The sequence below is a fragment of the Anolis sagrei genome, chromosome 3 (assembly GCF_037176765.1).
Source record: "Anolis sagrei isolate rAnoSag1 chromosome 3, rAnoSag1.mat, whole genome shotgun sequence".
In the NCBI taxonomy this organism is placed as follows: domain Eukaryota; kingdom Metazoa; phylum Chordata; class Lepidosauria; order Squamata; family Dactyloidae; genus Anolis; species Anolis sagrei.
In genome coordinates, this window is record NC_090023.1 from 154,108,053 (window position 1) to 154,233,285 (window position 125,233).

The 125,233-nt window shown below is 38.8% G+C and overlaps 1 protein-coding gene across 1 annotated transcript; it reads left to right on the forward strand.

Annotated features, from left to right (window-relative positions):
- Nucleotides 1-1,209: 1,209 nt before the first annotated feature.
- Nucleotides 1,210-118,498, forward strand: RET (ret proto-oncogene). The gene is made up of 20 exons (XM_060769053.2): nucleotides 1,210-1,722; nucleotides 49,686-49,937; nucleotides 50,785-51,081; nucleotides 57,551-57,792; nucleotides 65,027-65,228; nucleotides 66,676-66,875; nucleotides 70,128-70,386; nucleotides 70,709-70,834; nucleotides 72,539-72,649; nucleotides 77,646-77,765; nucleotides 78,361-78,614; nucleotides 87,146-87,293; nucleotides 93,947-94,054; nucleotides 97,085-97,299; nucleotides 97,387-97,509; nucleotides 103,593-103,663; nucleotides 109,182-109,319; nucleotides 110,455-110,554; nucleotides 114,381-114,528; nucleotides 116,352-118,498. Exons 1-20 carry the CDS (start codon nucleotides 1,674-1,676, stop codon nucleotides 116,507-116,509), a joined length of 3,321 nt encoding a protein of 1,106 aa, XP_060625036.2. The 5' UTR covers nucleotides 1,210-1,673; the 3' UTR covers nucleotides 116,510-118,498.
- Nucleotides 118,499-125,233: the final 6,735 nt, after the last annotated feature.

Genomic DNA, 125,233 nt, shown 5'->3' on the forward strand with positions numbered 1-125,233 from the left:
TGAAGGAAGTTGGATTGGATGGCCTTAAGTATTTCCTGTTGGTCATAGGGGTTCTCTGCGGGAAATTTGCCCCAATTCTGTTGATGGAGTTCAGAATGCTCTTTGATTGTAGGTGAACTATAAATCCCAGCAACTACAAATCCTAAAAGTCAAAATCCATTGTTTTGAGTGATGGTCACTCCTTGGGATAGTAGGTATATTGTTTCCAAATTTGGTGGCAATTCACCCAGTGGTTTTTTAGTTATGTTAATCCCACAAACAAACATTACATTTTTATTTATATACTAGCCGACCCCTGCCACACATTGCTGTGGCCCATTCTGGTGGTCATGGGGGTTCTGTGTGGGAGGTTTGGCCCAATCTATTGTTGGTGGGGTTCAGAATGCTCTTTGATTGTAGGTAAACTATAAATCCCAGCAACTGCAACTCCCAAATGTCAAGATTCTATTTTCCCCGAATTCAACCAGCATTCACATTTGGGCATATGGAGTATTCAAGGCAAGTTTGGTCCAGATCCATAATTTAAGGTTGATAATCAGTGCACAGTGATCTCTGGATGTAGGTGAGCTACAACTCCAAAACCAAAGGACACTGCCCACCAATCCCTTCCAGTATTTTCTGTTGGCCGTGGGAGAACCGTGTGCCATGTTTGGTTCAATTCCATAGTTGGTGGGGTTCAGAATGCTCTTTGATTGTAGCTGAACTATAAATTCCAGCAACTACAACTCCCAAATGACAAAATCAATTTTTTTTGAATGAAGGGCATACATTGGGTTGTTAGGTGCCTTGTGTTCAAATTTGTTGTCAATTCGTCCAGTGGTTTTTGAGTTCTGTTAATCCCACAAACGAACATTATATTTTTATTTATATAGAAGATTTACGACATTAGGGGCAACGATTCGATGCCCAGTCTGGGTCGAATGGCTGTGTGGAAGGGCCTCATGACCCAAGCTTGGGCAACACCGCCCTGCGGCATAGAGATGGCCCATGCAAAATCCGAAGGGCCTCTTTCACCCATCAGCGTTGACCCTGTATGTAGGTGTCCACATCCTGGAAGGTGCGCGCGCTTGGGACTTCCCTGCTGCAATTCAGAGGAGGGGGCCTGGCGCGAGCCCTCCCCTCCTTCCTGCTCCCTGCCGCGCGCGCTGCACTCGTACTGGCAGTGGCTCCACTCCTTTTTCCAAGCCTCGCGCGCCCTCCTCCTCTTCCTCTCCTCCTCCCCGCTTTCTTGAGCGCGTGCTGCACTTTACTCATTAACTACAGCGGCGGGGCGCAAGTTGCCCATTGGCTGCCGGGAGAGCGCCCTCAGCAGCCGAAGAAGAGCTCATTGGGACCGAGGCGGCGGCGACAGAGGAGCATCCTCGACGCCTCTTGTTTGTTTCGGGGCGGGAAAAGTGCTTCTGGTGGCGGAGAAGAAGAAGAAGCGCTCGCGTCGGACCTTGTTTCCTCCCTCTTTCTTCTCCAGAACGCGACGAAAGCGCTTCTCCGCCGGGCGCCTTGTCTCGCGCCGAGACGGACTGATTGGCGTTTCTCTTGCGACGCGAAGCCATGAGGCGCCCGGCCTGAGGGACAGGCAATCTCTCTCTGGCACGCGCGCGGACTCGGGGACCCGTTCCCACTTTGGAGAGGAGCTTCGAAGGGGAATCCCTGGGATTATCGCGTGGAGGGAAAGGATGCCGCCCGCCCGATGGGCCCTCGGGGTGGTGGCCCTGCTGTGTCAGGGTAAGTGGCTCACAGAAGGAGAGAGAGAGAGGCCTGAGGTTCATCCCTCTCTTGGGTCGTCTCCTTGCCATGCCCCTCCCCACGATTTCTGGGGCTCAGCAGCCAAACACCTGCTTAAACGAGCGCACACAAAAAGGTTCCCCTTCCTCTTGGCTTGTTTGTGGTCTTCGACGTTCTTGGATGGGGAGCAAACCTCAAAGTGCAAACCCAAGAGCCTGTCCGCTACTTACGAACAAGATCGGCGCTCTAGGTTGAATTTGTAAGCCGGAAGTGGTTCGATTACAATGTTATGTGAGTTTTCCTGGCTGTCTGGCCATGTTCCAGAAGCATTATCTTCTGACGTTTTGCCCACATCTATGGCAGAGGTTGGGGGATCTGTTGGAAACTAAGCAAGTGAGGCTTATCTAATCTATCTATCTATCTAAATAAATAAAAATGTAATGTTTGTGGGATTAACATAACTCAAAAACCAGTGGGCGAATTGGCACCAAATTTGGACACAAGACACCTAACAACCCAATGTATGTCCTTCACCAAAAAAAAAAAAAAAGATTTGGGAGTTGTAGTTGCTGGGATTTATAGTTCACCTAAAATCAAAGAGCATTCTGGGTTTGGTGAGCACAGGCATGTAGCGGGGGGGGGGGGGGGGAGCTTGGAGGGCTTCAGCCCCCCCCCCCCCCGCCCCCGAAATTCTCATGGTGGTTCGAGAAAAGGCCTTATTGGTGCATTATTTAAACTGTTATGTTTATTCATATCTTGATCTGATCACCATGCTCAATATATCCCATATGCATTGGGGTATTGGGGTAACTACACAAAACGTTTGCTAAGGTAGACCCTCTTTCACTCAGACTCAGCCCCCCCCCGAACCCCAGCCCCCCCCCCCCCCGAACCCCCTCTGAAAAAAACTCACCCCCCCCCCCCCATGGCAGAGGTTGAGGGATCTGTTGGAAACTAAGCAAGTGAGGTTTATCTATCTATCTACCTGTATAAATAAAAATGTAATGTTCGTTTGTGGGATTAACATAACTCAAAAACAAGTGGGCGAATTGGCACCAAATTTGGACACAAGACACCTAACAACCCAATGTATGTCCTTCACTAAAAAAAATGATTTGGGAGTTGTAGTTGCTGGGATTTATAGTCCACCTACAATCAAAGAGCATTCTGGGTTTGGTGAGCAGTGTCCTTTGGTTTTGGAATTGTAATTCACCTACATCTAGAGAGTACTGTGGACTCAAACAATCATCATCATCATCATCCTCTACATCATCTAATAACTTATTAATCGCCCTCCATCCGAGAATGCTCAAGGCGATGATCTGGACCAAACTCTACATGAATACTCAATATGCCCAAATGTGAACACTGGTGGAGTTTGGGAAAAATAGAAACTTGACATTTGGGAGTTGTAGTTGCTGGGATTTGTAGTTCACCTACAATCACAGAGCATTCTGACCCCACCAACGATAGAATTGGGCCAAACTTCCCACACAAAACCCCAATGACTACCAGAGTGGGCCACAGCAACGCGTGGCAGGGGACGGCTAGTATATAAATAAAAATGCAATGTTCGTTTGTGGGATTAACATAACTCAAAAACCAGTGGGCTAATTGGCACCAAATTTGGACAGCATACACCTAACAACCCAATGTATGTCCTTCACTCATTTTTTTTTATTTTGTCATTTGGGAGTTGTAGTTCTTGGGATTTATAGTTTACCTACAATCAAAATATTCTGAACTCCACCAATGACGGAATTGAACCAAAGGTGACACACAGGACTCCCATGAGCAACAGAAAAGACTAGAAGGGTTAGGTGGGCATTGACCTTGAGTTTGGGAGTTGTAGTTCACCTACATCCAGAGAGTACTGTGGAGTCAAACAATGATGGATGTGGACCAAACTTGGCACAAATATTCCATATGCCCAAATATGGCTGTGGAACACCCTTCCCACAGAAATTAGATCGGCCCCCTCCTTGTTCACATTTTTGAGGAAAGTGAAGACCTGGTTGTTTGAGCAGGCATTTGAATAGGCAGTGTAACTAATATAGAAATATGGAACATTTGGATGATGAGACTGGATCTTGATTTTAACTATGAGACGAGATGAGATGTTATAATGTTTATTGATTGTTATAATGTTATTCTTTTAGCTTGTTTTTAACTGTTTTTTATCATGTTTAAGTATTGTACTTGCTTTGTTAACAGCTCTGAGTCGCCCTGAGGGCTGACAAGAGCGGAATACAAATATAGTAAATAAATAAATAAATAAAAAATATCAACACAGATGGAGTTTGGGGAAATAGACCTTGACATTTGGGAATTGTAGTTACTGGGATTTATAATTCACCTGCAATCAAAGAGCATTCTGAACCCCACAAACGACAGAATCTGGGCAAACTTCCCACACAGAATCCCCATGAACAACAGAAAATACTTAAGGCCATCCAGTCCAACTCTCTTCACCAGGGCAAGAAAATGTAATCAAAGCCCTCCTGACAAAGAGCCATCCGGTCATAAATATAGATAGATAGATATGATTCACACACACACAGATATAATATCATAGATTTGCAAGGGACCCCTAAAGAAGGACAATGATATATTGTATATTCCAGAGTAGGCAAACCAGACACTCTCCACATCAACACTGACAAAGAGACAACAAGTAATACTGTTTACTCACAAGTATAAAGGAATTACATAGATTAGAAACCATTACTTTATTTTCCAGATCACCAGACTGGGCCACAGCAACACGTGGCAGGGGACGGCTAGTCTGTGTAATAATGTCCAGGGTGGGAGAAAGAACTCTTGTCTGCTTGAGGCAAGTGTGAACATTGCAATTGGCCAGTTTGATTAGCATTGAATGGCCTTGCAGCTTCAAAGCTTGGCTATTTCCCATCTGGGAAATCCTTTGTTGGGAGTCATTAGCTCACCCTGGTTGTTTCCTGTTTGGAATTCCCCTGTTTTCTGAATGTGAATGCTGCAATTGATCACCTTGATTAGCATTGAATAGCCTTACAGCTTCAAGGCTTGTGGGAGTTTCAACAGAAAAGAAGAAACAATGAAAATGAACAAAATCTGGCTACCAGTATTTTAAAAAACTCTTTTTTTGACCAGGGACCACTACCCAACATTAGTACCAAAAAGGTTATGACTCTGTTTTTTTGTCAACTTTAGATTCTGTCTGGTTATTTGGGGGTAGCGATTCAGAAAATTGCATTGGATGGAGCACATCAGTTCTAGTTTCTGATACAGAACATTTGCCATCCAGTACCCGCCATCTTCTCGCTCACAGAAAACTATATTTAATAAACCTTGGCACTGTAAGAGGGTTTTGTGAGACCAGTCGCTCTTGTTGCAACGGTGTAGTAACAGTGAGGCTGCATACCATTTTTTAGTTCTTGTGGACCACTGGTGGTCCATGGACCAAAGTTTGCTCTAAAAGCAGGGGAATTCCAGACAGGAAGCAGTCAGGGCTGGCTAACACCTCCCAACAAAGGATTTCCCCAAGCAGCAATCAGGAAGGCTTTGAAGCTGCAAGGCCATTAAAAACTAATCAAGGTGGCCAATTGGTAGCATTCGCACTTGCCTCAAACAGATAAGGAGTTCTTTCTCCCTTCCTGGATATTATTCTACACAGCCTGGAAAACTGAAAGCAACCCAGTGATTCTGGCCATGAAAGCCTCCAACAACGCATTGACTATGTTTTTTTTTTATGGTTGTCATGTTTTTGTTTACATGTTGTTTGCTTCTTTGAGTTCTGATCTGAGAGAAAAGCAGGATAGAAATAAATTATTATTATTAATAATAATAATAATAGGCACTTTTAAAATCTGTTAACTCCAGACAAATCTATATCTCTAAATACTACATTTTCTCAATCTCACAGAGGAGAGAGGGGGCTGAATGAAAAAAGGAATAGGGAAGAAGTGTGACCATAGGTCTTAAAAACAAAAGGCCATGCATCCTAAATAAATTCCATTCTATGTCATCAGTTAGGATGGGAGGGGAAAGGTAGAGAGTCGAACAGCTATATCAACAGACATTCAGGAATGAGAGGGGAGGAATTCCCTCAGTCTAGCTTAATGCTATCTAGCTGCTTCTCATTGAGGACTGCAAACTTAAGCAGCGTGGGGTTGAATTCCAACACTGTTTGTGTTTAGAAGAGTTCACTTCACTTTCTTTCCCTGTGATCATTGGATTTTGAAAAAAATGGCTTGTTGTGGAAACAAGGATTGGTGAGAAAGCCTCAATTGAATCACCTTTTCCCCATGACAATAACTCTTCCAGGAGTGAATTTCCCTCCCCAAGGGTAGATTTCCCTTCCTGTTGTCTCACCACCATTTGTATCTATGAACTGTTTGTAAGTCAGATGCTTGTAATTCGGGGACCACTTGTACACATCGGACTGGGCGATGTGTATCCCAAAAACATGAGGTGTAGCTAAAACCCAAAAAAGAGGCTTAAAGAGGGCAGATTTGACTACATTGATTGCACATTTTAGTGCAAATATTAAGACACAAATAGTGTTCAATTCAGCAAGTATTGCAGAATGTCATGCCACAGTCCACTTCAAAAAGGGTCATGACATGCAGCTGTTAATAAAATGCTGTAGTATATAAAAAGCCACATGTTAAATTCATAAAATATATAGTGGTTTATTTGGATGATTTTAAAGTGATTTCACTGTGGAATTTAGCATAGTTTGGAGGACGAACCGAAACTTTGAAATTTGCTTTGTGGTATTTTTAAAAGTTTTGAATACACACATCAAATTTTAATTTTAATTTCAAGCAAATATGAGGCCAAAAGGGTACAACGTTTTGGCTATATAAAAGGTTCTTTTTTAAAAAAAAAAAAATCCTCCTTTCTCTCTCATTGCCCCCTCCCCATTATCAAATTAAATTGCCTTCATGTTGATAAATGGGAAAAAGGCTACAAGATGAAAAGTTATTGGCTGGCGGCACAGACGATGCTTCCCGCAGCTGTTTAGTTTCTAAGGCAAACAGAAAAATCCATTATCTTCCTCCCCTCCATCTGGCCTTGTTTGCCAAAGTGTTTCTGACGTTTAGGTGTATAAATCAGGATGGGTGTGTTGTAGAGAAAGTTGTTCACACTCTCTTTGGGGGGCGAGGGTTGCATTTTAGTCATTATAAAAGATCTGGAAAACAAAACTCAGAATGTGTTAATTAAATAGATAGGTCAATGTGTTGTCGAAGGCTAGGTTGTTGAGAGTTGGGGCCGTCGGCCAAGTGTGATTTCCCGAGCTGTCATTCACTTACTGGTGGGTCAAGATTAATCATTTTAAAGCAGTTCACTGTCACTTAAACAGCTATCAGATAAAGGCATTTTTAAAAAGAAAAATCCCACACAAGAGGTTTGAGTTTCATTCTTAGAAGAAGTGTTGACTGACCAAGGCAAGCCTTCTCTCCCGCCTGTTTTAAACTCCTTGCTCTGTTTTTAAATCTTCTAGGCAAAGAGAATTTTCTTACCTTTGTTCTTTGCTTATTCTGCAGAATTCATATCTTGTTTTGTGGCCTTATAAAATCATAAAGCACTAAACACAAAATGTTATTAGGCATTTCTTGTTCCAGGTCCCTTCCCAGAGGAGTTCATAATCTGGGTTATGACAAAGGGAGAAGGGTGAAAAGAGATGAAGTAAGCCCTTTATGATTCTGTACATAAAACGTGGTACTTTTGGAACATAACTAATAACACTTTTGAGTGTCCCCACCCCATAAAATTAATACATTTCCTTTCCCCCTTGACTCCTACACTTACACTGTTTATTCCCTGTTAACTGCTCTTAATGCCAGTTTTCTTTTATGTGGAACACAAACACTTTTCAAATTGCATTTGAAAATATTTTGACAGTGCAAGCAAATGCAGTGTCATTTACTCCAAGGTAAATGTGTAGAGGATTACATCCAAAATGATAATATCTCTTTCGCTACAGCTCTGTGCAATTTACCCGAAAGAAAGCCATTCTGTAAGCAGTTTTTAGTAACTGTACATCATTGCTAAGTGGTTTGGTTGTTGGCTGCATGTTGTACCTTCCAAATTGAAACATTTTTTTCTGGAATATTTCCAGAAACAGAAAACTAGAAGAATGGTTGCTTCTTTGTCTGGAAATAATACTTGTGAGTATTGATGATGTGTGACAGAAATGATACATCATTTTTGTGGCGGTTCCCTATGTTTTTCAAAGCTGCACAGTCAGCTGAGATTCAGCAGGTGTGTCATTGCTGTTTTTTTTTTTCTTTGTGTGCTGGGAAAGCTTTATATCTTACCGAAGATAGAAGAGTCCTGCCAGAAAGAAAATAAGGGAAAAAGATAATGGATCAAGATAGAAAGTAATAGGTGGTTGTTTTTAAACTGAGCATAAACTCTCATATGTATGATTTCTGTATGAGAATTACAGATCCAGAAGATTTGGGGGAGCAATAATTACATTTGTTTTTGACATCTATGTAAAGATATAACTCAGGAGGATGCTCTTTTTATAACCACAAAAAGAAGGGAGTTATGCAGAGACCTATCTGTTATGGGATGGGGGTGTTTAGCAGAATTTCTTACAGCACTATATATTACAAAACTCAGAGTTATTACTCTTGGAATGAAATTATTTATTTACTTTTTATACATATATCTTACTTTAGAGTCACCCAGGAAAGCCCACAATTCAACACAGTTGGAGCTTGCATGGCGCAGGTCTTCTGTTCATAGAGTTGTCGTATGTCAGTGTCATTTGTAACAACCATGCTTTTTCTTTAGTGATCTTAGGACAGCCCCCTCTCCCCTTTAATCCTTACAACAATCATGTGAGGTAGGCTAGGCTGAGAACATGACAGTTGAATTCCATAGCTCAGTGGGGAGTAGAATGCAGATCTCTCCAAACCTAATCCAAAATACTGACCACCAAGACATAATTAAACACTCAACAGAAGACCTATCGGTTCTGGCCAATTTTAAGTTGTGAATTTTAATCTGCGTTTTGTCAGTGGATTTCAACTTTTATTTAAACTCTGTGTACCTTCTTGTGTGTCTTTTAATAGTATTTTATCTCTTGTTTTAATGATGGTGTATCCTGCCTCAAGCCACAGGGAGAGGCAGGTAATAAATGCATCATCATCATCACTAGCTCTTATGCTTGAAAACTTGATAGTTGGAACTTCCTTTCAGCAAAGCTTTGCAAACTTTGTTTCCTCATTTATCTACTGAGGTTCGTTGGTTCTTAAAAATCTTAGATATTATAACAGTCCAAGGTGGTTGGCCATTGTGTAACATTCCTCCCAGCCCATCCCACTCTTGATTCAGTTTTCTTCTCAGCGTCTTTTTCAATTGTTAAATACTTGCTACATTCAAAAGCAGCATCAGAGATTCAGTCACTGCATGGGAAGTAGCCATATTCTTTAAGAGTGTCAGTGGGTGATTCAAAATTTTGCTTGCATTCCTTTGGATCAACCTCTCTTGATCTTATTTATCAGGTGCTTTCCCCCTGCTTCACAATATTTGGAAAAAGCAACAACCTTAATGTACTGGAAGTCCTCTTCCCCAGTGATGTACTTTAATTCCTTGTTGTCTGTTTTCCATCTGTGTCCTTGTATGGATGACTAATGTGACTTTCTGCGTCTGTGTTGCTACAAATGCTGATGACAGCAGTGTTCAATTTGGGCATGATGTCTGGCATGAAAGGTAATTACTGTGATAAAGAATTGTTGCTTTACTTTGAAAGTGATGTGATGTTAACTCTTTCTTGTGTTACTTGTGTTAAATAACTATAAATAACTATAATGAGAAGGAAGATGAAGTTTTTAATATTAGTCAGATATACATTCAGCCTTCCAGATTCACTGAGGTTAGGGCAGGCATGGGAAAACTTTGGCCCTCCAGGTGTTTTGGACTTTAACTCTCACAATTCAGCCATGAACTCTTGTGAAAGTGAAAGACCATGGATAAGAACATCAGCCCCCCCCCCCCCCGAGAAAACCCCTGTCTAGAAATTTCTAGTTTTCCAGCACAACTCAGTGGTCAACTTTCATGAGACGCTTAACATAGTATTACATTGGAGGACCTAGGGATTCCTAGAGAGAGACTTTTAAACTTGTGAACAATGAAATCTGTAAAAATCAAAACTGCAAATGCTGAGGGACACCTGTACTTGTTCTTTAAGTGGTTTCATTTTAGAAGACACCTTTGCATGTTTCATAGTGACTAACTTGTGCCACTGTGTATACTCTATGAGGAGCCACAGCCAATACCGCTGTCCATTGAGTTCACTTTCCAGATGTTCTTCAAATACCTATTTGTTGCACTTAATTGTATGCATCCAGGTGTAAACTAAAAAAAAAGTCAGTTCGCAGGTGCACAGCTAAAACATAATGTATAAAGAGCCTTTCCACTAAAACACTAATGAAGTGTGATCTGAGCCATTCCATGGCTTATGGCCAGGTGAAAAGTCAGTGATTTTGTTTCATTTTGGTGAGCAAAAGCCTAGGGAAAGAGCAGAGGATAGTATATGCAGGGGACCTAAATGGATTGGGTGAAAGGAAGTGGGGAAGGAAAAGAAAATCCCCCTACAAACAATCAGTGTACTTTGCTGTATGCTACACTGATGTGTAGGATACTTAGCAGTGGTTTCTCACCATTTTACAGATCCTCAGGTATTCCCTTGTGCTCATTTGTGTTTACCATTTTTATTAAGGACACCATTTTACAGATGCTTTGAATATAATGGGACTTGATCATTCATTTTGGTATCCCCAGGGAGTCTTAGAATGAAACCTTGGCAAATACAAAGGCCCCACCCTAGTGGCCCTGATGAGTTTGAGATCTTGCTCCACCCTTTTGAGAGGATGTGTCCACCCAAGATAATTAATGTGCTGCTGCTGTTGGTTTTGTGCATCTTGAGGTCATTTCAGCCTTATGCCAACCCTATGGTGAACCAATCACAGGATTTTCTTGGAAAGATTTTTCAGCGAGGGTTGCATTAATTTCCTCTGAGGGTTAGAGTAACTTGCCTAAGATCACCCAATGGGTTTACACAGCTGAGTGGAGATTTGAATTCTGGTCTTCCAGATTTCCTTCCATATGTATCTCCCCATACCCTTGGACTCTTAGGCAATTGAAGGTTGACCTTTTTATTAGACAGCCTGTTCCTGTTAACCAAAGCAGCTGGTTGTGGAGGAGTAAAACAAATTAAGATAGTAAATGTTTATTGTATTGGGATGGAAATCATAAGACTCTATAGATGTTGTTCGACTGAAAATTGCAGCATTTCTCAGTATTTAGTCACAGAGAATTGCTTATGAACAATATTTGCAATGTTTGCGGAGAGTTGTAAATGAACAACTTCTTTTGTTCCACATATCCCTTCGCCAGTCAGATGAAAACCACAGAACCCTTCCTAGAATGTAGTGGCATATAGTTTTATAACACTCAATATCAGCATATCTTTAAATTTTAGGATTACTGGGTTGTTGTAGGTTTTTTGGGCTATATGGCCATGTTCTAGAAGCATTCTCTCCTGATGTTTCGCCTGCATATATGGCAAGCATCCTCAGAGGTTGTGAGGATTACATTTTACAACTTTCCCACAATTTCAATACTTGATCACCTAATATGGTGCAACCTCTGTTCAAATGGTCATTTTTGGCAAATCTTTAGATTTCAGTTAGAGATCAGAGAAAATGAAGACAATTCCATTCAAGATCCTGGACCCTTTGAAATCTTTCCATGGACCCTCAGTTAAGAATCCCTGCACTGCACAATTGTATCTGTTCAGTTCCACTTTACAGGGATTCTAGTTTGAGGAAGCACCAGAGCTCTCTGGCTGAGAATTGTAAATGCCCTTCCTCAACCGTGTTCCAGAATTATATAGAATAGAACTGTGGCTGTTAAAGTGGAACTGTAGTGTTATAATTGTATAGTGTGGATGGGTCTTCAGTCATATTAGCTCTTCCTCCAACTTAACAGTTTTGACACACATTGACATGTAACCATGAGGTCTTGTAGTTAGTATACTATAGTTGTGCCAATAACTCACCACACTAACTTTTCATGCACTCAGTATAACTGCTCTGAAAGTGGAGTAGGGAATCCACTGGAGCAGCACTTTTCACCATGGAAGGCTGCAGTTGGAGGAGACAGAGAAAACTGTCTCATTTCTGTTGGCAATTCAGAATAGAAATACACTACAAGATCTAGTTCATAGGGTGTGCTAATGTTTTCCTGAATACTTTAGATTGAGAGTGGGGTTTTGTATAAGGTACACAATTTTACTGTGCCATCGAGCATCCACTGATTTTGCTATCCACATGGTGTCTTGGAACCAAATGCCAGCAGATCCCAAGGACTCACTGCACATCTGTCCCTAGGCAAATATTATGGGGAAAATGTAGAATTATTGAATCTTGAATTGGAAGGGAACCCTAAGTATAATCTCACTCAGCCCTCTGCAAATGCAGGAATCAACAGTGAAAGTGCTCCTGACAGTTGGCTGCCCAATCTTTCTTAAAACATTTCCAATGAAAGAGAGTCCATCAATGCCCCATTCTACTGATAAATGGCTCGTACCATAACAAAAGTTTTCCCACCCAATAATTAGTTTGAATTTATTTTCCAGCATGATGTGGGAATCTCATAGTTTCCTTTTCATGTGTAATTCTGCTGATAGTTGCATAAAGATTACTCAAAGAAGTTATCTGGAAATGAATCCTTCATTAAATGAAAATGGAACAGTAAAACTGAATGAATCCAGGAGAGAGTTGATGTGATAACCATTCAATATCTTAATGATACTTTAGATTAGAAATAAATCTTTTCAGCAGAATGAATTTATGATAACATTTATCAGAAGCACATTATACAGTAAATGCAGTTTTGCAAATCTCTGGCAGGATTTTGTTGGTAAAGAAAAAATAGCCATTGTGTGAAGTGATGCCTGCTCTAGGCTGGAAATATAGAATACAACCTATTGTTCATTTTTCTTTCTTTAGACTACATACATCTGAATGAATTTCTGTATGAACTCTTCCATTCTGCTTTGACCTTTAATAGTTTGATAGCACAATATGCTATTTTTGTTTTGTTTTATTCCTATGGCTGAATTTCACAAGATATTCTGGTTGATAATTGGCTGAACCCAAAGTTTTCGTACCTCTGAAGGAAAGAAGGAAGCCTACCTCTGATGGAAAAAAAGAACACTGGATGCAAGTTATGTATCACAATAATTTCTCCTCTGAAATGTAGTTTCAAGGGGTCTCTATTTCAAGATCACATATTATTCATCTTAGCAATTCTGTGCAGCAATGTTGCTTACGGTTTCCAAAATTATGAATGTTTTCACATGCAATGCTAAGAATGTCTTTGAGCTAAATTCAGTTATCAGTCACAATCATAATAAACTTATTGAATCACTGAGATTTGTTACCAGGACAGATGAGTCTTCAGTGAGTCTACTGCATTTGTAACTAAAAGCTGCATGTGAATGTTAATCTAGAACTATTTGCCAGACAACTTCAGTGTAGCTAGTTCATATTTTCAGATTGAAATACAGAATTAAGAATTTGAAAAGTAGTTGACTATCATGGGTAAAAAGTACCTGGACAAAATAATCCTGTGGACACTTTGGATCAGGAAAGATTTTCCCAGGCCCCTTCCACACAGCTTTATAAAATCCAAATTGAACTGGATTATATAGCAGTGTGGACTTAGATAACCCAGTTCAAAGTAGATATTGTGGATTATCTGCCTTGTTATTCTGGGTTATATGGCTGTGTGCAAGGATCTACAGACCTTTAAAATATTTGCTGTATATCCTATTTTTGTTTTTAATCTGCTTTCTGGTTTCTGCTGCCATTATAATTTTTCTATAGTGTGTGTGCATCTCATAAATCAATAAAGTAATCTGCATCTCTTTACATTGTGAGAGTTGTGGGCAAGTATGGTTTTCCCTGTACTGATGAGCTATGGCCACTAGCCATGGCCAGCATATCTGAAGACACAGGATTATGAGAGTTGTTGTCCAAGAATAACTGGGGTACTCTTCATCAGCATGTCTTTTAAGAGCAACAGTATGTTGGGAAAAGGTGGGGTATGTGGGGATGCAAAAATGGCAACATGACCCAGAGTTCTTAATTCCTTTTTAAAATTTTCACTTTCATTTTCTTCCATAATGCCTATTTTCTAGTATTTCTTTCTTGGGCTGATTCATTGCCCAAATCGGAGGGCTTTGAGAACCTTTTGCACTGTAAATGTTTCTGCATCAATTCCTGCAGACACAGACAGACATTAGCTGAGATCAGGACTGTGTAGCACAGATCTCTGCATGTACATATCCATTAATTATTCTGCGAGTCCTTGCATTGAACAGCAACTTTGCTAACTCAAGACACAACTAAAGGAGTATTGTCACAGATTTCAGCATTGGCAGTTAGATATACAGTGCATCACTCAAGAATACACATTTGTGTGTACAACAGCGCAATATGTGCACTTCTGAGACCCTGAATTTAATATTTGATGATATTCATTGGGCATAAATGTTCAACTGTTTGTGTAAAGCAACATGCATACTGATGTATATATAAATGATGGCCATGTTTTCACCACATACAGGAAGGCTCCCAAATCTATTCTCCAGTAGGGAGAATTGTCTTCATAATAGGCTAGGTTGGATTGCTAGACTCTGTCCTGCTTGTCAGTCTTCTAGCTCTTTTGTAGGGTAGACTATATATAATGGGCAAATTCAAAGCATACTGGTTATTGGTTTAATGTCCTTTGGTTTTGCTCTGACTGGATCCAGTGTGTGGACCACATAGGGGAAATTTAAGACAAAACGGGAAACACTTACCCCCTGCCTCCTGTCCATCATTTATATATACATCAGCGCATGACCCATGTCGCTCACATTGTTTCTACATTGTTTCTACATTCAAAGTAGAAAATATCACAAGTGCCTTCACTAATCTTTGGCAATAAAAATGTTAAGTAGCGAATACTACGAGAGCCAGTGTGGTATAGTAGATTGAACATAGGGCAATAGTCATAATCATAATTGTTTATTTATTACCCGCCTCTTCTCATGACTCAAGGCAGGGTACAATATGGTTAAAATAGCAAAAATTTAAAATAGAATACTATTAAAATACACATATATATAGGTAAAATGTAGATTAAAAATTATCAATAAAATGCAGGAGATTATAAACTGAATTCTTGTTTGGCTATGGAAGTTTGCTAAGTGGCTTTGAGCAAGCAGATTCTTTCAGTCTGATAGGAAGGCAAAGGCCTCTCTAAAGAATAGAAGGTTAGCCTTAGGGTAACCATAAATTGAAAACAACTTGAAGGCAGTCAGTGGCAAAGCTAACACTATCTTCCATTTTTATGAAACTCAGGGCACAACTTCACTGATAATCATATCAGTTTGGAACTAGTTTAGCAGAAGCTAGTTTTGCTGTGTGGATGATTAGATAGACATTTCTGGAACAGGATTGAGGCCAGGACAGTGAACCACATAAGGTGCACTCAAATTGGTTTCAGAATCTGCAGTTTCCACATCTTACTAGAGCAGTGGTTCCCATCCCATGTGTTGTGACAAGGGTTTTCTATGTAGTCACTAGGTAGTGTTGAGTTATATTTTTTTAAAGAGAAAACAAAAAAATAATAATGTTATCTTGTCCTGCGCAAGCATTTATTTGTGTAAACATGTAAAGATCTTTTGTTCATCAGGTTAGCTTCTTGTGAGCTCCAGGTCCATGTGCAATTAACATTATTTTGAATTATACTGAAAAATTTGTTTTCGATGTGTTTTCATTTACCCAATTAAAAAACCTATTTTTAATGTATTGGTGTCACAGGTCACTTTGCCTCTACGAAATGGGGTCATGACTTGAGGCTGTGCTGGAGCATGCAGGCTTTTCCCCATTTTGTTTGAGATGCACACCTGTGCTCCAGAGGCATACAACGTGGTAACAAGAAGTGGAAGTAACAGCAGTGGAGGTAATCAATTACCTGTCCCAGGGAATTAATTTGCCCCTGCACAGCTAGGTTCTTGGGACATTTTAGGGTGGCCTCCCCCTCACATTCCAAAATCTACAAATTGCTTCAGCATAGGTGGGTGTCTATAATGTGCTTCATATTCTGTAGAGCTAATTTTGATGTGCAGTGTGCTTTAGATTTGGGGCTCACTAATGCCCACTAAAGGGCTTAAGTCAGACTTTCCTTTACTAGTTTTTATCCTGTGTTGCGGTGCACGTTGGCAGCATGCATTTTCTAGCTGCTTCAGGTGGAAATGGAAGCTAGCTTCAAACTGCATTATTTGGTTATTGAGATGACCCTCCGGATTCATCTTTTCAAGGCAGCAGCCTCACATTGTGTAATGGATGGCCAGGCCCTAAGTCTCACAATTTAGAGCCAAGACTATATTATTCCTTCTCCCAGTAGATTCTTACCAGATTGAGATCAGTCATTTTGAATTATTCGTCAGGTTCTATTCCACTTGGGGGAAGGAAAATGATTTTGGATTCCCTTCTACAAATCATTGGTTCATTTCTCACTTTGTTTTTCTCTTTTTCCTTGTGTGTTTAAAGAGTTCTTGGAATGAAATAAATGTGAATAATTTAAAAGTCAACATTTTGATGTGAAATACTAAAATACAGAACATGATTGATAGAGCAGACCACTTTATTAAATTAGGTTTGTGGCATGGACTGATTGTTGACATACTGGACTATAGTTTAATAAACTGGAGCCAGTATTTATATAACAGAATTTTAGAATTGTTTTTTAGTGGACACTGACCAACTGGCTGCTGCCATTTAGATGTGAGTTTTAATTCCAGTAAAGTGATATTTTTCAGTATTGGGAAGATGGTTTATTTTATGAAAGCTAAAACCTGAAATTGCATAATGTAGAAAATAAAGTACTGCAGGTCTATTATAAATAGAATGAATTATTCAAATAATTGATATTATGTAAATTTTTGTCTTCATGCACATCTATTTCCAAGCATATTGCTGTTTATCCCCCCGCCCCCCATGAACAAATTCCTTTTAAAACATCAGTCAATACAGTTCTAGAAAGATAGAATAGGAAAAAAAATATTCTCATGGCAGCTGCACATAGCTAGGTAGTTTCTCTAAATATAAAAATGTAGGCATAAATAGATTTCATTATAAGCTATGAGCTTATTTGCAGGAGGATCTTGTATATATTGCATCTCATTAGTCATCCCCTATGAGCTTTCCATTGTAGGGGGAGAAATGCCCTTGGGATTATTATTGGCCAAATTGCATTGAATCAGTAAAATAACCTACCTGGATTAAAAGGTCAAAGGATAATAAATGAAGACTGGTAAATCCTCTTTTGATCATCAAATAAGTCCTTTCTTGTTGACTGATCATGGCTGGAAAGGAGAGACAGAGGCTATCAATAAGCCTGCCACAAGAGACTTATGACACATGTTTATGGGCCAGATACTCCAGGGCTGATCTGGAGTGGAGTACTGTGTGGCACTCTGTGCCACAGTGGCAGATGTAGGGAATCTACACCATCTATTGAGGCTGAACTGATTCAGTCCTTTTGGACAGCCCCCTTACTTTTGTCATCTTGATGCCATTGTAGCAGTGGACAGAGAACACTTAAGTCCTCCTGGTTATTGCTTGTTGCCTTTGTCAGTTCTTGCAAAAGCACCAGTGCAACTCAGAGAGGGAAGGGGTGGAAGAGGGATTGCCCCCTTCTTTCTTCCTCCCCTCCCCAAGTCATGCCTTTGTGTTGCCAAAGGTGACAAGCAATGCCCAGAAGAACTTTGGAGCTCTGTGGCTGCCACTACAATGGTGATAAGATGATAAAGGTAAAGGCCATCCTCAGGCCACAAAGCCCAGGAAAGTATGGTGGTAGTGTGAATTTTGGTGGCTGGTTCCAAAGTGGAACTGACCCAACTATTCACACTGCCAAAGTTCTGGAGCTTCATGGAGCTCTGGAGCATTCCCTGACTTCGTCTAATGTCACACAAAATTGTGTTAAGAGGCCTTGCCAAGTATTGTGGACGAATCAGTTCTGAGTGTCCTGTGGACACTACAAAGTCCATTCACTCCTGCACTACGTTATTTGGCCTGTGTAGATAGAACCTTAAAAAAACGTTCCTAATTAATTGATATCCGAAATAATGGACTGTGCTGGGGGGGGGGGGGTTGCTTTCTATCTACAATGCAGAGATTAACACTCTCATGAATTTACTTCTTCATGCAAACAGTAAATTAAACTTTGGAACTTTTCAGAAAAGCTTTTGATAAAGAGTGAAAATTAAGAACTGGGGAGTTTTTACAAGAGAATTGAAGAGTAAAGAGACAGTAATCTTAAAAAAAAGATAAGAACAACAATAATAAGTTTTAAGAGGTGTTAGAATGTAATTTGTTTGTATTTGAATCATGATAAGAATAAAGAAATGTTGTTTGATCTGGAGCTACTATATTGACAGAAATATAAGCAAATCTACCATTTGTATGATATAAAAGAATTCACCAGCTAATCAAGATGAAAATGTCTGAATAAAATGAAAGAGGTGTGGAATGAAATCTTTAGCCTTCACTGACGAAGAGTGTTATGCCTTACTAAACTGCAAATCCCATGATTCCATATCGTTGAGCTATTGCAGTTAAAATGGTGTCAAATTGCATTCATTCTAGCATAGAATCATTCTTGAACAGAGTTATGAAGTGAAGCTGCAAAAGCTTTTATTGTGTACTGGTGTTTTCTGTGTTTTGGTTGGCCAATAAATATATCAGCTTTTTAGTGAATTTTGGAATTTGTAATAATAATAATAATAATAATAATAATCATTATCATTATCATTATTATTTAATGCATTTCATTTATTACCTGTCTCTCCTAATACCTTGAGGCAGGGAACAGCAAAGTCAAAACATATGGGTATAAAAAACATAGATAAAACACATTATTATAAAAACACAACTAAACACAGGGTACAAAAACCAGCATATAGTTGCAATAGAATAAAAGATTCAAAGTTGACTGGAATGGCCATGTAAACATTTGCAACCAGTTCCATCTTTGGGATCTTCAATTGGGTCTTCAATTTTGACAGTTTATCTGTCGGATCCTTTACAGCAGGTTATTCCATGGTCGTGGGCAAGCCAATGAAAGGTCCTCTGGGTGACAGTTACCAGTTGAGTTCTGACTGCTTGGCGGAAGCTCCCTCAGAGGACCTCAGTATTCTAAAGGGTAGATTATACGAGAGAAGGCAATCATGTAAGTAACCTAGACCCAAACCATATAGGGGTTTAAAGGTCAAAACCAACACTTTGTACTTTGTCCAGAAACTAATTGGCAACCAGTGGAGTGACTGTGGTATGGGTGTGATCTGCTCACTGTTAGATGTCTATGTAAACAGTCTGGCTACCATGTTTTGAACTAATTGGAGTTTCCAAACTTGATACAGAGGTCACCCAGTATACAGCACATTGCAGAATATCAATAGTATGGTTACTGAGGATTCTGTTTCTTGATTGGTCTTTTGATAAAGGGCCTAGATGAGTTCTTCTTTAGCTTTGTACTCTTGGCAGATTAGAGACCCGGATAGTGCCACCCACCACATTTCAGCAGCCTTCTTAGGTTTTTCTCACCATTGAAAGCAAGAGAATGTTCTTTCCAATTTTTTGTTTCTGGCAGTTGCTGTTTTTCCCCTATTTTTCCTTCCAGCTGCAGGCCAAGAACAGAAGCTGCCAGGGTGAAATATGAAAACAGCCCATGTGATGATTGCCTTGTTGCAACTAGCAAGAAAAATGTTCTCAAAATTATTTTGAGAACAAGGCACTGGTGGCAGCTCCTAGCTTGTATTCATGAAGGCATAAGCTGAGTTTAGGAATTCTATCTGCAGTTGCTGGCTTTTGGCTAGCCTGGGCCCAAATAGGCTCCTGTATATGGTGGCACATTAAGAAGCTGATGGGTGAATCAGATAGCTCCATATCTCTGACATTCAAACACCATGAATAAAACCTGCATGGATACCATTTAAGGAATTGACTAATGCTATCAATTCTTTTAAAATCACATTTTAATTTTAAAAACTCAATTATGGGAATTTGCATTGAGAGATGCATAATAGGGATTCATATCATGATGGGTCATGGTTTCTGTGATTTAAAAAAATATTACTTCAGAAAAACCGTATCCATAGCTCAGAGTACTCTACCTGAACTCATAAAAAAAGAATCCCTTTTCTAGGTAGAAAGATAAGAGCTTTGTATGTCCCATGAAAACGTAAAAGAAATATGCTGCCTCTACATTCTTTGCCATAATACAGCTTCTTCCCTGTTTGAATGTCTGAAGAAGGAAATGGCAGCAGCATCTGCCATTCTGAGGTAGCATTGTAAATCTCCCTTCTCTACAGAATGACCCTCAGCATATCCATGGATCATATGAAAATCCCTCCAAACCTGCTTGTGACCTTATACGACTATATACAGTAGTTTCCATTGCACTATGTAACATTCTAATGACATTGCTACAGGCTATCCTACATTGTATTAGGAGAGCATGGGATTATAGGTGGTGATGGAAGTTCCTGCTCTGTCTGGCAGCTTCCTCGGATGCATAACAACAGCCTCGCCTATCTGCTCAGCCATGGATTGGTTATAAGGGTTTGCCCCAACACATTCTGGCTGCTCTTGAGCACCAGTCAGTGAGCAGAGGGGCAGAGCTGCTAGGCTGGCAGCTTTATACAGGATATTGGATACACCTTTCAGTGAGGATAATAGATAACCCCCTAGTTACATTGTGTTTGTGGCCACTACTATGCTGATCTGTAGGTGTCATATATAGAAATTCCAGACATTTTTGTGAACAAAGAAAAGTTCTTCTAAACATTGGTCTGAAAATATTCATAACATCTAGAGTAGGGGTCCCCAAACTTTTTGAACAGAGGGCCGGGTCACAGTCCTGCAAACTGTTGGAGGGCCGGATTATAATTTGGAAAAAAAAATGAATGAATTCCTAAGCACTCTGCACATATATTATTTGCAATGCAAACCCCTCCCCCCCAAAAAATGAAAATACAAAAACCCACACTTCTATATAAATAAAAATGTAATGTTCGTTTGTGGGATTAACAGAACTCAAAAACCACTGGACGAATTGACACCAATTTTGGACACAAGACACCTAACAACCCAATGTATGTCCTTCACACAAAAATTTATTTTGTCATTTGGGAGTTGTAGTTGCTGGGATTTATAGTTCAGCTACAATCACAGAGCATTTTGAACCCCACCAACGATGGAATTGAACCAAACTTGGCACACATTTCTCCCATGACCAACTGAAAATACTGGAAGGGTTTGGTGGGCAGTGTCCTTTCGTTTTGGAGTTGTAGTTCACCTACATTCAGAGATCATTGTGGACTCAAACAATGATGGATCAGGATCAAACTTGGCACAAATACTCAATATGCCCAAATTTGAACACTGGTGGAGTTTGGGGAAAATAGAATCTTGACATTTGGGAGTTGTAGTTGCTGGGATTTATAGTTCACCTACAATCAAAGAGCATTCTGAACCCCATCAATGATGGAATTGAACCAAACTTGGCACACATTTCTCCCATGACCAACTGAAAATACTGGAAGGGTTTGGTGGGCAGTGTCCTTTCGTTTTGGAGTTGTAGTTCACCTACATTCAGAGATCATTGTGGACTCAAACAATGATGGATCAGGATCAAACTTGGCACAAATACTCAATATGCCCAAATTTGAACACTGGTGGAGTTTGGGGAAAATAGAATCTTGACATTTGGGAGTTGTAGTTGCTGGGATTTATAGTTCACCTGCAATCAAAGAGCATTCTGAACCCCATCAATGATGGAATTGAACCAAACTTGGCACACATTTCTCCCATGACCAACAGAAAATGCTGGAAGGGTTTGGTGGGCAGTGTCCCTTGGTTTTGGAGTTGTAGTTCACCTGCCTCCATAAATCACTGTGGACTCTGGACCAAACTTGGCACTGATACTCAATATGCCCAAATGTGAACACTGGTGGCGTTTGGGGGTTGTATTTGCTGGGATTTATAGTTCAATCAAAGAGCATTCTGAACTCCGCCAATGAGGGAATTGAACCAGACTTGGTACACAGAACTCCCATGAACAACAGAAAATACTGGGTTTAGTGGGCATTGACCTTGAGTTTTGGAGTTGTAGTTCACCTGCCTTCACCACGCCGGCGTTCCCTGGCCACGCCCACCCAGCGCCGCTCCGTCAATTGCGGACACCCTGTGCTCCAGCCGCTTTGCAGAGGACCCACCTGGGAGGCTTCTCCCTCCCACACAGGCAGCTGAAAATGGATGAAATAATTTCACAGTGTAGCAGTTCCTGTGTATTTCAGATATATCTTTATAGTGGTAAGGTATAGAAACATTGCTTGAGAAAAAGGAAAGAAAGCTCAGATTTCTTAGATATTTAATTTACAATCCTAAATTCTATGCTCAGACAGCACATTACATGCAGATAGTATGAACTGAGCTTCATCTACTTGAAATGGACCCCATATAATGGGTTTAGGTTGGGAACAGTCCAGTTAACAGCTCGCATGTTGTCTATGTTCTGCCTTCACATTGTAAGGCAACCCCATACATTTCATGTGGTTTTCTTAGGAAACAAATATTCACTTTCTGAACTTCTGTAGATTTCCCCAAGTCTCCCAATTGGAATATTTTTGTGGATAAATGGGAACTTTATGCCCCTGGAAGCTTCTGGAAGCTAAAAACGTTGTCTGCTGCCGTTTTGTCAAAATCTGGAGGCTTGGCCTATTGTGATCTGAAGAATGATGGGAAATGGGGTGGAAGTAGCCCCTGGACCATCTGGGGCTGCTCACCTATGTGTTACAGAATTTGGGTTGCTCTGAGACACAACTTGATTTTTTAAATGCATCTATAAAGATCGAAGCCTCACAACGACGCAATTTCTATGATTATGTTCTCCCCTAAATCTTAAGAAGACAATATTTTTTTGTAGAAGTCCTTTAAAAATTCCATTAGTCAAGGGAAAATGTATATGGAAGGAAGGAGAAGTCTGGAAAAGTGACCGGGGCTTTTCCTTGCCTTGGAAGGTTTTAGAACAGGTGGGGAGAGCCTCAGTGAGTCTGTCAGAGTCGTGCAAGAACTTTTGGTCGGAAGAATTTGGAGGAGCATGTGATGGTACTCTGTTCATGTGATAAATACTTTTGATGGGTGGGGGGTGGATTATAAAGGAGTATATATTTCTCATTGTGGTTATAGAAAAGGTGGTTCTGGTCTTTTGCCAAATGCCATATATAGGGTTCTGAAGTTCCCAATAACTGGACTTTTAATTGAATTGTGATGGATCTCAGAAGAAAGGGCAAGTCAGATGTCTGAAGTGGCCTGGAAAAGTAGGTTGGAGAAAACAATATAAGAAGAAATTATGTCTTCCCAGTAGCAGAAATGAAATTAAAAATTTTGCTTGGTTAATCATGATGCAAATGCACTTATTCAACTGAATTACCTTTAGGAATCTGGCTAACTAAGTCAGCATTTTCTCTAATTCTGCAAGAGAAAATGGGCACATTATTCTTAATGGTTACCTAATGGCAAATGCATTTAGAAAACTAATTAAACATTATATTTAGCAGATATTTTAAAAGTTTGTGAGGCTATAAATTATTTTTCAAAGAAAAATCCATTATGTATCATCTTGGAAAGCTGATTATAGGAAGGTTGGTGGTTTAGTTTCCAGTCCATCAAAACAGATGCACAGACTATTCCAGGAATGGTGCTGATTTATTGTTAGTTTTTCAACTGTAATTAAGATGTTTACCATTAAGAGTTTTGCTGTTTCCTTTTGCTTTTCATTCAGTAAAGAGTACTATTGTGTTTTGTATGTGAACATTTTCATACATTCTGCACAAATTGGTTATCATATACCTTGTTATGATGGCAACGGTGGTCTTGATTGTATCACTAGTGATTGCTAGGGCTTCATTGATTGGAGCTGTATAGAAACCCCTATAGGGAGATAACAATAGGGACAGCTAGCTGTGTAGTGAGAGAATAAAGAGATGGGCAAGTCACTGGAGAAAGTGGCCTCACAGCATGATGACAAACTGCTTAATCTTCCCTGAAGGGCAAGAGAGCATTTTGGAAAATTCTACTTTCAAGGCCCTTCCACACTAGCCAAAATACAACACCAATTCCAGTTCGTGTTGCATTTTGAGGTCACGCATTGGGAGGAAACCCTACTTTATTGGCTAGGGGGTGGCCATACACCCATCTGTGCAAGTAGAAGGTTTGGATCCTTGCAGGTATCTTTTAACCTGGGATAAAGCTAGAATAACAGATTTATTCTGAGTTTATGCACCTTTTATATTAGATTATTTGCCAATATCCCGATACCTATTTTTATTCCTGCCATCGTTGATTCCCCTGGAGCTTCTAGAAGCAGCAGAACTTGTAGAATTCCCTGTTTTGGATTACAACATCCAGGTTGCTTTGAATATTCTGAGTTCTAAGAAAGAATAATGAAAAAAGTGCAGTACAAAGGAAACATCCAGCTAGATCTTCTTTTCTCCTTGAATGGATTAGGTCAGCTAGGATACCCAAAGAAAGAAATTGTGGACTATATCACATTACTGTTTTAAAGTGGAGGCGGCTGCTTTGCAACCCCGTTAATTTGCTCTTGTAGAATTCTGGAAAATGTAGTTTAGGGTGGGCCTTTGGAATTCTCAGCGAGAGAGGTCCTTAGCTTCCCTAAACTACATTTCCCAGAGTTATGTAGAAGCAAAGCAGGTTCCTCTGTGTTAGAACACTAATGTGATATGACGCTGTATCTTAAGTTACTCGGATGGGGAACTGTTGTAGGATGAGGGGTCAGGATTTGAGTCCTGCAATTTTTTTTGGGGGGGGGGGACATGGGCTTTAACTGACAAGACTCAGTACTATGAAATTGTGGGTGTTGTAGTTTTACAATTTCTTTAAACTCCTCTGCCAAAGAATGCTGATGCCTCACCAAACTAAATCTTCTCACAGCATTGAGCCATTGCATTTAGTGGCATAAAACTGCATTAATTTTACCATTCAGGTCAACCCTTAGTGTCTCTCTAAGAATAGGTTATTGCTTTGAAGATCAAGAACCCTCAGATATGTGGGGTATTAATTCCCAGCATGTCTAAAACATCTTAAGAGCCAAAGGTTTTTTGCCTGTGATGTAGTTTTTGTGTGGTGGTGGATTGTATCTGCATGCTAAATATCTCATTAGATGTGAGAATCTGGTATGAAGCCATCCCTGAAGCCATCCTTATAAGAAAATGCTTGTGTGGCTTGAGCTGGAGAAAGTGGTATTCTATCTTGGGCATAGGGTGGTAATTAGTAGGGTAGTGGAATTCGAGTAAACCTTGATCTCTTTTGGTGTCCCGGATTTTGTTGGGAGTATTCCAATCCATTTTTTGGGAGACTTCCAAATTTGGGAGGACAGAAATCTGGTAAGCCAAAAGGTTCATTTTCATTGGCAGCAATTGGGTGGGGGGCTTCTCAGGCTCCCCTTCCCGACACTTTAGGCACTGTTTGTACTTTTATCCTTCATTAAGAACTGGATTAAAAGCACCAGAGTTAAGATACCACTCTTTCTGGGATCATTTGACCTTTGTTTTGTTTTGTTTTTTAAATGTTAGATATGTAATGGTTGATTGGTTATATTATTATTTAATTTGGTTTATCTCTTACAATTTTGTTATAGTTTGAATTTTCTCTTTGGGACCTGGGGTGCTAATTATTTTCTTTGTTGTGTATTTTGGCATTGAATGTTTTCCACTTCTTTGTTGGAAACTGCTCTGAGCCCCTTTGGGGAGATAGAGCAGTATAGAAATAAATAAATAAATAAATAAATAAATAAATATTATTTTTATATCCTTCATTAAGACCTGGATTAAAAACATCACAGTTAAGATACCACTTTTTCTGGGATCCATTCTCTTCTGTATTTCAAGAAGACCTGGGTTTAAGGCAAGGACTTAAGAAACCACCCTTCCTGGGATCCTTTCCCTTCAGTTTTTAGAGAAAACCTGGGTTTAAAACAGTGGTTCTCAACCTGAGGGTCCCTAGATGTGTTGGCCTTCAACTCCCAGAAATCTCAACAGCTGGTAAACTGGCTGAGATTTCTGGGAGTTGTAGGCCAAAACAGCTGGAGATCCAAAGGTTGAGAACCACTGGTTTAAGGCAAGGGCTTAAGAAACTCCACTTCCTGGGATCTTTCTCTTTCTGTCTTTCAAGGAGACCTGGGGTTAAGGCAAGGGCTTAAGATACTCTACTTCCTGGGAGTAGATACTCTACTTTCCCTTCTAGTGGCCACCTCCTTCCCCTCACTCCACATGTAACTGAAAGAAACAGAAAACAACCAGTTTTTGACAGCCACTGTTCTGTTGCAGCTGAGAATAATGGTGGCAGAACCCATGCCGTTACGGGTGTCCAAACCAGCCAAAAGCTAGTAATAAGCAGTCTGGGGAGGGGGGGGGGCATTGGTTGGGATAATGAGGACAGGCAGACCAAAGATTGTTTGTTTAAAAAGTCAGTTGTAGCAAGTCAAGAAGGTTTTTACTCCCATGTAGGTATGGAACAGATTGTAACCTGAAACTGCTTAGATCTCATATATACTATTATTGTTGCTGTCATTGTTTTGTTGTTGTTGTTGTTGTTGTTGTTGTTGTCGTCATCATCATCATCATCATCATCTTTATTTATATTCCACCTTCCTCCCACCTCCCCCCCCCCCATGGGAACTCAATGTGTTTGTTTATATCTCACTTACCTGTTTGTTTTTTTTTTTAAATCAAGAAATTCATTAGAACTGCTGTTGTGTCCCCAGCACTGTATCATTTACAAAGATGCCCAGAAACATTCTATCCATGAGGATGGTGATGGAGTGTGAAACGATATGTGTGTATCCAAACAGAATGCAATATGATGTTTGTTACAGTAGGAAATAACTATTTTAAAGCTACTTTTATGATTTGTTTAAGAAAATATTACTCATGTCTCTTGTATGTTCGGAACTTGGGCGGTTGCCTTTTTGTGCCTTCAGCTTTGCTTCCAGAAGTACATTTTTCTGTTAGATTTAGCTATCTTGAGATGGTCCTGCCCTGAGGCAATAGGGAATCTATTTCACAGTCTAATACATTTCATCATTAAAGAGCTTCCAGGGTATTCCAGAAGGGAGTACTTAATCTGAACTGCAGTACAGTATGTAGAATGCTAGACTCATAGCATCTACTGCTTCCTAATTATTAATTTGTTTGTTGGCTGGTGGGATGGTGATATAAAGACTCAGCATTAAATAAACTGGATTAAGTTAATCAAAGATGCCATTCTGTTGTTTTCCAGAGATATTCTGGCATCTTCATTTGTTCTAAGGTGCAGCTGAAGCAAAAAGCTGTAATCATATGGAACACTTGTGTATGTGTCTTCAAGTTCGGCGCCACTTTAACTGCCATGGCTCAATGCTATGAGGGTTATCCGGAAAGTAAGATTACAAGGCACGCAGCTCTTGCGGGGAATTTTCAAAGGGGAAGTTGGTATAACTGCCATGTAGCAGGAAGCCAGTGGAAGCAAATGAGCAGTGCCAGTCATCAGTAGCTCATCGACTAGCATTGTGGTGAAGGTTGGAGAAGAGCATCCTCATTCTGTTTCCCCCCAAGTGCGAAGTTCGTGCTGTAATACGTTACCTAAATGCTAAGGGCATGAATACCTCTGCAATTCATTGCGAAATTGGTTTACTTTATGGAGAGGATGTAATATCAAGACAGCATGTGACAAAATGGATATGATATATATTGTGAGACCATGAAGAAACTTTGCAGAGCCATTCAAAACAAATGTTATAGATGCTGATGGTGGGAATCTGTCTCTTTCATGGCAATGCATGTCTGCACACTGCTCATGCAACACAGTTTGCATACAGAGTCAACAGATTGACAGAGGACGCTATAACCATCATGCTCCATATTGCTCTGAATCTGGAACAACAAGGGAACTATGTGAGGATGCTTTTTGCAGACTTTAGTTCCACATTTAACAAGATCCTCCCACATAGTCTGGTGCCTAAACTCATGGATCTTGTATTCCTATATTCAGTCTCTTTCTGGATTATTAACTTCTTGTCTGGATGTTCCCAGAGGGTTAGATACCTCATCAGCTCATTCTCAACACAAGAATGCTACATGGCTGTGTGTTGAGTCCTCTGCTTTACATAGTCCAACATAACAATATCATTACCAAATTTGCGGATTATACAACTGTGATGGGGCTTATCTCTGAAGGGGATAGTCTGCCTATCAGGATGAGGTGGATCAGTTGCTCTCGTGGTGCAGAGGGACAATAATCTGCTTCTTAACATCTGTAAGACCCAGAGGCTCATGGTGGGCTACAGAAAGAACAAACCAGAAATTCAGTCCTTAGTCATAAATGGGGACCAAGTGGAACAGGTGGACAGTTTTAAGTTCATGGGTGTCATTGTTAAGGAGGATCTGATTTGGGGCACCCATATGACAGCATTGATTAAGATCATGCAGCAGAGACTATATTACCTAAGACTCAAAAGAAACCAACAACTGAATGAAAAACTACTGGTGACTTTTTACCGCTGTACTATTGAGAGTGTCCTAACCTACTGCATCTGTGCATGGTTTGATAACCACACAGTGGCAGATAGAAAGGCACTCCAAAGGATCACCACTTCTGCACAGCAAATCATTAGCTGCCCTCTCCCCTCTTTTGAAGAATTTTATAGGTCCTGCAACCTTAAGAAAACTCAGATCATTCTTGGGGATCCATCTCACTCAGCATATTCTTTTTTTTTAATTATTGTCATCTGGCAGATGGTACAGGGTGACAAGGACAAACAGACTGAGAGATAGCTTTTATCCTAGAGCTGTGACCATGTTGAACTTCATGGTTTTCATTGATGTGGCATTGGGAGCTGTGTAGTGATGGTTGGAGTGTGGAGGGATGGGTGTGTTGTTTTGTGGTGTGTGCTGGGGAAGGCATTTAATTTCATTGTGTAATAGTACAGTGACAATAAAGCTATTCTATTCCATTCTTAGCTTCCAAGAATGCCTTTAGGGTATTTAGGTTCCTATGTGGAACAGTTATCATTATTTCTCTTCTGCAAACATAGGAGGTATGATCTGTAAAACACAGGGAATGTTGAGAATAGAGTGTAGTTCTTCTTCCCCATACAATATAAATAAAACATGATGCCTGAAAACAGGTTGAATGGATCTCTCCTAGGCAGCAAAGTTGGATGGAGTGGAAGCAACTCCTTGCCTCCAACCCCTCTTCTCTGTAACTTCCTCATTGTGCTCAATGGTTTTGCTTAGGTTTTGAAAACCCCATGGTTTATCGTGGGAGGAGGTATGACCTATCACAGCCTCTTTCTGTTACTTGAATATAAAATCTGCTGTTACCTTCTTGTGGAACCTGAAAAAAAGATGTATGGCGTTGGGGGAGGGGGGTGTCCAAGTGTAACTGGCAAGTAGCTTGTGCATCTTGCAGACCCTCCTTTGCTGGAAGTAACACATTATCCTCTTGCTAAGTGAAAGGGCAACTCATCCTGTGTAGCAGCAGCTTGGGAAGAGAGATAAATAAGACACTGCTAATTGAAAGCAGGTTTCTGCTGTCCTCTAAAATCCATGCAGCCCTTGAAAGCCCCCATGAATTCCTCCCACTTCACTGTTTTAACAATTTCACATAGAGAGCCACTAACACTCTTTGCTCTTCTTCTGCCTCAGTAAACTCTTACTTGGGAACTCTTGAGTTCTACAGCATTGATTACTAAGGAATAAGTAACATTATAATTATAGCGTGGCATTCAAAAGCCAAAAGGAGATGGAGATTTAGCCCAGCCAGCCTTCTTTGTGCATTGGATCTGTAATTGATAACAGTGATAAGGAAAGGTCTTGCCTGTATTACCGGGTGTCAGCTTCCGCTGTGACAGGAACAGACACTAGGCTGTTATTTCATTTGAAGTGTGCTCATGCAAGAACAATACATCATGGATTTAAGATGGGGCCTGGCTAGTAAAGCGAGAGAGGCAGGTGGAGCAACAGGGGAGGTAAATAGCTTTTGTTTGTCTTTTTTTTAATTGATTGGAGCAGCTGCTAGTGGAAATGAACAAGGATTATCTAAAATAATAACATGTTACACAAACTAAGAATAAAATTGTGTCCTGTGGCTTTTCTTAAAACTTTTGATGTAGATTTTAAAAAAATGAAACACTGCAAGTGAAGATGCTACACATGCTAGACATAAACCTTCAGCATCAGTAGATTTGTCTGAAGAAGGTCTTTTAAGTGTTGGAGTCTGTTGCTTCATCCTTCTGGTTTTTTTTATTTAAAAGGAATACATCCTGATTTGAACTTTTCACGGGCCCCAATACCAAACATGTTTGTTGAATTGACATTCATGTTGACTCTGAGGTTGCCAGAATGAAAACTAGAGAGGTCTCCCGTGCCTTTGATATGTGGATGAATTTCGGTAGGTGTTGCGCATCATGCAACCAAATAACAAGAAATACCTTCCAAAACTCTTTGTCTTTTACACAACCATTAAATGTATCTGAGTCCAGTTTTCATTCAGGCAACCATAACTGCATGACATATGCCAGGAAATTTGAATATGCAGTAACTCATGATCAATATTATGTGGTGATAGGAGAACTTGGAGTGTTTCCCTTTAAAAGTTCAATTACTTTGATCACCCAGCAGGTCATTCCTATTTGCTGTCAGTAGAATCCCTGTATTAACTCATTAAAGTTACTGTTACTACTGTGCTTTTGGTAAATATAGGGAAATGACCTTTTTGCTCTCTCAATTTCTGATCACCACAGTAATAACTAGAAAAGCCCACCTGGACTTCCCCTGTCTACCTACATGGTTATAGTAAAGCAGACCATGCAGCCATCCTATGCATTGCTCACAGATCCCTTAGGCAAGTGTTTAGATGTAATTTGTTCACTAATCTTCTCCTTCTCCTCCAAACATTTGCTTTCAATCTCTGCAAAGGAGATAGGTTTTTGTGCTGAAAATGCTATAATGGGGGATTTATTCTGTGTAAAAATTGTGCACAATTTGTGTGTATAGTAGGATCAGTCCTGAATTGAAAGCAACTTCCAAAAACTGTGGTTTTTGAAGACTGTCTTGCAGCAAGAAGAAAATTGTTGAAATTATTTGTCACTACCTTCAAGAAATTGCATCTCTAGTGTTTAGTCCTTCTCTCCTTTTTTTCTTGTTCCCTTCTTGTTAGGATCACAACACCTCACAAAGAATGGTAATATGCTTGCTATTTCCCCCATTTGTTACAATAATTTGTAACAAATAAGAAAATCATTATGGGCAGAGAATTATGGCCCAGAGAATTACAAGTGAAAAATAACATTATTTTAGTTCATTAACGCTAAAAATAATTAGCTGCCAAAATAACTCATTACAATTAAGATGTAAGTTCCAAATTCTGGAAGAAAGGCTATTGGCTCTGTTACAGATCTAGACTCAACCCCCCACTCGGTCATGAATTTCACTAGGTGGCTTTGAATAAGTTACTATTTCTCAGGTTAATCTATATCCCAAGATGGGTCTGAGAACAAAAAATAGGAGAGCCCCAACCTGAAGGGCTTAGATAAAGTTTACCAGTTAGAGAATAAAGCACATATCTACCCATCAGAGCTCTTCTTATGTTCTTAATAAAACACTGCATGCACTGATAATATTATCATGTTTGTGGGTTGGGACAAGCCTATGCACATTTGTGATTTCAGTGTTAGAGATTTCATTTCTAAGTGTTAAGTATTTGTATGATTCTGCATCATGTTAGCAAAAGTACCAAAAACAACTGATAGAAAATGGGAATGGAGCCCTTAATTTCTTTCTTGTATAATGGCTGTTCATTTTATAGAAAAGTGATGTTAGAAATGGGCAGCAATGACCAAGGGTAATAAGAAAAAATCAGATGGGACAGATGTTTTAGCTTGCTGCAGTCCAGAATGCATTTGTTATTTAAATGCTACATGGGCCAGGAACATATGCAGACACAATGCTTCCACAATGGAACATTGTGTACTGATTGTACTCTCATCACACATTTGCAAGGAGATGGAGCCAAGGCAGAATGGGAAGGGTAGCATTAGCCAGTCACCTATGTAACTGGATAGACAATTATTTAAACCATCTCTTCTGTGTTGCCCTAATTGTGTGCATCCTTTCCAAACCACAAAGCCAGGGATTTAGGAATTAGGCAGGGTGGAATTGACAGTCTTCTTCTGCCATTGGTACTAGTTATTACCTTCTTCATCATGAGTGCTATTTGCTACTGTCTTCAATTCTGCCATTAGTAAAATAAATATTATATTGTTCATAGTTAATAAGGCTTAATAATCAAAGAAGCCATTGCATATAATCAAATAAGCCTGTGGATATTTTATACCTACATTCTTCAAAAGAACATAGAAGGATTTATGGATTTAGGATTTATGCTTTGATTCTCTGGAAAAAAAAACCCCTGCAACTGATGGATGGAATCTTGTACGTGATTACTTTGGTGTAACCAGGGGTTCTGCCTGCGTATGTATTTTTTGGGATGTTGTAGAAGGAACTGGCCAGTACCTGCTTACACAGTACTCTCCACCACCAACACTAGTATAACCTCATGTTCCGAGGATATATTCCCTTGGCCAGTTAGCAGCTATGGGCTTTCAGGCAATATTGGTGACCACACATGGCTATGATCATCTTCCCAATGTAGAGTTAGAATGACTGAAATCATATCCACCAGCCATGAGTCAGCTTGTAGCTAGGGACTTCCAGATTTCACCATCCTGCCCCTATTGTCACTCACTGATTGCCATGGAACCTTCATTGGTTTTGATTTTCTTGGAAGGTGCTGTGCATGAATTTGTTTTACATGTGGGGATTGGTGCACAGCAATCAACACACCGGCTGCACAGAAAGAGGATCCAATTCAATGGCATAGATACCGTGACAATTGATGGCCTCTTACCTTTTGCAGCCTTCATTGCTTTCACAGTCATTGTAACATGCGCCATATTGTGGTCCATCTGTTTTGCCATTGAGCACTTCCTCGGTTCGTTCTATGTAACACACGAGGCATGATGTAGCTGTGTCTTGCTGGCTGCTTCCCTCCCATTTTGTGGCCAGTGGAATACCTTCAGGCAACATCTGGCTTCAGTTTTGCAGCTGAAAGAAACAGCCATCAGCCTCTCACATCTCAAGTTTACAGTAGAGTATATCCATACCATGTTAGGAACAATGGTATGCATGATTTGGAGGCATGCAGGAACTGCCTTAACTATTGATTCCCTGCTGAACACAGCCTTCTTGAAGGTCATCCAAGCTGACTGAGTATGAATTAGCTTAAAGAGAATACAAATGTTCAAGTCAGCAACGAAACCTGACCAGTGATGGATTAATATTTCTCATGGGTAGACACGAAGAAGCTGGAAATAGTATTGAGAGTTCAGTCATGAATGAAAGGACATAGCATCAAAAGGAACAGTCTGCAGTAGCTTCAAAATAATTAGCCATCACAACAACTAGGTTAAAGATGTGCTACAGTATGCTTTCCTGATAAATGTCAATAAAACATCTAAAAATAACTACACAGATATAGTCTAAGTTGATTACCAGTAATTGCCCTGAGTCAGTGTACTCACTGATGGGTGATGTCATATGTAATATTCTCTTAAAGTGATTTGGTAGATGTTGCCTTTGGAAGAGCTCTTATAGTCTACATAAAGGTATTCTGGATTTTAAATTGGATGCCAGCAGCCAACAACATGTCGAAATATGGCATAGTACCACATCAGAGCACATATTTGTGACTTGTGATTGCTGATTTTATCTTGCTGAAGAAAACTATATGATCTGGGTTTTTTTGGGTGCAAGAGTGACATCTTGTTTCTCGTAACTACATAAAACGATGAGGTGAGACTTTGGATATTTATCAAGGACTCAGAGCTCTCATACTCACAACTGAAGAATTTAGTCTTGTAAAACAGATGTTAGGACCATTTGATAAAAAAGTACAATCTGTAGCAATTTATAAGTGAACAGAACATCTGTATCTTTGTGGTAGAAAAGAGTGACACATCCACCAAGCAGCTGCCATTTGTGCCTCATGCAATACTGTTCCAGAGGGCCCTTGACCAGGAAGGGTGGATATTGGGGAGCATGGAACTGATGTTGAAAGGGTGAACTGACTGACTTCATTATCCACTTGAAGATCACTTGTTGTTCTTATGAACTTCACACATAGTTCACTAAAAGGATCAGTAGTGGTCATACTGGAATTAACTTGTTATAGCACATTTCATTCTATGCAAAACAGTATATCAGAGTTTGTCTGGGGCTGTAGGAAGCTGCAACAAACTAGGAGATGTACATTTTGGTCCAGATCAAACAAAATTCTTGCAAGATTCACCCTTTCTCCTGTACCCAGGCCATGTCCATTAATGACTGGTGAAGAGGGCATCATAGAACTCTTAAGTTAGGCTCGTATAGCAATCTCTATGGCCCCTGAGGATATCAGGAGCGAAAAACTGTCTCCAAGACCCACTGCACTTATATGCCCCTGATTTAAAGGATGTGAACCTATTGCGGGAAATCACAGAGTACAGTGTGACTCCATATCTGTTGGACTGGTACCTGTAGTTTCACCTACCTCCTCCTACCTACACATGACAAAATATGTCCTCTCTAGGAATTTTCTAGATTCTTCACGTGTTTCAATTGTATGCTTCCACTGAGAGTTATATGTGTAGTTGCAATGAAGGATCTAGTGCTGGTTCCACCTTTTGGCCTATAAACAAATATTATAAACGTCCATTTTTCCAAGCGAGTGTGGCTGCCATATGCAAAGTTATAAGGGAATGACTGTTTGGTTTGCATGAGATTTTGAGCGATTTTTACTCCAGTAATTAAGCCTCTGAGGAGAAAAAGGAAGTCTAGCAAGTATGTTCTCTATTGCTGGATATAATTCCGTCATCACTGGTGACACCATAATTAAAACGTGTACATCCTTCCTCCAGGATTTGAAGTGTATATTCACCGTGTCAGCATTTTATTAGAGGATTTTGTGGTCAGGACTTAATCTAATGTGCCATGAAAGTATTTGCAAAAGAAAGTTCAATTTACTACTTTCTGAAAAAAAAATGTCTGAGCTCAAATCTTCTTTCTAAAATGACTCTGCCTTCTGGAAGCTCCCCTCTCCTCTCGGCACACCATTTTAGATTGCTAAGACTGTAGAGTCTTCTAAACAATGAAATGGCTCTGAAAGTCTGGGAGTTAAATGAATATTAAATATAATATTTGATATTAAATATTGTTTTAGGAGAGATTTAACTCCACCTCTTTTCCACAAATAGGCTGGACTGTTTTAGATATTTCCCAGAAGAAAAAATGGAATAGAAGAACTCTTGTCTTCTAGCTCTCACAAAGGGCGAAAGGAATCTACCAACTACAGTTTTGACTGGAGTTACATTATAATGTTTTGCATCCTCTAGTTCTCAGATAACTAGCAGTCTTATTCTCTTGAAGCATAGAAAGGAAGGGAGGAAAAGAGTGTTAGAGCTCTTTTATGGCTAACGTTTTTTATTTTCGTGTTCTAAAGTACATGAGTTTATATCCACAAAAGTTCATGCTAAAACCAGTTAGTTTCAAAGGTGCTGTTATGCCTCTTTCTCCTTCTTCCATCCTCTTTTTTTCTTTAATCACAGTTTCAGAACTTGAACTATCCATCAGCAACCGTGGAGAGTCTAGAAACCACCCCTATCCTCATGTTCAGTGCCTTCCTGTGGGCTGCATTCATCATTTTGGGTGAAATTGGAAGTGGGTACTTAAAAATATATATATACCCAACGATCCAAGATACAAGAAGCTGTTTGGGAGCCGAGTCTTGGAAAGCATCTGTGGGCCACACAATTCCCAAACTAAGTTAGTAAAAAATAACTTGGAAATTTTCAAAATATTTTGGGGAATAATAATTATTTGCAACAAAAGAAAATACACATGCTAAAGTGAGATTCAGGCATTTGGGTAGATATTTAATTTGAAGAACAAAAATGTGGTGCTGGAGGAGCATTCTGTAGATACTCTGACTGCCAAAAACAATAAAAACAAATCCATGGATTTTAGAGTAAATTAAGCCTGAAATCACTGTGGATAGAAGCTAAACGACTAAACTGAGGATATTGTACATGATTCATTGGAAAAGGCAAAAATGCTTGACAAAGTAGGAAAAGGTAGTGTCATTTATTGAAGCCATGAACCTGATTTTGCAAGACATGAGCAGGGTTATTAATAATGGAGTGTCTTAGAAGTTTCTCATTTATATTGTTTGTTTAAGATAAAGTACACTTGTTGACACTTTGAACAACAGGAAAGACTGTGTTGATACCTAGAGCATGTAACCCTCCCTTCACACATAATTTCTAGGATATGAAATCAGGCACTGTGGGAAAAATATTGAAAGGATATCAGTAATTCAGAAATTGGTGGAAGAGGATACACGGAGGCTGGAAATTGAATTTTATTAGTCTAAGATCTCAAAGTTCTTAAAATCAGACTCGGACACCCATCAGCTTTATTTTAACTTGAAATATATTTCTGTGGGTCCTGTATGGCCTCTCCTCTAGTGTGAACTAGCCCATTCCCACTTCTAATCTGTTCAGGAAAGCTAGATATGATTAGGTTTATTGAGAAAACACTAAGCCTTCTGTGTGCAACCAATGCATCCCTGGATTCTGCAGTTTGGTGAGTCATTAGAGATTTCTGGCTGAGAATTCTAAATGCTGCATAACAATATAAACCTAAGAATTCCACAGAACGGAACTGTGGTTACTGAGAAATGGCATCGAAGTTAGTAATTGTATAATTTGAAAGGGCCTGAGATCTTGAAACAACCAGGTGAAGTCACTTCAGCATTTTTTTGATCCTGGGAAGCAATGGATGAAAGCACGAGCACTTATTAATAATGGAGTGTCTTAGAAGTTTCTCATTTATATTGTTTGTTTAAGATAAAGTACACTTGTTGACAGTTCGAACAACAGGAAAGACAGTGTTGATACCTAGAGCATGTTACCCTCCCTTCACACATAATTTCTAGGATCTTTGTTTTATCATGTCCAGATCTTGCTGCTACATTCAGAGAACTAGAGTTGATATCAGCCTTCCTCAACACACCTTGCTTTAGTAAAGCAAATATGAGTAAAAATGAGAGTTCCATCCCGGAGGGTCAATATTCCATGTTAACAGTATGGAGTACTCTAAGCATTCTTTGAATTCCTATCAGGAGGAAACTTAAATCAGGAGGAAAGAGCTGAAGAATGATGGAGAATTCCAAATCATTGAAGGGCCTTCGCCCTGGCTTGATGTCATGCCCTTCCATCAGCTGTACTCAAGGGCTGACACCAGAAGAGACGCTACTCTTGTGACTCAGGTCAAATAGAAACAACTGAGCATGTGCTCCTCCAGTTCCTGTTCTACAGGGACATTTGATCCAGACTCATTCTGCCTTTGCTATATAATTACCCAGGCTGCTGAGGACAATTTTACACCACCCTTCTGCTCTCAGATACCAACCCAGTTATAACCTATAATACTGCCAAGTTTTGTGCAGCAGCAATCAAAATCTGCTGGGCAATGACTGGTTCCAAAAGTTAACTATCTATTAGCTAACTGAAATGTAAATCAGTTCTTCCCATCCCAGTCCCCTAGATTTGTGCCCTTTCATCAATCTCCCTTCCTCTCTATCCCTTTCTGGTCCCTTCCATTCTCTAGTTTTTGTATTTTAGCCTTCAACATATCTCTGTTTTCTAGCCTTTGAGATTTTGACCCCACCTCTGCACTGCGGTCTGTTCTGCTCCCATATCTCTTTTGACAGTGTTTGCAAAGACTGATAAACAGAATGACCAGGGTTGCTTCCCATTCTACTGTCATTTTGTCTGATAAGAATTAATGTTGGCATAGAACACAATTGCCTGTCTGGTGTATTGAATGGCAACAGAGTAGATCAGTGGTTATATCTTTCAAAGCCACCCCAGATTTGCTGAACTTTGTTGCCTGGCCTTCCCTGTGCAGTTTTGGTGGAATGGACTCCAGGTGTGAGGTGAAAAAATGTGTTGATAGTATGACTGAGCACAGGATGGGCATGATAAACCTTTTCTCCCACCTGCTTTTTCTTCTCCCATCTCGAATGGTACTGTTTTGGCAAGAGTGATGATGGTTGCATGCCAACAACTCTAGCTTCCTTTCGGAGTCCTTTCTGTAACTTTGTACACTATATATTTTGCTTCTTGCCATAGAATAGTGGTGTTTTAGATCAGCAACTTGGAACAGTGATCAGAATGATATCCTCTTCATTTAACTGTCTTCCCGACAGGCTCCCTTAATTTGTTCTAAGTGCAGTACAGTTGAGATACTCTTGGTATGCATCCAAATTCCATGTGAGTTTATCCGTGCCCTAGCCTGATTTCATTTCCCACTTTTTCCAAGGTCTTCAGGTTACCAGTAAATTATATCCATAAATGTGGCAATTTCTTTACAAAACCAGTGTGCCTAACTACAATATCTTATAGTGTACAATATACTATTAGTATAATTGCCAAAAAGTCATGGGGAAGCTTCCATTTGAGCCTAGAGTGCAAAAGACTTTAAGCAATGACAGCCAGGCAGACTCCCCCCACACCCCCAGTGGAAGCTTGCCAAAACTTGCATTTATGTTCATTGAAACCTTAATTCTGAAATAAGCATTTAAAAGCTACTCGGATTTTTTTAGAAGCCCAGCTGCCCTCTTTTCTCCTTCTAACACATGTGTGCTAACTTTTTCTATTGTAAGTTGGTCTATGAATGTAAATTAAACTGACTTTTAAAAACTGAAAAATTCAGCCTTTCTTTGACTCTTTCCAATGTGTCTGAAGGCATTGCAGCTACTCATGGAGCACTATTATCTTACCGCAGAAGTGGTACCTATTAATCTACTAACCTTTGCATGTTTTCAAACTGCTAAGTTAGCAAAAGCTGGACCTAACAGCGGGAGCTCATCCAACTCCCCAGATTCAAACCACCGACCTTTTGGTCAGCAAGTTCAGCAGCTCAGTGGTTTAACCTGCTGCACCACCAGGGGGCCCTACATATACATGTACACAAACATATATACATACATACACAAACAAACAAACTTTGGATAGCATAGGGAAGGTTTAACATCCCTGCAATATTAGTTTTTCAATCTGCACCCCTGTTCTGAAGATTTCCCATCACTTTCTATCCCTGTGATAATTTGATTTTGAAAAGTTTAGCTTATTGTGGAAAGAAGAATTGGTGATATAAGCATCAGTTGAGACACCTTTGTTATAAAGCTTCAAAATGGTATAACAATATATATTTAAATGCAAAATATTCTGCGCATTTCTTAAAAGAACATTTTAAGTGGATGGAAGAGATGTATGGGTGAGCACATATGAAAATATTGACCATGTAGGCCAGAAGTGCACATAATAAGCAAGTACCCTGTAATGTGCTTATGAAATATATCTGATAATCTGGAGCCTCAACAACTGGAATTAGGTGCCACCTTGGAATATTTTGTTTCAGCTTGTACTACAGTGCGTCTTCCTAGTAATCTTAGGAAATAATAAACCATCACAAATCCTCTCAACCCCATATTGGTGATTTTTATTTGTGACCACAACAGTTTCTAATGAATGCATTAGAAATGTAGCGAGAGTAAATGTACCAAGAATTTCTTCCCAAAAGGCCAGCAGATGGAAGTAAGTTTTTCCAAAAACATTGTTTTCCAGACACATTGTCTGCGATGTGGAAAAACATGGCATTCTGTTAATGTTATCTGACAGTAAATGCTGTTCATTGCCTCTCATAGAAAAATGCTTCATGATGTTTCTGGTATCAGTTTATGTTTTCTTGAAGAGCTTTTTGACTGGGAAGTTCATGGCACTTTTCTGTTTTATCACAATATTCATTAATCAGAAATAAGTATTTGTAACTTTTATTCAAAATACAAGGAACGAAGCAGATGTCAGAAGTTATGTTGTGATATTCCTTTGGTTATGCAGATATCAGTCCCATTGAAGGGGGTGCAAAGCTCTGTAATCTATTAACAAAATGACTTGTAGCAGTTTTCAGTGGTTAGAAAAATACTGGCTGTAGTTTTCTGTAGATGTTGATGAATTTTCCCATAATTTAACACTCCAGAGAATTTTAGTTCTTGTACTAATGCTGTGTACTAAAACATTACATTGTTTTAATGCCACATGGTGTTCCTATGCCTCAATTACTTGTTCTACAGATAATTCCCTTGTGATAAGACATAAACATCTGGAGAAGCAGCATTTTTATTGGGACTCTTTATAAGAGTCTGCTTATAAACTCTGATGGATCTGGATAAATTCCTAAGGCCTGTATGGACAACAATTTGGACATTTAATATCGCAACTTCTATGCACTGAATATGGATTTATTTTTGTTTGCTATCCCTACTAGTGCAGGACTCTGGAGATGACAGTTTGATTTTTGGAGGGGGGGGGGGTGGAGGGGGAAGAAACTGTTATGCAAATTTAACCCAAACACTCTTTACATAGGCAGTGGTGGAAAAGAAGTAATATTTTCCCACCACTATTAGGGTAGTGGCTTTTTATAAACTACCTATCACGTAGATGTTAAAGAATTGTCAGAGGTTCACTATGACCTTTCTAAGCAGTGTAAGGAGGAAATCACTCATATTGCTTGAAGACATGTGAGCTTTTGGACGACTGACATGGCAGCAAGAGAACTTGGACAAGGCATTTGGAGAGATATGTGTATTTGCGCTTTCTTTTTTTATTTATTTATTTATTTATTATTTATCACAATTATTACATACTGTTGCATTTTATACATCAACCTCTTTAACATGTTGTTTTGTTGTTTTGCTTTGACATTTCCTCCCCTTTTCTCTTTTTTTCCCCTTTTTTCACCTCTGTGCTCCCCTCCACCCGTCTCAAGCCACATTTTTTACATTTCATCTGTCCAAAATTTCATTTCTTCTTGTGACGGTAATTTTCCTTCCTTATTTTTTAATCCATTTACCACAAATTTACCCCATATAGCATCAAAATCACTTTGTTTCCATATACCTTTTTTAACCTTTAATATACATGTCAGTTTATCATTTAATGCCATTTTCCATGCTTCCTTGTACCACTCCTCTATTCGTATATTCATTTCTTTTTTCCAATTCCTTGCTATGAGCAGTCTTGCTATAGTTAGTAAGTTTGTTATCGCTTCTTTATCCTCCTTTTTCAGTTGCTTATTGGTATATAATGATAATAAGGCTATACTAGGACTTTTGTCTATTTTCATATTCATTATGCTTTCTATTTCTCTAAATACTTTCTCCCAAAAATTATTTACATATTTACATTGCCACCACATATGTATATATGTTCCTGGTTCTTTACATCCTCTCCAACAATTTGTTGAATTGTTTTTATTCATATATGCTATTCTTACCGGTGTTAAGTACCACTTCCATATTAACTTGTAATAATTTTCTTTAACACGTATCGATAGGTTTTTTAAATGTCTTTGTCCCCATAACTGTTGCCACTCTATTTCACTTATTTTTATCCCTAAATCCTCTTCCCAAATCTCCTTAAGGGTACTCTTTTTCGTTTTCCCATCCTTCATTTCAATTAGTATCTTATAGATTTTGCTAATTATACCTCTCAAGTTTTCGTGCTCTTCTACTGCCCTTCCCTTCTGTATTATTTGTTCAAATTGATTGAGTTGGTTTCCGTTTCTATTATTTTTTTTCCAGTTTATTGACCATTGTTCTAGTTGTATATAATGAAACCATGATAATTTTATTTCTTTAAACTCTTCCAACATCCTTTCCCTCTTCATTTCCGCCTTCATCCAATCCCCTATTCTATCTAAATTTATTTCCCTTACCTTTTTATCCATTGCTTTTTTTAAATTTTTTGGGAATTTCTTTTCCATCACTATTGGGGTTATAATTGATCCTTCCTTTATTAACCTCCCCTTGTATTTATTCCATACTTTCAGTATGTTGCTCAGCATTGGGTTTCTAATTTCCCTCAGTTCTTTTCTAGTAAGTTGTTTAAAAAATATATTCCAAGTTTCATCTTCCACTTTTCCTGATTCATTACTAAGCCAATCTATTCCCTCTTTTTTAACCATTCCTTCTATAACCAAATTTAATCTACTTGCTTCATAATATTTTTTTATATTAGGAAGTGCTAGTCCACCCTCCTTTTGCGATCTATACCATAACTGTTTATTTAGCCTATTTCTTTTACTTCCATTGCAGTACTTATTAATCATTTGTTGCCATCTAATTAGCTCTTCTTCTGTAATTTGAAGTGGTAACATTCTAAATATAAAATTTATCTTTGGAAGTATTTTCATTTTTACTAATGCTATTCTTCCAAACCAGGATAAATGTATACCTTCGTACTCTATTAACTTTTTCTGAACTTCTTTTCTTAAAGTTACTACATTTACTTCCTCTATCTCTTTTAAATCCTTAGTTATTATTACTCCCAAGTATTTTAATTTATTCTTAATTCTTATTCCCATTTTTCTCTGCTCTATAAATTTTTTTTCTTCTTCTCTTGTATAATTGAGTAGCATCATTTCTGACTTATTCCAATTAACTTGTAATCCCGTTGCTTTCCCAAATATCTCCAAATGTTCTTTTATTCTATCTATTTTCTCCGCTATATTTTCTATAAATAACAATGTATCGTCAGCGAATAAGCTCACCTTCTGTTTCTCCTTTTTTCCTAATCCTTCTAAATTTTTATCGTTCCTTATATTATTAGCAAAAAGTTCTATCACCATAGCAAATAATATCGGGGACAAAGGGCACCCTTGTCTAGTTCCTCTAGTCACTTTTATTTCGTTTGTCACTCCATCATTTATAGTTATCACTGCTGAATTCTTTGAATAAAATTGTTTTAGTACTCCTTTTATTTTATTTCCCATTTGTATTTGCGCTTTCAAGTTGCCTGTCGACCACATGAACCTCAAGGTATGGACTGCCAATTGATCACTCAATTAATTCCCCTCCCCACATATGACATAAAGAGGAAATGGACTATCTGGCTGAGTTCAAGAAGTTCTAAGTGCCTTTATGCAAGACGAGATGGCCTCAGGCTTTGAGGGGAAGTGATTGTGAGACCACTTTGAGAAAACGCCTCTGTGTCCTGCTCTGGTTAATATTCAAACCAGTTGTTAATACTCAATTTCATGGGAGGGATGCTGAAGTGAGCCATTGCTTGGTAAAACCACAGACAATTTTGGGTTTATGTAATTTATCTGGCTCCATTCCAGTATGGTTTCTGGCTTGGGTCTGTTATTTAAAATGCTTTAAAAACATATTTTAATGTTGTTGAAAGGCACTCTGAGAAACTCATCAGGGTTGGAGATGGTGTGGTCAATAACTAAAGCAGAAGTGAGGGCATAAGATGGTGCTCCCATTAGTCTCCTGACCCTGCACTCACCTCACACCTGCATAACTTACTGCTGTATAGCATAAAATACTCCTAGATTATTCAGTTGCCTTGCAATACCCATAACAATTCATCTGAAGGTTAACTGAGATAATAGTTACTTTAAAAGAGTAGGTAGGATAGAAAGGCAACTATATTCTCATCTTAATCCTTCGCATTAGGAAACCAAGGAAAAGGAGTTTGGTCTTTGGTTTTTGCCTGCTCACCATTTCAATTTTTTCTCCCTCCTGAAATGAAGAGTAAAATTCTGAAATTTCATGTCACATTCTGAGAGATGGTCAACCTGTTGGCAGTTTCCCTCTGGATCTTGTTTCCAGTCTGAACTGTTTTGCCTAGAGGGCTCTGCTACATTCTCCTGGCCAAATGTAGTTGTTGTGATCTTCATGTGGATTATGGTCCTGTGCAAAACCACCCAAGGGAATGGTTCTGCACTACTCTGACAGACCTCTGAGAGAGCAAGTGTAAAGTGGTGGAACTGGTAAATATTTTATTTTTAGGTGGGATTATTTGGCTTCCGAATTGTGCAAAATAATTCACTCAACTTCTGAAATCAGTAACTTGAAGTACAGGTAATAGAGAACTTATATAAAGCCACCGTAGCTTGTTTCATAGGCTTTCAACTGACACTTCCATTTATAGGGGGCTCTGTTCCATGCTAGATTTGTTCCAGCTAGAGATGTTGGAGGTCTCGTAATGTTCCTACCATGTGTTTGAAATCAAAGGTGGAAAAATGCAGCATTTTCCTATTTTGGGGATAATATTCCATAATCTCTGCCATGTCTTAATAGAGTTCTGTTCTTAACATTATAAATACATTTCCTAGTTTTGTTTTGTTTTAGTTTTTTGGCCAGAGTTGTCGCAGGTGTATGTTTTTCTTTCTTTTATTGAAGCCCCCCCCCCCCCAACGCACATTGCAGATCAAGTGCTCCATCATGCAGTAAGCACCAGTCTACTGTGTGTGTATTACATAGTAACTAGTTCTGATGCCTCCATACATAAGGTCACAACCTCTCAAATTAATTCTGTCACAGGAGAAAATTAATTAGAGTCTTAATTGACTATTTCCTTGCAAATAAGCAGGAAGGAACTTCTAGAAAACAAAGTAATTAATCAGTAAGCAATGTACATAAATCACATTTCTCAGCAAATTAATTACAAATTGCAAAATACATTACACTTTATACAGACAACACACACACACACACACCGGTTGCCCTGCCTGGTTCTTCTGTCATGCTACTGAATTATATCAGTGACAACTGAAGACTGAAATCAGTGCTATGCCTTCATATAGGAGCAAGCCAGGAAGTCTTACCAGGAACTTGACTCTGTCCCCCTGTGTAAGCTACATGACTGGTGTGGTATGGCATACTGTGCTGATTTTACTCTGCTCAAGCAAAAGAGTACAAAGTTAACACATCAAGTAACTCATACATTGAGAAAAGAATCCAGGGAATCGGGAAATAATAAGCATTATAAGATCAACTATCTAAACTAGCAATATTTACAAAAACAAAGTAAAATGTATCCATCGTCTGTGCAGTGTACTGCTTTAGAAAAAAAATCACATTTGAAGATTCTGCTGGTTCTTTTCTGTGCAAGATCAAAGAAATGCACATGAAATCAATTTTGTGGGAATTCCCTTCAGAGATGATCAACAAGTCATGCTCACCCACTTCCCGATTTCATGCTGGTTGGTAGAAGATCAAGCAGTTAAACATTTGCAGTTGAATATAGCTGTCACTCATGATTAATAACAGTAATCATTTTAAGACCTATCACCCTTCTACTGTCAATCCAATTGATTGCTGAAATCTGATGCTTAGCCACAAATATGGGGATTATTACTTGCAATCATCATGTTTGTCTGGTTATTATCTCCTCCATATAAAAATAAAAAGTCATGACTTCAGAATATGAACAGATAGGGATATAATTACATTAATAACATGGTCTGTTTTCAATAAGATGTGGTAAATTACTAGGGATGGTACATTTAATTTGTTTCACACAGTGAGAAAAAGTTTGCCCCCAGTAAATAAAATACTGTGCTCTGATAGTAGTGCAAAGCTGCTTGAAGAACATTTTACTAAGAGTTGCAGGTTGTAAGTTTAAAATACAGTGGGTGTTTTGAAGACAACCCAGTGCCAGAAGATGAAACCCCCAGGTTAGAGGGCACTCTATGAGCTACTGGGATTCAGCAGAGGACAACTATAGATAGCACTGTGATTAACTGGACTCCAACTGAAAGGATGTTCTCAGAGGCAAAAAGGATGACCAAAGCTACATAACACATATTATATAGGAACATGGAATGTGAGAAACATGAACCAAGGAAAAGTAGGCACAGGAACCAGTTTAATGGAACCAGTGGTGAGCAAGCAAAAGTGAACAAGAACAAAGTATTTTCAGTCTGATAATTACACAGTATTTTACTCACAAAATGAAAATCTAAGAAGAAATGAGTTGGCATTTATAGTGAGAAAATAGCAGCAGAAGAATATAATGCAAGATCTGACTGAATCATGTCGATAAGAATTTAGGGAAAATTCCACCAACATAACCTTAATTCAAATCTATGCCCTACAGAGTCAGACGATGTGATTCTGTGCTGAAGTCTCAGAGGAAACTGATCACACACTCAAACGGGACTCCTTGTTACTCATAGAGGATTGAAATTCAAAAATAAGAAACAAAGTAGAATAAAAGATTGTTGGAAAACTTCACTTAGGATCAAGAAATGAAACAGAAGAGTAGCTGTCTGAATTTTATGAGGCTAACAGTTAGTTCATCATAAATACATTCTTCAAGAAGTCAAGAAGTGATTTTATGCTTGAACTGATGGCCTATATAGAAATCAAATAGACTTGGAAGTATTTATCTCATTTTGTTTCATATAATATTAAATAGCAATAAAACTTTATTTATACCCTGCCCCATCTCCCAAAAAGGGACTCAGAGTGGCTTACAACCATGAAATAAAAAAATTAGTATAAACAAAATACATAGCATATCAAATTAAGATAAAACAAAAAAAAATAACACAAAACACTAACCATCAATAAACAATTATTTTATAAGAGCACTTTGAATAACGTTAAAAATATAGACCTTATACACTTAGCCAGTGTAAATTAAACCAGCAGAATGTAAAATTGTCACTGGCCCCATCTACATATACTGCAAAATCCAGAATGATGTGGTTTGCGGGGGGGGGGGGGGGGTAGTTAGAAAATGCACGCCCCTAAAGTGTGTTGCGATGCACATCCACATGGAAAACACATGTTGAAAAAAGATAGGAGAAAGTCCAACATTGACTATAAAATGTGCTGAAGCTGATCAGTGTATGGATGCTTCAGTGCAAAGATTTGGGAGGAACATGTACAGCACTTCTGTAAGTAGCACCACCACAAGAAAATTCAAATAAAGGAACCAGATATGGCACCCTCAGGAAGGTAAACAAAAACCTTTTCCTTTCTCCCCTAAAATAAATTTTTTCCCCTTTTTGTTTGGAAGATGAGCTCTATTGCTGATTTTCATCTGATGGGCTGCTGCAATTCAGCACATTTCTACAAACAGGATAAGAAAAATAATAATGTGATCGTTGAATTTATTTGGCATAAGGGGGAGGACTTTGTGGATACTGCAGGAGTTTTTCATGAGTCTCAGTGTGTGTGTTTGGGGTGGGGGGACGGGACTCTAGAGTGGAACTGGCTTTTTTAATGGCTATGTAGATGTAAATACTATCTCAGCCAGCCCTGTGGACAGTTTTAGGTTAATTTAGATTTTAGATAAGGAATTCTCAACCTATATAAAGATATATGAATGAATACCATGATATTCCATATTCCCATGTATTACTGTAAAAGCAGTAACTGTTAGGAAGGAAATCAACTCATTTGAGATGTGGTGCTGCAAAAAAGCTCTACAGATCATATGGGCTGCTAAAAAGACAAATAAATGGGCCCTCAAACTGATCAGGTCTGATCTATTCCTAGAAGCCAAGTTGACAAAATTGCCACTGACCTGTTTTGGCTATTTCAAGAGAAGATATAACTCGCTGCAAAAGAGAGTGATGCTTGATATAAGGTAGGACAGTTGGTAGGCTGTTAGGAATTGTGGGAATTGAAGTCCAAAACACCTGGAGGGCTGAAGTTTGCCCATGCCTGAGGTAGAAGATAGTAGGAAAGACTGCATTTCTGATTGATAAATTCAATCAGGGAAGCCATGGCCCTGAATTTACAAGATGAGATACAAAACAAAATGGTAGTCATAAATTCTCTCAGAAGGGAAAGAGCAAAAACAAAAAGAAAACCATCCTCTCAAAAGCTGAAATTTTCCTTTCTTTGATCATATGGTTACAATATTAAAAACTAGGTAAGTTAAAATGTTAAGATTTGTGTCATACCTTGGCAGAAAATCTCTTTTTGGCAAAGAACAAATTCTATCCGATGTACTGTTTTAGTCTAATTTAACATATGGATTAAAGATAATTAGAACTAGACTTCCTGAAATTCCCTCCTTAGTGATGATGAAATCGAATACCTACTGTCTCTAATCAGAAGTTTTATTTGTCTTTCATGTGTGTGTGTACGAGCGTGTGCCTTCTTGTCACATGTTTACTTATGGTGATCCCATGTATTTTAAAGGATTTTAAAGGCAAGAACTACTAATAAGAGATGGATTTGCCAGTTGCTTCTACTAAAATATTGCCTACAGCACTTGCTGTTTGTTGGTGGTCTCCCATCGCGGTACTAACTAGGGTTGAGCTTGCTTAGCTTGCAAGATCAAGCTAGATCTGATGCCTTAAGAGCATTTAGGGATTGCACTAACTCATATATCTGTATTTCCTTTATTTAAGGGGTGAAGGGGTCAGGAAACAGTGCTTTTGATGTCTGCTGCCCAGGTCCTAGAGTGGTTCAAACCAATAGAGGTTAATGAAGCAAGGGCCATTCTTGCCTATATCACAACTTCACAGCTTTCCTTTATCTGTGTCTCTTCATTAACAACATTAACTATGGTTAGATTTGTCTACAAGATGAAAATGCTAAGATGGGGGAAAGGAAATAACAGAACTACACTTCAAGGCTGCCTGCTGAGTGAAAAAGGAGCTGTAGGAAATGAGCTCTTATTATGCTGTAATTAAATAAAGTGCTCAGTACCAGGGAGAAAAATAAGAATGGTACTGAGACAGAGTAGGCCTGTTTTCCCCATTGCTTCAAGCTGATTGTTTGTGCTGTAGGCTCGATCAACAAGCATTTTGACCTTTTCTGTGCATCATTATTATATATGGCTGGAAATTACTATTAGATTATACTTACAGTCCAGATACTTCAGAGAAGTCAGTCTGATTTGATATAGTGTGAGGTGATTCTTGAGTCATTGGAAGAATGGTGTTCTAAAAACTGGGTCTTGAAAATCCAGGAAGAAGCTTGAGATGAAAATAGAAACTTTGAAAGGCATTTAGATCATTGTGACCCGCAGATTGATCACAAAAACCAGTAGCTTGTTTTTCTCTGTCCTTTCACAGCATATGCATTTTTTAAATTTCGTATTCATTTGAATGTTCATTCTAGAAAGAGTTTCACAAAGGAAATATTCCAACAGTGCTACCAATATAGCTCTCTTTGGTATAATGTGGAAAATAATAAACTGGTTGAAAATTGCCAGAAGCATTCAAAATAATACAGAACTTGAAAGTGTTTATAGTCACGATCTACAGTAGCTCCATAGAGAAGTGTCTTGATAATCTCTGAGTTTCCATGCACAGTAGACTGTGTTAACCAGCACTCATGGGGATTGGTAGATGCTGATTCTGGTTGCTTGAGAATTACTATTAAAAATGGTCCTAGCTAATATTATGCTCCATATTACACCACACCTGTATTCACTTGATGTTAATATTAAAAGCAAATAAAGACAAATAAAGACAAACTTAACTTAATGTAACATTTAAATAAAATTGGGTTTATTTTAATTTAAACTTAAAGTGTTGTGTCTTTTGTTTGTTTGTTTGTTTTGTTGCTGATTGCTCAAGAGTTCTGGTTAAATGAAAGTCCACTGTATTTCAAGATAAATACCATTTAAAGGTTATACAATTAAAAATGTATAAGTATTGGCAAAATTAGTGTTTAAATATTAGACATAATTAGGTTAAAGGCAAATGACTATGAAATGTTAAGAACTTGATGTTCCAGTCTGATCATAAGCAATGTTGCCAAGACAGGTTCTTTGTTAGGATGTATGTCTGTGCCCTTATTATAGTGTGTTTTTCAAACATTAAACCAGAAATTGTACAAATAGTAACAAATTTGCTTATTTTCCCTCACTTTTAGTTGCCTTTGGCCTCTACTTTCCCAGGAAAGACTATCATGAGAACGTCTATCTTGACCAGCCTGGAGGATCCCCACTGTTGCGGATCCATGCGTTGAAAGATTCTGAGGAGGAAAAGATCTACTTTGGGCTTTGCCCACAGCTCCACATCCCAGGAATTGGAACTAAAGACAATCTCTGGTTTCAAATTAAAGAGAAAACAGGACTTCTTTTCCTCAATAAGAGTCTGGACAGAGAAGATTTCGAGACACTGTGTAAGTCATGCACATGAAGCCCTCGCCGCAACAGCATGAATATGATGTTAAGCTTCATTTCCATTTGGTAGGGTTTGTTCAGGTAGAGATGGATATCATTTTTTTTTCTTTCCAGTGAGTGGATCATAGTCTAAATCTCTTCATTTGTAGTCTATTACTGGAAAATATTCCTAATATTTGTGAACAAGAACAGTAGCTATGTTACTCTGTTGTAGCAGAAATAACAGAAAGTGTGGGACATCACACACTTAATTGATTAGTTGTGGTATACATTTTTTGTATTAAGCTGCCTTTAAGACACAATAAACAAATGTTTTAAAACTGCCACAATAAGAAAAATGTGTTGATCATGGGATGATTTAGATGTCTCATGAGAACCATAGCTTCAGAGCAGAAAATGTATGCCAGACTAATTTGAAACATAGGAGAACAGCAGACCTCAAGGAGCACTTGAAACTAGCAGTTTACTATTCAAAGATGGCATGTTATATTTTTATCAGTGGCCCCTTCATGTATACAGCTATCATTATATAAATTAAAAATACTCACTCAGATAATATACTTCAGTACAATGTTCTAACTAATTCTGCAGACACCGATATTTTGCAGCAGTTTCCCAAGAGTATATTTTTGAGCTGCTGTTTCTTTTTAGTTGCGTGCTGTCTTTTTCTGTATGTTGATGTTCGTTGGTGACTTGGACTGCCAGAGAAACTAGATGGGAATAGATAGGAAAAGAGAAGGTAGAATACTTTTTCTACTGGTGAGATGACTAGAAAGTTGGACTTCACTGGGATATGCTGTACAGTCCATAGATTGCAGTTTTGTAATCTTTCAAAATTTCTCATAGTTGCAGGGAATTGGATGTCAATGCCAAAGCTTATGCTCCAAGTTTATCTAACCACCCAACCATTACAAGGGAAATATTGCCGAGAATCATACACCAAAGCATTTGTGAAGCTTTCCATCATCAATGGCACCATGCCAGCTTGCGGTGCTGTGCCTCCAAGCCAGCTTTGTTTTGCCAATATGGACCTCTCCTTTCACATCAAGGAGAACAAACCACCGGGAACATTTCATCAGCTCCAGCGGCTTTCTCCACAACACCAGTGCCACAATACAAGCATTTCCTATAAGGTGATAGCAGGTAAAGCAAATTAACTTGGTACAGGGGTCATTTGTATTAAAACAATTTCAGACGAGGTTTTCAAAATGTCTACTTAGCCCACCCCTTATCTATTGGGACTACTAGGTTTTATTGAATAGGCCATGAATATGGACTGACAAAAAGTGCTTTTGAAGACTTCTGAAGGATACTTAGGCAAATCATTGGGAAACCTATTTTGCATAACTTTTAATGTTGTTTTCTATATTTTTGGTTATTCAGCAGCTTCCTTTAAATGTTCATTGAAAAGATAGCAACATATTTCATGCCCACAACTATTTTATTAACAATGTTTCATTATTTTTATCAAAGCATTGAGTAAGCATTGTATCAGTCATGGTTAATAATCATTCATGTGAGATAAACAATTGGGCATAGAACATGCAATTTCTCAATTGGATTATTGCAGAAAAAACATGGAAAATGTATATGTCTATTTTGCTAAGTAAAAGTACAGTAAAATAGCTAAATAGAAGGGAATTCTGGAAATAGTCTTCAGTGGACATGATTTTAACAAGCTACACTAGGTAGGAATCCTATGTAACTAGGATGTCATATTAACATCAAGAAATACTAAATCAGTATGTATTGTTTTTAAGGACTGGATGTCTATTGCATTCAGACAGGGGGCATTCAAATCCCATTAGATACGGTTTCTAGCTTTTGAAAATACTTCATTTTGACTCATCACACCACAGAAAGCTGACTCTTCCCAATCCATTTGAATGCCTCCCTATTTCACTTCTTTATATAAAAGAGAAACGATGGCTGCTTCCATTACAAAGACTCCTGGGGGGGGGGGGGGGTCAGCAGAATCCGTCCCCAGACATGTACCCAAAGAAGATGTCACAGCACAGACACAATTCCAATCCCGTGTGTAATTACTTTGTTTCTGAGACATTTTGCAGACCGATTCCAACGGGTTGCAGATGGAAAAAGGATAAATATAATGTGATGGGACCAGTTGGGAGTTGTATGTAATGGGGCCCAGAAATGGAATATAACCCAATGTGATGAAATAATTCCTCTGTTTTTATTTGTTCATTGAATGTATATCCCTCCTTTCTCCTAAAATGAGAGTTTGCTATATAGATTGTCAGATACATTATTTTAAAATTGTATTCCGAGCTTGTTTTAGAAACTATCTATGTACATAGGCAATGATATCTAGGGCTCGGTGGAGGCATTACTGCTTTGTACCAGCCCCAGATTCAGCCTTGGTGTTTACACCACTCTTCCCTTGAATCACATCCGTAGCGAGTGCAGAGTCCTCACTATCTAGTCAGGCCAAACCCAGTTTGTTTCTGCTGGACAGTCACCATTACCTGTGTAGTTTCTCCTGCCATTGAACCTCCAGAAAGCTCATGTTCCAACACTCAGCAGCTTTGCCGATGTAAGCAAAGGTGACTGTGCAGTTTGGGGAGGGTAGGGGAGAAAGGAAAAGGCTATCACTTGACTTTCTCATGAGTCACTTGGCACCTTCACCTACATCAGTAAAGGTGCCAAGCAATTGTCATAAGCTCTCTTGTTCCAAATCGGAACGGGCCATGCTGTTCACACACTTCCTAAAATGTGGGCCTTATCTGGAGCTGCAGGGAAGCTCCAGAATTTTTCCTGACTTTCCCTAATACTGGCACAATTGTGTTAAGCAGCTTTACCTCACTTGGAGGACAAAATGATTCTGTGCACCATGTGAACATCATAGAGTTGTTTCCTGTCTACTTTGGGGCGTGGCACCAATGTAATGTGCCTTTACTATCCTGGAAAAGCGAAGGAAAGGCTTTGTAGGTAAAAGGTGCTCAATTTTAGTAAGATACTAGAGGTCTTAAAAGGAGAACTTGAGCAATGAGGAATGGGGACTTTATTCTATATGATACTGTTATTAATTGTCAGAACACTAAGGGCCCTTCCACAGAGCCATATAACTCAGACTATCAAGGCAGATAATCCACAATACCTGCTTTGAACTGGGTTATCTGAATCTATAGAGCCAAATAATCCCAATTCAATGTGGATTTTATACAGCTGTGTGGAAGGGGCCTGAGATAACTCCTTTACTTTGTTGTTGTTCATCACCAATGCTGAGAGTGAGCAGGTGCCCTTGTTCATTTCAGAAATCATCCAGGATTTTTAAAATGTTGATTGACCTCTTTAAAAAAACTACGAATTGTTATTAAAGAAAGAATGCAAAGAACAGGTAGTGGACCTATCCAGTTTTTTTTATTAAGAAACCTCTATAAACCTCTATATCTATCTACCTACCTACCATAAAGTTGAGCTAATTTAGCAAAAAAAATAAAATAATCATCAGCTTTAAAATCATTATTAGGAGCTAAAGGTCATCCAGTAATAATGTAGCAAAGTCATGCTAGAAAGGAAATATTGATTAAGCCATACTGTGGGAGGGTGGTCTATTGCTATAAAAAGAGTCATGTTGCTCTTTGTTATCCATGGTTCTTTTGACAACAAACGAAACATAGACCTCCAAGGATGTTGTTAGTAATAGGACAGATGTGTGAAAATATGTAATTCTTAGGATATATTGATCCTCACTTTTTTAGAACTGGAAACATTAAGTGTCTGCCATCAAAAGTATTTTAAATCCTGGCAGATTTACAAATATAACTCACTAGCTTGGGGACCCGGCGCTGCCCGGGTTATTAGAAAAAGTGGGTAATGGCGGTTCTGTATGCCAAGTTTGGTCTGTATTGGTCATTGGATGACGGTTGCATTGTTTTCAGGAAGTGAGTGAAGGTACTTGAAGTCGCATTGTCCATGGTCAACCCTCCTCCAAACAGCAGCAGGATATAGAGTGAGTCATGGGGGCTCTGTGTGCCAAGTTTGGTCTTTATCAGTCATTGGTTCAGGGTCGCAGTGGTTTCAGTAAGTGAGTAAAGGTACTGCAAGTCCCATCATCCATGGTCAACCCTCCTCCAAACAGCATCGGTATGTAGAGTGGGTTATGGGGGCTCTGTGTGCCAAGTTTGGTCTTGATCGGACATTAGATGAGGGTTGCAGCAGTCTTGGGAAGGGAGTGGAGGTACTTGAAGTCCCATCATCCATGGTCTGTCCTCCTCGAAAGTGCACCAGGATGTAGAATGGGTCATGGGGACTCTGTGTGCCAAGTTTGGTCTGGATCAGTCATTGGCAAGGGTCTCAGTGGTCTCAGGAAGTGAGTGAAGTGACTTCAAGTCCCATCATCCATGTCCAAATGTTTCTAAACTGCACCAGGATGTAGAGTGGGTCATGCGGGCTCTCTGTGCGAATTGTGATCCTGATCCATCACTGTTGGCACTTGTAATGGTCTCAGGAAGGGAGTGCAGGTATTGCAAGTCCCATCGTCCATGGTGCATACTCCCCCAAACCGCACCAGGATGTAGAATGCATCATGGAGACTCAGTGTGCCAAGTTTGGTCTTTATCGGTAATTGGATGAGGGTTGCAGTGGTCTCAAGAATTGAGCAAAGGTACTGCAAGTCCCATAATCCATGGTCCATCCCCGGCCAAACCACACCAGGACGTAAAGTGGGTCGTGAGGGGTCTATGTGCCAAGTTTGGTCCTGATCAGTCATTGGATGAGGTTAACAGCGGTCTCAGAATGCGAGTGGTGGTACTGCAAGTCCCATCATCCATGGTTCATCCTCCTCCATACTGCAGTAGGATGTAGAGTGGGTCTTGCAGCCTCTGTGTGCCAAGTGTGGTCTGTATTGGTAATTGTCTGACTCAGCCCCCTCTGGCCTTTTCCTTTCCTCTCTTTGCCATCTCGGAATCTTGGAATTGAGGCTGGCCAATCAGAGACCATATGCAAATTTCCTTCTCATGTCCTCGTTTCTGCCATGAACTCTTTTCTCCACCAGGGGCTCCTATTGAAGCTGGCTAATCAGAGACCATATGCAAATAGCACCACTGCGGCAGCCAATCAGAATGTTGGAACTTTCAGGCTGGCCAATCAAAACGCTGGCACATACTCCTCCCGTCGCACCGCCACACTTTTGTCCTCCGCATACAAACTTTCACCTTTATTATATGTATAGATTTAGCAGAGTAGATCATGTTCCTACTGATGCGATTCCTGGGCACAATATCTTTTAACAGAATACTTGGTATCAGCAGCAGAAAGAACATGGAAAGAATGGATTATGTTTCTGTATCAACAAAAGAAGAGTACTTCGACACATTTCTGCAAGCGTTTTATATCAAATTATCAAGATTCACATGTAAAATGAAACAACTAGGTTGGATGAAATAAGCTTGAGTGAAAAAAACATTTTTTTTTCCAAAATGCGTTTAGATTTATTTAATTTTTTGTTCACCCCAGCCCTCATCTTTTTAGTTTTGGGTGCCATGCTTATAGATTTATGCCTATTTAACATGCTGTTCTGAGTTGGTAATGCTTATTGGAGGCAGGAGCACACAGCTACAGTAGGCATATCTAAAGCAGAAAATCATTCTTTCACAGCCCAGGTATTGACTCGAGTATAAGCCGAAGGTGGGAAATGCAGCAGCTCCTAGTAAATTTCAAAATAAAAATAGATACCAATAAAATTATATTAATTTACGCATCAGTAGGTTAAATGTTTTTGAATATTTACATAAAACTGTAATTCAAGATAAGACTGTCCCACTCTATATAAATATGCTTACATGTCCTCCAATAATAATAAATAGAGTAAAATAATAATAATAATAGAGTAAAATAATGGAATGTAATAAAAACAGTAATAATAGAGTGAAATAATAAATGTAATAATAACAATACAGTAAAATAATAAATGTAACAATAACAATAATAATTTGAGTAAAATAATAACTGTAATAATAATAACAATAATAAAATAATAAATGTAATAATAATAATAACAACAACAAAGTAAAATAATCAATAACATTGACTCGAGTATAAGCCGGGGGAGACTTTTCAGGCTAAAAAAAGGACTGAAAAACTAGGCTTATACTCAAGTATATACAGTATATGGAAACAAAGTAACAAGAGTTTCCTCATACAGAAGCTTCTCTGTTTTCCTGACTAGGCATAGAAATGTACTATAGAGCAGACAGTAAAGTTGTAAGAAGTCACTTTATTTTAATGATTAGCCTGCTTTAACCTTTAACTCCTGAAAGATGCAAAATGGAAGCAAGCTAGTATGGAAGTAAGTGAGAAATTGATGGTTTCACTTAGATCGCCCCCCCAGCTTGCCTTGGACAAAACATTTGAGCTCCTAGGAGAAGATAAATGCTGGAAGGAAACAAAGTGATTTTGATGATGTATGGAGAAATTTTATTGAGAAAGGGCAGAATTCTTAATTAGAGGAGCAGTACTCTCATTCCACTCTGCTCCCTCCTTACCTATGCCTTTTGGGGATCCTGCTCCTCCTCAATGGGCACCTCATATTCCACAGTCTGCATTGGTGTAAACCAGTGGTTCTCAACCTGGGGGTTCCCGGGTGTTTTGGCATACAACTCCCATCCAAATTACCAGCTGTTAGGATTTCTGGGAGTTGAAGACTGAACCATCTGAGGACCCACAAGTTGAGAACCACTGGTCTAAACCATGTTGCTAACCTCATCTCCACAAACAGAACAGTACATGTTTATGGAACAGTGTTGCCATGGTAATTCAACTGTTGCTGGGATTGAGGAATTGAAGTGGGGAAAGGTTGGTGGAAATAAGTTTTACTTGCGCTAGTATTAGTAATTTGAAGAAAAAGAATTACAGTAAATTGAAATAAGTAGACGCTTGAATAAACTAAGCAAGCCTCAGTTCTGGAACTAATTTAGAAATACTGGTAGTTGAAACAGAAAGGGGGAAATTATGTGGCGTAGAACAAACTATCAAAGAATAGGTGAAACCCTTTCATTCCTAGATATAGCCTTTTCTATCAAAGCTCATTTCTCTATTACTAGTAAACTAGTCATGAAAAATTCAAAGGTATGTTGGCATCAGCTGAGGTTTGGTTCCAAGACCACACGGTTACCAAAACTCACAATTCTTAAAATTGCATTATATACAGTGACAAAGTAAAGTGGTGTTCCTTAGTAGCAAAATGTGGATCCTTGACTGTGCAGAATTCAATATTTCAGGGTTTTATCATAACAACTCCATTTATGTTAGTACAGTAGACTCTTGCTTAACTGCTACCCATGGGGATTGGAAGATGCCAGATAAATATAGGTTCTGGTTGCTTGAGAGTTATCAAAAATAGGCCTAACTACTAATACTATACCTCATATTATACTATGCCATAAACTCTGTATTATTTGATATTAATATTGAAATACAGTAATTAAAACCCATTTAAGAAAAGAAAGACAAACTTAATTTGTATTTTTCTGTATTTTAATTTAAAGTATTATCTCTTTGATTTTTGGGCAGTTGCTTGAGAATTTTAGCTGCTTGAGTTCTAGCTAACAGAGTGTCTCCTTGCAGTAATGCATTTTTTATTGTGTTTCAGATGAAGGAATGCCATTCCATTTCAACGAGGACACCACGAGTATCAGAGTGGCACAGCCTCTGGACCGGGAGGAGAGAGAGAAGTATGAGTTGATTGCAAAGTGTACTGTGAGAGAAGGGTCCAAAGAGACTTCTCAGGAAATGGCCTTACTTGTAAATGTGTTTGATGAAGATGATATGCCACCCTTCCTGCCCAATGGAACTAACTCAGCAGATGCTGTGGTGGAGTTCAGCAGGAAAGAGGTAATATTTCATGAGGATGTAATGCACCACTAGACCTTTACAAGAATATGGAGTGCTGTTGTGCATGAATATCTTGTCCACTTTGCACTTTCCACGACACTTATGGAATCGACAGATTCATAGGTTAAAGCCTTCTTCTAAGAGTGTATATATTTTATTTGCTTACTCATTTAAAATGTATTAATTTACTTAAAAACTTTTTGCCAGGTAGGATAGAGTAGCTCATAAATATAAAAGTAATGTTAGTATGCATGGGTGTGAAAGATATTTACCAGATTTCTCACCCATGCTGGGAATGTGTTTTGTGGCAAGCTGAGACTGCAGAAAAATTAGACAGTTTCCATGAGAAGTTTTTTTTAATCCTCCCGTGTAACAACAGATATCAGAAACATTTTTCCCAGAGGGGTTCCTGCAATTTGTTAAAAAGCATCTGTACAAAACTCGCACCCTGGCCCTTTGTAAAGTAAACCATACCATCATATTCCAACCCCATCCCCAATTGGAAATGGTCATCTTACAAATTTAAGTACTTAGAAAATGTGCAAAATCCCATTGCCCCTTGCCTGACAAGAATTTTTTTTAAATGAGGGCTTTTAAACATTCTGCTTTTCTGAAACATAATATACAAGGATATGCCTCCTTGTATATTATGTAATATTCCCTGCCACAGATGTATATCTGGGAATTATCTGACCTGCCAGGTATTGTTGAACTGGAGCGTCCATTGGTGCTAGTTAGCATAGAATGATGGGAGCTATAGTTTGTGTGAAATCCCGTCTTTTAATCTGTCTTTTAATAACATGTTTTTAATCTGCTTTTATATCTGACATATTTGAGAACTGCGATTCCCTTTCCATGGGCACCTGTGCTGCATTCTATGTTGTGTTGGTCATAGACCATAATAAATCATTGATTGGGAGCTATAGTTCAGTTATAAGCAGAAAACCACTAGAAAAAGTAAAATGTCATATACTTTGAAACCATTGGAACTTTTCCCCCCGCAGGATACAAATTGGACATTTTTTAAAAAACGTGAAAATGTGATGTCAACACTCTAAGGCCCTTTCTACACTGCAATATAAAATCTAGGTTATCTGATTTGATCTGGATTATATGGCAATGTAGACATATATAATCCAGTACAAAGATTATAATGTGGATTATCCATTTTGATAATCTGGATTATATGGCAGTGTAGAAGGGGCCTCAGTTAAATATCACTTTACTTATTACTTTAGGAACTTCAATGTATTATGACTATAAAACAGTAGCAACATTTTGTTCGGCACAAAAGATATCATGTTTGGCGTATTCAGTTTTTTCTGTTGTTACAAATGTAGCTGCAGTAAAAACTTACTTAGTTTTGTCAGTTTGTTAAGAACAAGTTGAAACTGACACAAACAGAAGAACGTGAGTAATACAAAGGAAAATATTCTCTACTAGTTCTCCATAGCATCAAACAGGCGTAAGGCATTAATTCTCATAGAAAGAAATTAGAAATTATGTAAGGACTTACAATGATCAGATAATGTAAATTGACTATGTATGTTGTACTGTCACATAGTCCTTTACTTATATATTTCAGTGATAATTTAAAAAAATCTATAATAAATTTTACCATAGCTTTAGAAAACAATGGAAGAAACTGAGATTTTTGTGAAATTTTTCTGTAGGGCATTTCTGGCTTTTTATATTGGGAAGGACTATACAATTTTTCTCTGCTCCCTGCCCTTTGTCTTAGAATCTTAAAGACAATAAAAAATGAAGGAGATGAAGATCGAAAAATGGCAAGTGTAGTTTCCAGTTCATGACCAATAGGTGGAGACAATTGAGACAGGATGATGGCATGGTTACCAGCTGGTTTGAGGAGGCACAAAGGTGCCTTCCTCTCAGCAGAGAAGATGGAGTGTGGAGATAAGGGTTTGGAGTTGCTCATCAACATAAATTGCCTGTGATTGTGTTATATGTAAATAAAGAAATCCATTCAAAAAGATTGAACAGGGCAACTAATTTCACCTGAATGTATTTCTACTTTCAAAAGCAACTCACTAGTGCAAAACTATCTCACTGCAATCGAATGTTTCTTCATATATGTTGCTTATGAATTTGAGTGCAAATGCATGTGCATATTCAGGGGGTTTCTTGGGTATGCAGAAATATATACAATATAATTAAAAAGGGTGATTAAAATCAGCCAGAGACCCCATGAGCTTCTTGGGCCTATGAAACATTAAAAGGACATGGACAATCAAGCCTGCAGAGCAGTGGTTCCCAAGCTGTGGTGCATGGACCACCAGTGGTCCCCAAGAACTAAAATATGATCCACAGCCTCACTGTTACTTCACGGCTACAACGAGAGGAACTGGTCTCTCTAAACCCTCTTATAGTGCCAAGGCAATGGGGACTACTGGATGGCATATGTTCTGTATCAGAAACTAGAGCTGATGTTGTCTATCCAGTGCAATTTTCTGAATCAGCTCCAGAAATAACCAAACAGAATCTAAAGTTGACCAAAAACTAATTTGTAACTCTTTTGGTACTAATGTTGGAGAGTGGTCCCTGGTCAAAGTGGTCCCTGAAAAAAAAAAGGTTGGGAACCACTGTTGTAGACGTTTAAAATGTATCTTTGAGTAAACCATGTCATTGTCTGCAAAGGAAACCTTTGGGTTTATGTTTGCTTTTGTGTTTGTTTATAATATTTAATGTTAAACACCAATCCATATTTTGAGTTCAGAAAAACAGTGATGGTATTTTCAGACTTTTAGACACTTCGTTATTTCAGTTCATAACATTCATTGCTTTAACCTATCATCTGTCTTCACTGGTGCACCCTTGATCTCCATTGCTGCCACAGAATAATATGGTTATACACTTTGGGATCTACATTTATGTATCTTCAAAACTTCATTTCTTTGCAAGGGTGCACAGAATCATGCAGTTATTTTTGATAGAGGGATGTGTGAATCCGTTCATTTTTCTTTCTCACACATTCAAATGTTTCTGATTTCAAGTTCTTTCTGTCAAATTTTGAAGAGAGCAGCAAATCTGGGAACTTGTTAGAGAAAATGAATGGAAAAAATGTCCTCCTTTTATGCTACAAAATGAGTAAAGTATAGCTTTTCTTAGCAACTAGAGAACCATTCTCAAAGCTGAACAGCCTGGTAGGGAAAAGAGGTGTCAACTTCAATTCAGCATAACAAAAGTTGTGCATTACAAATAGTTGATTAAATAAAGATTCAAAGCCAGACATTTAAAGTCTGTGGTTTGAAACCGGGGAGCAGGGTGAGCTCCAGCTTCCCATGCAGGGACATGAAAGAAGCCTCCCACAGGATGGTAAAACATCTGGGCGTGTCCTGGGCAACGTCTTTGCAGACAGCCAATTCTCTCACACCAGAAGCGACTTGTAGTTTCTCAAGTCGCTCCTGACATGAAAAAAAATAGTCAAGCTCCTTAAGTTTCATACCTCACCTTCATTTCTTTTTATTTCATGAAGAAATATGCTAAGTTCTTTTTTAAAATGAGCTAAATAAACTCATCCATCCCTAATTGGAGCTCTCACTAATACCATTTCAGAATTTATATAAAATATCCCGATATATTACAGTGGATGCAATATTTTAAAGGTTGGCAGGCTATTTACCTGGATGCCAGATTTTGCTGAAGACAAACTTCACATGTTTGAGTGTTTGCTGCCACCAGCAGGCCAACATGATCTTTATTCAGTTTCCACATCTGCATCTTCTTTTTAATCTATAGCACTGAAAGTGAAGGATCAATGGATACTATTAAATGAGTTAAATAACTGGCCATCAGCAAGGGTAATCATAACATGAAACAACATATCTGCAGAGGGCACAACCAACAGTCTAGGTCATATAAGAGTCCCTTTCTGAGCAATTTAAAATAAATGGGACCTTCACAGTAACACAACTTGCTGAATTGGATTCAGAGCTTTCATATTTCAGTCCTTTAAATAAGGGATTTAAATGAGGACTGGATATGGCAGCTTTTATTGACCATAGCAAATTTGTTTTAGAAGTGTGAGTGTTATTGTAAAGCAGAACTATTCCCTGGTATTACAGTTCTGATGTAAAACAAGGCATGTGCTCACCATTCCTTTTGTTTCCCAAAGAATTTGTGTGTGAACATATATAAGATGCTGACACCTTTGTTGTACTGTTAAAGTATGTCAGATAGGAGAGTAAGTTTAGGGGAGTCCAGTGTAATCCCTGACCCTGGGTGATTTCCAACCGCTGAGCTGCTGAACTTGCAGACCGAAAGGTTGATGGTTCGAATCTGGGGAGTGGGGGTGAGCTCCTGCTTTTAGCCCCAGCTTCTTCCAACTTAGCAGTTCAAAAACTTGCAAATGTGAGTAGATCAATAGGTACCACCTCAGCGAGAAGGTAACAGCACTTCATGCAGTCATTCCGGCCACATGACCCTGGAGGCATCTATGGACAACACCAGCTCTTTGGCTAAGAAATGGAGATGAGCACCACTACCACCACCCCTCTGCCAGAGTCAGGCACAACTAGATTTAATGTCAAGGGAAAAGCTTTACCTTTACATAAATAAATTCAATGTAATCTTTCTGACCACATTCAAAAAGTTGTATAAAGAGAAAATCTTAAATTAATGTGATTTCCTTTCTAGTCACATATTCATTGACTGTACAGCCAGAGCTTGATAGCATTCCTTCTAATTTCAATTTCAGGGTCCACAGCACTGGAGCTAAAACCAGTCAAATGAGAACATGAATCTGTTGAAGGTGGGGGTAGGATTGTCAGCTTACTTGCGTGAACCCCAATATATGTAGATGTGCAGAACATTTAAAAACAAACTCAGGGGGATGCTTCTCAATAAAAGCATCCCAGTAAAGGCAGAGGATGTCATCATCATCACTATCAAAATCTAAACTTTCTCCCAAAATTGGGGCATAAGGTGATTCACTGGCTTCTTGGAAATATTTCAGTGTTTCAGCTGAAAAAGAAAGCAGTGAAATGGAGGTATTAAGGGGGAATGGTTGAGTCCCTCACGGTTTATCCTAGAAACCTTCTAGAATGGATATGGCTCTCAACAGGAATGCTCCTTCTACATTGAGACAGAAGCAGTAAGACAGCTTCTTACTTGTGTATACTAATGTGGAACATTCACTTCTGCTCTGACATTGAGTACTCCCTGCTACATTTTCCATGTAAGAGAATGCAGTAAAATTTGCCTTTTTGTTTTTGAAAGATACACCTGGCAGGAAGCAGTACCATCAACATTTGGGATAGTTTGTGTTTGTAGCTTTTGGTTTGAAGTGTTGCATCTGCAGTTTTGCCAAAACTAGGTGCTGGTGATAGCCAGTAGAACTTAGGAATTTCTGCCTTTGCTCTGCAGTTGGGAAGGTTCAGTCTTTTCATCAGGGAGGATGAAAATATTTGGCACAGGCAGCATATTTTTGGATTGATATTGTAACTTAGGAAGAACTTCCTAACTGTGTGAGAACTGTTCAACAGTGGAACTCTCTGCCCCGGAGTGTGGTCAAGGCTTCTTCCTTGGAGGCTTTTAAACAGAGGCTGGATGGCCAACTATCGGGGGGTGCTTTGAATGTGATTTTCCTGCTTCTTGGAAGGGGGTTGGACTGGATGGTCCACAAGATCTCTTCCAACTCTTTGATTCTATGATTAGGAACATATCAGTCTTATTATGACATGTTTATTTACCATTAGCACATAGACATTTGTCTTTTCTGGCACAAACATTAAACTGTTTTAAATAGTATGTTTACTGTGAAATCTGGTTGATGAAAGGTAATGAGTACTGTGTGCTCTGGTCTATCAATGACCAGTTCACTATCTGGACACATTTATTACAAAATCGTAACAAAGACTGGACAGTGTTCTGCTAATTCTGGAAAGATCTCTTATCATATTGACATAGCAGAGGGTTTTATTAAAAGTGTTTATTATTGAATCATTTTCAGAAAATGATTTCTGCAGTGTTTCCACAATTGCTATAAAACTATATGTGGAAAATTTGTTTTTTTCCCATTTGTGTGAAATGTGAAGCAAAACAAGCATATAGAGGTTAAAATACTGATTTGCCATGCTAGCTTTTTGTTAATGCTGTTTCAGCTTTTTAATCTGCTTTAACTTGTTTTACTGTGTTTAGTGTTTTTATTATTATTCCTTTCTTCTAATGTTTTAAGTTCTATATTCTTTCAATGTATTCCAAATATACTGTATATACTTGAATATAAGCCTACTTTTTCAACTCCTTTTTTTGGCTGAAAAAGCTCCCCTCGGCTTATACTTGAGTCAAAATTATTTATTATTTTACTCTGTTATTAGTATTATTTTTATTACATTTATTTTATTCTATTTATTATTGTTGTTGTTATTATTACATTTATTATTTTACTTTATTATTGTTATCATTACATTTATTATTTTACTCTATTGCTATTTTATTACATTTATTTTATTCTAAGTATTATTGTTATTACATTTATAATTTTACTTTATTATTGTTATTATTATTACATTTATTATTTTACTCTATTATTATTGGAAGGATACGTAAGCATATTCGCACTGAAAAGGATTAGAATAATAGTTTAATCAAAATTGGTCAGTCTTATTTTAAATTACAGTTTTATGTAAACATTGAAAAACATTTAACATACTCAATTAATGTAATTTTATTGGGTTCTATTTTTATTTTGAAATTGACCAGTAGCGGCTGCATTTCCCACCCTCGGCTTATATTCGAGTCAATAAGTTTTCCCAGTTTTTGAGGTAAAATTAGGTGCCTCGACTTATATTCAGGTCGGCTTATACTTGAGTATATACGATATATTATTTCCAAACCATCCTAAGATCTTACAATATAGGATGGAATATAAACACGGATATTAGCAATTATAAAGTAAATAAGTGTTGACGTAAACAATCCTTTCAGTGTTTCTAACACATTTTATTAAAATCCATACAAGAAAGTGGCAATCACTGTAGCACACCTATGCAATTTGTAACATCTACATAAATTGCACAGTTGATGCAAGTTCTGCAAAAATGTTCTCACAAATGTAAAAATTGTCTTCAGCCAAACAGAAAGCATTTTCTTAAATTTATTAGATGAGGGCATGTGTGTGTATGTGTTGGGAGGGGGGGTTGGGGGGGGCTTTCATGTCTAACTGGAAATGCACAACATGATTCAATTTGTCTCCTAACTCTCTTCTCTTTTAAAGGGCACAGTTCTTGCAGCATTAATGGTGTATGATGCAGACACCACTCCTATTTTCCCTGTAGAAAGTAGCAGAAAGAAGTACACTGGCACCATAAGTTCCTCTGATCCATGGATAAAAGAAACATTTCGGGTGGAGCACAACTTCCATGAGATCTATTTCAGCCCAAATGGCAGCCAAGTGAGGGGAACACGGCATGAATACAGTAAGTTGACATAAAAGGTAAAGGTAGTCCCCTGACATTAAGTCCAGTGATGTCTGACTCTGGGGTGTGGTGCTCATCTCCATTTCTAAGCCGAAGAGCCAGTGTTGTCCGTAGACACCTTCAAGGTCATGTGGCCGGCATGACTGCATGGAGCGCCCTTACCTTCCCGCCGGAGTGGTACCTATTGATCTACTCACATTTGCATGTTTTTGAACTGCTAGGTTGGCAGAAGCTAGGGCTGACAGCGGAAGCTCACACCGCTCCCCGGAATCGAACCTGCGACCTTTCAATCAACAAGCTCAGCAGCTCAGTGCTTTAACCCACTGCACCACCGGGGGCTCCAAGTTGACATACACACTCTTATAACTAAAGGAAAAATTATATGCTGCCTATAACCATTTATTTTAGAATTATTAGGTGGAGTAGTAACATAATTCTCCGATAAAAACAAAACTCAGTAGACATGCAATAGCTGCTGATACTCTGGAAACAATGATGGCCCTAACACAGAAGTAATTTCTTTTCACCAATACAAAACAGTAGAAGATAATACAGTCATACTTTAACTTAAGAGTGTAATTTGTTCTGTGATTGAGCGCTTAACTCAAAATCCTCTTACCTCAAAGAGAATTTTTCTCATTGCAATGCATTGAAATGATATTAATCCATTCTGGGCCCCTGAAAACCCCTCCCCATTTTTATTAGGTGTTTTTAAATAAGAAAATGTACTTTATTAAAAAAATAATATATAAATGCACATTCACATGGAACAATTAAGAAGAATTACCAAGTTGTGCTTTTTGCACTGCTTTCTGTTTGTCTTATAAAAGAGATCTTTGTACCACAGTATGATGGATCAGATGTCATTACGAGGTTCAATTTTTCCCATAGTCCTTTTTTCCATTTTTGTATATCCAAAAGAAATGAAAAAGAATTTTATTAGTGTCAAAATCGTGATGAGCTTTGTTGTGAAATGAAGTGTCTTTTCTATTAAATGCCTCCACATTTGTGAAGTTTATATGGTTGTTTTAGAGTAATGAGATACACACAAAATGACAACAGTTAAAAATGCAAGTATCAAAACCTTCTATAGTTGAGAATTTTAAACAAACATGCTTTTAGTCAGTTGGAGAAAGTGCATGTTCTGTAAAATAAATGAATATGCACATTAAGTAAATGCATAAATATGTGAACACATTTCAGTGCCTGTATCCTGATGTGAATTAAAGATGGGATAAGAATGTAGCTGGAATTCAGAGAACTGGAACAAAACTGAGAGCTTTTAACATCCCTATTGGCCAGACATTTTCCCCCTTTCCTCTTCTTTTTTTTTGTCCACTGGATGTCTCCCTTTGCCAGTTCTCCGCTTTCCCAAGGGAATCTTGCTTCAGTGCCTTGTTTATTATGAACTGATTTGTGATTTCTGTTTTCTTTTTTCTTTTAACAGAACTAGTATTAGACAAGAACATTTCAGTTACTGAAAGCCGCTCCCTCCAGCTGGATGTTATTGTGAATGACACGGAATATCAGGGGGCTAACAAATCCTTAATGCTTCACTTCAATGTCACAATTCTTCCAATCAGCATCCAGTTTTCAAATGTGACTTATCAGTTCACAGTAAACAGAAATGCTGCCAACTTTTCACAAGTAAGGATGTCTTACTCCTTTGTTCCTGTTTTTTGAAATTAGATTTTTAGAACTAAGGCCGCATATAATCCAGTTTGAATTGCATTGTAATGGTCAGTGTAAGGATGGATCTACACTGCCATATAATCCCGATTATCAAAGCAAAGCAATTAATCCACAACTACCAAGCTTGCAAATTTTGTTTTGTGTCTGTTTTGTTCTGTTAGAAATGTAATTGCCCCTGACACAATAAATAAATAAATCCACATTATCTGCTTTGAATTGTATTATTTGAGTACACTGCCATCTAATCCAGTTCAAAGCAGATAATATGGATTTTATATGGCAGCGTAGATGGGGCCTCATATAATGCAGATTGAACTGCATTGAACTGAATTATATGAGTCCACACTGCCATATAATCCAGTTCCATGCAGTTAATTTGCATTCTGAAAGTGGATTAAATGGTAGTGTAGATAGGAATAGCCTGCGGAAATGTGTATATGATAACTTGGGTTTTAATGGCATTTGAAGACAGTAGAAATCCTGTCACAAGTTTAGTTTGTATTTTAGAGAGGCATATTAAACTATTGTTAGTTGATTTCTGTGGCCACTTCTACGCTGTCGTATAATCCAGATTATCAACACAGATAATCCATATTATCTGCTTTGGACTGCATTATATGAGTTTACACTGTCATATAACCTAGTTCAAAGCAGATAATCTGGATTTTATATGGCAGTGTAGAAGGGGCCTATGAGTCTGTATGCTTGGCATACTCTACATGCATTAATACTCATAGTTGTGGAAGTATGCCTGCTCTTGAGGTACAGGTTACGTATCTATTATTTGAAATACTTGGGACAAAAGTGTCTTGGATTTCAGACTTTTTACTTTATTCATGTTAACATACCTACATTTGCATATATCTACATAATGAGGTATCTTGGAGATGGGACTGATGTCTAAACATGAAATTAATTTATGTTTCATGCACACCTTATACACAGAGTTTGAAGGTTAATTTATACACACCATTTTAATAGTTCATGAAGCTACATTTGTGTGCATTAAAGCATCAGAAAACAAAGGTATCACTATCTCAGCTATTTGGGATTTAAAAATTCAGGATAAGGAATGCTCAACCTATAATGTGCTGTTCATATGGCCATCAACAAACATCTCTTTAGTGATTTTTCATTATATACATGGAATATTTATGAAACTGCTTATGTTTACAGTTTGATTTGTTGCAAAATTGAGTTTTTACATTTTAAATTAGCCTATGAAAAGCTGTATATTTCCTCCAATAATTGAAATTTGGTTCATCTGATCATTTGGAGGGAAGGTAGATGGCCTTTTGTGGAAGTGCCTTCAGTTTGACTATTGTCTTCAAGCCCTAGTTCCTGGATGGTTCACTCTCATGCTCCCATTCCATCTGGGAATGGACACTCTACTAAGTCTTTCAGAATTGTTACTTAATCTCTACATATCCTTTTGGTTTCACTACACTCCAGCAAGAAGGAATAAAGTGTAATATAACTAAAACCGCTTCTGTACTCCCATATAAAATCCAAATTATCTGCTTTGAACTTGATTATCGAGACTCCTATATTCCAGTTGGATAATCTGGATTATATGACAGTGTACAAGAGGCCTGAGAGAATGCTACAGTGGCAAAAGAGACAAGCTTACTCCTCAGCCACATAAAACTGATACTTCCATGGTGGATGCCTGAATTGGATTTGAAGTATTCCCTATATTTTCCTTGATTTCAATCTGTCTTTAAAATCTGTTCAAGCATTCTGATCCCTATAGATTGAAGCATTAGGCATCATTTTGAATAATTAGACAGTACAGGGAGCAGTACCTGATGGGAACTAATGTGAGGACTCATCAGCTTATGCCCTAAAGAAAATGTGATAGTGTGAGGAAGCAATTAACCTTTGGGCTGATGCCATTTCTCTGTTTGACAGCCAAGTGAATGAAAGCAGCGGCTAAATGAATGAATGAAGTATATCCCAGAAGCAGCTTGTCCCACCTTTGAAATAAGATTCAACTCCTTAATGACTCCAGAAACCAAAACCTCTTCATGTTTTCTCAGATTAAATAATAATAAATATTGCAAGTTGATCATCTGTTATCTGGAATTTCAAAATACCCCCAAAGTCCTGAGGAGAAGCATAATCCAGAACTTATAAAATCATTTTGAGAATTATACAGGTTGAGTATCCTTTACAGGGAATTCCAAAATTCAAAATTGTCCAAATGGGTGGTTGAGATAGTGGCACCTTTGTTTTCTGATCTTTTCCTGCTTCTTGGCAGGGGGTTGGACTGGATGGCCCATGAGGTTTCTTCCAGCTCTATGATTTTATGTGTAAGATTGTAGGATCTATATAGCAATATTAAATAACCACTCACAAGTCATTTTTGCTTTGAAGTTGATATATTGCTTGTATCTCTGAAGCAAAGAAAGACACTACTGACTTTTTCCCACCACCACTTCCTTTTATACACCTTTCCTGCCCATCTCCCCCCTCTTCTCAGTTCACAAGTTCCAATACAAAGTTTCCAGTGCCCTCTGCTGGCTTCAAAATGTCACACAGAGAGAATTGATTCAGCCAGGATGATTCAGTCAGGATGTCACGGAGGGAATTTGTGGTGTCTTTATGCCATCAAAAATTGACTCCTGATATTATGTTTCTATGATTCTAATGTATACAAACATTGTTTCATGCACAGAATTATTAAAATATTGTATAAAATGACTTCAAGATCTGTATATAAACATATATAAATTGTGTGATTAGACTTCAATCTTATCTCCAAGATATCCTGTTATGTACATATATCCAAATACAGATATTCCAACATATTAAAACAATCTGAAATACAAAGCACTTCTGGTCTCAAGCTTTCCAGTTAAGGAATATTCAACCTATATTAATGAGGGAACATTAACTGTGTTAATGACTGTGACTGCCTCAGTGGTATTTTGTGTTGCAATAAGAAACACATATTTAAAAAGTGGGATATTATTTATAATGGCTTTTTTATTGTTTGGCTGTGCAACAAAATATCTTATAACACTTGAAACAGTCCAGCAGTTTGTGTAAGGATTTGAACAGCCCTAGATATTTGGTTACTTTTATTGTTTAATGTTTTTGCAAAGAGACAGATGCATGTGGTCATTTTACTCTATCCTTGCATTTTATTGTTGTTACTGACATGTTTATTGGATTATTCTTCTTTTCTTTTCTTTTTGAGCCTAGATAGGAAAACTTTGCATTGACAACTGTATGAGATTTTATGGTGTCAACATCACGTACAGCTTACAAACGCCTAATATCAGCTGTTATGCTATGGAAATCACTCAAGGCCATGAGGATAAGTTTGGAAGCCTCTATGTCAATGATTCTTCTGTGTTACGGAGACCCGAGTGCAAAGAAATACAATATCCTGTGCTAGCTAAAGAGGAGAGGAGCAAGAAGGAAGCTCACACCTTTCTGACAGTTGTGCTTGATGGATCACGTAAGTTATTGCTGGACTATTATCTTTCTATTGCAGCCTTTGCTGCCAGTGTCCCCCAAATTTGTTATATTCCAACTCTACTCATAGCCAGTAACTTTGCTGCCTAGGGATTTGGTGAGATGTAGCTTATCACATCAGGAGAGCACTGGCTTGGTAAGGCATGTTTTAGTTATAGATGCTCTAAATTCTTCAAAACGGAACAGGAGAACCGTTGGCCCTCCAGATATTTTTGAACTACAATTCCCATGATGTTTACTAGATGGTAATGCCTCTATTGCTTTTTCTGTGGATGATATTGCCAACCTTCTTCTTCTGTTTGTAGTTATACATAATGATGATGACTGTCCAGACTCATGTGCGGTGAGCAAGACCCGATCGGAATGTGAAGAGTGTGGTGGTGTTGGAGTGCTAATGGGAAAATGCCAGTGGAGACAGGGAAGTGGGAAAGGTATGACCAGATATTCAGCAAGTGAATGAGAATCTAAATTAATATTGGCTCTGATTTGTGGCAAAGATAGAATCAAAGAATGTGGATAGTTCTGGTAATTTTGACTTCCTCCTAATATTCAGAAGAGGAGCAAGTAGGCCACATAGTTCTCTGTTATTCCCAAATCAAAAAAGTGATGCAGTTATTCATGATTCTGTCCCCTATGAAGGGCTTTTACTAGACTTTACTCTGTGGCCATGTCCTTTGTGTTGTTCGTGGGCTGAAAATTAAAGATTTTCCAAAATCAGATATTGTGTAACCTGTTGGAAGTAGTTCTCTACTGGTATCCTACCTATATGAAATATTGTATAGGACATTGTATATCTGGACACTGGCCAGAGTATCACAATTTATATTGTTCCTCTTGTTCATTGATCCTGTTATACAATGGTCACAAGATCTCTTAAGTAGCATAATATCATGACAGCCCCTGGCTGAATAACATGTTGCAAAACTGCTCAGTTCTGTTTCTCACAGCCAACTTATGAAGTCATACATCCTTCCTGAATTCCAGCCATAATTTATGGATGAATCCATCTTAACGTTAACCAGACACATATTTATAACCATTGCAAGTAGTCACAAAGGTGGCTTGGTTAAATTCAGTTCCCATTCTGATTAGAAGAATATCTACCAAAAAAAGTAAAGTTCCCAAACTCTGCATAATACTTAGCATTAGAATAAGCTAAATCAATAATGGGGTCATTGTCACAGACACTTGACATGATATAGGTTGTGAAGGTCAAAAACAGAAAGTAATAATAATAATAATAATAATAGCAAAAGGCTACCTTTTCACATCATCTGTGTTGTGTTACATTGAATTTTTTGTATCCAATAGTGCCAGGACAGGGAGTGTCTTTGTTACCAAGGCAACTGTGTTGATGATAGGAACTGTATTGTGATGACACTACAGGGGAAATGAGCCTGACATTCCTCCCCAGAGTGAGAGCAAGATGGCTCCCCCCCCCCCCCCTTATTTACTTTCCCAGAAGAATGTAATTGGCTGTGTAGCATTGCAGTGTCATCAGAGCCACTTTAATAAATGTCGATTGATTAAGGTCATGTAGTGCAGAGAGTGCGCTGGAAGAGCAACAGAGAGCCAATAGCATGGCTAAGAAAAGTCATGGAGAGAACATCAAGAGTGTGACTTTGCGATATTGGAAAGAACATCTTGTTATCCTCAAAATCTTAATGTGTACTGAAAGTATCTGAAGGCAAATTTTTATCACAACTCTGATTGATATTGCAGTTGTGTGTCTTCAAGTGATTTCTGATGTTGGTAAGCCCTAAGGTAAACCTGCCACAGGATTTTCTTTGCTAGATTTATTCAGAGGAGTTTCCATTTCCTTTCCTCTCAGGCAGGGAGAATGTGGGGAGAATGTGAACCCTGATCTCAAAAGTTGGAATCCAAATTCAAGCCACTACACTACGCTGGCTCTCTCTAATTAACATACTAGAAGATATTTATTCAATTTTCAAATTCTGAAGATAACCTCAAATGGAAAATATGTAAATTTGTATTTTTTTTCCTTTGGCATTTGCATATGTAGAATTTCTATGCAGTTTTAGTAACAGTAAAGATTTCAGGAGATTTTAAGTGATTATTTGCAACAAGAGCAAGTCAAATGCCAAGACTTTTCTCTCCTCTGCTTCTTTCCTTAGGAATAACTACAAATTATTCCACTTGCAGTCCTAGCATCAAGACTTGTCCTGATGGTATCTGTGATGCTGTTGAGAACAAAGATAAAGGGATATGTCCTCAAGACTGCACAAGTATGGAATCAAGGTTTTTAGTCATTAGTTTTTCTGTTGATAACCATTTTGCTTTTCTTCTAGACTAAATTCTTCCTTAATCTTAATTACAAAATAGAGTCAAAATGCAGACTTTAGAAATTTTAAAAGTTTTTTTAGATAGGTGGCAGTTGTAGAGCTCTTTAAAAATGTGTGCCTTCATGTTGAGAGAAGTAGGATTGCTTCAATTATTTTTGAACTATATGATGAAGAAGAAATGAATGGCATTGTGAAAGTAGGGTGAGGGTGACTTTTTAAAATATGCAGAAAATTACAGTATTGATGATGTGTTTACATTCACTGCACATGCAGATCTGAAAATATGCACAGAAAAGGAAACAGAAGTGTCACAGAGCAATTTGTTAGCTCACAAAAAATATTTTCAGAAGTAGTGAAAAGTTTAATGGAGTGATGGAATCAATTTGTCTTTGGTTTGGCCATTATCCATAGTCTTCCTGTAGGAACAAGAAAGAGATTTCAGTACTAGCCTCTCCCTGCTCCTTTTTCCTCTGACTGTTTCATTTTCGTCTAACTATAGCAGTTCCACGTTAGAGGCTATTTCAGAACCTGGCAAAATTTGCACGATGGTTATCTAACTGATACAGGAGTGCATTAAAAATCATCTACACGCAAAAAAATACAAAAATAAAGCTCATATTTTAAGGGTGATGGATTTTTATTTTTATAATTATTTTTAAATAATATTTTGTATTGTTATCTTAGTTTGTAACTAATTTTCATAGTGAAATCTAGTTCTGTGGGTACTCCACTGGGTGATCCTATTCAACAATAAGGCAGGATTAAAAAAGTATCTAGATGCAAAAGAATACAATGATAAAGCCTATATTCTATCTGTATGGTTCATTTAAAAGATTGTGTAATGCAGTTATACTTAGCACTTGTGCTAAGTGCTTTTGAGTCAGAGTGTCTGTAAGTACTCTGCAAAAGCAGTTAAGTATCATTATTGTCATTTCAAGAGAAGGAAATTCAATAGCAACATGGCTAAACTGACTCATCAAGAGTTACTTTCCTGGTAGTGAAATTGCACTTTGGGCTGTTGGTTGTAATGTGCTGTATGCCAAATTTGATTTTTATTTATGAATGCAATAAATTTGCATTGTAACTAAACCTGTAAGTACTTGTATGCATATTTAAGGAACATTCTTGAGCTCTTTCTATTGCATAGACTAAAGCTCATTTAAACTCAGAGAGACAACTTCTGAATAGATGCACATAGCATTGAACTATGACGGTTCTGAGCTAACCTTCCAATCAAATCCCTCATTCTGATAGATTTCAAAAGGTGGAGATGTGCAGAGACTTTTGACTTCAGAAAATAACGGCACAAATCAGTCCCAGATAAACCAGTCCCTGGCCTAGCTACTGCCTGTTTTCCTCACAATGTTTTGTACGATACTAATATTCCAGTTATTAAAGGGATGCCCCTCCAACATCTCTTTAATATCTCTGATATCTCTGTGTATTGCTGCCTGTGTTTGATATGAGTCTCATAACCTGATGGCATTTTTTAGACATTTTTGACAGTCAAAAAGCAATTTTCAGCCTCTCTAGTCCTCTCTACACTAAGTTATCCTAAAATCTGAAAAATTTGGATCCCTCCCTGGAAACATCGAACCAGAAGTGATTTCCATTCCACTTCTATGTTTCTTTCTCAGCATTTTGGAGATGTGGAAGATGGAATGCAGAATTGCACAAGATGGATACATATCAGAGGGATTCTTGTCTCACCATTCGAAACAACCAGTGACCCTGGGCTTCATTTCAAAACAACTCTCCCTTCTGCTTATTCACTGACCTCTCATGATTCACCCATAAATCTCTTCTTAATAGGGCTGGGACATTAGTGTGAATACGCCTGTGCTATGGTATCATTGGCTTCATTTGTCTTTCTTATTCCTTAGTACTAAAGGAACTGGGGGAGAGCAATGCACCATTTGAAAGACAGTCAAAGAACTCGTGGTGGCTTCTCATTTAACCCACACTGATAGGACCTATATACTAGCTGTTAGTATGTAACATATGCAGCCTCTACTCAGTTTTAATCTGTGAAGAGTTTCGTTTGAAATGCATACATTTATGGTTCACAGTACATCGTGGTTGCAATGGTATAATGATTTCAAATTGGGTCCATCCTTGTGAAACCATCTGTGTTTTTTTTTTTAAGAAAACTAAATTGACAGCTTTGATCCATTTTAAAAGAAATACTTTTGTTCTGCTACTAGGGTTGCCAGTTGAAAAGCAGGACAGGGTTCTTGCACCACTCATGGTTTGGGAAAGAATTTATTTTAGCAAGTTGGTTAAGCTTCCCATTTCTACACAGCTTTAACAAAATACAGGAGCTCTATCCTGTTGTTCACTTAGCAGCATTATGCACTACTAACTTCCTACTTAAATGGTATGTTTACTCACTGCTTGCTGCCTCAGCTGTTCCCTTCTGCCTCTAGAGTCCATGTTGCTTTCAGAAGTTATACATTTCTTACCCCACACCTCTTTATTATCCCCCTTTCCTGATTCCCAAACTGTATCCCAACATTCACATCTCCATAGCAACAGTTGCAAAACCATCTGTGGTCTCTTTCTCCCTCCTTACATTTCTTTGCATGTAGGAATGGAAGTAACAGTTTAAACATATTCTAAACTTCCTCTAAATGAGACAATGTTTAAAAACCATCAACAAAAAAAACCCACTGTGTAATAAAATTTGGAAAAAAAAACAGCGTTCCTGGTTTGAAAGTGTTATTTCCTGTTTAATTGTGCAGTACTTTAATTGTGCAGTACGTACTTTGAAAATAGTTGTTATACTCCAGAAACTTCATTTTTGTGGCTGTCACAAAATATGTGGTTGTGACTGAATGTGATATCATAAAAATTGGAAAATATTTATTAATTATAGAATCAATTAGGAAATAACATTTATAAGCCAGGAAAGAAACCTGTTAAATGGGCCCCTTCTACACTGCCAGATAATCCAGTTCAAAGCATATAATCTAGATTTTATATTGTAGTATACGCGGGGCCATAGTGTAATCGGCCACACTTGTAAGCAGTCATAGCAGTTAAGGCCCCTTCTACACTGCCATATAAAATCCACATTATCTGGCAGTGTGGACTCATATAATCTAGTTCAAAACAAATAATGTGGATTATCTGATTTGATAAACTGAATTATAGTGTTGAAGGGGCCCAAATTTTCCATCCTTTACAAGTTTTCTTGTGCTTTAGCCAATATATGGATTACAGGCTATGGGCATGGCTTAGACCCCTTCTATGCTGCCATATAAAATCCAGATTATCTGATTTGAAGTGGATTATATGGCAGTGTAGACTCATATAATCCCATTCTAAGCAGATAATGTGGATTCTCCGATTTGATAATCTGGATTATATGGCAGTGTCGAAAGGGCCTACAAATATTGTTATGTACAGGTCCTGACTGCCAGTTAAAATTGGGCTGTTAAAATGTCTAGTTCAGCATCTATCATATGCGGCAATTTTTTCCCCCAGAAAAGCACTAGTGAGCATAAAGCAGTCCTCCAGATATTATTGGATTGCAGGTCCCAGCATTCTTTGCCATTACTTATTGTGAAGTCTCTGCCTGTTTATTTCCCAGTTGGACTGTTCCATTTTGCCAAGTTTAGGGGAGAAGCTTAGGTTCCCCCTAGAGGCCGAGCTCGGTTGGTGCAGCCCATTCTGACTCAGAGTCAGAATGGGCTGGTGATAGAACTTCTTATCCCATTCTTTGTTGGTCATAGCTTATAGATAGTTGCCAGATAGTGTCTGGTCTGGCCTAGCAATTTGAACAGGCCATCCTTATCACATATTTGCCAAAGTTTATAGATTATAGATAGATAGTTCATATACATGTAATAGTTATCAGTTATATTTGCCTTAGAGTTTATAGTATTTGTAATAAAGAATAGATAATATTTGCCTTATAGATAGATAGTTCATAGATAATACATATTTGCCATAGAATAGATAATATTTGCCTTATAGATAGATAGTTCATAGATAATACATATTTGCCATAGAGTAGTTATATTTACCTCATAGAAATTATAGTTGTTACATCAGAGTTTATATTTCACTATTCAAACTGCACTTTTATACCTTGATTATTTAGTAAACAATTGTTGAATTTAGTCTTGTTTGTAGAGTTTTATTTTGAGGTATTAAAGTAATTTAGGGCATACTGATGGTCACTGGGAAAATAGCCAGACACATTTAGTTTCTCATTAGATCTTCCTGGTGTGCCATCATACTTATGCTGGGTAAAGCTAAAGACTAAAGATTTCCACCGTGCTTCCGCTCTAGCTCATCATTCTGATCAACTCATTTTTTTTCAGCAACAAGGAAGCAATTCTCATTCTGCTGTGGGTTTATTGCTAGTCTCTTCCCAGTTTAAGAGCTCCATTGGTTCCTTGCTGCTTGCCAGCCCCACCTCAGATTCATTGGGTTCATCAACCTGGCTTGCTTTGATCCCTTTGGACCTCTTGTCCTAGCACAGGCATCACAAACAAGGCAGTAACTGGAGGAGACAGCATCTTTCTTACTCAGGGTGTAGGTCATAGTTCAATGTGGAAAAAAACCAATGTATTCAATTGGACTTTTTTGATGTATAGCAGTGAGCAAGATTACAACTTTAAATAATATTTCCTGTAAAGCTAGCCCTGGTGTGACTACTTTTGCATATACTGCAAATTTATAGACCATTAATGAATTCCATTTCCATGTTTCATTCCTACATCATTCTGTAATATCAGATTCAACTGAGGCGATTCTGCTCCAGCAGTTGTTAATCATCATGATGACCACATTTAATGGGCCATCATGCAGTCTTCTTGGATCTAGACGCACTCCTTTATTAGTCAACCAAGTATTGGACAGATTTTTTTTAATGTTTTATATTGAGTCTGGTTTGTGGAATGGAGCTTAATTACCACTGTGTTTAATTTAGGGAATAACATCATTGGTGGCCATCAGAAAGGAATTATGGGAACTGGAATCAGGGCAGGACATGGGGTTTGCCACTGCTTTCCAGAAGCAAGTTGTTATTGTGAGAAAGATGATATCAGAGGTGAGTCTGATGTTTATTTGATGATTTCACTGCTGAATTTTTGAATGTTCCAGCATTTTTTTAATACTACAGTGCTTTCATCTTAGGTAATTTGAATGCAATATTCCTGCTTCTTGGCATGGGGTTGGACTGGATGGCCCATGAGGTCTCTTCCAACTCTATGATTCTATAATCATTGTGCCATTTAGACAATCACTGTCAAACAGAATTGAAAGTCAAGAAGAGGCAAAAACTTATTTTTAGAGAACATATTGGGACCATCATCTAACTTTTGACCAAAAGGGAAATAACAAATTAATACTAGAAGGGGACAATTCAAGGGATAGGAATGAGTTGTCTGAGTTTCTGTTAGTCATATTGGTAACACTGGTCAATACAGCTAGCAAATACAAGGCAGCAAACAAAGCAATAGCCTCAACTGAAGAAGGAAAGATTTCCAAAGTATAAAGGGTAGAGATTCTTCTACCAAATTTACCCCTTTGTGTTGTCTTCCAATGCTTGTCTTTCTGGAAATGATGTGATTGTGTGTATTAAATGGAATGGAAATAAAATTAATTGCAGCGAGTGGCCTCATTAAATTCTTCTCTATCTGCAGAGCCGTTGTGTGATGATATGTGCAAAACGGTGATTGCAGGGGGAGTCCTGCTGTCCTTCATCGTTTCAGTGCTCCTTTCTTCTTACTTCATCCACCGTTACCACAAGAATTCTCCAAAGCCACCCATTGCTTCAGCAGAGATGACCTTCCGGCGCCCAGCTCAGTCCTACCCTATAAGCTACTCATCTACTAACGTCCGCCGACCATCAATGGATTCTGAGAACCAGATGTCAGTAGACAATTTTAAAATACCTGTAAGTTCTTTTTGGGAATCATCTCACTGATGTATTAATTACTCCACATTCATGTCACCAGAGAGCATTTAATCAACAAAGAAGTAGCTTCTCAGAAAATTGGGAGAAGGGAAATTTCAAATGCAGGAGATCGCAGTCTTCATAGCATGGTAACACACCAAAGAAACTTTATCACCTGTAGATGGTATGCAGGTAGAAATATGTTGAATCTCTAGTATAATAAGAATACCCTTTTTATTAAGCAAAACTTGCAGAAGATTTATAGTCCAAAGACAAACCAGATTTTTGCGTGTATCTGATTGAGTAATAAAGAAGTGATTAGCATAGTTTGTAATTTCAACACATAAATCAGTTCCAACATGTGATGGAAGACAATATTTTAATAAAATAAAATTAATGAGGAAACATTTATTATGCTCTGCCTGTATAATAAAGCTGTATTTTCCCTGGAAATATTTACTTAAATTTTCTCCTGACCTCTCTAGAAAAATTCAAAACAAATTCAAATCTAAAGTAAATATTTAGTCATCCTCTGCTGAGAACTGCCCCCAAAACACTAACCCACAGGTGCTTTGGCAAACTTCTAAGCCAAACTTACCTGTTCTTCTAATTCTTAATAATAACAGCCCTACTTGATGGCCAGGTGGATTCCCATTTGGAGTTTTCACCAAAGCTTTACCTCAAACAACAGGCAAAACACCCAAGGAGTTGTGGCACACTTAATGAAGTATCCAAGTTATTGTCATGGACCCGGTTTTACCCTACCAATCCAGAAGGGGAAACCTAACTCTATAAATGGGCTTCTGCATCTGCAGTCATAGTGGAGGTTTCTCATGGATGAACATCTGCACCCCTAATATGATATCCATACAGGGCATACTGAAATAGCTAGATATGTCTTTTTCATGAAGACATGCAGGTTGATCTAGGACAGTGGTACCCAACCTGTGGTCCGTCGACCACCAGTGGTCCACAAAAACTAAAATATGGTTCACAGCCTCACTATTACTATTACTCCTCAACCCTGTCTTAACAGTGTAATTCTTATGCAGAAGGGTATTGGCCAGTCCATTGAAACGAGAGCAAATTGGTCTCACAAAATCCTCTTATAGGGCCAAGGCTTATTAAATATGGTTTTCTGTGATCAAGCAAATGGTGACTACTGGATGGCTTTTGTTTTGTATCCGAAACTAGAGATGATGTGGTCTATCCAATACAGTTTTCGGAATCAGCACCCTTAATAACCAAACCAAATCTAAAGTTGACCAAAAACTGATTCATAACTACTAATGGTGGAGAGTGGACCTTGGTCAAAGAGGTCCCTGTTCAAAAAAAAGTTGGGAACCACTGATCTAGGGCATCCATTTTTCATTTAGCTGGCGGGGAAACCCCTCTTGACTCCACTTTATTCAAAGAAGTGGTTTCCAGGGTAAAGCATAAACATTAACACACTAATCAGTGATAATGTAAAAATGCAAGAAATTATCAGTTCATGAAGCTGGAAATTTTTTTTTAATAGTTTAATAGACAGAATAAACTAAAAGAGTTTGAAAAGAGAAATACTGGCGCCTAAATATTTCCTTCAAGATAGTGTGTTGGGCCATGTAAAGAAGCGCTAATCCCACTAGATGCCACCAAAAATTATGTGAGGAAGCATTAATCTTCTTTAATGCCACCAATATTCTGTGAGGAACCTTCTTTTAAATATCCATTAAGCTGCCACCAATATGTTTAGAGACGCTGGTTTATGTCTCTGTTTATCTTTAGTTGGGTTGTGAGGTGATTTTGGTAGTGTGGAATGCACCAAGCATAAAAGCAATGGAGGAGGCAGGTTTGAAATAAAAAGAGAACAAGTTTTATTGTTAACAGAACGTAATTGTTGCAGTTTTGAGAGTTTGAACTTGGCACAAGGCTTGATGTTACAAAATGGCTGGTTTGAGATACTTTCAGGCTTCTGAATGTTACAAATCTACAAACTCCTTCTTTAGTGAAGTGCTTATACTATTTCAGAGTTCCCTATTGTGAATGTCCACACTGTTTGCCCTATACTCGGAACAAACCACTGATCACCAGTCTTTCCTTACTGGCGATCCTTAAAACCCCCTCTGTTAGATTCTTTAACCTAAGCAATCTAACAAGGTAACACCTTCAGCTCTCTTGCTGAAGAAATATTCACAAATTCTAAGAACTGCTGAATTCTCACAGCTTCACAACCACAGAGCCCTAACTGACTCTCCTCTTCCCCGGGTCTCATCCACCGGACTGAAATTAACTGACGCTTTCAAACCTTTTTCTCCTTAAACTCCGCCCACCTCCTCTGAGGCTGTGTTACCATGGCAACCTATCTCTCTCAGCTAGGCCCTGGCAACAAATGTAATACATAAATACAGATTTAAACACATTATAGATAACACTTTATAATAAACATTATAAATACAGTTTAAACACAGTACATTAAACACTCTATAATAAACATTTCTCTACAGCCCCTTCCAAACAGCTGTATTAAATCCACATTGAACTGGATTATATGTCAGTGTGGACTTAGATAATCCAGTTTGAAGCAGATATTGTGGATTATCTGGATTGATATTCTGGGTTATATGGCTGTATGGAAGGGGTCCATAGAGCTAGGGCAGAGCCACAGGAAGGTCTCCTCAACCCTGTCTTAACAGTGTAATTCTTATGCAGAAGGGTATTGGCCAGTCCTCTTTACTGCACTGAAAACTGATTATAGTGGGAGGCACTTCTTAAAATGTTTGGGATTTGGCCATTAAGGGTTTTATAGGTAAGCACCAATACTTTGAACTGGGAGCATTTAGGCATCCAATGCAATTATTACAGAATTGGCTCTACCAAAACAAATAGGTCACAATTCTGCCTGCCAAATTTTACATTAGTTGAAACTTCTGTGCCTTCTCCATGGGCAGTCCCACATATAGGCATTACAGTAATCCAATCTGGAGATTACCTGGGCAAGGATCACCATAGGCAGACTCCCTCTGTCCACGAAAGACTTGGGATGGTGAAGCAACCAAAGCTTATGAAGATATTCTTGGTCACATTGAATAAAAATCCCAGGGTGTGTACCTTACTCATTGAGGGAAAAAGCAATCCCATTCAGAAAAGGTTGACCATCTCCCTCAACCTTAAGCATGACCTATCCATTATGTTTCCACCTTGTCAGGATTTGGCATCTGTATTTTTTGCACATGAGCTTCTGTATTTTTTGCAATGGCATTAGTCAAGCGATTCTTTTTCAATCTCATCCTCCCATCTGCACTCTGTAGAAAATAATTACAGGGTTGTAGTAAGGATTACAGAAAAATAATGTTTGTGGCGCTCTTTGAACATTCAAGAGTGCTCCATATAAATGGTATGTATTATCACCACTCCGTTTCTTTCCTTTACATGTGCACAATTTCCATATGCATGTTAAAAGCTTGAAAAACAACTTTCACATTTTTCTGCTTGAAAATTAGATGCATAGGATTAGAAAAATGTTCTGCTCACATCTTTCGTTATCCTATTTAGTACAATAGGTTATTTGTTAGTTATATGCCAGGATGTCACAGAACCATAAATGATTGCTTGTTCTACTGGAATGAACAATTAGATTACAGTTAACTAGGCCCTTCCAAATCTGCAACTAATTATTGGAATGCTTCCTAGTAATCTCACTCGGCTATCCCTCATTACAGCTGTATGAGCCATGGTAGCACAGGATTTAAAGCTCATTCCCTTGCATCTTTTCAAAGAGCAAAAGAGAGGATGCGTTTTGGCTTGCGGTTATCATGGGTCATGCAACTGAATCATGCATTTCCTTTACTTTGACAAGACTACATGCTATACCACAGATAACCAGAACTTGGCAATGTATGTTTTTCGAATGAGAACTCCCAGAATCTCCCAGCAAACATGAGGTGTACGTCTCAAATGGCCCATTGGCATTTACAAGTTAGGCCGGAAATGGTTGGTCATGTTGCACTCCAGGCCTAGAAACACCTATGACCACCGCACCACACAAGAGTCTAGGAATATAATCAAACAGTTTATTCTAAAACACATAAAAAGCATATGAAAAAGCAGTAATCAGAAAGAAGATATATAATCCAAAAAGGTTTAGCAATAGGTGGAACCAAACAATAATTCAAATATCTCATAAAGTCCCAGAGATGACAAGGTCCAGGAACAACCAGAAATCACAGGTATAGCATAAGTCCACAGTAAGAAGATATAACTAGGAAAACTTGAACAGGAGTACATAAACAGGAACACTTCCAGGATTAAAATCCAAAACGAAGACTTGACTTGAATCAAGAACCAGAGAATTCAGGCCTAGCTTCTCACTCTGATGCATCATTTCCTGAACTGCCCTTGAGGTAAATAACTTGTTTAATAGACACCCATGAAAGCATTACATCTCCCATGAATTTTCTCCTCTACTTTCCCATGTAATCTCTCAAACTGGCGTAATCTATTTTCAACTTTAATTTGTAAATGAAGACTTTTGTTGATCTCTGTAGCTATAGGTGGTTTCTCCTGGGAACTCTTCACTCAATTCCTTATCTGCTGTTGCTACTTCTGATTCTTTGGACTTTCCTTGAGGCCTGCACTTTCTGAGTCATTTTTCTCACAGAAAGAAACATCATTTCCCAGACCTGAATTTCCCAAACTTGAGGACCCTTCACTTTGTGCCACAGGAAGTGCCACAGGAAAGCTCATAATCCTCTCTAAATCATCAGTTAAACCATCAGTGTCTGGCTCTTCTACAACAAATCTGTCTATTTCAGTGGGTTTTCCTTGCTCCTTTCCAAGTCAGATTGGAATATGCACATTACTGCTTCTTTCTCAGCAGATATTTATTAAAGCTTTCAAGAAGAATAGTGATTGATAAGGACATAAAGAATATTAACAAACTGTCTCATTTTCCCTGAACCTTCTTCCCCACTTTACCCCCAAAAGAATGATATTCTTCTCCCCCCCCCCCAAGAAAATAAAAGCAGTAGATACCTTGGGAGAAGAAGTGAGGGGCAATTTAGGCTCCTGTAATAGACCACACAGAAGACATCTGAGGGCTGTGAGCAGTCTGTGGATTGCCCATATGGGACATAAATATTGGATTAGGGTCTTAGTAGGTTGTGCTTAGCCATAGAGTTGTTTGGTGTTCTTGAGAAGAAAATATAATCAACCTCAATTCCTCTATTAAATGAGAAATAGGATTTTACTGGGATGTGAAGAATATGATTTTCACATTTCAAACTACATTTTTATGTTAAATTAGTGAGGGAGACAGGATAAGGTGCCAGGAACACACTTCTGGAGTAGTTCAAATAATTCCTTGCCCAGACAAAATGACCCATCTTTTAAAGAACCAAGGGTCACAGATGCAAATTCTTTATGCCTGATTATAGAATTTACATATGTTCAGATCTGCTACCATTCTAGAGGATAGAGTATAGTCATAAATAAAGTGTTACAAAATAATAATTGATATTAGTAGAATCAGTAACATGGTCAAATTCATATAATACCTCAGTTCTCCCCAGATAATCAAATTCATGAATACAAAACTATAAGCTATCAGCTGAAAAAACATGTCTCAACATTTTCTGGATGAAAATACAATTTGCAGGCCCAAATTAACATTAGCCACATTTGAAGCATAATTAAAAATAGAACAACACATTTAATACTCGGCTCAGAATTAGGGGCATAATGATTAAAATCCTTTGTGATGTAAGTATATATTCACAATGTCACTTCAATGTTGACGGCATTTAGGGGAGTCTTTACTAGTGAAACACTGTCCTTTTTGCAACTCCTATGGCTCCCTGTGATATTTTTAGATGTTGGGGTTGATGTTTTCATAGAAGCATGTATGCTGTTTGCTTTTATTTCTCAGTTCATTTAACCAGACATCCCTGTTCAGTAACTGTCAAGCTTGATATAATCCCAAGACAGAAGGGCAATTGTCTGAGATGACTGGATGAATTTTAAACAAAGTCTTCTTGCTTCTTCAATCCCTAAAGTGTATAAATCAAGCAAAATATTTTGTGCAAAGCATTTATTTCTTAGCTGGCACCACAGGTACAGAAAAGTCAAGCTAGATCCCTTCTTAAATGCCACCTACCATGCACAGATGCTAGATTCATAATGTAGAGAGTCTGTTGGGGAACCTGGGGCTGGGACTTAACCAAGATAGCTACCATGGATTGTGTGTACTGTCTTTATATACAGATGTAGTGTCTAACTTTGTCTGCTAACTTTTGGCAAGTAGTGAAAATCCTCTAGGTTGGCCGAGTCTGGTATATAAGTAGAGAGTGGCCAGCATTGGCCTTCTGTTTCTACCTTGTCAATACAGCAATACAGTATCCTTTGGAAATATATAGCGGAACTTAACATGGAGACAGGAAACTGTGGAAATTAGTGATCTTTATTGAAATTGGAGGCTTTGTGAGTAAGGGAAGTCACTGTTGGGGGAAGCAACCTTCTCAAGCCTCCTCTATTGTCTGTTTTGTAATATGTTTTTTTATGACCTGAAGTATATTTCTTATTTGATTTGCAGTTTCCTTATCTCTATGTACCTAAAGCAGTGGGAGGGGCTGCAGGTCATGTGACTGACAGTGACAGTTTAGAATGTTCAGATTTAAACATGATGACAGGAAATTTCAGTTGAGAAATGACTGTTAAAGAAGTGTGTTGGTTTTTTTGAATGAGCTTGAATATGGAAGTCTGTCAAAGTGCAGAAGCTCATGTTAGGAAGTCAGAAACTGTTGAGACTTGTGCTTTATTTGAAAGTAAACTCTTACTAAAGATAGCTGTATCAAGCAACATAGTTTATGAAGAAACTATTAAAGATTATAAGTTCAAGATACAAACTATCTGAAACGTTACTGAAGTTTTTAGTCTGTGACAAGGAATGTGCCTGTATCTTTAAATACACGAAGTTATCAGTAAGCAAAACTTGTTAGCTTTAAAAGAAGTTTGCTTGCATCATTGCTGAAAGATCAACAGAAACAAAATATCTACATGCCCAGCAATCATCCATTACCAAATAAACTCTGCTAACCCGAATAGGTTGTGATCCTAACAGTTCATGATCTGTACCCCAATTGTCAGTCATCCTAACAAATCATGATCCATTATCTCCAATAATCACCAGGTTTGAAGTTAGTTTGCAGTTGTTTAGCTGTGTGTAAAACTACCAACAATCGTGTGGAAAGGAGCTGGAAAGAATATAAGGGGTTGGGAGGCTTGTGTAAACCTGCTTGATTTGCTTCGCTGAATGGCTTCAGCTTCACAAAAAGAAAAGTCAGGAATAAGGGAGGTGTAGTTTTAAAAGGGAATTTTCAGGGATGTTATCGATGCCCATGTGTCCTGATTTACTGCCATATCAGGATACGATTTACTGCCCTTCTGCAGAGGGCATTCATTTACAGAAAACACTGATGGTCTGAGAAAACGTTTCTGCAGAGAGGAAGTTACTTTTCAAGCATAAAAGTACATCAGGACAAAACCAGCTAGCTAGTGACTAGTTAGAACACACATTTCCCACTTGTTCTGGAGTTATGCTTGCAACAGAAGAACAGATAAGACTGATTCATTAAGACCGTCATGGTCAGAGAACAATAGATTATAGTTGTGCCATTGTTAGTGTCCCACGTGTGCTTTCATGCCTGTCAAAATCATAAAGAGCCAATGAGCATCTGTATAGTCAGTTTAGACCAATGAAATGATTGATCTTTGAATACCAATGAGAATGTGTATTCAATTTACTTCCAAAGTGATAAAAGCTCTCCAGCCCCATTGGAGGCTGCAACAAACTTTTTGATTGCATTCCGGTATGCATGTTTGTCGATATTGCTAGGCCTGCAATAATGCCATTGTAGTTATGGTGTTCCTCCTTGCATAGCTACATTGGGCTGTTGAGGGGACTCCTAAGTTTGTGCATTTGGAGTGCCCCAACATCTTTGCCCCTTCATTATGAATGTTTGAGTTGCTTCAGGAGCCTCATATCCACCCCAACCTCAAACAATAGCAATTTAATAGGCTATTTATGAATTCTCAGTCTGTGTAGTAGGTTGGAAAAGACCAATCTTTCACTATTTTTGCTATCTCAATCACTCAAGTTCACATAATAAGACAATCAGAGAAGACAAGCAGGAATCTGTTTCAACAAAGTCCTCAGCAATAGTCTAGAGTATAGAGAAGCTTAGTTGGACTTGGACAGAGATAGATGTTCACAGTGCAAAGACACAGGACTTGTGTGAATCTGTAGCTAATCTGAGAGTTGTTAATCATATCACTTGTCTTATGTGAAAAGTGAGATATTTTCCTCCATCTAAATCAAGATTCTGGGTTTTCCCTCCCTCAGCTTCCTTTCTATGTAATCCATAAGTAAAAGAAGCAATATCAATGAATTTTCTAGGGATACTGTAGAAAAGAAAGAGATGTAGGACTTTATTTTGTCTGTCACTTATATTCATCTATTTGATAGATGTGCTTTCACTCCCCACATTTTTCCACAGGAGGATCCAAAGTGGGAATTTCCTCGGAAGAATCTGGTGCTTGGCAAGACCCTTGGAGAAGGAGAATTTGGAAAAGTTGTCAAGGCAACTGCATTTAGACTTAAGGGGAAGGCTGGCTATACTACTGTTGCAGTCAAAATGCTAAAAGGTATTTTTCTCTGTATACGCTTGAAAAGAAATGTGAACAATTTAGTAACTTCTTAATCTATGTGACAGAGGTCTAGTTTAGAAGCAAGAACAGTAGGGAAAATAAGTCTCTATTTTTCTCTGGCCAAATGTCCTAAAGCAATTTATTTATGTCCTGACATCTTCCTCTGACACAATGATGAGAGAAGTTCTTTCTACGGGGCCAAAAGGGCAGCGTGACTTAGCTTGGCTGATGCTACTTGTTTAAATTGCCATTTGACATGGGCATCTTCAAAAGATTTTTAGAGCACTCATCCTTCAGCATTAGCTGAACTTTCCCCTTGTGATATTTACAGCATAAAAATAGTGCTTCATTGTGTCACATAATGTGTGAGAGAATAATGTACCATGTCCTCTGCCAACTGACTTCCTCTGACTACAGCTGTTCTACCAAGATCGTCCCATTTCTGTTGCATTCCAGCATTTTGGTTGTTCACAATAGAGTGCAGCAGAAACAGGGAACTGGCTTTTTAAACAAGGCCTCGTCGCCACAGATTTCCATGCCTCTCTTTCTCCAATTGCTTATCTCAGGTGTCCTAAAACTAAGGCCCAGGGGCCGGATATGGCCCTCCAAGGTAATTAACCTGGCCCTCGCTCAGGTTAACCTAAGTCTGAAATGACTTGAAAGCACACAACAACAAGAACAACAATCCTATCTCATCAGCCAAAAGCAGGCCCACACTTCTCATTGAAATGCTAATAAGTTTATATTTGTTAAAATTGTTTTCGATTTTAATTATTGTAGTGTTTTAAAGTGTTTTTTGCACTACAAATAAGGTATGTGCAGTGTACATAGGAATTCATTCATGTTTTTTTCAAACTATAAGCTGGCCCTCCAACAGTTTGAGGGACTGTGACCTGGCCCTCTGTTTAAAAAGTTTGAGGACCCCTGGCTTGTCTCTTTTCTCGGGGGCTGAGTGGTGGTTATAGACTTGTTGGCCTTCATGTATCCAGGACAAAGAGATGAGGCATGCAGCACCAGGGAGGAAAACAAAAGCAAAGGGGAAAGTCAAAGCAGGACTCTCCATCCACCACTTACTCCATCTCCATTAAATCTCATAGACATTTAATTCCGTTCTAATCACTCCTATCAATTATATTCATTCTCTTGAGAAAACTGAGGCTAAAATATGTCTTTTTGCATTGACAGTGTCATAAAACAGAGCTTTTGGTGTCTTCTTTCTACATGTTGTTGAAGGTACAGCAAAGTGAAGGAAAAAGTAAGATAATATAAAGCTAGAAAAATATATAGTGGCAGCATTAGAAAATGAGACAAAGACAAAGATAAGGGCCATCTCTGGGTGGGTGAATTATGTCTCACATATTAAATTTTTGTAAGTGAAATACAAACATTTCTCACTTTTGTGGGGGTTACAAGCACAGTTCCCCTGCAATTGTGAATATCTTGGGGATGGGGGAATGAGATGTTGTGGCCTCAGCAGGGAGTAGGCTACCTGTGGGACGGATTGAGTTTTTCAACAAGATTCTGTACTTGGTTCAGTCTAGAAATTTTCTTTCTCCCAGTCATACTTCTCCAGATCCTTTAGACATAATCACATAATCCTGCTTTAAATATATCTGCATCATCACTATAAAATTTGAAGACAGTTTGCTTTTTTGTGACCAAGGAAACCGTAACACTTAAGAATGTAAAAACTCTGCACTGTTCTCTTAAAATCAAAAATTGAGTAGTGAGATCAACTCTTGGAAGGAAACCATAAATTGCAAATTGCTGTCAGTTTTTTTGGAATATCATTTATCCTGTTTTATTTAACAGCATACTTTTGAATTGAGATGTACAACTTCTCTTTACTTAATTTAAATTTTGATTATATTAGAAATATGATGACCTATCTTTATAATCTTCCTATTTGTTTTTTTATCAGTTACCATCTTGACATCAGCCAATTTTCATGCTACTCTCAAATATTTTTAGTTTATCAATAAATTAACAGCTACATTATAGCTTGATTTATGCAAGTATCTACAGTATCATTTTAAATTCAAAGAGCACTTTATTAAAATGTTTCATTCCAATCATTAGCCAAAGTATATCTCACTCAGAAGGCACAAACCCTTGTTTTTCTTTCAGAATTAAATATATTATTAATCATATTCAGACATAATAAAATTATAGCAACTGTAGATTTCACAACTAAGCATGATGTAATCTGACACACCCAAGAAATGCCTACAGCTCAATATTCTTGGTTGTCTTTTTCTTTGAGATTCAGGCCCCTTCTACACTGCTCTGTATCCCAGGATCTGCTCCCAGATTATCTGCCTTGAACTAGATTATATGAGTCTCCACTGCCAGATTATCTGGGATAAGAAGATAATCTGGGATCAGAACTTTTTAAACAAGGCCTCGTCGCCACAGATTTCCATGCCTCTCTTTCTCCAATTGCTTATCTCAGATATAGGGGCAGTGTGGAAGTTCCCTCAGTGGACATTCATAAAATGAGGTACAAATACATAACAATTGTTGGAGAATGCTAAAAGAATTTCCAACCAAATCTGCAATCATCTAATAAAGAACTAAGCAATAAATTGAACCTGTGTTTCATGTCATGAATTTAAATGGCTTACATATCTTGGGCTCCTTCCACAAAGCTGTATAAAATCCACATTATCTGCTTTGAACTAGATTATATGGCAATGTAGACTAAAATAGTCCAGTTCAAAAGAGCCCCTGGTGGTGCAGTGGGTTACACCCTTGTGCTGACAGGATTGCTGACTGACAGGTCAGCAGTTCGAATCTGGAGAAAACAGGTTGAGCTCCCTCTGTCAGCTCCAGCTCCCCATGTGGGAACATGAGAGAAGCCTCCCACAAGGATGGTAAAATATAAACATCTGGGCATCCTCTGGGCAACGTCCTTGCAGATGGCCAATTCTCTCACACCAGAAGCAACTTGCAGTTTCTCAAATTGCTCCTGACATGAAAAAAAAATCCAGTTCAAATAAAATAATGTGAACTTTCTGCTTTTATAACCTGAAATATCTAAATTAACTAATTTATGAGGCCATAAAGAAAAGATTCCGGGGAATGTGGAATGCGGAAGAACTTCATCGGTGTCACTGGTAGACGATGAAAGCAGCAGCTCCCCTGGTGGCCAGAAAAAAGTTAAATAGCCTCTGTGTATTGTCTGTATATTTTGTTTGTCAAACTGGCATTGAATGTTTGCCATATATGTGTATACTGTAATCCGCCCTGAGTCCCCTACAGGGTGAGAAGGACGGAATATAAAAAAAATTGTAAATAAATATCTGGCAGTGTAGGTGGGGCCTTGAAGAAACAGTAGCCTCATCTACACTTCCATACAAAATCCACATCCAATTTGAACTGGATTATATACCAGTGTAGACTCATATAATCCAGTTCAAAGCAAACACGCTAAATTATCTGTTTGGTAATCTTAATTATATGATAGTGTAAATCCAGCCTGTGACTACATTTTGAGCTTCACTTATATTGCTACCAATAAAGAGAGGAAATTTAAGTTATTTAGGGGTTTTTTTAATCATTCTGCAGTGTGTACTGATTTCCCAGAGAACAGAGCAAGAGAGCAAAGAGAGATGAATCAGACCACAAAGTGAAGAGGAAATGGGGTGGAACATTCCTTTTACTTCCCCCTTTTAAAAATAAATATTATTTTTGTTGTTGTTATAGCACTCCCAGAGACTTATAAAACAGTGTATTTCAGATATAACAGAAGATTTATAATGTGTGTAGTTAGTTCCTCCACCAGGGTTTTCTTGCCAATATCCCCTTCCCCGTTTTAGTAAAAATGGTCTGGATTTTAGACCTGTTATCAAGGGGAGAAGAACAAGACTGCATTTTGGTTTATCAAAGCCTGGCAAGGTGCTGGTGTTGCCATTAAATTAGTTAGATGAGTTAGGCTTTCTAAAATCATATTCCAATAAAAAAAATAGCAGGAATAAAATCCAATGAATATGATGGAATTTACATTCTAAACACTTAATCTCAGCACTTTAATTCACTCATACCTGTGAGTGGGAGTGAACCCAAAATATCTGTAACATGGATGGGAATCTAATGAATCTGTTTTATTTCCCAGAATTTTGTCGTCCTCCTTACCAAAGTTCTTTTACACAAGGCTTGTCTACACAGGCTTAATAGTCTGCACTCACAATTTCAATTGCTCCTGGCTGTTCCTACAACATTCTGGTCCTTACTGCATATTAACCCAGATTATCCCCACATTAAGAGGTGTCAAGGGGTACTCTGAAGTTTGCCCAAAACACTGAAGTATCCTATGGCTATGGTACAATCCAGACAGCAGATGTAGGCTATTCCCCTGTCCAAAAAGGTTACTGCCATCATTCCTGTGTTGCCATTTCCAGATGGCCTTCCCTGAGCCATGGAAATCACTGAACTTCTTGGACTTGTTTCTTGTCAGTTTGAGCCACTGTATAGAGTTGTCATCAGGATAACAATAGGGAGCAATACAATTTTGTTTACTGTCTTGAGCTCATTAAAATACTGTGGAGGTATAAATGTAATTAATAATCAGATAATAATGAATAGAGTCAAAAGGAAGGAAAGCACATTTCCTTTATCTTACTATAGACTTCCCCAGTGATGTAGAGAGAACGGTTTACTAACCTGCTGTCCTGAAAACTATAAAGGGCCACTAAGAAGTGAAAATACTCTAATCAGATTTTCTTCACAAGGCCACACATACTAAACCTCAAATACATTTTTCACACTAGCTTGGTAGCATCCATCTAATGTTGTGTAGGAGGAGCCAGTCATGACAGTGCTGCCTGCAATCATATCTACATAAACAATGAGAAGTTTTGTATCTCTTTATCGACTCACACTATGTTCTGTTGAAAATACAGCTATGATTCTTTTTTGTTAAAGTGAGAGGAATCTTTGCCATAGTTTTCTCTTGGAACAATAAATTGTGTTCAGAGTTTCAGGGGATAACTTTCATATTGATTCTGTCCTCCCATGTCATCTTGTGAATTCCTTAAATTTCTCATTTATCAAATCATCTCAACATTTTTTAAAGCAAGAGACTCAAAAGCATCAAAGAACAAGTCTACTTTGGAGCTAGTATAATACAGTTCAGCTTTCACCAGTTCTACTACCTACCTGCCATATAACCTATTTCACTCCATTTTCCTTTGTAGTGGAATGTTGGGGCTGATGGTTATGGAAACCCAACTGCAAAAGCTTGGTGTCTGTTGATGGATCTAATAAAACATGTGTTTCAATCTATCTCAGGCTTTTTTCATAACCTTTTGCAGAGATATCCCTAACAGGCTTTGTTTGAGTTTATTGACTATCCATCTCCCTATTTTGTGGCATTTTATTCCATCCGATCCTGAAATGAAAATGAATACTTCTTTATACATAGTGAAGGTAAAGGTTTCCCCTTGACATTAAGTCTAGTCGTATCTGACTCTGGAAGGTCAGAATTATCTCCATTTCTAAGCAGAAGAGCCAGTGTTGTCCGTAGATACCTCCTAGGCCACGTGGCCGGCATTACTACATGGAGTGCCGTTACCTTCCCACCAGAGTGGTACCTATTGATCTCACATTTTGCATGTTTTCGAGCTGCTAGGTTGACAGAAGCTGGGCGTAACGATGGGAGCTTACCTCGCTCTGCAGATTCAAACAATTAACCTTCCAGTCAGCAAGTTCTGCAGCTTAGCAATTTAACCTGCTGTGCCACCACAGCCCCTCTTTATACATACTTGATCTAATTAACAGATATGGACCTTTACAGCAAATAAGTACTCTAGGTTAACTGTGATGTCTTTCTTTTTTTCTTTTCAGATTATATAAATATATTAGCTTTACAACCAGCCAGTACACTCAACATATGTCAAAAAGTAACACTTGCAGTCTGATTTACACCCTCATTTTTACAACTTTTTATGTATTCACCAACCTGTTTCATATAATTTCTTGTCCTCTAACACATGCTAGAACTGGTGTAATCCCCCCCCCCAAAAAAATAAATAAATAAGGAGAACTTTCCATGTAGGTATAGCCATATCTTCCGCAGGAACAGTGCTTCTTTCCTCAACATTTTAATGTATATTAAAATGTGTTTTTCTCTCCCCCCCCCCCCCCCCATCCACCATGTAGTTTACCAGGAAATAATGAGTGACTGTGACAAGCCTGGGCTAAATATGACAGGCTTTAGCTAAAAATACATTTCTCTTTTGCACCTCATGTCTTTATGCAGCATGTAGAAACTCTTCTCCTGACACCAAGAACCATTGACCTCATTGCTGACGTCCCCACATCTTTAGGCTTACTTGTATAACTTGAAATAAAGTTAGGGCTGGAAACCCTAATAGTTAGGATGATTAGGATGCAAAGAAAGACACAGATTGTCTTTCTTTATGACTTAGAGAAGAGGAAATTTTGGGGAATTTTGGGGCTGTATGTATTTGTTTGGGTTCGGTTTTTGTGATAGCTGATAGGTGTTTTAAATATACAAGATGTTTCCTTGTCTCACAAAATATGAAGTCCCAATACTCTGAATTTGAAGATGTAAAGTACTAGAGGTCTGCAAAATATACTCGTATTTTAATATGACGGAACTGTGTTTTTCTCATTGCTTGGTTCTGTAGAAAATGCTTCCCAGAGTGAACTCAGAGATCTGCATTCCGAATTCAATCTTTTGAAACAGGTCAACCATCAACATGTCATCAAACTCTATGGAGCTTGCAGCCAAGATGGTAAGTGCCGGCACTACACATGGCTAACCATCTGAGCAAGAGATGGGCAATTTCCCAGAATGCATACCACAACAGAAGTACTTGAATAACAAACTCATCAGTTGGCAACATCACTTTTGAACACAAATTGCCCATCTGTTTTGACTTCTCATCTGGCAGATTCATTATTCTGGCTTGAGTCTCTTTTCTGTGGGCCCATGACACTGCCATATGCGTACATTTGGTGTGATTAAACTGATATTTGAAAGATCAACATAATTAATTGCCTTGAAAAAAACGAATAGTTAAACAGTGATTCTAATAAAAATAGACTGGGTTCTAAAGCACCTCAGTGCTCTAGAATATAGGGATCCACAACAAGAGTATTGCCATCTTGGATTTCACATGAATAAAACTCTGACCTATAGGTAGTGTCACTACAATGGTGATGCTATTACCAATAATCTTATACACTTCCACTAAGAGCTCCTGGTGGCGCAGTGGGTTAAACCCCTGTTCCAGCAGGACTGAAGACCGACAGGTCGCAGGTTTGAATCCGGGGAGAGCGCGGATGAGCTCCCTCTATCAGCTCCAGCTCCTCATGCGGGGATATGAGAGAGGCCTCCCACAAGGATGGTAAAACATCCAGGCATCCCCTGGGCAACGTCCTTGCAGACAGCAAATTATCTCACACCAGAAGCGATTTGCAGTTTCTCAAGTCAATCCTGACACGACAAAAAACAAAAACAAACTAACAAACAAAGTGCTGCTATCTTTATCCAACTTCTTCATTAACTTGTAGAAGCATGGTATATCCATAGAGGCATATTATTAACCTGGTACCATGGGTATCTGAACAGCTTTGATGATGATTGCTGTTGCATAGCAACCATTACACATTTGAAGTGAAGCATGCCATGAGGAACTGCAGTGTTATTTGACTTATTCCCATAGTTCATGTTATTGATTTGTTTGGTAGTAGACCAAGTAAAGACCCTTATCTGGAATTCCTATTTAGCCTTAGTCATCAAATGTTAACTATTGCATTAATATATATACATGTTATTGCTCTGCACACTGCATGCATTATTATGTTTTTGTCCCAAGTACTAAATTCAGCTTCCAGAAAACTAAGTACCCCTCTTCTCTCTATTTTTTAAACAAAGTATATTTCTACTTGTGACTGCATATTTAAATGGTGTTTCATGTAATCCCCAAAACCATAGAGGTTGGGTTTCATACGATTCCTCATGGTCACGGAAGTGGCACTTTAGTGCTCTGTGTAGCATTTTTCTTCTCTGTGAATATCAGAAGTAAAATACATCTTGTAGGCTTGTTTTATTTGTGTACACTGTATATAGGTTGGAATATTATGCTTTTGTTGATGTGAAAGTTGGGTTGAAGTGAGGGGCTTTACAGAGCCATATCTCATAAATGCAGGTGAACAGAAAAAGTGGTGATAGCCCTATAGTAGGGGGTGGTTAATGGTGGTCAGTGGGCTGTATGCATAAATTGGATCCAATTTTATGGCCTCTGTAGTCTTCAAAGCCCCCACCTTTCCAGTGTAATTGTTTGGCAATAGTTGCTCCCAAGCATGCAGAACCACATAAGAATATCCCAACCTCATTTTCACAAGCAGCTGAGAACACTATACTACCTAAAATACCCCAGCTTTCTTCTGCAGTCATTTCAATATGATCATAGGAAGTGAGGGACAACAAGCTGGGTAAGGACAGCCATCCATCTGTGTGTCCTAGAATAAATTACGGTATTTACTCTACCCTTATGAGATTGCATTGTGAAACAGCAACTATGAAATTGGGACTGTCTTCTCTCTTCTTACTAAAACTAGATTGCAATACCTTCTTAAGGGGGTCTTAATGAATGGTATGGTATCTGCTGTGGAAAAGACATAATGATGACTCCTAGCCGGTAAACTGGTGTGGATGACTTTTTGTAAGGGCTTGCTTCCCTACAAACTGGCTGCGCTAAAGGCAAAGCAGACTGAGGCCCCTTCTAAACTGCCCTATATAAGTCTACACTGCCATATAATCTGGGATAAGCAGATAATCTGACATCAAATCCTGGGGTATAGGGGCAGTGTGGAAGGGTCCTAAGATCAAGCAACAGTAAGGAAGCAGGCAAAGTCTCTGAGTACCCTTATACTCTGCCATATAATCCAGATTATCAAAACAAATAATCCACATTATCTGCTTTGAACTGGATTGTCTGAGTCTTTACTGCCATATGTCAACATCAAAGTAGATAATCAGGATTTTATATGGCAATGTAGAAGGTGTCTGAGAAGCCAGAGTTTGACTCTCTCCTTAGCTGTGAAAGCTCACTAGATGACTTTGGGCAAGTCACAGTCTCTCAACATCAGAAGAAGGCAGTGGCAGATCTTGCCATCTGATATGTTTGCTTTTGAGTCAATATAGGTTGGAAGTGATTTGAAGGTGCATGCCAACCACAAATCACTAGTAGTAGTTTTCAGTGGAGCTTACTCCCAGGTAAATGCATAAAGGATTGTAGTTATTGATATCCTCATAGGTTATCACTCAAGGTCAAGTATGATTGTCTTCCGAAGGCAGTTAAAATGACTGAATCCATATCCACTGTCCTTGTGCTGGTCCGAAGCCAGGGCCTTCCAGATTTCACAGTCCTGCCCTGGCCAATAGCCATGGGGCTTTTTTTTTTTTTTTTGGTTTGGGTTTGCTTAGAAGACACTATATGCATGAATTCGTTTTATGTGTGGGGATCGATGCACAGCGACCAAATAATAATATTCAGTAAACATTGCACTCAAAATTGTTTGCTTTTGAATTGGATTGCAGTCATAAACCTACTTACAATGAAGCAGTCCCTACTCAGCTTGTGGGACTTCTGTGTAAATATTGATAGAATTACACTCATATAATAGGGATGAAATAAACTTTGGGCAGGGGCTTCTTGTTTAAAAGAAAAAGTTAGAGAGCCTCCTGCTACTAAATTTTACTATTTGACTCTGGAGAACATGTTAATATGTTTCTGCTTCTTAATTTTCCCCAAAAGGGCCTTTGTATTTAATAGTGGAATATGCCAAATATGGGTCCTTGCGGAGTTTTCTGAGAGAAAGCCGGAAAGTTGGAACCAGCTACTTAGGAAGTGATGGAAACAGGAATTCTAGCTACTTGGACAATCCAGATGAGCGAGCCTTAACCATGGGTGACTTGATTTCATTCGCATGGCAGATATCGCGTGGAATGCAGTACCTTGCTGAAATGAAGGTATGATGTCCACTACTTCTGCTCTGTTTTCTAGCATTTACAATAGCAACCGTGATTGGTAAATTATTTTCTTTCCTCTTCCTAAAGCTTGTGCATCGTGATTTAGCAGCCAGGAATGTCTTAGTAGCAGAAGGGCGTAAAATGAAGATATCTGATTTTGGTCTCTCTCGAGATGTATATGAAGAAGACTCATATGTCAAAAGAAGCAAGGTAAACTGGACAGCCATTAATACTTGATATTGATTTGTTGATCTAGAAAAATGTCACATTTGCAAAGAATATGTGAACATAGAAGACACACACACGCTCTCTCTTTCTCTTATCTATGCTACTGCTTTACAAGTCCTGGCTGCCTCCCATGGTAATCTTTCCAGTCTACTGATTCTAAGCTATCCTTTTGAGAAAGCTCTAGTGCACTTCCCTGAAGTGGTACTTGGTTCTTGATATGCCAGAGGCTATGACTCTTAATACTGCTGGGCCAATTTCTGACTTATGTTTTGGCCTCTTGGAAAGAAGATTCAGTTTCCAAGGACTCTAATGACAGTAAAGAAAATACTCCTGTATCGTATCTGATCTGTATATTCAGGCATCTTCTTCTGTATTTTTATTGCTAAATATATTCAATTGCTAATACTTGGGGCCCTTCCAAACAGTCCCTAATCCCAGGTTTTCTGCTTTTTTGCGTCTGATCACAGGTTTTCTGCTTTAAACTGGATTATATCAGTCCACATTGCCAGATAATCTTGGATAATCAGAAAACCTAGGATTAGATCCTGGGATATAGGGCTTGTCTGGGGATGGTTCCAGACAGCCCTTTATCCCAGGAGCATCCGTGTTTAAAAAACATGGATGTTCCTGGGGGCCTGTCTACACCCACCTCAGAAAGCACACGGTACAACTTCTAGGAATCCTCCCTCCTCCCTCACAGCCCCCAAGCCCCATTTTAAAATAAACTTACCTGGCCTCCATTATAGTCTTGCTGGAGCTCTTCTGGCATGTAGAAATGACATGCAAGGAGAGCGGGGGGGGGGGGGTAGCTTCCCCCCGCTCTCCAGGCACATCATTTCTACATGCCAGGAGAGCTCCGACAATAATATAATGGAGGCCAGGTAAGTTTATTTTACTTTTAAAAGGTGATTGGGGGCTTAGGGGGAAGGGGGTGAGATTCCCATAGTTCCCCGGACTAATTTAGTCCAGAAAACTGTGGTAATGGTATCTGGACTGCAGTCCAGACACCGGAAGTAGTGGGTTTATCCCGTGCCTTCCAAGAAGGTGCGGAATAAATCCATTGTCAAAATTAATTTGCCACAAATCAGGGTTTTCCTGGTTTGTGGCAAATTAATTCGAGAATTTCCAGAACATTGTCTGGACAGCTCCCTTTTTATTGTACTGTCTGGATGGGCCCTGGAATGGCCCTTGGATGCAAGGTCTTCATGTGAAGCTTTACTTCCCAAACATATTTGGCCTACCCCCTGGAAATCAATTTTTCTAAGTCTTCTTTCTTTTATGCTTTCACCGCCCCCTTACAGTTATTCATCGCCCCAAAATGCACCTGTGGCCATTACCGCCCCCCGCCCCCCCCCTCGATCGCTGCAGCACCCACCAGGGGGCGGTAACGCCCACTTTGGGAGTCACTGATTTAGAATATAAACATTCTTAGCCATTGAAGTGGATACTATCATAGTCTTCTTAACCTTTCTAGCTCACTCCCTTGCAGCCACAATTGTAGGCAGAACCTCCATTTGGCTAACACATTAGAATACTTGTTTGCATTCCAGACCCAAATAAGCAGACTTTATTATAAAGCAAAGTGTTCATTTTGACAAAGGCTCTTAAGGGACAACCTGATCAAAACAAAGGACGAGAAAAGCTATACCTACTATGTAAAAAACAACAGCAAACAAACCAAGGTAGAGAGTCCTGGCTCCCCCCCCCCCCCCTCCAAAAAAAAGTCTGATCTTTTTTCTGTTCGAGAGATGTCGGGTCATTCAAACTCACCTAGTCTAGGGTTGTTGTAGGTTTTTCAGGCTGTATGGCCATATTCTAGAAGCATTCTCTCCTGATATTTCACCTGCATCTATGGCAGGCGTCCACAGAGGTTGTGAGGTCAGTAGAGAATGCTTCTAGAACATGGCCATACAGCCCAAAAAATCTACAACAACCCAGTGATTCTGGCAATGAAAGCCTTTGACAATACACCTAGTCTAGGTTTCATTTTTCCTTCCATTCCTCAAGAGACCCATACAGGAATACTTCCCAAGATAGCCAACATACTAAAACAGACTTTGTGATGATCTCTCATCCAGTAGATATTGAAAACGATATATTGAAAAGGTTATGCAATGCAATTCTATCAAAAGGCAAATTGCTAATTTCTCACATAACAAGTCCCAAAAAATCTCAAAGAAAACCTGCCAGGCCATAACTTGCCTCTTGGATGTAGGAACATAACAAAAGAGGCTTTTGTTGGGGACAAGTTCAGACCTTTTAGTATCTCATCACTTCCCATCTTGAGATCACCACAATGTGTTACATAGGGTTCAAATATCCCCTTTCAGAGTCTATCAAGGTACTTTTTCTTATGATATCAATGACAGCCAGGAGGATCTCTGCAATGGCTGTCCTTTTGTTGGAACCATCTTAATCAATCTGTATCTGGCTTGATCCAGTTTCTTCTCCCTTACACCACACACAAGCCCATTGTTTTATCATCCTTCAGTCTTCATCCAATCCGCTCTCTAAAAAAGCAACACCATGAACTGAATGTTAGGAGTGCTCTGTCACCGTATATCAGATGGACTCGGTCATTCTATGGCTGTATCTATATTTTCCTAAAGCCAAGGATCTGATCCCAGATTATTTTCTCTTTATCCCAGATAATCTCACAGTATAGACTCATATAATCCAGTTCAAATCAGATAATCTTGGATGGATCCTGGGATATAGGGCAGTGTACATCCAGACTTTTGTCTTCTTTTTAAGGTTAGACAAGAAGGTCTCTCCATGAACACTTAACTTGTTGAATAGAGATTTGGGGCCCCTTCCACACAGCTGAATAAAATCCCACATTTTCTGCTTTAACTGGAATATATAGCAGTGTGGGCTCAGATAACACAGTTCAAAGCAGATATTGTGAAATTTTCTGCCTTGATATTCTGGGTTAAATGGCTGTGTGGAAAGACCCTGGATTTCCTTAGCCCATGAATCTGTTGTCTACCAAAAAACCCCACAGTTCATTCAACCAGATCAGGGACCACTTTGGGAGCATTTTCAACTAAAGCCCCTTTTGAAGAAGTTTGGACTGTAAATTAAGCTAGTCTTTTCACCTTTACAAAATATACATTGGAAAAAAATAAATTTCTTAGTAGACCCTCTAGTAGATAAGTGCTCCAGCAGGTCCTATCAGATTGCCCAGGTCTTGTTTAAGGTGCAATAACTCCTCTTCTTAGATGACGTCTTCTCTGTTGACTGGGAATGGCACATTAGAGAACTTATCATGAAAGTTCATGTTGGTGTCAAGAGTAATTTTCATTTCAGGAGATCCTTTCTGTTGTGCCTTTGTTTTCGTTTTCTCAGTTTGGAAATGAATGGAACAAACTAGGGATCTCAAAAATAACACATGATCCTTAGCTTTGTCTGGGCAATGACTTGAATTAACCCTTTCTTGGGTGGCTCATTTTCCTTGGCTAAAATGGACCTTCGTGGTTAGTTCCACTAGTATCCGTCTCCAGTGACTTACATCTAAGGAAACCCGAACCCCGTGTAAGCTCTAGATCCCTGCAACTTCTCATAATTTTACCTTATCCAGAGTCTAAAGAGCTTGCCAGTGTTAACACCATAGACAAATCAAGTTTGAACATAGTCCCCCCCCCCCTTTTCTCACACACACTGCCAGAGGACTGCAATTTTGTTATTTGGCTCATTTTTATTTTTACAGGGGTGAGTTTCCTTTCATACTAGGAGTTGTACCATGTGATTACGAACAGTTATTTGCCAGTTTGGCAAGCATCTCACTCCCCTTTAAATCAGTTGTACTTTGCTTGTCACAGTTAATTACTTTCAGCTGCCCCAGAATAGTTGGGTTTGATTAGAAGGATACATGGCCGTGTTCAGCATATTGTATGGTTTCATTTGCAGGGTGGTGTAGGCTGTTATGAAGAGTGTTACGCTATACACATATGGAGATAAGAGACAGGAAATCAAACTTTAAACTGTATTTTAATAGATAACCATGTGTAAATCTTCTGAGCCAAAACCATATAAAATGGTCATTCTCAAAGTTATAGTGTGATCACCACATACTGAAGAATATTGTTTCTTGTTTGTTTTATTTTGGGCTTGCATTTCTGTGGAATTCAAAACATAATGCAATATAGTAATGTATACTGATATTGTACTATGCTAATAATATAATATATTGTATTAAAATATATATTGTAAGCCACTCTGAGTCCCCTTCGGGGTGAGAAGGGCGGCATATAAATGCCGCAAATAAATAAATAAATAAATAATCAAATAGCATACAGTCACACACACTGAATGGATCTACACTGACCTATATTCCAGGATCTGATCCCTGATGTTGACTCAAAATCCAATTCGATGTATATAATCTGGGATCAGATCCTGGGATATAGGGCAGTGTAGATCCAGCCTAAGTTGTAAACGTTTTCAAAACATACTTTCATTAATGTGGGCTATGAACTCTTACATCTACACAGCCTACACCACTGAACTATCACTTTATTTGCCATGGATCTTGGCTGTGGAATCCTCCGAGATTTCGGAAGTGCCCTCTTTTGTAGGGAAGGCTAAATACTATGAACCTACAACTACCATGATTGCATAGAATTGAACTATTAAATTTAAATGGTGACAAACTGCATTAATTCTACAGTATAGATGCACCCTTAGGCCTCATCTACACTGTCACATAATCTACTGTCTGATCCCAGATTATATGCTTTGAACTGATTATTTGGCAGTGTAGACTCATAAATATAATCCAGTTTAAAAATAGATAATCTAGCATCAGATACTGGATTATATGGCAGTATAGATCCAGCCTAGGATCCCTTCTACAGTAATCTAAAATCAAGATAATCTGCTTTGAACTGAATTATAATATATAATCCAGTTCACACCAGATAATCTGGATTATCTGAATTGATAATTCGGATTCTATGAGGCTGGATCTTCACTTCCCTAGATCCCAGGATCCGATCTCATCTGTTTATCCCAGATTATCTGGCTGTGTAGACTCAGGCCCCTTCTACACTGCCATATAATCCAGATTATCAAATCAGTTAATCTAGATTATGTGTCTACACTACCATATAATTCAGTTTAAAGCAGATTATCTACATTTTATATGGCAATGTAGAAGAAACCTCATAGGATTTGATCCCAGATTATCCATATCTCAGATTATATGGCAGTGGAGGCTCATATAATCCAGATTGAAGCAGATTATCTAGGATCAGATCTTGGGATATATGACGGTGTAGGTCCAGCCTTATTTTCAAAGAAATAAGAGCAGGCTAGATTCTTCTGGTGTTGAAGATTTGGCAGTAATAAACTCTGAGGTTTTTTGGGGTTTTTTTGTTGTTGTTGTTGTTTTTTTTTGCACTGTACAGATTACTAACCTTTACAGTATGCTGAATAGGTTCTGTTAAGAGCTCAAACCAGGATGCATTTGTAGTAAGAAAGAAATGGGTTTTCATTATTCTATTTGGTCATGTATCACAATCAGTATTCCTATCTATATTTTACTATTTCTGCACTAGTTCTTTCAAAACAATCATATTTTGGTGATCACTGGGAACAAAAGTGATATATTTAAACTGTGCAACATGTTCATCCATCCCATTGATCAGCATAATGGCCATCACCCTTCACATCACGTACTTCTATAAAAAGAGAAAATTTACAAAGGCACCCAGAGCTGCTTCCAAAATGTCAATTTGCCCTCAGGCTTACATAGATCAATAACTCTTACATAAATATTACATAAGATACAATGTTGCTGTGTCTTGCTGGCTGTCACCCTCCCACTTGATTTTTTCCTAGCAAAATTTGACAGTAGTATGCATGTATGAGTAAGATATAATGTGGCTCCATCTCAAGTATCTTTTACTGTAATTCAGAAGGAGAGAGAGAGACGCTCTTTATAAAATCATGTATGTGTAGGTGATAACTTGTATCAGAGAAATGTGAAAGGTGTGAAATGTCTATGACATTATGTAGTGCTATACAGTACTTGTAAACAGTATTTTCCCTCTTTCTTTCTCCAGGGTCGGATACCTGTAAAATGGATGGCAATAGAATCTCTCTTTGATCACATCTACACAACACAAAGTGATGTGTAAGTGCATATAATTAGTTGGTTTATCCATGCTTCCTGTTAAATATCCTTATTGTTACACTCATCCTGTGTAATACCACTTCAGTCTTCAGAGAGCCTTCCTACCATATATCCCTACTGTAGAAAAGAAAACAAGCAATCGCTGGCTGAGAAGTTCAGGACTAAAATCTGGTTTCTCAAACTAAGCATAAGGGATATATTCAACATCTTTCCTTAATAAAAACAGGTATCATATCCCAGATGGCTGCAATTCAACCTTTTCCTGAGAGACCCTTACCTGCCAAACCATACATAGACCTTGCTTTCTGCATTCTTTCAGAGAGAAATACTGTTCCGTTGGGAAATATATGTTGAAATGGCTTGCTGAAATCTGGGCAAACCTTCTCCAGAATTATAATATTAATATATTCCTGGGATTGCATCTAGACACCTTGCTCAGGAAGCCTGAGTTTGGGGGACCTTGTGTAGACATAAACCCACACCCCAGGAAAACAAACAGGTTTCCCTATGGGTTGTCCCCATTGCAGCATAGTAACTACCACACTGGAATGGGGACAACCCAAAGCCCACTCTAAAAGATATAAAATAAAATGTATTTGTCATGTCAGGGCAACCAGTCAGTTGTATTACATTTCTAATGGAACAAAACAAACAAAATACAAAATTTGCGAGTTTGGTAGTTGATTGTCCTTTGACCAGTAGCTGGCCACTTGGAGTGCCTCTGGTGTTGCTGCAAGAAGATCCTCCATTGTGCATGTGGCAGGACTCAGGGTGCATTGCAACAGGTGGTCAGTGGTTTGCTCTTCTCTACACTCGCATGTCGTGGATTCCACTTTGTAGCACCATTTCTTGAGGTTGGCTCTGCTTCTCGTGGTGCCAGAGCGCAGTCTGTTCAGCGCCTTCCAAGTCGCCCAGTCTTCTGTGTGCCCAGGGGGGAGTCTCTCATTTGGTATCATCCACGGATTGAGGTTCTGGGTTTGAGCCTGCCACTTTTGGACTCTTGCTTGCTGAGGTGTTCCAGTGAGTGTCTCTGTAGATCTTAGAAAACTATTTCTAGGTTTAAGTCATTGACGTGCTGGCTGATACCCAAACGGGATGAGCTGGAGATGTCTCTGCCTTGGTCCTTTCACTATGGCTGCTACTAAAATAAAACTTACCAGGTCACCATTATATCTCTTTGGAGGCTTCCTGGCCCATACCAATGTTGCACCAGGAAGCAGTGGAGAGGTGCCTGGAGTAATTTCCCCCTCCCCCACCTCCTAGCGCAACGTTGGTATGCCCCAGGAAGCCTCCAGAGAGATCCAATGGTGGCCTGATAAGTTTTTATTTTATTTTAAAGCTTTAAGGTTGGGGATTTGGGGAGCGAGTGGGTTCCCTCTTCGCTTCCCCAGGCCTGAAGAAGTGAATTGGGCTGTGGGGACAGACTACTGGGTAGTCTGAGAGTAACTGGTAGTCTGTTCCCACAGGGCCCATACTCCATTAGACTTGGGCCTTTCAAGAAGGACCGGGTCTAATAGAGTATCTAAATAATTCATGACAAAGCAGGATTTTCCTATTTTGTCACGAATTCTTCCTCTTTCATGCATTTTGGACCCTGTCTCAATGGGCCCTAAGTTAACATCTGTGTCTGAGCAGTGGATAGAATAGTCACGCAAATACCCTTGCAGCCTACTTGACCACAAGCCATCTTTCATGTCAACTATATTTGGCTCTGGCTCTCCAGTTCTTTTTCTTTGTGTCTGGAGCAAATTCCTCCAGCGTCAATTAGTCTGACCAGTGTCCAAACAGTGCTGTAATACTGGGAGAATAATGAAAGAGAAAGATGGATTCACTGCATAATCATTAGAATTTTAGTCTTATTCCAGCATTTTTTGCTGTATAGAAGAGGAGGGCACGTGTTCCATCCCCATTTCCCCTTCACTTACTGTGTTGATCAGAAAAAAGTCTGAAGAGGAGTTTGATGGTAATTTGATGAACACAATTACAATGTTTGATGCTTTCAGAAAGCTTGGTAAAGGCAGTCATGTGCTGCTCCTTAACCACATTAATTTCAGTACAGTTACAGTCCCCTTTCAGATTTTCCCCACAAACATGGAGAGGAAAATGGGCTGGAGTATATATCCCCACTCACTCTATTTTTCTACATCAATGAAAGACTGAACAGGATTTTTTAAATGAAAGTTCTACCCTTTAATTTATAGCACACCCTTTTATTAGTCTGTCATAGTCCATTTTCCCCAAGAGTCCTCTACCAACAGTGTCGTTTCAACAAATGACAAAACATAGCTTACTAGGCAAATTTGATTCGATAGGCATCTGGTGCCTTCTGACTTTGATGTTTACATAGAATAGACTAGGTTTGAGAAGGAACAAAATTTCATTTTAGAACAATTATGTCTCATCTCATGTTTTTTTTCTTTTGTGTGGGTCCTAATTAAAAGTAAAGACTGCTAATTGGAGTCTGCTACCCACATAGTTGAATCTATCAATTTCCTTTCATTTGTACATTGTTTTAGGCTGTATTAGGCAGATCCTGGGAACTGCCCTATGTCCCAGCATCTGATCCCAGATTATCTGCATTGGACTGGATTATATAAATTTACACTGTCAGATAATCTGGGACAAGTGGATAACCTGGGATCAGATCCTGGGATATAGGGCGGTGTAGATCCAGCCTTACTCTTTCTTGCTTCTGCTAGATTCCATAACTAATTGCTAAAGAAAATAGCACTTGCATGAAAAAGTCAGTTTTTTTAGTATGAAGGTGTCATCAAGGATGTGGGAGAGAGCTGTTCAAGTGGAAAAATATGCAACTTGAGGGATTGTGCTTGGTTCTGGGCATACAGGAGAATAGTTTTGTGCATAGCAAATGTCTTACTCATATTCCTGTAATTGGAGGGAAAAGTAACCACAGAATACTGGGAAGTAGCTAGCTTGAAATATAATTGTCTTGTAAAGAGAATGTCTTCTCACCAAGTGATGAAGAAAATGTTAGCCTGGTTGTTTAATCTGCATTAATAGGGAGAACAACCTCAGGCTTAGTAGGAAAGCAAACCAATTATTCAGGAGTATTGACATTCATTTAGTACTTATAAACATCTCTGTTTATGAGTTCCTTGGAGTTTTTCATTTCTTTGGGGACTTCTGTGAAGATTCCCAGTGGTAATTTCTCTTGGAGTGCCAGATGCAAAAGAAAAACCATGAGAGTAAAGGCGAAGATGCACCCAGAGGAAAAGTGTTCTTGCCATACATCAAGGGAACCACTTCCCGCATAGGGAAGCTGATGAGGAAACACAACATACAAACTATCTACAGACTCACTAAGAAAATCCAACAAATGCTACGTTCAGCAAAGGACAAAAGGGATCCTCTCACTTCTGCAGGAGTCTACCATATACCATGCAGCTGTGGACAAGTCTACATAGGGACCACCAAACGCAGCATTGCCCAAACACGAATCAAGGAACATGAAAGGCACTGCAGACTACTTCAACCAGAGAAGTCAGCCATATCAGAGCACCTGATGAACCAACCTGGACACAACATATTATTTGAGAACACATAAATGCTGGACCACTCTCACAACCACCATGTCAGGCTACACAAAGAAGCTATTGAAATCCATAAGCATGTGGACAATCTCAACAGAAAAGAGGAAGCCAAGAAAACGAACAAAATCTGGCTACCAGTATTAAAAAAACTCTAAAATTATAACAGCAAAACAATACCCCAACACAGAGAAACTCCAGAGAGGAAACAATCAAGGACAGCTAATCACCTCTCAACAAAAGATTTCCCCAGGCACTAACAAGCCACACCAAAAAACAGCCAGGTCATCAAATGCTAATCAAGGTGGTCAGTTGAAACATTCACACCTAGCTCCAACGGACAAGAGCTCTTTGTCCCACCCTGGACATTCCACAGATATATAAACCCAATTTTCTTAGTTCCAGCAGACCTCACCTCTGAGGATGCTTGCTATAGATGCAGGTGAAACGTCAGGAGAGAATGCCTCTAGAACATGGCCGTGTAGCCTGATAAAACCTACAACAACGCAGTGATTCCAGCCATGAAAGCCTTTGACAATACAAGAAACTACCATGCTTGTCATGAACTTGTCATGTAGGGCCCTTCCACACAGCCCTATATCCTAGAATATCAAGGCAGAAAATCCCACAATATTTGCTTTGAGGTGGGCTATCTGAGTCCACACTGCCAAATAAACCCAATTCAAAGCAGATGTGGGCTTTTATTCAGCTGTGTGAAAAGGGCTCTAGTGTTGAGAAAGAATCAGCACTTGACTATAGCCCATATTTTATTTATGGCCACATTTCCATATACATTCCTGCTGTTTGGAAAGAATTCACGAATTTTTAGAGAGACGATTATATTGTTTTTAAACCAGCCTCCGAGAAATTACTCCACTCCTATTCCCCAGAGACATGTCCTTGTACTTGACTGACACAACTGTGTATAATTGGGTAAAAATGCTTTCTCATATATCTCCAGACTTACAGCACTCTTCTTCCCAAGAGTCATTTATTGATTTTTATTGATATTACTGAACCCAGAACCACCCAGCACTTTCATGTTTTTGTTTAAGTGATGGGCATTGCAACATGCCTGTTACATAAGGTAGAGCAAAAAACCAAATCAAGTTCTGTGCAAGCTGCACTGAAATGAGAGAAAAAGACATACAAATATTACAGTGCTATAATTCACCCATACACCCTATGGAATATTAAAGTTACTTACATAAACAACAGACCACAGCAGTAGTCTTCACTGGTCCCATTCATTTTGATAGGACTTGTTGGAAAATGTTCTAGTGAATGAGCCCACAAATTAAACATTCAAAAAGCAGCTGGAGAGTTATGAAAAATTGCCAGTGTAAAATACCTTCTTACTACTTTTGAATATAAAATATAAAATAAATAAACAAGAGACAGCTTGTATATTAACGTTACAGTGACTCAAGTGTCAATTTGATTAAGGATACATTGAATTAAATTACTACAATTTACAGCATTAAACGATATTTTATAAGATGATCTTCTGCAGCATGAGCATAATATTTTTTGAGCCTTAAAAAGAGAGAGGTTCCTAAAGGCTCATGAAGGGGGTACTTTTGCCATGTGTTGCCCCCCCCCCCCCCATTCCCCATGCCAGCTTATAATACCCATAAGAGATCTCCTTTTCAAAACAGGAAGTGGCTGGAGGTTTCTGGTTTTGTTTCTTTTCAGGCCATTTCTAGGCTTAAAACGACAACGGGAGCCTGATAGAAATCCCCTCAAGCTTCTTATGGTGAATTTGGAGACAAAAGGGGTTTTCGATTAAAAAAAAGAAACTTAAAACATTATTGAATGCTGGGTGAGACTAAGGACTACAAACTGCTTGTGTGCTGCACTTTACCCATCCATGATTCACACTGTGGGTGGAGTCATAAATCCTTTAAACAACTAAAGCTTAATATAAAGTATATATCATGATATGAGTGTTGTTTTTTTTCACCTTTCAGATGGTCATTTGGAGTTTTGCTGTGGGAGATCGTCACTTTAGGGGGTAACCCCTATCCAGGTATTGCTCCTGAGAGACTCTTTAACCTCTTAAAAACAGGCTATAGGATGGAAAAGCCAGAAAACTGCAGTGAGGAAATGTAAGTAACATCAAAGGTTAGGATCCCAGAGAATTGTGTAGTTGATTATACCTATAAAAATATTATGCATGTTCTTTTTACCCCAGCAAGATCCTGTAAGAGCAGGAGGATAGCTAGTGAACAGTACACAAATACTAGTATGATTCCTTTTCTCCTTTTAAGAAAGTAGTAGATTGGCTCAAACTGTTGCACTCTAGAGCAAGAATGCTTCTGACTTCAAACACCACACCAGCTTGGTAAAATTGGCAAGCAGTTTATTGAAGAATATATGTAAATAAAGCAGTAGAAATGGTAGAAACAGTATAGTCCAAAGATAAAAGATGCAAGTTTGCAGCTTGAGTATGATCCTGGACTCATTGCTGAGCCTGGAAACTCAGATTTCGGAGGTGACCAGGGGGGAGCGCTTGCACAGTTAAAGCTTGTGCACCAGCTGCACCCATACCTTAGGAAGTCTGACTTGGCCATGGTAGTCCATGCTCTGGTCACATCCCGTATAGACTACTGCAACACGCTGTATGTGGGGTTGCCTTTGAACACTGTTCGGAAGCTTCAAATGGTCGAGCGGGCAGCAGCCAGGTAACTAACAGGAGCAGCACTCAAGGAGCATACAACTCCACTGATTTTGAAATATTAACTGGTATCACTCCTGTATTATCAAGTATAAGATTGCAGTCAAAAGGGATAGAAACTTGCCTTAGAAAAGAAAGAACAAGAAAGTTCATTTTTATTTTCATCATGTGTCCACACGATGCCCATGCCATGTGTCCACATGATGCCAATTTGTATGTGTGCTTGTATTTCTGCCTTTGGCCAGTGATTCGTGTTCAGGACACTCGGAACTGTGTTAATTGCTTCACAGTGCAATCCTCTGTCTTTCTGTCTGTTTGGCTATCAGTCTATATATCTATCTATCTATGTCAAAGTATGTATGTATGTAGGATCACAAAGGCTGTTGCTTAGGTGAAGTGGCCCTCTGTGATGTCACTGAAAAAGAAAAGTGACATGTGAATGAAATATCTTTAAAAAAAACATACCAAAAGTAAACCTTGCTCCTACTTCTTTTTTGAGAACATATAGTTGAAGACACAGAATAAGTCCTCGATCAATATAAAGTTTCTTGTGTATTTTCTTGCAGGTATAATCTGATGCTTCGCTGTTGGAAACAGGAACCAGATAAGAGACCAACATTTGCTGAGATCAGTAAAGAGTTAGAGAAAATGATGGTAAAGAGCAGGGTAAGTGGTTTTTTTATAGCATTGTCCTTGTGAGAACAGATTTTCCAAGGCATGCTGCTGTATAGAAATGATTGGGTAAGACTTCCTTTTATACACTGTATCCATTTTCTGCCTCTCATATTTGAAAAGAACAAGCTCAGTTGAGAAGTGTGAAGAAGTCATATTTGAAGAAGTTGAATTTCCTGGGAAATATTTAGTCTAAAAAAGTATCTGAGAAATGAATATATGGCATCTGTTTACAATAAATACATCATTTGGTTAAAGAAAGAAGAAGTACACAAGTAGAAATATAAGCCTTTTGACAAAAGCAAGTAGATTTCAGAGTAGTGGTCCATTGTCTACACAAAAATGGTGAAGTGTGACTTTCCAACACTTTAGAAGATGCCCCTATGCCATTTAGTAGAGAGGTGTGATTAGCTGTATTTCCTTTAGGAATGGGCATTTTGGAACGTAAGGTTGTGTATCGTGTGAAACTACCCAAAGTTATTAAACTAATAAAGAAAAGAAAATTTAAAATATTAACTGACTAATGAAAGGTAGATAAATAAATGGAGGGGCTAAAGGCTTAGCTCCTCAGAAAAGGAAAAAAATATTTATACTGAAGTACCTTTAAACAGATTTATCTCTGCATATTGTGATTTATTCATATATATATTTGTTACAGTTCTCAAATGGCATCCCATCATTTGCACAGTACAGTCGGCCTTCCATATTCACTGGGATTAGAGATGAAGGACACTCTCCCCCCCTCCCCAAGAAAGTGAAAAAAAGATTTTCTTTTTAACCAAAGATGATATCTCTCTAGAACCTGGGTCTTCAACCTTTTTAAGCAGAGGGTCGGTTCACGTTCTTTTAGACTGAGGGACCAGACTATAGTTTGAAAAAAATAAATAAACATGGAATGCATTCCCATGCACACTTATTTGTAGTGTGCATAGCAATAGGAAAAGCAATACAATATTTAAAATGAAGGATAATTTTAACCAACATCAACTTACAAGTATTTCCATGTGAAGTGTGGCTTGTGAGAGGGTCAAATTAATTAGGATTGCTGTTGTGTGCTTCAAGTCATTTCAGACTTAGGATGACCCTAAGTCTAAAATTTAGGGTGGGGGACAAGTAAATGACCTTGGAGGGCCGCATCCAGCCTTAGTTTGGAGACTCCTGTTCTAGAAAGCTCTAGCTCCTCCAGAGCAATTCTTTTGCCAGTTCTGTAGAGACTGACCACAAAATCACGTTAGAAAATCTATAGATGCCCAGAAAAGTGTTCTCTAGAAATGTCTAGGTCTTCCAGGACAACTCAGTAGTGGAAGTTTATTTATTTATTTATTTATTTATTTCAGGCACTTCTACCCCGCCCTTCTCAACCCCCAAGGGGGGACTGGGCGGCTTACAACCGGCACAATTGCATATCAACATTTCAACAGATAAATTACATAACAGCAATAACCACAATAGTTAAAAACAATCAATTAAAACAATAACAATTAAAAGCCAATCTAATGTCCAACGTTCACTGAGTTCTAAAATCCGTAAGTCCATTCAGCATTACCATAGTCCTTTCCAAGTTCTGGTCGTCATTACCTTGTCAGTCTGCCAGATTACCCAAAGGCCTCGTCCCATATCCATGTTTTCAGCTTCCTTCTGAAGGAGAGGAAGGATGTTGATAACCTAATTTCCCCGGGGAGTGAATTCCACAGGCGAGGGGCCACCACCGAGAAGGCCCTGTCCCTCGTCCCCACCAGCCTCACTTGTGATAGAGGCGGAGCCAAGAGCAGGGCCTCTCCCGAAGATCTTAAACTCCGAGGTGGGACATAGAAGGAAATACGTTCGGACAGGTACGCTGGGCCTGTCCAAACGTATCAAGTTGATCATTGAATCATGCTGGAGGACCTGGAAATTCAGAGAAGAAGCATATTAATCAAAACTGTAATTAATCAAATTTTCCAAAGTGCAACCTGTACATGTGGAGGACTGTATATTAAATGTTTATGGGTTACAATCTGTTATCTCTCTCAGTATTTCAGCCCCTTCAAGAATCCCTATGCTTTTAAAGCCTTTTTCTTCTCTCGGCTGCTACACACTATCCACTCCAGTTCTTCTCCAGACTCCTGTTCTCCACTTCCAACAAGTGATGATGGCAGGCTTTGGATCTTTGACAAAGTGCTTCTCACTACCATTTAAAAATACTTCAGAATCTCTTATTTTATTCTTAACTTCTACCCATTCTGTTCCTTACCTTACCTGGTTTTCAACTCTCTACAATCGATCAGCATTCTGTGGGCTTACTCTGAACTGTTTTTATCATCATCATCATCATCTTTAATTACTTATTAATCGCCCTCCATCCGAGATGCTCCAGGCGATTTACATTGCAGAAATTATACAGGATAAAACACATACATACAAATATTAAAATTAACATGGGTCAAATGCTCTAGTAAAAAGCCAGGTCTTAAGTGCTAGGATAAAATGCCCTAAGTCACGCATGGCTCTCAAATAGGGAGGCAAGGAATTCCATAAGGCAGGGGCAGAAATGGAGAAGGCCCTGCGTCTGGTGCTTTCCAAGTGCTCTTCCCTAGGACCCAGTATATAAAGCAAATCGCGTTGGGATGGTCGTGGTGACCTCCGATGATGGTAGAAGGAGAGACGGTCTCTAAGATACAATGGACCATGGCCATATAAAGTTTTAAAGGTCAGGACCAGCATCTTATACAAACCACGATTCTCAATTGGGAGCCAGTGTAGATGCCGCAGCACTGGTGTTATATGGCATTTCATGGGTGTTTTTGTGAGTAACCTGGCTGCAGCATTCTGGACAATACAGAGCTTTCGGGTTGTAGAAATAGGAAAAACATGTTTTTCACATTCTTGCATCCCTTAGAGATTTTCCCCATCCATATAAATAAAAATGTAATGTTCGTTTGTGGGATTAACATAACTCAAAAACCACTGGACGAATTGACACATTTGGACACAATACACCTATCAGGCCAACAAGTGACTGTCACTCATAAAAACATTGAAAACACAACAGAAGGGACTTTAAAAGCCAAAAAACAAAAATTACATTACAACACATGCACAAACCCAGCCACACACACACATGCAACCACACACACACACACACACACATATATATACACACAAAATACATATATACAGAGACTGGGCCACAGCAATACGTGGCAGGGGATGGCTAGTATTTTTGTTGTTCTGCAAACAGAGGCATTTCCCAAGCTTATGAATTCACCCCTCTTGTTCATGTATTTGGGAAAGTGTTTGATATTCAAATGTTAAGTCACCAATTAATTTACCCTCATTTATGACAGTTCCTGAAACTTTGCATGAGACAAGGTTTTGCCCTCCCTTATCCTGGCATGCATTTATTATGGTACCAGACTGATTGTATAAATGCAGTACTTCTGGAGTAGCTCCTTCCATGTTGAATGAAGGCTTGGCCAGAGAAGCTTCCGTGCCGTGCTGATAATTTTACTAAGTTCTCTCCAGCTCTTTTGGAAGAGGCAGAAGATGGAGGGGAGGGGGGCAGAGTTTCCACATTTGCCTGCCAGATTCACTATGTTAACTTGCTGGCAAGGAACACAACTCATAGAGAGTAGTAATTGAGCATACCTCGAAAGAAATGCGTCTAGTGTTACTCCAAACAAGCATGTCTCCAAGGATACTGCTCTTGCAGAAAGCAGAAGCTGGTGATCTCACCAAAACGAAGCATTTGGTTCCCCAGTTTAAGGCGCAAGAACTGCAAGAAGTGAGAGCCAAAGGACTGACTGTGTTGTTAATTATCCTTTTTTCTTTGTTTGCTTAGGACTATTTAGACCTTGCTGCTTCCACTCCCTCTGATTCGCTGCTTTACGATGATGGACTCTCCGAAGAGGAAACACCCCTCGTGGATTGTAATAATGCTCCCCTCCCTCGAACCCTTCCTTCCACATGGATTGAAAACAAACTCTATGGTAGAATTTCACATGCATTTACTAGATTCTAGCAACACACACCCAAAGTGATTTTCTTCTTCACTGTCCTCACGCTCTCTGTATTACCTTTTAGAATATTATTTGTCTGAATGAATCCAATCAAAATTTGCTTGGCAAGGTTTTTTTCCTTTCATTTGTCACTGTCAAACTCTGCATTAGGTTCTTACTTTAGCCGTTTTTTGCAGCTGTGTTTAAAAAATTTAAAAGGATGTGAAAACACGTAACATGAGTAAATATACATTGTATGATAAAGAAAAAAAATCTAGATCAGGGAAGTACTCTCAGGGGATGTTTTAAAAATATACTAGAAATCCAACTAAAACTATACTTTTGTCTATACAAGTGTTGGGAGCATTTAAGTGCATCACAGTATTTGGAATTTTTCATTGCAAGCAACCAAGACTTTTTTACTGCCTGAAGATTTGGGGTGTTCCTCATGTTTCACTGTTAAAGGGTCCATTCTTGTTTTTATTCCGATGGATTCCTAAGTCCCAACCATTGTTTGTATATTTTAAGTTCCCAGTCAGCCATGGCTGCTTACTAAGTAATGGAATTTCGGGTGGGAAAAGAGAAAGGAAAGTTGGAAGAATCAGCTTACAAAGTGGGGTAAAGGATCAGAGTAGAGCAAGTGCAGCTGTGTAGCTGTTTGGAAGCTGAACTGGAGGGGACCACATGAAAGCCACCTCTGCTGTTTTCACATGCTTTTGGTTTCTCATGAAAATGTCAGCATCTAAGCCATGTTTTGAATGTTGTCGCAAGTGTCTTAAAAGGAATGTGCTTTAATATTGTGGTGGTGAGATGGACAGTAAAGACGGTTCTTGCCAAAACTCCTACAATTTTGTCTCATAATTAAATGCTTTCCATCTGCTATTAATGCTTTTTTAAATTACTTCCACCCAAAGCCATCAAGGTTTTCTCCTTTGCCCATTCTTTTGATTTGTCAGCACCAAGGTACTGATTTGGAGTCTAATCCTTGAGCTCCATTTCTTAAATTCATATTTATATCCTTGAACTAATGAAAATGTTTTAAAATAGCTAAATGATAGGCTGACCCTGCTGAGGCCAAGAAGTACTTTGGATGACCCCTTACACAGTCTAGACTATAGCTATTATATTTAGAAGAGACCCTTGAATTAAGTTTTATTTATGAGTGTCTTAGTTGGGTCCTTTCAAGAAGTGATCCAGGATTTTCCCCAAAGTATACAAATAGATTCAAGAAGAGGAGGACTTAAACGTCAGATTGGACATTCATGAACTTCAGTGGTCCCTGTGGAAGTTCTTCCAGGGCCCCTGCTGTTTAAAGAAAATACTATATATATATATATGCACCCTATTGACTTTGATGGGATAGTGTTTTTAGGATTGATGCATGCATGCTAAGTGTTTAAACTATTCTGAATTGGCAAGTATATAGGCTTATTACTGCTCTGAGCACTTTATGGACCACAGGAATACTCCACTGCAATAACCAAGCTGCTGCTGTATTCCCATGAAATATAAGATTCTGAGATCCAAAGATTTACCAGGAGCAAATGTCTTAGCTTGTACTGGGATATATCAGAAGAGCACTTTATTTATTTAATTTCCATGGTTTGGCCTTCACTGCAACTTGTGCTTCAGTGCCTTTGAAACACAGTTCTCTGTTTGATTGTTGTTTGTTTGTTTTGTTTTTTTCAAAAAGGAGGGATATCTTTTGTAATTTGGCTTGTAATTTTTGAAGGGAGTTTTGCCAAGGGCCTTACTGTCTGCACATGAAGTTTTGGTTCTTCAGTGCAGAAAAAATTATCTGTTTTCATTTTTAGGCATGTCATACCCGAACTGGCCTGAGGAGAGCCCCGTTCCACTCACAAGATGCGATGGCCCTAAGTCTGTGTTTTCAAGATATGCAAATGATAGTGTATATGCTAACTGGATGGTTTCACCCTCAGCGGCAAAATTAATGGACAAGTTTGATAGTTAACAGTTTCTTGGTGCAAGGTAACGAATTCAGGAGGGAAACAAATGTCCAAAGAATAGCCTTCCCCTTGGCTTATTCTTTGTCGATTAACAACTGGTTGAAGCAACAGGAATTTCTAGAATGGGAAACTTTCCCCTCACTTTTTAGCAGTTCCTGAAGTGTTTTTTTTCTTTCTCTTTCTCTCTTGTGATCAATACTGTATTTGCTGTAATTGACTTTCTCCCTTTTTTGAAGGCATATCAAACTGGGTCACATCAAAATACTAGTGCTTGGTTAGGTTTTTTGCCATACTCCAAGTTGTCCCTTTTGGTCAATTTGTATTAGTTGTGGCCACCTGGCTCCATGCTTACAGTATTCAGGGCAAAGGCTCAGTGCTAGAACTGCCACAAAGGGAGAGGGGGAGAAATGTTGTTGTTTCATTATCCAGTTATTTCCACTGCTAAGGAAAGGCAAATGGATCAAAGCAAGAAGCACAAATTATATGATGGGAACAATTTTCTCCCATAATCCTGAGCTTACCCTGCAGTTAAGTGTTACCATGTTGTTGGCAGTAGCAAATCCTAAATTAAAGGGGATTTGGGACCAAGAGCTTTACACGACCAAGTTGGTGTTGAGGCTCAACATTTGATGACTTGGAAACCTGTAAAATACATTGTTGTACCAGAATGGGAAAACAGATGTGTGTTTTGTTTTAAATCAGGGTTAAACTCTTCTTACCTTTAGCACAATGGAAAACTTTGATACCAGATATACTTGTAATAGAGACATGATCTCAGAATGCCCTCCTGACACAATTTACTTTCATTCATGTCCATTTCATTGATTTTTCAAAATCTGCTCAGGATGTTTTGAAATGACCTAGCATAAAGGGACTCCGATTGTAGTCATGCCTGAGTTTCAGCCCTTTCAGGTCAAACTCTGAATTTTTGGCATCCACTGCACAACTAATGGGACAGCACAGAGATGGGACTGGCTCTCTGTTAATTGTGGGAATAAGAACCGGCAATGCTTTCCCTTGGCCTCTTTAGTTGAATCCGGCTGTTCAATTGGATAAGATGAACCAATGTTTCCAATATCCCAGTAAAAGATGTTTTCAGACCACAATAAAATGGAATCCCTTATCTCAGTCACAGCTAATGTCGATCTCTAGGCCATCTGATTTATTGTGGTGAAAATAAAGAGTCTTCTGGAGAAAGCATTCATCCCAAAGCCAGATCGCATTTCGCAAAGCACAGTTAACAGATAGTCTGTGCTTCATCTCTATCTGTTCTTGAGAAACTTTAGGATACACAGTTCTTTCTTTTTTTTCTTGTGACTCATGCATAGACAAAACCTTTTATTTAATATAGTCTTTACTCTCTTTTTGTTATTTTTTTTCTCTGTGTCCATCTGGAAAATGTGTCTAAGGGTCTGCTCCTTTTTTTAGAAGAGAGTAAAGCTAATGGGTGTGATATTTTGACTTTGGTATGGTGTTTTGGAAGTTGATCTGACTTACAGAGCTTAGCTGAAATGGTTAGCAGACATGGCTTTACATTTTTGTATCTCGTTCGTGATCTCATGATGTTAAAAAAAGAGGGAGGGGTCATTTTTCTAAAGAATGCTGGAACATTAACCCACTATGTTATCCTTTTTGGATACGCTTGCATAATCAAAAGTTAATACCAAAGTATTGCTTCTGTCTCTTGGGTTTCTGCTGTGTAATTCTATGTGTCTCCATTACATGTCCCAGTTATTCCAGAAATCAATGAGTCAGATTGCCAAAACCTGTAACCACTCCTTTTACACGAGAGGTCTGAGCACCTCACTGGGAAATATGGTTTGAAAATAAGCTTGTTCCCAGACAAAGGGGCAGGAGAAAGGTTTCTTTCTGTAAGCTAACTATTACGCTAGACACTGTGTTTACAAAAAAAAAACTGCCTACAGAGATGTGAAACAATCCTCAGTATACTGTAACAAGCAATCATCTCAAATAATAAAAATGTAAATGTTCAAGCTGGCTATTTCATTGTTGTTCAAAGGACCTACTTATAAAGACTCGTGCTCAAAACAACCTGCCTTGTTTGTGACTAAGGATCCAGCTTTTATCTCCCTCCTGATTCTGGCAAATGGAAGAAGCGCCAAGTGGACCAAGCAAGGAATCATTGCTATACCAATCACCCAAAGTCAGAAATGTATGAGTTCAACAAAAACATTGTGGATCAAGCTTGATTGATCTTTGAGGCAACTAACAGACCTGCTCCCACAAAGCTACAAATCAACTTTGCGTTCCTCCCATTCCACATTTACCTTTCTTTGCATGTAATTTTAAAACATCCTTCTGCCACTATCAACTACATGCAAAATGCTATTCTTGGGAGTATTCACAACAGTCTAAATTTCCAAGAAGCTTCAGAAAACCAGAAATCTCCAATAATATGGTCAGTATAGCTGTTCCTTATTTAATTTGTCCACAGCGCAAATAAGTTTATAAACCTCTTGTTACATCTCCTGAATCCCTCCCTACTCCCAGACTAAACAGCCTTAAACATTGCAATCTTTCCACAAAGTGAAATTGCTCCTACTCTCTGATCATTTCTGTTGCTCTTCTCTGCACTTTTTCGAGCACTACAATATTGTTTTTATTTATTTATTTACTGTATTTATATACCGCTCAGACCTTGGGCGACTCAAAGCGGTTTACAGTAGGAAAATTCAATGCTTGAACATCATAAAACAGATTAAAACAATAAAAAACCATAGCATCAATATACAAACATTACAAAGTCAATACTACATAACTCATGGCGTATCTTAGTTAAAATCAAGATCCAATCTTGTCATCCAGTCGTTTCATGTTCCAATATTTGTTACACTGTCTTTTTGAATGCCTGCTCGAATAACAAGATCTTAATAACCAGCCTGCTCAAATAACCAGGTCTTAATAATCAGGTCTCTTCTTCCTACAAAATGCTAACAGAGAAGGGGCCGATCTAATATCTCTGGGAAGGGTGTTCCATAGCCAAGGGGCCACCACTGAGAAGGCCCTGTCTCTCGTCCCCGCCAAATGTATTTGTGATGCAGGCAGGATCGAGAGCAGGGCCTCCCCAGACGATCTTAACATCCTAGCCAGTTCATAGGAGGAGATACGTTCGGATAGGTAAGTTGGGCCAGAACTGTTTAGGGCTTTATAGGCTAGAGCCAGCACTTTGAATTGTGCCCAGTAGAAAATTGGCAGCCAGTGGAGTTGGTGCAACAAAGGAGTTTTATACTCCCTGACCGCTGCTCCTGTTAGTAACCTGGCTGCTGCCTATTGGACCATTTGAAGCTTCCGGACAGTCTTCAAAGGCAATTCCATGTAGAGCCCGTTGCAGTAGTCTATACGGGATGTAACCAGAGCGTGGACTACCTTGGCCAAGTCAGACTTCCCAATGTGCAGTGACCAAAATGTGCAGTGTAATTCCACCATAGATTTTTTTTTTATAAAGGCAGGATTTTTTTCTCCTAATTATTCCCAGCATCGGAATAATTCCAGAACCCACATATTAGTGGAATGTCAACTGAGATCCCATCAGTGTATATGTGAAGATGAGACTTTTATGTTGTTGTTGTTGTCTCAATACAGTTTCCACTTATTTAGACTTAACTTTCATTTGCCAATTTGACATCTATTTATTTATTTGCAGTATTTATATTCTGCCCTTCTCACCACACAGGGGACTCAGGGCGGATCACAATGCACACATACATGGCAAACATTCAATGCCATAGACACATAACATATATAGACAGAGACTCAGAGGCTGTTTAACTTTCCAGCTTCATGAGGGTATGCTTTTTGAATTCCAACCACCAGGGGAGCTGTCGCTTCACCATCCACTTGTGACACCAATGGAGTACTTCCTCATTCCTTTGCACGCTGCTGGAGAGTTTTTTATGGTGTCATAAATTAGTTAAATTAGCCTCCCCACATAAGCGGTACCTAAATTTCCTACTTGGCAGATGCAACTGTCTTTTGGGCTCCAAAGGTCGACAGCAAGCTAGACAAATGGCCAGAAGCTCACTCCGACCCGGGCTGGCTTCGAACTCATGACCTCTTGGTCAGTAGTGATTTTTTTTTAATGCGGCTGACTCCCAACTAGCTGCGCCACAACCTGATCCAATTTGGAGGAGCATTTTTGGAAATCTTCACATTACAGTTTTGTTCAAATTCCCTAAGTAGTTTGGGCATAAATCCAATTACTAGTTCCAGTGAAAATAGACCTACTGAATCACCTGCTGGTTATAGAGGAAATAATGGCTTTTCTTCTCTCCCTTAATTTCACAGTATAGTCTGTCAGGTATTTCTCAACTTACTATTTCCCCAAAGTCTGAACAGCAACAGTTAGAAAAACCTGTCGTTTCTCACTTTCTCTTAAAATTTGGATTCCGTATCAAATAGCAGCTGAGTGGTTTTTAGATCTCTGTGCCAAAGAGCTCAGGTTTATCTGTACATATTATCATCAACTTTGTCTAAGTCACTAGACACCAACGCAGGCTGTGTACTATTTCACTGATTACCAAACCTTATTCCACCACACTTACCACGGACACAATTTGTCCTGCAAATCAAAAGAGATGCAGGTTGTTAAACACATGGAAAAACTAAATGCAGAACTGACAGGTGTCCAGGGTAAGGAGCTGGTTGCAACAATTGTACTAATCCTTGATTCCCAACACTGACAGCATGTGAAATAATGAGAGAATTAATGCAAATAATCAAGAAAAAAGGTAAAATAGGCCGCCATCGCCTATTTTGTTTCTTTTATAATGATAAAACAGCATATTCTGGATTCTCAGTACTATTATAATTGCAAATATATGACAGAGCAGCTATTTTTTCCTTCTAGAATTGATCACTGCATTGGATTTCTTTGTAAATGGTTACAGTCACTTCCTTGGATAGTACATCATAATGGCTATGGGAAAAGCAAAGGAAGCTTGCCTTGGGAAAACAATCTATTCAATCTCCTCTCTTCCACCTGACAGCATATAATCTATTTATCTACCTTTTCAAGTCCACCTCAGTGGGTATAGGGAGGAGAACTCTTGTCAGCTAATAAACAAGCCCTTGTTATAACGTGGTGGAATACAAAAGACAGAAATATTCAGCATCATGTAATTCTCTAGCCAATATCTGCCTGTCTTTCTATCTATCTATCATCTATCTATCTATCTATCTATCTATCTATCTATCTATCTATCTACTATTTATCTCAGTATCACCTCATTTGTTGGAAAGCATAATTTCAGAATGAAGAAATACAAACATAAAATAGCCATGCAATTTTTTTTCAGGCAGAGCATTTATTTATATACCCCTTTCACTGTAGTGTTTTGTAATCCATGTTCACCCAATTTCATGGAGCCATGCTGGCGGAACTGCTGACCTGAAAGCCTGAAGGTTGACGGTTCAAATCCGCAAGATGGGGTGAGCTCCCGTCTGTCAGCCCCAGCTTCTCATGCAGGGACATGAGAGAATCCTCTTACAGGATGGTAACACATCTGGGCATCCCTTGGACAATGTCCTTGCAGACGGCCAATTCTCTCACACTGGAAGCAACTTGCAGTATATTCTCAAGTCGCTTCTGATATAATAAAAAAAACTAATTTCATTTATTTCCCAATGGGGAAGTACTCTGACCATTTTGGTACACCTGTAACAATGTCAGTCAGTGAGGTTCCATTCATAGGATGCTGAGTGTATAACCTTAATATTATGATGGTGGTGCAAATGCTTAAGTTATTCAAGTATTTTTAAAGAATGGGTGATCTCATTTTGTCACAAATGTGATAATTTCCTGCGGCTCTAAAACCATAGTGTGTTCCTACGTGGTGTTTGAAATCAGATTTTTTCAAATAACCAAATCTCACCCACTTCCAAATATTTTCATAATCATCAAAATGATTCACGTTCCTTTCAAAACTAATCACTCCAGATATTTTGTGCTCAGCAGCCTAGTATGCAGGTCTCTTACAACATCCCCCACCAAAAATAGCTCTAACTAGGGAACGTAGGTGTTGGAATTTTGAACACAGACTATGTTAACCATTCACTGTAAACTGAGAAAATGATTGCTGGCTGCCAATTCATTTCTAGCCAAGCACTTAAATCCTTTGATTCCATTGTAGATAGCAATTTTGCTGCATAGTTAAGTCTCAGTGTCGATAAGAATATGCTGTTTGTCTTTCACAAGAGCAAAAACATGCTGGCATTCAGTCATGGCCAATGACCCCAGAAGCCATTCAGATTCTGGCATGAAAGCCAAATTTACAATGACCATTTGATGCTGTTCAAGGCTAGCTTCAAACTGCACTGGTCACACAACTTCTACAAAAGCACGTAAAAAGTCACCAGTGATCTGTGGTTTGTGTCATCCACATCACCTCAAACCAGTTCCAGGATTTCTGATGCAATCAGATAACACAGTGAAACCACTTTCTTCAATGCTGGTTTGAAACTGCATTAAATATTGTCGATGGGACCAAAGGGATCCATAAAGCAGGAGCACAGAAGCTGTGACATCTGCACTTTCCCTCACAAATACCTCAACTTCCCACAACCCCAATTTCACACAGATTATTTCTCCTGGTGCTGTTTCTAACAACGAGGACTGAGGATGCTTGCCACAGATGCAGGCGAAACATCAGGAGAGAATGCTTCTAGAATATGGCCATCCAATCTACAAAACCTACAACAACCCAGTGATTCCAGCCATGAAAGCCTTTGACGGTTATTGCTCTCAACAGTTTAGTCTCAGGGTCTATATCAAGTCCAGGTAAGATACATATAACCACTCTCAAGATGATATAATCTTGATTTTTTTTTCACAGTATTCAAAAATGTGAGATCAGTTTCTTCTGAAGGAAATAGTATTTAAAAATCATTTACATACCTCCAATAGCACACCTTTCAGTACAAATTCAATACAAATTACTAAGCAATCTTAGAAATAAAATCCAGTAATTAAAACAGCAATAACAGCTAAAATAACAGGAAAACCATAGACTCATAGTGGCCTGAAAGCACTATGGTGATTAAAGGCTCAACGAAACTCCAGCCAAATCCTCCTGCCTAAGAAAGCATGGCAAAAAGCAGTGTACCACCACAAAGTAGTATCTCCAGTCACCAGCCACCTCACCTTCAAGTGGCATTGGCAAGCATCAGAAAGCTGCTGAAACTCTCTCAAGTACCCTGGTCCCAATCCAAACCATAATAAAGCAGAGAGGTGCAGTGTGGGGGAAAAAAAAAACACTTTTATAAGGAAGAATCATGTAAAGCAGTGGTTCTCAATCTTTTTTTTGATCAGGGAGGGAAAACTCTCCAACTTTAGTACCAAAAGTGGTACGGGTCAGTTTTTGGTCAACTTTAGATTCAGTTTGGTTATTTGGGGTGCTGATTCAGAAAATTGCATTAGATAGACCACATCAGCTTTAGTTTCTGATACAGAACATATGCCACCCAATAATAATGATGATGATGATAATAATAATAATAATAATAATAATAATAATAATAATAATTTCATTTATACCCCGCCACCATCTCCCTAGGGAACTCGGAGCAGCTTACATGAGGCCAAGCCCAAACAACACATCAATAAAACAAAAAAACAATAAGCAAAAACAATACAATTAATACAGCTCACATATAAACAGTAACACACAAGGATTTTAAAAACCTATGGCCGGGCCAAATGTAATAGTTTAAAATTTAAGAAATAAACGCTGGGCATGAACAGAGGTTTTTTGTTTGTTTTTTTGTTGTGTCAGGAGTGTCCTGTTGTGAGAGAATTGGCCGTCTGCAAGGACGTTGCCCAGGGGACACCCGGATGATTTTGATGTTTTTATCATCCTTGTGGGAGGCTTCTCTCATATCCCCGCATGAGGAGCTGGAGCTGATAGAGGGAGCTCATCCGCCTCTCCCCGGATTCGAACCTGCGACCTGTCGGTCTTCAGTCCTGCCAACACAGGGCTTTAACCCACTGCGCCACCGGGGGCTCCAGAACAGAGGTAGGATGTATCTGATAGGAGGGTTTTAAAAGAAATGAAGGGAGAGCAACCCAACGAGTAGTTAAAGTGCTTCTGAGGACATTTTGCTGGGGATTATTTCCTTATTCAGGGAAGGCACACTGGAACAGCCACATTTTCAGACTCCTAAAGACTGCCAATGTGGGAGCTTACCTTATATCCTTAGGAAGTGAGTTCCAGAATCGGGGGGCCACCACAGAGAAGGCCCTCTCCCTCGGCCCCACCAATTGCGCCTACGAAGGGGGCGGGCGCGAGAGCAGGGCCTCTCCAGATGGATCAAAGAGATCGCGTGGGTTCATACACAGGTAGGTGGGTCCCAAACTGTTCAGCGCTTTGTAGGTAAGAACTTGCACCTTGAATTGGGACCGGAAAATGAATGGCAGCCAATGGAGCTCCTTAAACAGGGGGGTTGACCACTCCCTGTAAGTTGCTCCAGTTAGTAACCTGGCTGCCACCTGTTGTACCAATTGAAATTTCCAGGCTGTCTTCAAGGGCAGCCCCACGTAGAGTGCATCTTCTTGCCCACATAAAACCATATTTAATAATCTAGAGCTGATGTGGTCTATCCAAGGGGTCGGGGCTGGTCAGCGACAGGGAAGCAGTGGCAGGTGGTGTAAAAGGAATGGAAATTAAATAAAGAGGAAGGAGGCAGACAAGATTTCCATCCTCCTGGCCCACTGG

Coding starts and splice junctions, on each gene's coding strand:
- RET (XM_060769053.2), top strand. CDS start 1,674: ATGCCGCCCGCCCGATGGGCCCTCGGGGTGGTGGCCCTGCTGTGTCAG. Junction 77,766..78,360: donor TGAGAAAGATGATATCAGAG/GTGAGTCTGATG, acceptor CTCTATCTGCAG/AGCCGTTGTGTGATGATATG. Junction 103,664..109,181: donor TACACAACACAAAGTGATGT/GTAAGTGCATAT, acceptor TTCACCTTTCAG/ATGGTCATTTGGAGTTTTGC.